The sequence below is a fragment of the Hippichthys cyanospilos genome, chromosome 14, assembly GCF_059441005.1.
Source record: "Hippichthys cyanospilos isolate Australia breed blue-spotted pipefish chromosome 14, RoL_Hcya_1.0, whole genome shotgun sequence".
Classification (NCBI taxonomy): domain Eukaryota; kingdom Metazoa; phylum Chordata; class Actinopteri; order Syngnathiformes; family Syngnathidae; genus Hippichthys; species Hippichthys cyanospilos.
This window is the reverse complement of record NC_142382.1, coordinates 15,190,001-15,326,789: the sequence shown is the minus strand read 5'-3', so window position 1 is coordinate 15,326,789 and position 136,789 is coordinate 15,190,001. Positions and strand designations below refer to the sequence as shown.

The following is a 136,789-nucleotide window of genomic DNA, read 5'->3' as shown; positions in this document are numbered from 1 at the left end:
GTTGGTTGGGTTAGAGACTCCAAAATCACGGCACACAACAGTGGCTTACCTCCCCTTAGGCTACATTCTCTGGATTTCAAATAATACCCTCTGCCTAATTTTAAGGATTTTTTTTATGACTATTGATCAATATTTACACTTATATTGATCAATAGCTCTGAGTTTGGTTGGGTTAGGGATTCCAAAATCACCACACACATCGATGACATCCCTCTCCTTATGCTACATCCTCTGGTTTTCAAATATATCCCTCTGCCTAATTTTAAGGATTTTTTTATGATTATTGATCAATAATTACCCATATATTGATCAATAGCTCTGCTGTTGGTTGGGTTAGGGACTAAAAAATCACCACACACATCAGTGGCATCCCTCCCATTAGGCTACATTTCCTGGTTTTGAAATAAGTCCCTCTGCCTAATTTTAAGGAATATTTGATCATTATTGATCAATATTTACCCATATATTGATCAATAGCTCTGCTGTTGGTTGGGTTAGGGACTCCAAAGTCACCCCACACATCAGTGACATCCATCCCCTTATGCTACATCCTCTGGTTTACAAATAAATCCCTCTGCCTAATTTTAAGGATTTTTTTATGATTATTGATCAATAATTACCCATATATTGATCAATAGCTCTGCTGTTGATTGGGTTAGGGATTCCAAAATCACCAAACACATTAGTGGCATCCTTACCCTTAGGCTACAATTTCTGGTTTTCAAAAAAAATCCCTCTGCCTAATTTTAAGGAATTTTTTATGGTTATTGATCAATATTTACCCATATATTGATCAATAGCTCTGCTGTTGGTTGGGTTAGGGACTCCAAAGTCACCCCACACATCAGCGACATCCCTCCCCTTATGCTACATCCTCTGGTTTACAAAAAAATCCCTCTGCCTAATTTTAAGGATTTTTTTATGATTCTTGATCAATAATTACCCATATATTGATCAATAGCTCTGCTGTTGATTGGGTTAGGGATTCCAAAATCACCAAACACATTAGTGGCATCCTTACCCTTAGGCTACAATTTCTGGTTTTCCAAAAAAATCCCTCTGCCTAATTTTAAGGAATTTTTTATGGTTATTGATCAATATTTACCCATATATTGATCAATAGCTCTGCTGTTGGTTGGGTTAGGGACTCCAAAGTCACCCCACACATCAGCGACATCCCTCCCCTTATGCTACATCCTCTGGTTTACAAAAAAATCCCTCTGCCTAATTTTAAGGATTTTTTTATGATTCTTGATCAATAATTACCCATATATTGATCAATAGCTCTGCTGTTGGTTGGGTTAGAGATTCCAAAAACACCACACAACTCGGTGACAACCTTCCCCTTATGCTACATTCTCTGGTTTTCAAATAAATCTCTTTTCCAAGTTTTAAGGATTTTTTTTATGGTTATTGATCAATATTTATCCATATATTGATCAATAGCTCTGTTGTTGATTGGGTTAGGGACTCCAAACTCACCTAACACATTAGTGACATCACTCCTCTTATGCTACATCCTCTGGTTTTCAAATAAATCCCTTTGCCTAATTTTAAGGAATATTTTATCATTATTGATCAATATTTACCCATATATTGATCAATAGCTCTGCTGTTGGTTGGGTTGAGGACTCTAAAATCACAAAACACATTAGTGACATCCCTACCCTTATGCTACAACCTCTGGTTTTCAAATAAATCCCTCTGCCTAATTTTAAGGATTTTAAGGATGGGTAAATATTGATCAATAATCATAAATAAAACTCTTAAAATTAGGCAGAGGGATTTATTTGAAAACCAAAGAATGTAGCATAAGGGGAGGGGTGTCACTGATGTGTGTGATGATTTTGGGGTCCCTTACCCCACCAAACTCAGAGCTATTGATCAATATATTAGTAAATATTGATCAATAATAGTAAATAATTCCTTAAAATTAGACAAAGAGATTAATCTGAAAACCGGGGAATGTAGCATAAAGGGGTGGGATACCACCGATGTGTTTGGTGATTTTGGAGTCCCTAACCCAACCAACAGCAAAGCTATTGATCAGTATATGTGTAAATATTGCTCAATATTAATAAAAAAAAAAATCCTTAAAAATAGGCAGAGGGATTTATTTGAAAACCAAAGAATGTAGCATGAAGGGAGGAATGTCATTGATGTTTTTGGGGAATTTGGAGTCTCTAACTCAACTAACAGCAAAGTTATTGATCAATATATTGATACATATTGATCAATAATCATAAAAAAATCTTTAAAATTAGGCAGAGGGATTTATTTGAAAACCAGAGGTTGTAGCATAAGGGTAGGGATGTCCCTAATGTGTTTGGTGAGTTTGGAGTCCCTAACCCACTCAACAGCAGAGCTATTGATCAATATATGGGTAAATATTGATCCATAATCATAAAAAAATCCTTAAAATTAGGCAGAGGGACTTATTTCAAAACCAGGAAATGTAGCCTAATGGGAGGGATGCCACTGATGTGTGTGGTGATTTTGTAGTCCCTAACCCAACCAACAGCCGAGCTATTGATCAATATATGTGTAAATATTGATTAATAATAATAAAATATTCTTTAAAAATAGGCAGAGGGAATTATTTGAAAACCAGAGAATGTAGCATAAGGGTAGGGATGCCACTGATGTGTGTGTTGATTTTGGAGTCTCTAACCTGACCAACAGCAGAGCTATTGATCAATATATGGGTAAATATTAATCAATAATATAAAAAAAATCCTTAAAATCTGGCAAAGAGATTTATTTGAAAACCAGAGAATGTAGCCTAATGGGAGAGATGCCACTGATGTGTGTGGTGATTTTGGAGTCCCTAACCAAACCAAACTCAGAGCTATTGATCAATATATTGGTAAATATTGATCAGTAATCATAAAAAAATCCTTAAAATTTGGCAGAGGTTTTTTTTTTTAAACCAGCGAATGTAGCATAGGGGGAGGGATGTCACTAATGTGTTTGGTGAGTTTGGAGTCCCTAACCCAATCAACAGCTGAGCTATTGATCAATATATGGGTAAATATTGATCATTAATCATAAAAAATATCTTAAAATTAGGCAGAGGGATATATATGAAAACCAGAGGATGTAGCATAAGGAGAGGGATGTCATCGATGTGTGTGGTGATTTTGGGGTCCTTAACTCAACCAAACTCAGAGCTACTGATCAATATATTTGTAAATATTGATCAATAATAGTAAAAAAAAATCTTAAAATTAGGCAAAGAGATTAATCTGAAAACCAGGGAATGTAGCATAAGGGATGGGATACCACCGATGTGTTTGGTGATTTTGGAGTCCCTAACCCAACCAACAGCAGAGCTATTGATCAATATATGGGTAATTATTGATCAATAATCATAAAAAAAATCCTTAAAATTAGGCAGAGGGATATATTTGAAAACCAGAGAATGTAGCATAAGGAGAGGGATGTCATTGATGTGTGGGGTGACTTTGGAGTCCCTAACCCAACCAACAGCAGAGCTATTGATCAATATATGGGTAAATATTGACCAATAATGATAAAATATTCCTTAAAATTAGGCAGAGGGTCTATTTTCAAAACCAGGAAATGTAGCCTAATGGGAGGGATGCCACTGATGTGTGTGGTGATTTTGTAGTCCCTAGCCCAACCAACAGCAGAGCTATTGATCAATATATGGTTAATTATTGATCAATAATCATAAAAAAATCCTTAAAATTAGGCAGAGGGATTTATTTGAAAACAAGAGGATGTAGCATAAGGGGAGGGATGTCACTGATGTGTGGGGTGATTTTGGAGTCTTTAACGCAACCAAACTCAGAGCTATTGATCAATATATTGGTAAATATTGATCAGTAATCATAAAAAAATCCTTAAAATTTGGCAGAGGGATTTATTAGAAAACCAGCGAATGTAGCATAGGGGGAGGGGTGTCACTGATGTGTGTGGTGATTTTGGAGTCCCTAACCCAATTAACAGCCGAGCTATTGATCAATATATGGGTAAATATTGATCAATAATGACAAAATATTCCTTAAAATTAGGCAAAGGGAATTATTTGAAAACCAGAGAATGTAGCCTAAGGGTAAGGATGCCACTGATGTGTGTGGTGATTTTGGAGTCCCTAACCCAACCAACAGCAGAGCTATTGATCAATATATGGTTAAATATTGATCAATAATCATAAATAAAATCCTTAAAATTTGGCAGAGGGATTTATTAGAAAACCAGCGAATGTAGCATAGGGGGAGGGGTGTCACTGATGTGTGTGGTCATTTTGGAGTCCCTAACACAACCAACAGCAGAGCTATTGATCAATATATTGATACATATTGATCAATAAATTAAAAAAAATTCTTAAAAATAGGAAGAGGGCTTTATTTCAAAATCAGTAAATGTAGCCTAAGGGGAGGGAAGCCACTGATGTGTGTGGTGATTTTGGAGTCCCTAACACAACCAACAGCAGAGCTATTGATCAATATATGGTTAAATATTGATCAATAATCATAAATAAAATCCTTAAAATTAGGCAGAGGGATTTATTTGAAAACTAGAGGATGTAGCATAAGGGGAGGGATGTCACTGATGTTTGGGGTGACTTTGGAGTCTTTAACCCTACCAAACTCAGAGCTATTGATCAATATATGTGTATATATTGATCAGTAATCATAAAAAAATCCTTAAAATTAGGCAGAGGGACTTATTTGAAAACCAGGCAATGTAGCGTAAGAAGAAAGATGTCACTGATGTGTGTGGTGATTTTGGAATCCCTAACCCAACCAACAGCAGAGCTATTGATCAATATATGGTTAAATATTGATCAATAATGATAAAATATTCCTTAAAATCAAGCAAAGGGATTTATTTGAAATCCAGAGGATGTAGCATAAGGGAAGGGATGTCACTGATGTGTTTGGTGATTTTGGAGTCCCTAAATCTATCAACAGCCGAGTTATTGATCAATTTATGGGTAAATATTGATCAATAATGATAAAATATTCCTTAAAATCTGGCAAAGAGATTTATTTAAAAACCAGAGAATGTAGCCTAAGGGTAGGGATGCCACTGATGTGTGTGGTCATTTTGGAGTCCCTAACCCAACCAACAGCAGAGCTATTGATCAATATATTGATACATATTGATCAATAAATTAAAAAAAATTCTTAAAAATAGGAAGAGGGCTTTATTTCAAAATCAGTAAATGTAGCCTAAGGGGAGGGATGCCACTGATGTGTGTGGTGATTTTGGAGTCCCTAACACAACCAACAGCAGAACTATTGATCAATATATGGTTAAATATTGATCAATAATCATAAATAAAATCCTTAAAATTAGGCAGAGGGATTTATTTGAAAACCAGAGAATGTAGCATAAGGGGAGGGATGTCACTGATGTTTGGGGTGACTTTGGAGTCTTTAACCCTACCAAACTCAGAGCTATTGATCAATATATGTGTATATATTGATCAGTAATCATAAAAAAATCCTTAAAATTAGGCAGAGGGACTTATTTGAAAACCAGGCAATGTAGCGTAAGAAGAAAGATGTCACTGATGTGTGTGGTGATTTTGGAATCCCTAACCCAACCAACAGCAGAGCTATTGATCAATATATGGTTAAATATTGATCAATAATGATAAAATATTCCTTAAAATCAAGCAAAGGGATTTATTTGAAATCCAGAGGATGTAGCATAAGGGAAGGGATGTCACTGATGTGTTTGGTGATTTTGGAGTCCCTAAATCAATCAACAGCCGAGTTATTGATCAATTTATGGGTAAATATTGATCAATAATGATAAAATATTCCTTAAAATTAGGCAAAGAGATTTATTTAAAAACCAGAGAATGTAGCCTAAGGGTAGGGATGCCACTGATGTGTGTGGTCATTTTGGAGTCCCTAACCCAACCAACAGCAGAGCTATTGATCAATATATTGATACATATTGATCAATAAATTAAAAAAAATTCTTAAAAATAGGAAGAGGGCTTTATTTCAAAATCAGTAAATGTAGCCTAAGGGGAGGGATGCCACTGATGTGTGTGGTGATTTTGGAGTCCCTAACACAACCAACAGCAGAGCTATTGATCAATATATGGTTAAATATTGAACAATAATCATAAATAAAATCCTTAAAATTAGGCAGAGGGATTTATTTGAAAACCAGAGGATGTAGCATAAGGGGAGGGATGTCACTGATTTGTGTGGTAATTTTGGAGTCTCTAACTCAACCAACAGCAGAGCTATTGATCAATATATTGGCAAATTATGGTCAATATGCATTTAAAAAAATTCTTAAAATTAGGCAAAGGAATTTATTAGAAAACCAGCAGTTGTTGGATAATTGGGAGTACTTCATTGATGGTGTAGTGATTTAGGAGTGTTTACCCCAACTCAAAAAGGGGAGCCACTGATTCATTTGAGGGTATAAATGATTAACAAGCATTTAAAATAAATCCCCCAAATTTATCAAAATAATTTATTTAAAAAACGAGTGTTGTAGTGTGATCATGAAAATGTCATGAATGTGCCCAGTGATTTTGGACTCCTTATATTAAACAATATTGGAGCTATAGATGGATATTCAGTTTATTAATGATTTTTAAGTACAAACATTGTCCAAAATTAAACAAACGCTTTTTTTTTTATCCAAAAGCACTGTCTCAATATGATTATGTTAATGTCTTTGATGTGTTCGTTGAATTCATAATCACAAATTGTGGCGTTATTGTTTTTTCCCCCTCCTCATCTAGTATTTTGCAGACGGTCCCTTGCGCGCTCACCCAGCCTCTGCTGCTCAGAGATCAATTGCGTCTTTTCACCGAAAGAAACGGTTTAAATATTTTACAAATGTCTTTTTTTGACATTGTAGCTGGTAGTCCGTGTTATGAAGGAGGTATAAAGGCGACTTTGGTGTTTCGACGACGTTTTGTCTGAGAGGTATTGATCGCGAAAGTCCGAATCTGCCAATATCTTGCCAACTTTACTTAAGTAGGTGTGTGCTGGTGGCTCCTCCCATCCACTGGGCTAGTGACTGCGAAGGATAACAAAAATAAAATAAAAATCTACAAAAAAGATGGCTCAGAACAATACGAGCAATTATATAACCCTTTCAAATCACAACTCTTTAAAACTATTTCAAATAATAATCACAAAAAAATAACAATACCAGAACAAAACATGCGACAATGTATTCCTACACACGCCTTGTTCTTTGATCTCTTATAGATGAGAGACTTTCGCCAGTGAGTCAGATAATCAAGATAACAGCATGCATGACGTCACATTTTAAATATAATGTTAACCTTTTCACTACCGATTTTATTCCTGAAAATAAATCTATTAATCCATCCATCCATCTTCTCCTGCTGTGTTCCGTAGTCGGGTCCCGGGAGCAGCAGTTTGAGCAAGGAAGCCCAGACTTCCTTAGTACATAGTAGACTACATAGTAATCAGTGTAATCTTTACTAACACACATATTAGCCATATGTTTACGCAGTATTAGATTGTTAATTCACAAGGAATTGTACAATGCAACACCCTTGTTGACAGTCGGCCCAGCACTTGCTTGTGGTGTATGCAAAAGTTGCTAAATGTCACTTAATCTGTGAATAGGTGTGTAATGAACCGCTGGGATGCCATTTCATTTTACTGCTACCGTTCCTATACCCACTGCCAAGCTGAAAAGTTGTGGGACAACAGGAAGGAAAACTTACAAAAGCATTAAAATAAAAAAAATCATTAACAACAAGACAAAACATGCGATTCTCTTTCATACGCCTTGTCAATTGATCTCTTATAGATGAATTCCCTAGGTCCAATTAGAATTGCTTCTCGCTGACTTGAATTTCAAGCACACATCCGGACTACGTGCTGACATATGACTGTTCATCATTGGCTCCACCAATCATCCATCCATATCAACGCAGACTATCCAAAAGCGCATCTGTGCTGAACAAAGCGGGGCTGTGAAAAATGCTGGCCATTACAGGCGCAAAAAGACTCAAATGTCCCATGGCTACCAAGCAACCAGAGCTAAACAGTGCCTATTCCCTCTATCAAAATCAGTGCTGGTCCACACATGGTGGCAACAAGGCAAAACCCATCGGAAAACAGTCCACAGTTGGTCCACATAGACAAAAAATAACACATGACAAAACAAATGATGAAAAAAAAAAACAACAAAACAGCAGAGCATCACAAATGGCTGCCAACTTGGGGCACCATCTTGAGCAAATACAGTGGTACATCTACTTACAAAGTTAATTCATTCCAGAAGTAATTTCGTAATGGGAATCTTTCATAAGTAGAGCCGCTTATTACATGTAAATAGTTTAGTCCGTTCAAAGCCCCGCAAAATGCTCCTAAACCCTTCAAACAAATATGATAAAATTATAAAATGCATAAAAAATCCTAAATTAAATCCTTTAAATTAATCATCTTAATATTATCAGTTGATAATATGAATGCAGTTCACGTTTCCAGCGCAAAACACCTTTGTAGGACGTTTAATTTGTATGTTTTTATTTTACATTTCCAGTGATCCGGGAATCATTTACAATTCCACCAGAGCAATAATATATATATTTTTTGGAATGCTTTGAGCGTATAAGATAAGTTTAGTTTGGGGTCATGCAAAGTGCTCCCTGTGTGTGATGTAATTGCTAAAGTGCTAACGACGTGCAAACAGCACGAACGTCAGATGCGACAGCCCAAAGTGGTATGTTAGGTATGTTTTTTTTACATGAATATATACAATGTTAGCCATAGCTAATGTCAATTTTATAAATTGTAAATTGTGGAAGAAACGAGTAAAGATGAAAAGTGGAAGACCACAGTAAACATCAATGAAGAAAAATTATTGTCCCGTTTGTGGGCAAGCCACCATCAATACATTTTGAAAAATGCATCACAAACATACGGTAACATACGGTAAACATCATTGGTTGTAATAATGTATTACATGACGGTCATGTTGGCGTGAGCGCTGGTGTCTCATGTCTCATATGCCAATGTTGCTTCCGTATCTTACTAGACAGTATTTTTCAGCCAAGGCATTCTGTAAGCTGATTTTTTTTTTGTAACGAGGGTTAAGTAGAGCAGGCGTAAGTAGAGGTACCACTGTATAAATAAATAAAGTATCCTTTTTACCATTTTGTACAATTTTCTGCAATTAGATTCCCACATTTATGATTGGGAAGCACTTTTTGGTCATTGACATTCAGTCAGTTCGCTTCAGGAACATTGACGACATGCCAGTATGTATTATGACAGTTACCTTCTCACATTCCAATTCCTATAAGGATTGCTGATGTATATTGATCATAGTCCCCCATTAATGCCTTTGTTTGGTATTTTGGCTCAACCATTTTGAAGAGAATTGCAATTTCAAGAAAATTTCCATCATGTTACATGTTGCACATTTATACATACAAAAAAAAAGTAAGCCAGAAGAAGTTTACAAAGTATCGTGTCGCGTTTCTCAACAAGCCTTTAATCCGTTGAAATATGGGGAGAAAACAAGTGATTGGCAGTGTTTTGATCTCCCCATAGCCCATAATCCTTCATTAATTGCACATTCTGGGGAACCACTTTGACCTGTAGATCAAGCAGGCATCAAATATAATTTGAAGTGTCTGAGAAAGAACCATGTCCAGCTGTGCTATTTTGGTGCATGAGCTCATTTATCAGCATGAAGCAGTTGAAAGAAATTAGTAAAGTTGATGGTGCCCCAAATATTTTGAGTTTTTTCAATGAAATAAAAGATCAGTTACATTATTGGGACAACTTGGGTGGCTTTTTTATTCTTCCCAGTATTATGTTGTGACTATTGTTCCTGAGGTTTTGCGTGCCTCTAGTGAGTCTATTGCATTAAATCTGTTTTTGTTACTTGACAACTGTGACTTGATGACTGTTGTGACTTGCTCTGGTTTAACAAGAAGCAACAGTTAGAAATAATAATCTAAGGGTATCGAGATAATCCATACCCACTTCCTCCCAAATTAGTTTACTCAAGATACATTATGGCCAATATATAATTGAAATATCACCAAGTTTGATGAGATGGCCTGAAGAAAAATGATACAGATATAAAGGAATGAGAAACAAAATTGGAAATGCTTTTGGAGAAGGTATACTATTTTTATTGAATTATGCGGACTGAGTTACAGTGGTAACCCTACTTACGAAATTAATTCCAGAAGTCATTTTACAATGTGAATTTTTCGTAAGTATACTCTTTTTACATGAAAATAGCCCAATCTGTTCCAAGCCCAAAATAATGCTCCTAAACTGTCGAAATAAATAATATAAATAAATGAGACAAAAATTGATTAAAAAAAAAGCTGTAACAAATACATATTGGAACTACATATGTGTATAATAACTGTATAATTCGAAATACAAAAAAAATAAAAATAATAAAAAAAACTCCTAAATCCTTTAATTACATTATTTTTATAACAATAAGATTGCATTGTATTCGCATGTGATGAGTGCAGAGAGAGAGAGAGAGAGAGAGAGAGAGAGAGAGAGAGAGAGAGAGAGAGAGAGAGAGAGAGAGAGACCTTTGTAGGTCGTTTTAGTTGTACGTTTCATTTTACATTTCCAGTGATGTGGGCATCATTTACAAGTCTACGAGAGCAATAATATTTATTTGGGAATTATTTTTATCATGTAAGTTTAGTTTGCGGTCAAGCGAAGTGCTTCCTGTGTGATTCATTCATCAACAAGCTTAAGTGCTAACATGTACTACTGATGCTAACGTGCAATGTGACAGCCCAAAGTGGAATAGCACAGTATGTGTCCTGATTAAACAATACATTCCGGAGATTCAATACATTTTCGTCTCCTTCCCCAGCCCTGTATACCTTTGTGGTATGAGCTTGGAAATTCATTTATTTTGTATGAAGAAAATCTTATACTAAATAAGATTATTGATATTTTATATTGTTGATATTTTAGTTTTTTGTTTTATTTTTGAGAAAGAAAATACTGGGTATTGAAGGAATGAGTTTGTGACAGATTCTGAAGAAGACTCAAATGGGCAGATTAAATATTACGTGCATAAATAATATTACGCATATAAACACTCCAGTAACGTGGCACATGCCTTCTCAAAAATTAACTGAATTTACTTTTGGAGTGCCACCTGACACCTGGCCATGATGCACATGTGATCATCAAGACCCAGCAGGCACTCACGTAAAACCTGCTTGAAAGAAATTGATGGCTTAACAATATTGCCAGGGAGAGTCCTACACTATATTTAAATCTGGGTAGTTGTAATGCCTGGTATTGCTGTGTAATGCAGAAAACATATGTTTATACAAGTACTAGTGTGATTCTGTCTTGAATCACAAACATTCTGTCTGTTTGTGGAGGAAAGAATCCGGTGTTGAAAGATAGCAAACCAGTGGCTTGGCCCGTCTAAACTAAGATGACATTTCCGAGTGAAGGCCAATCATTTCACCCTAAGCGAAAAAAAAAAAAAAAAAAAAGATGTATTAATCCCTTCAATTTAGGAAAACCAGGTGGTGGTCAAAACTATAAATGACATTCAATACAATTCAATGAAACCTCTGTCAACGTGAGCAGTGACCTCAGAGTGACACCACCATGAATTAAGTGGTTTTCCACAGAAGCCAGTATTCAGGAAAATCTGTCCGGGCCATAGCATCACTCCAGGTTCACGTTGACCTCAAAGGAACTAGTGAGGGATGGAACCAGGCAAAACCACCACGGAAGTACACTTTTGAACACAAAACTGCTTTACTTCTTTTGACTCCTCCCTCCGAGGGTGCTGTTGTGTCATGACCCCACAGTCAAGGAGACTGAAAATGATTAAAATCACGCTTGATTGAGTCACATTTTCACTCAGTTGTCACACAGAGCCAAGAACAGCAATTAGTTCACAGTCTCTATTGGACAAGGTCAGGTGTTTGAAGACAGGCCTTGAATAGACAGGGCTAAACATGCACACAATTCTATTCAACAACCTGTGATCCCATCAGGGAGAACAGCAGGATTTCTAACTGATTTCACGGACATGTCCATGTGTACATTAGTTATGCAGGCCCATCTCACATGTCGACATGTTTGCAGTCAGTAAGCTACAACGAAGAAGAAAGGATCTTGGCACAAAATGCGGAAATAAATTTCCGGTAACCTGCAGGGAGGTTGCACTGGACCAAACAAAAACAATGAATCAAAGTGAACATGAGCAGTATTTTAAAAGATAAAAAAAAATGAGTTACCCTCGTTACTCTTACTGCTATAGCAGTACAATTAATTGTAATAATTTCTATGCAGTGGTGGTGGGTTTGAGATGCGATCTTTAAATCTTAGTTTTATTTTTTTTTTTTTATTTTACTTTTCCCAAATCCATTTGACATGTTTTTGATCAAATGTATGATAACATGCAGTCCCACTAGTCTAGACTTGGTATTTTGATGCGTCTGTGGAATAAAAACATCCAACGGTTTTAACCCAACTCAAGAAGTGTCCATTTTGACACTAGCTTTTGACTTAAAATGACACCGCAGTTGCTCAGAGTACAAGGGAACAATCAAAATCAGCTCATCTTGCGAATGTCACATGACCAAACTGAGAATACAGGTATTTGCGTAGACTAATATTAACTAGAACAACCTTCATTCTGTCTATAGTTTAGAATCAGCTGTTGTTTTCCTCTATCAGACAGTGAAAGACTAAGAAAGAGGAAAACAACTTTTGAATGAAGACTAATATTTTGAGAACAATACAAGATTATTTATTCACTTAATCCCCCAAAATTTATTTATACCTAATTTTAGAGACAAGGCATTAATTCCAGTTATATACTTTTTTTCTTTACGATAGAGTAAACGTTGGTCTGTAAATGGCTCGTACTGCATAAATTTTTAAACAAGACTCATGCCTTGTCCTTGCAGTAAAAGTGATGATACCAATTATGTTGTTATCACGTGCATTCATCAAACATCTGATCAACATCTGTGTAATTCTGAAAAAAGAACCCCTATGACATTATTTGTACACCTTTTCATCTACCTATTCAAGCATAATGGAATTACCGTACTTAATATCAAAACTCCTTTGTTGACATTTGATCCAAAATGCTTTTTGAAGGTCTTCTACATAACTTAATCAGACTGTTGAACATCATTACTGCCTAAGATTGTAATTATATATCAGATGAAATAATACCTGCATAAATTCTGAAAATATTGAGTACATTTTAAAGTATTAAGTGTATATAGTATTTCAGATAGTAACACCACAAAAAGGTATGACATGTTATCCGTTTTTAGAAATGCTCTTATTTTAATAGTGTAGTTTGCAATGTGCATGTCAGTCCCGTAAAAGGTTTTTGAATAGAAACTACAAATATTTTGATATAAAGCAGATTATTGTATACATGCAGTAAAGCACAGATTTAATGTGCTACGATGCCACGTTGCAGTGGTTTAGCCAAAATATATAAAAGCTATTTAAATCTTCCATTTGCTGCAGTGGGATTTTCTCCCATGAGTCATCCCGGAATTATTATCAGATGATGCTTCTACTAAAACCAGAGGCAGCTTGTTGTATTTTGAAAAACAAAAGTCGGAATTTATTGACATCAAAATTTTGATTAGCCCTTTTTTCAGTGATTTTCGTACATGTGCTGTACTGTACTTATTGTTCCACCAATATCGGCCCAAAATAATGATCACTACCCTAAAAGAAAGTCTGTAATTGTCTGAACTTTTGCAACTTAATTTGTTAATTGCTGATTTATAGTTTTGGCAAATAACATATCCTAGCTTGAACATCTAAATTGCGGGAAGGCATTTGTGGGCAATTAAGCATTTTGGGATGTCTCAGTTACACATTTCCAAAAAAGAAATTAAATTAATCTCTGCTGTAACTCTCACAACTAAAATGAGCTCTAAACCACATATCCCCATAGACCACTTAATTAGGTACACTTACACAGTCAACGAGAACCAGTAAAAATAATAAATATAATAAAAATCCTTATTTAAAGGAGAATCTTTGTCAATTTCCACCTTTTATTTACCTGCATAACATGCAAGAATACAATAATAAAAGTCTTTAATTTACAAGCGAATGTTTGTCAATGTCCACCTTTTATTTACCTGCACCTTGGTTCATGTGACACTAATACTGTAGTTTTTATGATAGGTTTTGAATTTTCCAATCTACATATTGTCTATCACTTCAATTGTCTGCTCAAAGATGTACACAACTGGCATGAAATTTTAATTGTTTGATTCGGATTGGTGCAATAAATTGCAAAGCTAACCTACCAGTAGCTTACCTGGATCTGTAAGTTTCAGTGGAAAATGAGATTGACATTTCATTTTGTTGGCCACTTGAACCAGACAGTGCGTGTATTGAAGCAGCACTATGGTATTGGCTATCTTAAAGGTTTTATTAACTTTGAATGTTTAAAACAAATCTATACAGAGAAAATTCAGGACAGGTTCTGTTTCCTTGACTCTTTGCCTCCTTATGAATGACACTTATCCTTAAATTGAATTGAAGCCCAAGTGATTTTTCTTTTTTTTTTTCCAAATTTGTTTCCAGTGTTAGGAGTCATCCCATGCCACAGAATCCCAAATTCATGCCCAGACGTTACTCAGTTGTGTTTGTCTTGTTGAGCGCCAGTTGAATTGTTTCCTGTTATTTAAAGCATCTTGTTTCTCCTCACCCGACATTCTCTGAACAGCTGACCCGGCTGTGCTCTTTGACACAACACAGAGGCCCTCTTTTGTCTATGGAACTGCATGCTCTGCTAGTTTTGTCCTGAGTAATCGGCTCTCTTGATTTATTCTGCTCTTTGTAGCCTCTCTTTGATGTCTGATGAAATGAAGGTAGAGAAAGTGAAGATCAACCTGTCCAAAGCAAAACATCCACATTAACTTTCACCCTTAAACAATAGCAGGTTAATTGGATTTGATCTCCTTCTGCCACTTCCTTCTCATTTTCATAGAATGTGATAATGCTATGAGGTCCGCATGTTTATCCCTGGGAATTCATGTAATATTGACCAAAGGTTAGCATTACCATTCAAAACTACAGAAGGAAATCACTGCACCATTATAGCATGCTGCCTTGAGCCAACAACTGCACTTGCATTATATGATGATATCTCTGATAGGACTGTGTAATAATCATTTTCTATAGCAGGAGTTGTCATAGGTTTTGGAGGCAGGGACCCCTTTTGGAAAGCAAATTTTCCAAGGACCCCCCATTGCAAAAATTTGCATTAAAATTTTTTTTAAATTGTTTTGTGTTTGTAAAATAAAAAAAACAAAGTGCCAACAACAAGTATATTTGTTACTTTTCAAAAAAAAAATACAAATTCCACACCTCCTTATTACAAACCGAATCGATTTCCAATTATTTAGTAAAAAAAACAGCAAAGAAATATAAAAAAATATAAAAAAAGTTGCTTTATTTTTGCTGCCTTCTTCGCCTCGTTAGCAAGCAATTGTAGACACAACATATTTAGACAAATTTCTAAATTATTACATTTTGAAAAATGTTTTAAACTGGTTGAATTAATTACTTTATTGAAGAGTCATAAATACTTTCACAATTTAATATAAAATAACATGTAGTTAACACATATGTCTTTTTTTTTTTAATTAATAACCCAAATTATTTCATGGACCCCTTGCAGTCAGGCCACGGACTCCTAGCCCACTTTGATAATGGTGAAGTTTGTGCATTTCGGCCTCAACTGGAGAACAACTGTGCAGTAGCCCTCAGGGCGGCTGGAAAAACAGAATATAGCATCCTTGCACCCACACAGCCATCACTTCATTGTGGCCTAATTCATTGTGACACTTTGAAACTGATCAATATGTGGGTGCTCAAATATCCAAATGAACTGCTCCAGTTTCTGTTAGTACCACAGTTGATACAGTTGGCTCAAGCTGTTGCCATTTGTCATATTGTGGGTGGGTGGGAGCATAGTGGAACATTAACTGCATTGGGAAAGCTTTCAAGGCCACTTGGTGGTTTTTCCTCATGTTTCAACTGATTCTTTTGTATAAGTCATCTTTTTGCTGATCGTAGTTTGACAGCAGGTTTGCCAAGGGTAACACTGACATACTGTGCTTAATTTGTATGAAATCACAAGCAACATCTCTTTTTTTCAATACAGCTGCAAATAAAATGTTTTAGAATTACAATATATACTGTTGTAATGAGGAATTTGGATGCAACTATTCTGTAAAACTGCAGGGATTTGGCCGGCCTACAATGGCCTACCTCAAATTCCTTCCAGGCATTTCCTCACTTCTTATGTAAGAATGTTTGTGTGCTGAACCATCACCTGGACAAGGCTCACGTCAGGAAGCGCAAAAGTTGCCGGAATTTGGTGGTTTTGTGACGGAAAGTGTGGAGAAAGGATTTATTATCGGCACGTCCAGGAAAGGTTCGTGTGTGTCATTACAGCTGCAAATATTTATCTTGTCCTCTTTCAACCCTGTCTCATTTCCCATCCATTTGTTTCGCTCGATTACTTTGCATAGTCTTGTGCTGCTCACGTGGAAATTGTCATCAGTATTGCTCTGATGCAATATACATAAAACAATTAAAATCCATGTGTATCTTTTGTAAAATTAAAATCTGTTATAGAAACACAGATGGAGTCAATACCTCTTTCATTTGCACACATGCAGCAGTTGCAGGTGTGAGAGGAGCTGGAGAAAAGAAATGCTCAAACTGATGAATTTGTTGTCTATCAACGAGGTTCAGTTGTCTATCAACAACATACCGTAGAATGGACGAACTGCAGTGACACCTCTAGGAGCTCGAGCTCACCTCAGAAATAATGTTGCAACATCACCACCAGGAGGATTAAACTAACCCAGTTAGGGGCTGTCTAATCCCATCTCATTGTTCCTGTTAATGGGTAAATAATCCGACCCCTGGTTTCACATGAATAAAAAGCCTACAATTTGTAAAAGATTAAAAGCTCTAAAGGTGACGTCGCAATGAAAACATGCCTGCCACAATAAGAGTTATCATTTTACCATAGGTGAGATTGTTTTTTTTTTTTTTTTTTATATATCAACTTTTATGGGATATGTGTTACAGAAGTCACGACATAAGTGTAACTCCATTTTCTCTCACAATTATGTGTGTAACACATTTTTCGTCAAGCGCCGCCTCATTGCCTCTTTGTTGTCAACAACGAGGCTATGTGAATAATTTTTCTGGCGGATTTTGACCCATAATGAAAAGGAAAAGACTCATCACTTGGGTAAAGAAGGCTTCAGCAAAGCAATTTTGGAGACCTCCATTTCAAACAAATTAGATGGGTCCGCAGATGACGATTCGTGGAAGACTAACTAATGTTTGTGCAGATGACGAGCAGGAAGGAGAGGATGTCTGGGATTTAAATGGGAGTAGCTATTTGGCATGTCAGATGATGGTGAGGACTTTTAGGGCTTTTGACAAATTCATATCCAGCTGTCATAAAGCATTGGAATTTCAAACTGTTATTGATGCAACATCAGTGTCATCATTTGCATCTACGTGTGCACGTATACTGCCTCGCACTTGACCCCCCCCAAATAACTGCAGCACTATTTTATTCAATATACAATGAAGAAATGCTTCTAAATGTACCGTAATTTAGTCTTTTTAGTAACACCGTGTGTCTTAATTGAACAGCCATGATATGTGTAACCATTAAAGTTAGAGGTAGACTTATACTCGTTTTTGTCAAATTCACCCAAATTGAAGTAAAATACACACAAGGTCGATATGTACACGGAGTAATATGGCACATGTTCACCCTTCCTACTGATGCGGTAGGATGACAAAAAAATGAGACCATTGTCACTGCTACTTTCTGAGCTCTCAAAACCAAACGTGAGGCAATGGGCAATCTCCAAAGCACTAGCTGTGGCGTGTAAGTACATCCACATTAATAAAGTTGGTTGCATTTGGATCAAAGAGGTTGGACACTTATTTAGCTTAAAGAAGACATAGGAGCCAGTCAAGACATTAAATCCCAATTTATGGTGAATCACACGTACAAGTAAGTGCAATCAATCTTCAACAATACAAACGACCGGAAGTTGGAAAAAATGAAGTTCAACGCTCAATCTTTGTTTCATGAGTGATCTCAAGAATAAGAAACAGAGAAGAGCGTTTGTTTCACCATGAGCGAGCTCAATAAAATGGAACAGAGAAGAGCCCAAAATCCCATTATTTAACATTTTCATGTCTTGAGTTTTTCTAATAGAAACATCAAAGGCACTTACATATGTTAGCAACCTTACTACTGCTGAAGTCCCTGGAATTATTTGGAAGTGATATGATCAGTCCAAAATCGAACACACACACAAACAGTGGAAGCAGTGCAGCACAGAAGTCCCATAAAATTGAAATAATAGACTACTGGAAATATATATTAAATCAATTTTATTGAACAAAGATTAGGACCCAAGTTATAAATGCAGGCCAGTGCTTCAGATAGTATTCAGGCCAGCAGAGGTTTCCCAACCATGATGGCTCATCACATGTAAATCTTCACTGTCAAAAATAAGGTTTGTGTTAAGTTTGATTCTGGAAATTATTAAGAGAATTTTAAGTTAGGGGAAGGGTATAATCTTAAAATGCAATGAAAGAAGTTAATTTCTGTTTCACCTGAGCAATTATTTAAAACACCTTAGTTGGTTTTAAACATGCTGCAGTGTTTTGAAATAAGGCTTGCTGAGCAAGTCTCGACATAATACCCATTATGCAATGATGACCTAGAAAATCCTGTCCCACTAAAAATATCCAGCAAAGGAGATGCTGCAAAAAGACGAGGTACTGTATGTGTCAAATTTCTCAGGCAAATGAATTTGTTGTTCCCGCCAGGAATAGTTGAGCAAGTTCTTTGATGAATATTTCTCAAGTACTCTTCAAAGAGTCTTCAAAGAAAGCCATGCAATAACAAGTCACTGACAAGACGAACTAACAAAGATGCTGAATAACTTTCAAAGTTTATGGGATCACATGAGGAGACAACTGAGACAAACTCTGGAATTTGACTACTGCAAGCACCATAACTGCCATCAGATTCAGCCTGTAGAAACACAGAGCCGAGCAAAACAAATGACTGAAAACCACATTTTTTTTCTTTAATTTTTCCCTGACTCTTCTTCTTCTGGTAAAGCAAACACTTTACACCAGAATAACAAACCTAAACGAAACGCAGCCCATGTCTCTTAGCTGCTTTATCCTCACACTCACCTCTAAGATTGTACTTTGTGCCTTAAGTGAGCCATATACAGTATTTGAGGAATGCAGAGTGAAGTTTGATATACCCTGGCCTAGCAGGCAAAACAGAGGACAGAAGCCTCAGAAAATAACACATAACCAAAGGCCTAAAGAATTCCCTTGGACACAACTACTGACCAGAAAACTGTGCAGTGGAAGAGTAAGCAGCCTTAAATAGCCCCCTCGGACTTTGCTGCGCTTGTCTTCTTTGGGTTGACAGCCCTTTAGTTTTAACTGTCTTTTTCACCATAGCTGCATTTAGATTACAATACGCATGTGAATATGCATCCATAACGACAGTAAAGATTCTCTTTTGCGGTTATTGTCAAAGTGAATCTTTTTCACTTTCGCCAGTTAAAAGAAAGCTTTCGATAAATGGAATTTCCGTTAAAAAAAAATAAAATAATAAAATGTACCTACATTTCTGCTTTAGGGGCTCATTTAAAAGTCCAATCGGCGATGATCACAATGCTTGCAAGTTGTTAATGTAGCCTCACTTTTTCAAGGTTCTACTTCTGTTGTTGATTAAAAGTTTCATTGTCATGGAATAACATTTTGAAGTTTTGAAAAGTATGTTTTGTGAAAGATACTCAGAGAAGTTAGATTTATAGCAAAATATTCACTCATATTTGGCTGTATCAAGACAACATTGATTCCTGTTTTGCTATTCTTTCATTTTAATAAATCGACATTAAAACCTAAAATGATAGAATATTGTAGCAATTTCCATAAAAATATTGCCATAAGGTTTTGCATAATAAAGGTTGTTGTGTAGAGTACATGATCCCAAACACAGGCTTCTGATTGGTCCTTTGACTGCTGTAAAGGCTAATCACAGATTTAAGCCATCTTACTTTTGCAGCCCTGTTAATCAAATGCCTACATGGCGGCCATGTAGACAGGAAACTTTCCCATCAAAGGAAATGTATGGGAAAATGTTTGCAGTACAATGTACCTGTTATTATCTGTCTATTCTCTAGGTAGCCCTCATCCATTCCTCACACGATGTGCACTGCTTCACAAGTCCACACTTGTTGACAACACCTGTGTCATTTTGTTTTGCAAATTAGTATACAATTATTGTTTACAAGTATGTCATTGTTCGCTCTTTTTTGTCTGTCTGTCCCATCTTAACCTTTTTTTTTTTCCAGCAGCAATTCCAGTAAGTATTATAGAATTCATCCCAATACCAATAACCAGAGAGGGTAAAGTCAGCGCTTCTGTTGCACAGCTAAACTATTAAGGCTTAAAAACAGTATAAAGATCCACCATACTCCATAACTAAGCAGCTGAACAGGACAGGTTATTGAAAAAAAGTATTTCGTCGATGATGAAAACTCAAATCACGCTCCGCAGCCTTAAGTTACGTAGCGGGACACCATGTCTGTTTGGATGTTCTGCATCAGTTGATAATCATTTGCAACATGGACATTAACATGATTTTACAAGCACCAAATCTTACGTTCCATGTCCAAGTATGCAATCACGAGTGGCCTGCAACAGCATGGTGCCATGGCAGCAGGATCTTGTTTCTGATCATGCTTTTTGGTCAAAGAGCACTCCCGCACTAACTCTCTGTGGCCACCCACAGCCAAAGACGGAACAACACACAGATATACACACACATAACCTCAAATATCAAGTCACCGAGTGGTAGCATCCTTCTCTGTAATATTGGCCTATCCAAATTCTAACCGCCCCTGTTTGGAGGGAACACTAAGATGCTTGCATGAGGAGCTGATAGCCAGAAAGGGGTGCAATGTTTGTTGCTTGGCATGGTGGGTGTGTGACACACACCCACAATCACATTCTAAGTTGCAGTATACGCCTTTAAATATAGTGCTAGCAATCACACACAGCTCCAAAGACACACAACATCCTACATGCACACATTCAGTCAGCAAACCACAGTTTGTGCAAAATAAACAAGCTGTGGCAAGTACTTACTCTTCATGATTGTTCCTCTCTATTGGTCTATTTCTCTCAACTTGAAGAGTTGATATTGTGTTTTTGCATGTGATTTCTATTGATGTGAGTCTTGCGTGCCTAAATTGGTAATTGATATTTATTTTCTGTAGTGCGTAATCTATTATTACCTTTGCACATGAGGTTTTGACATTGACTCCTACTCTACCCTATAAACATATGGAACTGACGATTGGGGTTTGTTTGTATTATGTTAAAATTCATGTCATCAAAGTCATTACTGAAATAGGCATCATGCATGCAGAGTTGAAGGTTGTTGCCACACCTTAAAAACTTGCTGCCTGCAAGTTTTTCCCTCCTTTGGGGTGAAACCTCAGCTATTTCAGATGATATTTAAAATAAGAGTTCACGGTTCCCCCAACAAGCCCAGCCCATCCATGGCTTGTGTTTACTGCTTTTTTTTTGTGTGTGTGAATGTCTGACTATGGTGTATAATTGCTTTTAAAGAAAGTGGATGTGGTCACTCCTTTCCTCAGGCCACTGTCACTTTTTGAGAAGCAGAATTTTGTAAATTCAAACAAGATATAGCGTGACAACATATATAAATATCACAAAGGCTGCTTTGAAAGCAAGGAAGGCTTTTTGGCGTAAAGGATGCTCTAAATACTGTATTGAAGTGACTCCTCACATTATTGTTATATTGCTGTAACTCACATTATTGTTATATTGCTGTAAAACAACAAAAAAACATCCCGCCTGCCATGCCTGTTGAAATAAAAGCTTAAACCATCATGCTTTTGTACATAACCTTTTTCATTGTACATAACCTTTTTCAAAAAGAGTTCCACACGTGTCACTTTACAGAGGCGCTTACAGTTTTGCCTTAAGTCTTAATTGCTGGAAAAACAACATTTGAGGCCAACCTCTGGCATGAACTCAAATTTTGAGTGTCTCTTTGTCTTTTGAGTTTTCATGTTTGTGATGTTGCAGCAGTTCTGAAAATGAAAGGTCAAACATTGGGAACATTGCATTGGCTTGGTGGTAGAGTGGTCGTCTCCCAGCCGAAAGGCCGTGCGTTCGATCCCCCCGACCATCAAGACCATGTCTGAGTGTCCTTGAGCAAGACACTGAACCCCCCAGTTGCTCCTGACGTTGCATCATCAGTAGGTAAATGACTAGTTAGTGTAAAGCGCTTTGAGTACCTAAGGTAGAAAAGCGCTATATAAGTGAAAGTCCATTTACCATTTCCTTCCAGGGCTACATACAGAGCAATCAAAAGGGTGCATCCTTGGGTGCTAAAACCAATCAGTCAAGGAAATTTGTATGAATAAGTTTTTTCTTTGTTTTGAGTTATTTTTAACACCTGTTAAAGGTGAGAAAGCCTGAGAAGATGTCCACATTCTGAATCATAGCAAGATCGATCAGTAATCAGATAGGAATTTACACGAGAAGTGTTCGCAAATCAAACTTTGACGCAGACAGGAAAACAATTTTGCTTCTAATACTGAAATATCTTACTTGATGAGGCATTCATAGAGTCAAATCTATTCATTGTCAGATGCATTGCCCACATGGGGACTGTGGCGCTAATTTTTCAACACCCTCATCCAACCAATTTTTTTTTTCTATGCTGGGTGCTTCTAGAAAATGGGAGGCAGGCTGCAAAAGCCCCCCTGGCGTAAAGTTAAAAAGCAACTAACAGGAATTTGGTCATTGTTGTCTTTGGCAACTGTGTGAATGGGGCTCATGCTGTTAATAGAAAATCATGGTGCCAAATTAAAAAAAAAAAAAAAAAAATCTAACAGGTGTTAAGCATCCAGCAGCAAAACATCATTCTAAAATGATAAACAAGCCCACATTAATATTATAAATATTTTAGTTTGTACTGTAAAAACCAAGCAAAAAAAACCTCTTTCAAGCCCCTTGGCTAGCTCTGGATTCCGGGACCACCACGTTGTCCGGCCATCAGCTCATCTGCATGTCAGCACCAACATGTCAGCGATAGTCAACTGAAAGGCTGCAATGTTCACTCATAGAGCCATTGTCTCTCGCATAATACAAAATATCCCCCAAAACAAAGTCCAGCACGAAGGAATGCAGGGATGGGTGTATCTGTGTGTATCACCTTTGTGACACATTCTGTCCAACAGCACTGCACTCTCAGCAATATTTATCCCTTTGTTGATGTGGACTTTATTTAGTTAGCTTTAATACGTTTTGTAGATGATTCCGTTGTACTTCTTTTCATAATTTATTATTGTGCTCGTTATAAAGGTATTATAAGTAAAAAAATATATATGCTTGAACAGGTAGATATTGTAGACATACATAAATCAAAGAGTGGTTAGCGTGACAAAGAGGATCAAAATCACTCTGCAATGCATCTAAATGTGTTGACACCCAGGAGTAATCAAATCATGGATATAATGTGACAAAAAGCACATAATATTCTCGAGTGTTTCAAAGACTGCAGTGGCGCCAGATGGAAACCACACACGTTCCCTGATTCGCTGCCTGGTGAGATGATGGGAAGGCCTCCTGCTCGGCTATATTTGGCAAACATCCAGGGCTCAGGTGAAATAGCAGATAGCAGCAAATGCAAAAATGGCAGTTCTATGGAATGAATGATTCGCTCATGTCTTTTTTTGTAACCGTTGAGGCGCAAACGCGCCCACACGTAAGCAACTTCGAAATTGGTGTGACTGTGACTGAAGGCGGACTGCCTGCGCGCAAGGGTTGTGGTTTTTCCTTCCTCCTTCCCGAGAGACCCATGTTCAAGTCACATACGATCTTTGGCAAACTCGGCGGCTTTTTTTTTTGGTCACCAAGCAACCAACTTGAACACACAACAGCATTTCATTGCCAGTTGGGCTCACAAGCTCAGTGTACAAAAGTGGAAAGTAAACAATTAGCGTTGAGAAAGGCACAATGGTAAAACAGACAATTCAGATATATGCTCGTATAAAGCCCACCAAGAAAAATACCGCGGTAAGTATCTACGTCACGTTCTTTAATGTAGCTCATTCAGCACACGAATTATGTTTTTCACTGAGCGTGCGAAGTACAAACTTAAATGTTTATGTCTTCTGTATGTGCACTGTGCAAAAATAGTTTGTCCCGAAAACTGCACACAAAGAATGCAGTTGCGTCTGCAGTAGAGTTTCAATCATCCGAAATCCCTGCTTTGGCCCTTCGTTTTTTTATGTGGAGCTGTTGCGGACACTAGGACCATGTCTCTCACCCAGTAGGCATGATGCTATGATCCTTTGATGCTTTGAACCTGTTGGCTTTGTCTTTGCTGTTTTGGACTTTGTTGTATGAGTTTTGTGATGGCCTGCGAAGAGTAAAGATCTCCACTAGCACAGCAACGTGTGGTTTCTGCGCCTCGCCACAGAGCGTTTATTTGTTATGCAAAAATCAATAACCAGTGACAACCTAGTGCCACTTCGTTTTGAATGCAGTAATTAATATTACCTTCACGTAATCAATTCAGTATGCTGTGCTTTGTCCAAAGCGCCCAAAATTGTTACTAATTGTTACAAATCAATGAAGGTAACTTTTTTTCTGGGAGGATAAGCCCTATGTCCCAAAAAGGGGGAAAAAGAAACGAAAATGCTAATTCTAAGCAGAGAGCCTCCACATAAGTACAACAAATTTTATTAGATGGGAAGATACAGATATCTACATTCAACCTGGGCTGATGTCTTGTACAGCTAACCCCCCCCCCCCCCCCTTTTGTATGTTTTGCAAGCTAATATTTACTACCTGTAATTACCAGTTCAGCTTCTTTTTAGTTGGCAAAAAGAAAAGACCAAAAACAAAGTACACCAGAGTAAACCCTGGAAAATATACTACCTAAAATCTAGTTTTTTGCCCGAGCACAGCAACCGATAAGAGGCATAATGAAGTTACACAGATGGTTTCTGTGTTGTTTGCAATATTGAGCACAATGAAATGGCCACCGCCGCAATGCTGCGTCTTTTTTTAGAAGAGCCAAAAAAAGAAAGACAAAAAACGAGCGGCAGTGAAAACAATCTAATCATTATTGTTGTATCCTTTTCACTGCCTAAACCCCCATGGGTTTATAATTGCATTAGTGTCAAAGAGACATATGCCAGCACATATGTTGAAGATCAACAACTATGGGTGGGAGTGTTCAACTTGACCCGGCTGACCTCCATTTAAATGCCGTTCACTGCCTTAATTCAGTCTCTTGGTTTAATGTTAGACAGTTTTTCTTCTATCCCCCAAGGCATGGCTTTGGCCTTAGTAAGCACGTTTCTACACTGCACTCACTACATAAGACAACAATGATAGGTTTTTCATTTCTATAGCTTTCTACATGATAATTCCAGCTTGTCTTTTTTGAGGCAGACAGTGACCGCACGACAACAACCTAAATTTGTATTATGCACACTGTTGGTTGTATTTTTGAGTTTAGCATTGTATGGAATCTTCTGCAAATTGACACAGTTGCATTAATATATGTGTCACTTAATTTTCTATAGTGCTTGTCTGCATTTGGGTTGTAGGTGTGTTAGAGCCTATGCTATCTGACTTTGGACAATGGCCACGGTCCATCCTGGTCTGCTCACCTGCCAATTGTAGGCCACATAACCGCAATATAGGCAATTTTGATTATTCAACTACCCCCAGAATGGCTATTTCTTGTAATATGGTAGGACAGAACCATATATTGTTTTGAGATCAAAATTGTGATCTCAGACAATTGTGATTCCGTAATGTTTAAATCTACGGGTATCCTAATAGATTACACATTGACTTTTATGTGGTACTCAAAGGAGGTTGATGAAGTGCAATGTTGTCTCTGGCTCCATCAGGTGTACTCTGTCAACAATGATCAGCAGACAAGTTCAGTACTGGAGTTTGTGGTACCCAAAGACATGGCTGATGGCTTTGTTAACAACAAGAGGGAGTGCTTCAACTTCAGGTAATCCTTTTAGAGATACATTGTGGAAAAACCTCAGGGTGACTATCCCTAATATAGGACGATATAGCGATAAACTTATTCTCTGAAATGCTGATGGAAATGTGAAAATACAGTACCAGTCAAAGGTTTTGAAACAGCTTCAAATTCAAATTATATCAAAACATATTAGGTCAAAATATTCATGCTATCAACTCTTGAAAATGTTCAACTTTGAGCTTTAAGTGGTCATAATGCGTCATCGTGGGGAAAAGGCCAATATGTACTAAGCTGATAAAAGAGGAAAACAAGTGACTACTGAATAATCCAAATTATAAGATATATTCAGTTTTGATTAACGTTTTTTTAACCAAATAATTCCATCAATATATATTCATGTCTATTTAGATTTAGGCTTTGTAAGTATTCATGTACAATTTGGGACATTTCAAAATGATGACAAAACATTGAATTAGAGGGTGCCTTCAAACTTGTGACTAGTACTCCACTTCATTACAGTAAACTCAGAATTGAACATCATCTAACGATTGAGTGGCAGTATTTTTCTTGTACATTTCATATACAGTAGCTAATAGTGTCAAGGTGAATTAGCATTTGCATTTGAACAATGACTGTGATTTTGGTGATTTACATTTATACTCTGCCATCACTATATACTTAAAATGCAGACTTTCAGCTTTAATTAGAGAGGTGTAATAAAATGCCATTTTCTATTCAGCAATTCTGGTCATTTCTGTAGAACTCCTTCATGACCATGGGTTCAAAATTCTTTGAACTTATACAATTTAGAACATCCTTAAAATTATACTTGAAGGCATTCATGTAGCTCCTTTAACGTTCAGTTTTTTAATTTTTTTTCTGAGGTGTGTGTCATTTTTGTACTCAGCAAGTTAAAAACATACTTTGCTAAGTTAAGATGAGGCCACCATGTTGGACATTGTGGAAAATTACATTTCTTTGTCATCGAAAATGTCTCAGTAGGGTCATTAACGGCACTATCATGTTTTTTTTAAATCCTAAAAACATGTCCCAGTACTTCTGATCCTCACTCTTCATACAATAGGCCAATAATTGGATTTCAAGACAATGAAACATCATTACTAGAGCTTAGTGTGCTGAGTCTGGGTGTGAAGCAAGCTTCAGTCTGTACATGAGCTCCACTTTAGCTTCAAGTAAATAGCAGCAAAAGTGCCAAAATAAAGAGTTGAAGAGTTAAAATTGTTGCTCCCCAGGTTGCATATAGGGAATAATCCGTCTACCAGTGCTGTCATTGCTGAACCAGAACATCTGGTGGTGAACGCTGCAGCCTTATATACCCTGTGGGCAGGGCTCACGCCACGCTTCCAAACTCTAAATTCACAGTTAGGGAGTCAGACAGTAGTGGACACGGAGAGTCTTTGCAAACCACAAACTCTTATAATAGCTTGCGGAGGTTCCCTTATGCCCTTGTATAAACACAATTTCCACATTTAACAACCCTCATGGGCAGATTCCACTCAGATCCCTCTCATCTTTTTTGTGGGATGAAGCAAGACTTTTGACTTCTTTAGAAAACTTCATGACTTCTTAATCCGTTTTGGAAATCAATTACAAAACTTATTCTGCATGCACATGATTAGCAATGTTGTGTTTGTGTATGTTCCGAATTTAGATTTTGGTAGTTCTGAGTAGTAAAGAAATTTGATAAAAAAAGTGCCACTGTTTCTTCCTGTGTTCAGGTTCCAAAATATCTTTGATCAAGCAACCAAACAAGAAGAGATATTTGATCACATCGCAAAACCAGTTGCAGAGAGGTAAAGTGATCATGACTTTACCCTATTGTGTTCATCTTACTTTTTTTTTTTTTTTTTTTTTTTTTTTAGGAATATAGATGCTGGTTATTTTATTTGTAATCTAATATTTAATGAACAAATGATAAAATCCAAAATTCTTCCACATTGCCAGCAGAGATCACAAAGAAATTAAGTCCAGTCACATTAACTCCACCCAGCCCAGCAAACAGGAAATCAGCTAAACTCAGTGTTTAAGATGCAAATGAAGGTTGCCTGGTGTACTTGACATATTTAAACCACTAAGTGGACTGAGCTGGCAGGCAAGATGGAAAGTTCTGACATTGTGAGTGTCAGAGCTTTTACAAGCCACAGAGCACAGAGGGACACTTTGAGCCGATGCAGCTTGCTCTCTATGCTTTTAAAATGTACGCCATCATGAGACAAACCTCCTTAAGTTTTTTTCCAAGTTAGATACAATATGTGCTTTGAAAAAAAAGCTCAGTTATTGTGTATTTATAATAATATTATAATGGGGGTGTTCTGCAAGAAACTGTTATCCTTTTCTTCTGTGAAGGCTCTCTAACCCTAACAGTCACTACGCTCGACCAATCTTTTGCCATTTATAGATTATTGTCAAGTAGGAAAATTACTTTAAAGGCTATCCGATTCACAGTGCAACAGAGGTCAGATGCCAGATGTTACTGTACAATAGGTATGATTTGCTTTCCAGAGCGATCTTCAGTTTACGAAGTTATTGCCTTACTATATTGAAGCATGTCCAAACCAAATTGCTCGGAGCCACAGCAGTTAAATGTTTACTTCCTAACAACCTCTCCACCCAGATTACACTTTGGTCCAGCGGTTAGTTAGTTCCTGCTGTAAAGCTTGCAAAATTTGCAACTCGCTTTCCAGTAGGGAAAACAGCCAGGAGAGGGAGTTGACATGGAATTTCCTGTGATTAAAGATGGTTGTGATGTAATGTAAAAAGGTGTTTCCTCCTCCACAAACATTTGGCTCAATTTAGCCTTGACATCCCTTCATCAGTGTGAGTCTTAGTGTGAGTGCTTGTTTGTCCGCTAGTGTACATGCCCTGTGATTGGCTGTCAACCCTGCCTTTTGCCGAAAGCCAGCTGGGATAAATTTGAAAAGTTTACCAAAGGCGCCAGTGAGAATAAGTGACATAGAAAATGTCTATCCTTGTTGAGGGTCACACAAGAGGCTATGACATAACTGCTCTGTATTATGTGTATTTATTTTTGATGCATTGACAAGTATTAACAAAAGGTTGTAATAACCGTGTACCTATTTTGTTTATTTGCACTCCATATCTGGTGATAGTAATCACTAAAATATTCAAATGCAGACTCGTTACATGTTTTTTGTGCTATCAAACACATTCTTTTCAACGCCATATGTCATTTTGTACATTGCTTATCCTCATTAGCATCATGGATGAATTGGGGCCTATCCAAGCTTATTTTAAGTGAAAGTAAAGTTTTTTTTGTCCATGACTCAAACCATGAGCCTCCGGTTCCAAGGTCCAGTTCTTACAGATGGGATAATTCACAAAGTCTAGAAGGCAGTGGTATTACTCAAACTGGTCATTTCAAGTCCGAGACTCGTTCCAAAAACTAACCATCATTAATAGGTTATGAGCGGGAGAGTCCGTGTAATTATGTAGGTTTGGTAGCACTAACTGTCAATGATTTGACACAGGGCTAGATTAGGGAATCTTGGAGTTTTTATTTTATTTTATTTTATTTTTTATTTTAAACACAGGGCTGTATGGTGGCAGAGTGGTTAGCACATCTGCGTCATATGCAGAGGTTGTGGGTTCGCTTCCGGCTCTGGCATTCCTGTTTGGAGTTTGCATGTTCTTTCTGAGCCAACTTTGGTTTTCTCCATGCTCCACCTGTAGCTGTGTACTCTGCAATTGATTGACCAGGTCAGTGTGTAACCTGCCTACTGCCTGAAGACAGGGATAGGCTCCAGCATACCTGTGACCCTCGTGAGGATGAGCAGTCAAAATAGGTAGATGGATTTTAGCCATCCATCCATTTTCTAGAGCCACTTATCTTCACAAGGGTCGCAGACTTGCTGGTGCCTATACCAGCTGGTTTCGGGCAGTAGGCGGGGGACAACCTGAACTGGTTGCTAGCCAATCGCAGGGCACACAGAGACCAATGAACATTCACGCACCCATTCACATCTATGAAAAACTTAGTATGTCCAATTCACTTGCCATGTGTGTTTTTGGAATGTGAGAGGAAGCCGGCGTGCCCGGAGAGAACCCATGCAGGCTCGAAGAGGACATGCAAACCCCACAGAGGAACCAGACAGAACCCATGCAGGCTCGAAGAGGACTTGCAAACCCCACACAGGAAGGCCGAAGCCAGGTGGATTTGAACTCGGTCCCTATAACTGTGAGGCACACGTGCTATTCACTGCGCCACCAAGCCGCCCGGATAGACTTTAACCATATTTAAATAAACATGTTGCTCAAAAAAAAAAGGAAGACATTTTTTTTTCCTTTTTGAAGTGTATTCAATTTCTAAGAAAGCTGAGGAATAAACACGGATAAGCAATGGTAGAAACTGAAGGCTCAAAGGCAGGTTAAAAGCTGTATCATTTCCAGTGACATTAAATGAACCACTGTGCCCTTGTATGTTCTACTCGCCACCAATCATGAATGAATCATACAAAATGGAAAGACACCAATGTCAGATGAACAATCTGACATTCCTATAACTGGATGCATTTTATATAAACAAGTCAACCACATCCAAATACCTCCAGAGAATAAGGCAGGTCCCGAAAAGCCAGTTGGATGGTAAGAACAAGGACCAAGCAATCAACATGGACGCACCAACAGTCATCAGATACCCCGCTGGCATCATAAACTGGCCAGAGGTGATAGAAGTCACAGATATCAAGACTAGAAAACTCCTCACCATGCATGGAGGATTCCATCCCAACTCCAGCACCCTGACACACTAAGCGAAAGAGGGAGGCCGAGGACTAGTGAAGGTCAAGGGCATGGTCCAGGATGAAACATCAAAAATACAAGACTGCATCAGCAAGATGGACCTCAAGAATGAACTGCTAAATGAGTCTCTCAGGCAGCAGAACCCTGAGGAGGCATGGCATATGGTACATATCATGTACCACCGTCAGATAGAGGAAGTGGCTGATATCAAGAAAATCCTACCAGTGGCTGGATAATGCAGAACTGACTGCACAGAGGCACTAATCATGGCAGCCTAAGAAGAGGCCATAAGCACAAGAGCCATAGAGGCCAGGATCTACCAGAGTAGACCAGACCCAAGATGCAGAGTGTGTAAAGATGCCCCTAATACAGTCCAGCACTTAGTAGCAGGGTGTACATGGAGAGGCACAACCAAGTGGCTGGGTTAGTATACAGGAATATCTGCAACCAGTATGGAATAGAAGTGGCTGAAGGTGGCTGAGAACAACAGGGCCAAGGTGCTGTGGGACTTTAGCTTCCAGACTGACAAACAGGTCCTCGCTAACCAACCAGACATAGTGGTGGTTGACAAAGAGCAGAAGAGGGTAGCGGTGAGGTGACGTTTTCTTTTGTCTAGTTCAACTATTCACTACTAGACTATCCAAAATATCTACATATACAGGTTTGTCATGGGGATGCCATTCACATGCTACTTTAAATTTTTTGTTTCCCTCTATTCCACCTAAATAGTCTTGATTTCCACTGGCCCCATTTAGAGCCAAACCAAAATGTACCAGTTGAGTAGGTTTTCTCTCAATCACATTTGAAAACATTTTTCCTTTACCGTCAGAAGTCTTTTGCCAAAATGTCTCTTCACTTCTAGTAAATCCATCTTTTTCTTGGATTTATATTGTCACATTTAATTTAGTCTGATTTTGATCTAGTTTGGCCTCCAATATTAAATTAAAAAAAATGCATTACAATAAAATACAGTATTGAGGTCATAGGACTTGCAAGTGGTGCAAAACTGTGGAGATATTTTACAGACAGATAATTTTGAAAATAGCAGCAAAGAATAATTTGTGACCTCTGTCAAGCCAAAATCTCCATCCGTCCAGCCATCCATCCATCCATCCATCCATCCATCCATCCATCCATCCATCCATCCATCCATCCATTATCTACTGTAGGGCTTTATCAGAAATTGGGTCGCGGGAGAAGCAGCATCAAAAGGGTAGCCTTGATGACCCTCTTCCTGGCCATTTCATTCCGCTTCTCCAGGAGGATCGGCAGCCGTTCTGTGGCTAACTGACAGACATATTGTACTTTTTCAAGTACAAGTCGATTTATATTACATATCAGTATATCATGGCTGTCCAATTAAAGCACATCGTGTGTATTATTAAAATGCCCATATTACTTTAAAAGGCATTCCTACATTGTATATTGTGCAACATACTGTACCTGACTGACAGCAAATGCAGGAGCTCCAGGCCACCTCCTTGCTTCTCCGTTACCTCGTTTGCCAGTTTCAACAAAACTGCGAGACTCCCAGAAGCTGTGCACATTCCCAAATGGGCGCTGCCGCCTAGTCTCAGTTAGCCTCGTTGTTTGGTGCCAGCCATTTGTCTATGGTAAAATAAGGGCAATGTATGGTACATTTATTTTGGAATATACTTTATTTTCCTTTTCATACTCACAGTGTCAAAGTCAGCAAAAAAAAAAAAAAGAACCGCGCTGCCTCGTTTTTTACCATAAACAGACAAGATGATGACGTTTGACGAAAGAGCATATTTGCGGTTAGAGGTAAGCAAGTATATGTAATCATTTTACTCCTTGTACATGACATGATGGATTGTGCAATCGAATTAATGTTGTTCAAAGACAGATGTGTGTTGAAAAATGATCTGGTTTTGAGCTATGCAATTATAAGTTGACTGCCCCCTATATGGGAGCTGAAACCTAGGATGAAACAGTTGTACTAAAAAAAGTATGGAAGTCTCTCCAGCATCTCCTGGTTTGTCCCTGGGGCCTCCTCCCTATGAGACATGCCCAGAATACCTCACCAGGGAGGTGTCCAGGAGCCATCCTAACCAGATGCCCAAGCCACCTCCGTTGGCACCTCTCACCTTGGAGGAGCAACAGGTCTACTCCGAGTCTCTCCGAGCTGCTCACTCTATCTCTAAAGGAGAGCCCTGACATCCTGGCCCCTTGTATCCAAGATCTGGTTCTTTTGGTCATACCCACAGCTCATGACCATATCAACTGGTAAATAGAGAGCTTTCACAATCTCAGACCGATATAGGGTCCGCATCACAGCGGACGCTGCAACGATCTGCCATTTGATCTCCCGTTCCATCCCACCCTCACTCTTGAACAAGACCTCAAGGTGCCTGAACCCTCCCCTTGGGGCAGGACCTCATCCCCAACCTAAAGAAGAAGGAGGCAATCCACCCTTTTCTGACTGAGGACCATGGTCTTGGATTTGGACATACTGATATTCAATCCATCTTCATCCCAGCTTCACGCTCGGCTGCGAACTGCTCTAGGGAGAGTTGCAGATTGCAGCCTGAAGAAGCCAATAGCACCACGTCATCCGCAAATAGCAGAGATGCAATGCTGACCCCCAAACCGGATCATATCATATGAAGTTAATGAACAGAATAAGTGACAAAAGGCAGCCTTGGTGGAGTCCATCCCTCACTAAAAACAAATTTGACTTACTCTGGCAATGCGGACAAAAGTCTGGACATATCCAGGGTTTTGGTACCCTGTGCATCCCACACAGTACTCCCCGAGGAACATGCCTGAACGCCTTCTCCAAGTCTACAATGCACATGTAAACTGGTTGGGCAAACTCCCATATAGCTGGACAACTAAAAACCAAACAAATACATTTTCCCATCACTAATTCAAGAAAATGAATGAGTAGGTTTGCTCAAATCTATGGCCTACACTGTATGTCCAAATATGTTTGCAAGAACATTGGCGCGTATTTCCAAGTATGTTTGAATTTTGTTGCCAATAGTACATACCCTGGCTGGCTGGCAAGTATTTTTTGGGATCCACCTACATGTAAAGAATTATTACCAACTCTTCTGCTTATACTACTGTTTTCAGTAACTTGAAAATGTTTTGTCTGCAGTGTATTGGCAGGCTACAATGGCACCATCTTTGCCTATGGTCAAACAGGTAGTGGGAAGACGTTCACCATTACAGGAGGCGCAGAGCGCTATAGTGACAGAGGCATTATTCCCCGCACACTTTCATACCTCTATGAGCGCTTCCTTCAGGTAAGTACATCAACATTTCCATGATCAATTTTTGAACTGCATGGATGCCAAATTTGCTTAATTTTTACAACAATTTAATCAACATTTTTTTTATAATCTACTTTTATTTTAGCCTCTCCCATCAGGGGTTGTACAGCAAGTCATACTCTTCAATCGTTGTTTTCTGTGTCTCGTTTCTTTCACGTCAACTACTACATTGTCATTTAACTCTTCACCACATATATAAATACATGAAACATACTGTACAGTAAATCCACATAAATGTTCCAATCTCAAAAAAGCTAAACACAAGTTGTCTATTATAGGTCAGAGCATAGTGTAGATCAGTTATAACACCCTGCCAATTTTTACATGGTCTTCTTTAGACTTTCAGGGAATAATGTTGTATGTAAAAGGGAAAGCATGATTCATTTCAAATGATGTCAGACCCAAGATGTTGAGTGGTAGCCAAGGTCAAAGGTCAGGTCGGTACCTATTTTTTTCAGTGCTCTTTAAAACTTTACTGCTACATAATAGGTAGCTACCTCGCAGCAGTGAATTGTCTACTATGACAGTTTGTTTAGTTGAGAATGTTTAAATGTCAATGGCACTTTTCAGTTGAATTCATTCAATCAGCTTTTAATACATGGAATCTGCCCCACAGGACAGCAGCACAATGTATAGTACCCACATATCGTACCTGGAGATTTACAATGAAATGGGTTATGACCTCCTGGATTCCAGACATGAAGCATCTCGACTAGAAGACCTACCGTCAGTATGCTTTTTAGAACATGTTTTGATTACAAGTATAAAGTGAGATTTTACAGAGTATAATATAGTGAGGGGATTTTTGATACTAGAGTGATGGGAGTTTTGGTTCTTCACAAGGAACTGTTCATTCACAAACCATTGGCTAGAAAGACTGTCACTTTTGTGTTTTTAGTTTAAAACATCAATGTTTTACTCTTCAAGAAAACACTAGGATTGGCGTTACATAGCAATTCATTTTATTCTTGAAGTGTTTAAATGATGGGACATTTATTATTATCTTCCTCTTAATTATTTTAAGTATTAATTACATTTAGGCATGTTGGGGATTGTGCCAAATCCTGATTCATTTATATATTTGGAAAAGTAAAAAGAAAAATTCAATAATTTCATATTCTCTTTAAAATAAGTAAACACAAATATGCAGAACATTACACACTTTTGTACACTGCGACAGATATGTTTTGACAAAAGCTATCACATCTATCAAATCTATTTTGTAGCCACTCATGTCTACGCAACGTATTCGGCAGCTTCACTTGTGACTATCCCTTCCTTCTCTCTCCACTCAATCCCCATGTGACTTTTTTTTTGTACGCGAAAAAAAAAGCAAAAAAACAACAACAAAAACCCAAAACACAATTGTATGGTACTAATATGCTATGATGATGCTCTGCAGAATTGAGTGTGTGTGTGTGTGTGTTTGGGGTTATAGTAACGTGGTATGGTATTTTTAATCCATCTGAAATTTAGATGTATAAACTTAATATGGCAAGGATAGTCGCTGGCACCAAAAAGACACCAATAGTTCCATCATTGTCTGAAATGTGTGGGTGTAACTGAGCTTTATTCTTCCACTGCCATTTAATTGGCTGGAATCTATTGTGTGGTGAATCTGGAGACTGTAGTATTTGCCAGTCCGTTACAGACTGCCAACAGGAATAACATTATTCAATAGCAATTAACGCGGTCAATTTGATGATAGATTTTGCAATGACGAGGAGAAAAAGGGTTGTGTAAAGAAACATTTTTTTTCACAGCTTGTTATTGGCACGCTTTATAGTCTTTTTTTTTTTTTGTCTTCAGCCATTGCTTCTCTTAGGTTACTTTTCTCTCTACCTGTCTCTCAAGATATTTCAGCGTATGATTCTTTTTCTGTCACAGGCAATACATCACCAAAACAGATATTAGATATGCAGGCACAACAGCATCTTGGTCCATCAACGGTGTTTGTCATGCATTTTCTAGTAGCATTTCTTTTTGAGGCATTCTGCTCAAGGTTTAGATACCCACAAATCATAGACTTCCGGGAATAGACTGTGCCCGACCTTAACCATGCTGTGGCTACACTTGCTGAATCAAGGAGAATCTGTGGCACTGTTGGTCTGCCTTTCTCTTCCACTTCCTATGTCTTTGGACATCAGTGCACTCTCTTATTCTCATCTGCACGATTCCACTATTGGAGGACAGAAAAAAAAAGTCTCCAAATATGCTGCATAATAACTTGACACATTTTTGTAAAATAGAAAGAGACATTTTTAGTGGGAAATTTGGAAAATCAATGGCAGTCAAGACCACAAAGGTTTAACGAATTAACTGCCATTTACGTCTATAGATGTTGAAGATCCAGTGATCTGGCACAGCATGAGTTAATATTCCTGTGTGAAAATTCCCATGTTGTCTCAAGGTGTTTTTGACTCATTTTAGTCCCATTTGCGATACAGTATCAATCCAGTTGTTGTGATAAGAGTTGCATTTGTTGTGTTGTGTTTGTTCCTATGCAGTTGCTATGGTTCTTTCATTTGCTCTGTTATGTCATATAGGATTGGTGTAAGACAGAAATAAATTATCAGTGGCACATTATCAGAACATTAAGTCAGCCTCTCAAGCTGTCATGCCACGTTGTCTTTGGAGTTTGTTCTCGAGTCTGGTTAGTTTTCAGGATCCGGTTTGGTAGTCTGTTCTAGTTTTGGATGCTTGTGGTTTGGTTTCCTGTATACAGTATAAAGACTATACTTCTGCACTTGTGTATCCTGTCTGCTTCTGAGTCCAAATTAGGTTCTTCACATGACATCAGTTGCCATATTATCACCCCACTTAATGAATAGAATGAAACGATGCAACAAAGCCAGTCTATACATCTTGTATGCTATGCATGTGATTTATAATGTATTTGCAACAACAATTATTGTTGTTGCCTACATCACTAGCTCAGGATGATTTTCAGATTGCTTGGATTTAGAGTTTAGTTTGACCAAGGCAAAGAATGTTCCTTACTTCTCAAAATTAGCATCAAGTATGAATAATTATTTGGATTCAAGATTCAAGAGTTTTATTGTCATATGTATAGTATTATTGTAACACACAATGAATTTCTTATTCTGTTCACTTCCTGAGCAGCAGACTACATTCCATAATCGAGCAAATAAATAAGTAGCAATTAAAAAATAGCAATAAAACAAACAATGGTGCTAATAATATGGTGCAAAATATCATGTAGCACAATATATTATTTATGCATGCAGTAAGAGGCAGATTAGTGTGTGAGGGATTTGTTGAGAGTTCGGATGGCTTGTGGGTAGAAGCTATTTGCCAGCCTGGCAGTCCTGGCGGTCAGGCTCCTGTAGCACCTGCCCGATGGCAGCAGTTCAAACACATCTTTTTGTGGATGTGTCTTGTCCTTGATGATGTTGTGTCCAAATGTGTAGCATTTTCTGGTACATGGTTCATCAACCATCCTTGCACAAGAAGAGCTTCTTTATATGGAGTCACAGCCAGCATAGAAAGTAAATGGATAGAAGATCATCCCCAGCCACTTCGTCCAGCTCCTTTGAGGGGGTCCCCTGGTGTTCCCGGGCCAGCCGAGAGACTTAGTCTCTCCAGTGTGTCCTTAGTCAATCCCGTGGCCTCCTCTCAATGGGAAATGTGAACACCTCTCCAGGGAGGCATCCAGCGGGCAATCCTAACCAGTTGTCCAAGCCACCTCAGCTGGCTCCACTCAGTGTGGAGGAGAAACAACTCTATTCCCGGATGTCCCTCCCGGATGACTGAGCCTCTCACCTTTTATCTAAGGAAGAAGCCAGTGATCCCGTGGAGGAAACTTATTTCGGCTGATTGTATCTGGGATCTCATTTTTTTCTGTTATGACCCACAGCTTGTGACCATAGGTGAGGGTAGGAACGTAGATTGATTAGTAAATTGAGAGTTTGCCTTTCAGCTCAGCTCTTTAACCCGCAGACCAATATAAAGTCTGCTGATTGATGAACAATGTATAAATATTTATTAATGTGCATTTACTAGGAACATATGAGACGGTGTAATGCTCACAGTTATTAAAGACTGAAAAATTAACTGCCATTAACTACCAAACTATCATTGACTTTAACTTAATTTAAAAAATGTATTACAGTCAATTTAAGTTAGGAATTACAGTACATGTCAACACATAACTAATTAAAAAAAAACAAAAAACTCAAACAAAAACAAAAAAACATCCGGGTTGTGCGTATGTCTGCCTTTTTTTGTGAGGCGGTCTTCAGTGGGCAACTCATTTGCCTATTAAAGGTGATCCAACACCTATATTTGCTATGCTGGTGTCGGGAAAAGGCATGGGAGTGAGGTGTGCTAAAAATAATTGTTTAATAAGGAGAAGTTGGAATTAACAAACAATATGCAAAGTAACTAAAAACTTACTACAGAAAACTCACACACCGAACTGAAAAACAAGAACAGGTGACAGTGACGGACTATGCGGGAGCTAACAACAAACACCTGGACCAGACACAAGTGTTGCAGGGAGCTGATTGGTTGACATTGGGAACAGGTTGACAAACACAGGTGGACGCAATCAAACTAAACAAGAATTTGGCACATTGGACAAGAACACATGCTCACACTAGACTCTCAAAAAAAAAAAAAAAAAAAAAAGAAACCAGAACATGACAACTGTTTTTTCCTTGTTCTATTTTATTCATTTAGATTTCCTGCATATTTGTTGTATAACACATTATTGATGTTTTTTTCATTCCCAGAAAAGTAATGATCATGGAAGATACTGACCAGAACATCCATCTCAGGAACCTTTCATTGCACCAGTCTGCGAATGAAGAGGAGGCTCTCAATCTGTTATTCTTGGGCGACACAAATCGAATGATTGCAGAAGTAAGAGGTGGTGTGACCAATGAGATAACATACTCAGACTACAGTAAAACTCCTCCACAACTGAACCTGCATGTGCAAAAATACCCCCCAGTGTGAAAAAAAGTCCATGCATTGAAGCCTTTCCCTTTTTCTTACTTCCCCATACAACAAAAAAATCCCCCTGTTGCATAACACAAGAAGTGTTTTTCTCCATTTGCCTTGCACTGAAATTCACTACAGTGAAAACAAGCCTGCAGCAAAAGTCTAGCTTGATATAAGCTTGATACGCCGGCACACATTTTGCACCACTTTATACTCGGTGCACAGTCAGATGATTTTCTCCCAACCATAGGCGGCAGTAAATGGATTCTACAGCATACAAACAACTATACAACTATAACAGAGGTAGAGAATCCTAGTAGATTCAAACTATCAAACTATCTAAATTCTTTCAAGCATTTTTTTAACAGACTCCTCATCTCTCTCCAATGTGGTGCTCGCCAAGAGTTGTTAGGTATTTAGGTCACACTGGTCCTTTTCAGCTGAATCATAAAGGTGTTTGTGCCGGCAAACTTCCATAAGCAATAGTTCATTCGCCATGTTTTCCTTTCGTAAAGAAATTCCGGAAGCTATGCGTTGCGGAATATCTGGCCCGCTTGGCCTCCGCGTGGAGGGGCGTGGTTGCCGAAATAACGTCATTTTGACGCATGGAGCCGCGCAGTTCGGTTTAAGTTTGAATACAGGATAAAAGTAAAGATAAAAGACGGATGAAGCAAAGTGAAAAACATTATGCAAGAAATTGGTGTACTAAGTATGAAAATGATTACTTATTCTAGAATTGGCAATTTCTTTTTCTTTTTTTCAATGTTGGACGGTTTTGTTTTTAACTTCCGTCAAATTGTGTACTACACAACACATTTTTTATGTTTACGTCCGAGACACAGATTTACTATAGTGAAAAGTCCCATTGTGAAAAATTTCTGGCTGAAAACATGATTTCGTTGTAGAAGAGTTCTACTGTATGTATTAATAATAATACACAATATGCCTTTTGATACCCAGATTACAGCATTGAAGTTTTTTTTGTTTTGTTTTTTTTTACCAACAGAACTGCGTCTGTGCTGCCTTTTGTTTTCTTAATTTAAAACTGCTATTGACTTCATATATATTTGTTTTTGAATCATCTAACTATATATTGAGTAATGATGATTTATCATAGTACAGGGGTGTCCAAAGTTGGTTCTCAAGGGCCGCTGTCCTGCATGTTTTCCAGGTTTCTTTTCCTGACACACCTGATTCAAATGATCAGGATCGTTATCAGGTTTCTGCTGAGCTTGCTGATGAGCTGATCATTTGAATCAGGTGTGTCAGGAAAAGAAACCTGGAAAACATGTAGGACGGCGGCCCTCGAGGACCGACTTTGGACACCCCTGTCATAGTAGATGACTGATGATGTCGAAGGCCACCTGTAATATGTTCTATGCATCAAGCCGACGCCTCCCTTCGCCACAAGCGGGTTATGATTTCATGTTTTTTTTTCAGGGAGTGTGTATTTTTAATGTACAAATATTTGCATCTTAGGAGTACCTGCCTACCAGTCTAGTGTAAAATCAAACAAGTAAGTATTTCTCATCTGCCTATTTCTGAAAATGTATCGTTGTGTCAGGCATTGCTCCATCAGCCCAATCCACCTGGGTGCACAGCCAGCACACATTGCGGCCACATGCACATGCCCTTTTGAGTGCATGACTCCCACCCATATTCTTTTTGCTTGCTGTGGTTTCAAAGTTTTTAAACCTCCTGCGTTGCGTGATTTGAAGCATTACACATCGGACTTGATTCACATGGCATCCACCTGCAGAGGCTGCAGGGGGAGTGGGGTGGTCATAAGGCCCACAGGCTGTTTTGTTTTTTACTTTGAATTATTTAGTGAAGCATGTCAATTTGCCAAAAACTGTGCAAAGCTGATTTTCTCTGAGAATTAATTGTGTTCAGGTGAAACCGTTGTAGTATAAATAAAAATGTATTCTTCTTTCCTGTTTTCAAGGACACAGGTGTAGACAAGACTTATCTTTCTTTTGTGCTGCGATAATGTCAATGAAAAGAAATGCTCTGTTTTCACAAGTGTGTTGATGAAGCAGCTTGAGCTTTGTTTTTGGGGAGCCCCCAGCAGCCACCCACACAGAACATTTTGTGAACTCACCCTCACTGAGACCTCATGACAAGAAACTTTCACTTGTGCTTGAAGCGAACAAATAACATCCACATTGTCAATTTATCACTGCCATATTTATCCCTGAAGTCTTTGCTCCAAATCCAGCACAATTCCAACATACTGCATAAAAGACCCTGCCATATGGACAAACTCAGCAGAGTTGGACCTCATTTATCTAAGACAATCCCCACTACTGGTTTATTGGAAATAAAAATCACCTTCTCTATTTCTCACCTTTCCCTGACTTCATCATCAAATATTAGCCCTCGCCTGTTTTATTTTCTGTACACCACTGATTACGTTTTCCTCTTGTTAGGATAAGTTCATGAACTGCATCCCGCAAACTTCCTTGACCTGACTTAATTTTTTCTTGGGAAGTGGGATGCAATGAATTTTCACCTTGTTTGAGCTTTTGTAGCAACAGATTGCTGAGTCCTTCACGCAGTGTGTGGTCAACATGTGTTGCATATCTCCATCAACATGTGGTTCACTCAGAACAAAAGAAAGTTCCACACATTTCTACAAAAGGAATCCATTGTGCTGCTTCTACAAAAAAATGATGTCCATTTTTTGTGTCATTGTTATCAGCACAGTATTTAACATAACACAATCCTGGTAAGATATGTAATTTCAATTAATCACTTGTCAAATTAAGTACAGGGAGTTACAGACTGACTTTGATTTTGAAGGTGGAATGGCATTACAAAAAAAATGGTGGGGGTGGTCACGGTCGCACCTCTTTGGCCACAGTTATAGAAAGTACAGTATATATGGCATGGTGAATTGTGGTCACAGCATGCCTCTATGTTTTTTTCAGATGCACCTTTGGTCAATAGGGGCGCACTGTAGAGCAGCTCCAAATGCCCGTCACGTTAATAATTTTAATGTCATGTCATTTACAAGGCTTAAAATTATTTTATATACCTCTAATTCGATATAGTATGCATCCGTTTTAAAGTGTTTGCACAGAACAATCGCAAAAACGCACTTTTATCAAACGCTGCCTAAATGCCTCTTTGTTCTCAATAACGAGGCTGCGTGGCTAAAATTTTTTCGATGGACTTTGACGAAATAAGAAAAGGAAAAGACGGCTTGACTTGAGTCCAGCCCTTTAACGTGGGCTTGTAGTACGTCGGGACGTACGGGCCCACCATCTCTTGCCCATAACCGCAACGTTACTCGATAAACATGTAGAAATACCTCTAATATATATATGGGTGTGTGTGTGTGTGTGTGTGTGTGTGTGTGTGTGTGTGTGTGTGTGTGTATATATATATATATATATATATATATATATATATATATATATATATATAATGAGACATGCACAAATGGAGATAAAAAAAGTTTTTTGTTCAATATTAATTGGTATAACTGCTGCCTGGTTACATTGGGTTTTTTTTTTTTCCATTGACCACTCAGCATGTTTTTTTTTTTATGTTTTATGAGACTTGTTTGTGAATCTCATTCTATTTTTGTCTCCTCCATGTCACAACCCACTACAACCTTCACTGCACTGACCATCTGAAAATCCACCTCAGCTTTTACAAAGCTGGCACTATCTATTTACTGCTCATTGTTTCCACATGCGGCAGCGTATGTTTTAATCAGCAGAAGCAAGAAAAATGAGGATGAAAAGAAACACGTCTGTTGTTTGAATGAATCACAGATGGAAACTACATGTTTTTTTTGTTTGTTTTTTTTGTTCCCAGGGCCAATACTGTTGTTGATTCAAAACATGATGGTGTTTGTACTTAGTGTCCTTTCTTTTTCACTCTTCAGACCCCCATGAACCAGGCCTCCACGCGGTCCCATTGCATTTTCACTGTGCACTTGTGTAGGCAGGAGCCAGGCTCTGCTACTTTACGACGCTCTAAGCTCCACCTGGTGGACCTGGCCGGGTCGGATCGTGTCAGCAAGACTGGCCTAAATGGACAGTTGCTCACTGAGGCCAAATACATTAACCTCTCCCTCCATTACTTAGAACAGGTACTTTTCTAATTGTGTGTGTGTGTGTGTGTGTTCATTCTTAAATTTGCAACAGCATAAAACATTGTTACAAAATATGCAAAATATATATAAGTAACGGCACCATTTTACCCAACGTTCACCTTAAATACCCATTTTCACCCTATTGGTATGCTATACTGCAGCCTTATCATTCATCACATTGTACATACACGATAAGGATAAACGTATTGAGACACACCACATAGCTTCTTAGTTCATTTGCATTTACTTCTTTTCATTTTGTTTTTCTGCAGGTTATAATTGCTCTGTCCGAGAGGAACCGCTGCCATATTCCATACAGGAACTCTATGCTGACGTCAGTGCTGAGAGATAGCCTTGGCGGCAACTGCAAGACCACTATGATTGCTACTCTGGCAGTTGACAAAGGGAATCTAGATGTAAGTCACATATGGACCAAAGTCATTGATGGCTTTGGTCAAGATTGTAAACAAACTACAAATACCGTGTTTAACGTTCTTGATCGTTACACTAAAGAAAAAATTGATCATCTTGCAAATGCTGTATACACAGGAATCCATCTCTACATGTCGCTTTGCCCAGCGTGTGGCAATTATCAAGAATGAGGCAATATTGAATGAAGAACTTGATCCTGCCTTGGTGAGACAGCTGCATACTCTTCAATACCTCACCAGTCATAAATACTCTTACTCAGACACAATTACACCACATCTGCCATTACAGCCAGGCCTTTCACATGGCTTCCAAGCCTTAATTTGATCAGCAAATGAGTTGCTGTACTGTTTTAGGTTCAAAATGGAACTAAGTGTAACCTACCATGTGTTTAAGTGTCCTCTTTAGCAATCCAAAACCACTTTTTTCCAATGTCAGTGACTTGCTCTAAAATAATCACTTTTTTTTTGGTCTTCCACACATCAACGCCTGCCTGTCTTGCTATATTTCAACTATTCACGGTTTGCATGTGCATTCTCTCCTTGTCTCGTTTAACTGTATTCAATTCTGTTGAGACATATTCTCGCCCAGTTCCTCATATCTTGAGAAATCATCCAGCTGAAGCGTATTGAGTTTATATATTGTCTGGTTTTACATGCAAATAAGCCAATCCGCACAGTTACATCCTTTGTTGCAATTCTTGTCCAGACGTTGTAAATAAAGAGACACCTTGATATTGGGTCACTTAGTTTTAAAGACACAACACATACTCATCATACATACCTTCCCTTACCCCAGTAAACATACAGTACTCATAGTACATCCATCCATTATCTTGACCACGCCTGGAGCCGAACCGAGCTGTCTTTGTGCAAGGTACACCCCGAATTGGTTGCCAGACGACTCGTAAAGTAATAGTACAGTGATACCAATTAAATACACGCTGTGGCCACTATATTATTGCCACTGATATTTGGCTGGCATTTTATGTGAAATCAATTTGCCTGCAGCCAGGCTGGTATTTGTGATCGGCAGCTACCAACTACGTACGGCAGTTTCTCTTGCAAGATCTAAAATTCAGTGTCAATCCAAGTTACTTTTGTGTGAGTCAATGCGACATTATAGTCAATTGCAAACTGCCAATTAATGTCACGGTGAAATTGAAAAGCTTGCATTCTGTGTTTTTTTTCTGACGTGAGAATACATTATTTAGTTGTTAAATGAATAATGTTTTCAGGTTTTCAATCAGCTCTGGAGTCATGGAAAAACTCTGATATTGGACACAAGTATGTTCTAATTTCAATTGTGATGTAATTCAACTCAGCCAATTTGTTAACCACACATCAAAATCAATGGTTGTCTTCCTTAGATGTAGGGAATGAGTCCCAAGCTATGACAAAGGTCCTCAACACCCAATCATATATACTGTAGTTCCATTGCTTTTCTGGGTTGGCTTCATCTTGATGGTAAAATATACAGTAAAAAGTGCTCCAGACAAGGATGGTTTCCTCAAGAGCGCTAAGTGTGTTCTCAGCCCTGAATTAAAAAACTTCAATCCCTTCTTGTTTCTTCCTAAAGCCATGACCTCAGTGTAGAAATTATGGTGTCCAAAGACTCAAAGCCATACTTATTCTATATTGAGTAAAACTGTGTCGTGATAAAACTGCTGAAAGGGTAAAAATTGTTCATTTTAAGACGTAATGACTCACCTAAACCACGCTGCCTTCAGTTTGAACACCATATCATCTACTTGAGAATGCATCTATGATTAGCACATGCAGTACCTATAAATGTTAGATGACATTCAGGAGAAAGTTATAAATGTCTCTGTGGATATCGCTATTGCTTGGTTTTTTTTTTTTTCATACTGCTTTATCATATTGTGGTAATGTACCCCTGATGGGTCTAAAACATCCATATCCTATCATTTTATTTTAGCCAAACAAAAGCCAATGTTTAGATGTTGTGGGAAAACATGCCTGTGTTTCCTTCATAAAGTAGGGCCCCATAATTGCAGCATGTTTGTGTGTGGCAAACTACGTAATAGTTGTGCATTTATGCTGTAACCTGTAGTTATACAGGAGTGCCCTGGGTGTTTTTTTTTTTTGTTTGGTTTTTTTTTAATGTGTGTGTGCAAAAAATGATCCGGGTCTATTTAAGTCATGACTATATAAGTTTGTTGCTAAGTTTATTGGCATTGTAAGTTTGCGGCATTATGTTTTCACAAAAAAAAAAGGGCCTAATTATTTTGTCTAGCCTATTTCCGGACCATAAAATCTGCATGTTGCTACATTGCACAAACCTGGATGGCTATCTTATGCTGACATCATCAGTCAGACATTCTTAGTGCTTTTTCCGAGTATTTGAAATTCCGCCATAGAGTTGTGGTACCAGTGTGGGCTTTGCCTTCTGAAATAGATGACTGCTGATTGTGCTGTCCGACCACTGGTGGTCAACTTTTGAGGATGCAGCTGGGAGTCATGGATCAGACCACAGGGTCCAAAAAAAGGTGCAGGCAGCTCCTTTGGACCGCAATGCCAGCGATGATATTTATGTTTTAAATAAAATACGAGGTGGATTCCAGATGAATATTCATTCAGGCTGATGGCACCTGCCCCAAAACACACACGCCCACACAAAAGCACATATCAGGTCTGTTCCCTATTTGAGGATCCTGTGTTCGCACTTTTTTACATGAGGTGAGGTTTGCCCCTTCTGCATTTCTGATGTATTTGCTAGAAAAGGCAAAGGATTGTTAAAATGGAGAGGTGAGGTTGACCTTTGACTTTGCAACTTGCCCACAGTTGATGTATTTACTCACCAGAATGTTGTTGTTGTGAAAAACCAAAAACAAAAAATCTACTGTAATGCGCAAATGTAAACAAAATTGGTGTACACATAAAAGGAGACGAACTTTCTTTGTCTTTTTTCTTCCCTTTTCTTATTTTCTTACTTCTTTGTATTATTGCCAATATTACACAATCCTTTAACTGGAAAACCTAAGTGACATTTTAGACAAAGATCACTAAAAATTTTGGTCAATAAGATGAACTAACGTCAAAACCACAAAACACACATTTTTGTCAGCCTGGTTTGTTACAAAGTGGTCAGCAGGAGCGTCAACTGTGCCAGGCTGTCAACATCAAAGTGTGCAAGGTGATCCAATAATCCAACTTTAAAATTGAAGGCATATGAAAGCAATTGTGTCCATATACTAAATGGTATGTTAAATGTTATTATTTTGAAGATGGCTAGCCTTTTCACCATGTTTGACAGTGTGTTTTACTGCCATGTTTAATATTAACCAGCAGTGCCGAGCAGTAACAAGCAGCACATTCTCACAATAGCCAAAAGAACATCTTCAAGGACAAGAAATCCCATGGCGTTCTGATCTCGCAAGATTTCATCTTATGAAACCTTGTCCCATCCCTTGTTCTTACCGTAATCCCCGTTTTATCTTTGTTTCCTGATGATAGTGCATTGAATGGTAATGTTTTTATATAGTTATGTGAATTGATAACATGCTTAAAAATGCATACCAGTAGTTATATAAATTAATACGTGTTAACTTTAACTTTACATATTATGGCAACAAGCCTAGCAAAAAAAATTGGGCAATTTATATTCCGGGGTTCAAATGTTGAGCACATCAAACATTTCCTTTCAAGTGAGTACTTTTTCAGCTATTGCAAATCTTCATTATTTGATACCTACTAAATCCTACCTAAACTTCAGCAAACTAATTTAAATTTACAATCTGACAATGACTTTGTTCCATTCATCGTAACCCTAACCCTAACCCTAAAAAAATGTTTGGAATTAAAAGAATATCACACAGACTGAATATGCAGATTTCTAATGTGTGCCAACAGAGAAAAGTAGAAGGTTTACTTACAGTAGTTGAGCCTCCTTCATATTCTTGTTGCTGTATCCAGTTGTCTGGAATCACTTAAATGTTCCTCAAAATGCATTAGTGTGATAAACCACAAGATTGGCTCATCACTTGGCCGCAGTAACATGACCTGGATTTGTCAAAATGTGTATCACGTCTGTCTAGTTTACATTCTTTGCACAAGCATGATCACTTTGTTTTTGTGCAAATTACAGTTGATTGCTCGCCTTAAGCAAGAGGTTCAGTCTCTGAAGGAGGAGCTGACCATGCTGACAGGAGAGGAGAGAGATGACCAGCTAACTGTGGAGGAGATGAAGAAGTATGTGTTTTTGCTTATTTGTGTTCTTTGGTACCAGTTCCACTGTACCATTTAACATCTGCTATGTCCATAACACAGAACAATCAATCACAGCTAATGAAGTCAGTTTTTGTCCATTTATTCTGCCATCCATCAGTTACCCACAGTCTTCATAACATATCACTTCACACCTAAGAAAAGCAACCCCATGCTTTTGTTTGCAGGGTAAGACTTGGTTTCCTCCTTGGTGCACGGCCTGGCACAGCTAAACGTTCATTGCTCCAAAAACCACTAATGTTGCAGAATTCTATCAAAATGAGACTGCATAGTTTGTTTCCGTGCTCCATTATGTTTGCATGACAAATAAAACAACTACACATTTTTATCTTCTTTGGATCCACTTGGATAGTTGCCTCCTTGTCCTTCCAGTGGCTGATTCCAAAACTTTAGGCACCCAATGTTTGGACTGTCATCCAAAGATAGTTTATCAACTGACTGGCCCAGTTAAGCTGGAACATGAATTTAAGTAAATAGTTATCTTTGAACAGACTCAACTTTAAACACTAGAAACGCTCCTCCAATAAAGAGTTCCACTGGTGAGCCGGTGCTGTGCGTGATTGATTGTAACTTGTAAGTGCAGTGGTTTAAAATTCTGCCTCTGTGATTAGGTTGGAAGAGTCAGTCAAGGCCTTTCTAGATGATCCTGGTCCAGATGTGACACTGACATTGGGAGCAGACATGAGGAAAATCCAGTACTGTTTTTGTCTGCTGAAGGTAATAGATTACAAATATTTACACTACTGTAGTATCAGCCAGTACAGTATATGTCTGTCTCTAATATTTGTTTCTTCTCTCTCTCGCTGTGGAGGACCAATGCCTATTTTTATCCAGTTATGGAATGCAGGTTTTATGCATCTCAAAGGCCGGCCATTTTACTTCTTCCTTTGCCGGCAGTACGTTGAACTTGTCTCCTGTGGACGTTTAACATCCAGAATTGAAGATGACGTTCATTGTTAACTCTGATATGGAATTATGTGGATGAAGTGATCTCACTTTCTAATCTCTCAATTAAAATGTAGTTTTGTAGATAGAACAAGGTTGATACAGTTTATAATTGTATCATTTAACATTCCAAAAATGATCAAAAATGTATATGAAAATTCAGAGTATTCAGTCTCTGCCTGATGCCAAAAAAAATCCACATCATACTTTATTGTATCTTTCTTATCTTTCTTCAATGTGACTTTAATTTGAAATGTACCCATGTTGCGTGTGTGTCTCTGTATGTGTGTTAAGGTCAGATGTTGAGAGGGAGTGAGAAAAAATAACTCATTGCAAGTACAAAAAACAAGAATTATATGTTAAATATTCTGTCTTTTATAAGACGATAACTTAAACCCTGTAGCATTCGAATTAAATATTCTACATATCAGATTTTGCTATGTCTGTGGCAATGTTTGTCCTGCTTTAGTTCACCCCAAAGATTAAGTGTTTCCACACCAGATTTATCCAACCATTCCTTTATAACTGCGTTGCACATCGTTAACACTGAATTGTTAGGATTGTAATATCATGAAGCGATCCCACTGGAACGTTTGGTACTTTCTCACCAGTTTATTACTATATCTAGGAACCCATTTCTCTTTACGCAGTTTTCTTTCAGTTTTCTTCACCTCAGTCACGCTGGAATAACAATTTAGAGTGTATTTGTGCTGCTGACCAACTATTATAATCAACACTGGTGATAATGTTGCTATGCTGCCCTTCAACCCTCTCGTGTTGTCAAATGCTGCAAAATTTCCTTGATGCGCTTTGACTTAAACTTTCTAGAACTTTATTGAGCCATCTGTTCTAACTTTTCTGAGCATCAGGTCATCCTCACGATCTTTCTTTTTTCTTTTTTTTTGTTGGACAGACAAACATTTTGGGCAATAGAAGTGGAAACTGCAGTAATCATGATATACAGAAGTCACCAGCAGCCATACAGGAGGAAAAAAATATTCAAGAGCGCCCCTGTACAGAGGAAGTTAACAAGCTAAAAGAATTGCTGGAGCAGCGTGATAATGAAATCCGTATCCTTTGACGTGGTTTCATAATGGTAAAAAACGTTCTTTGTTCCAATTAAAGCGGGATATTGCTGCATCCCTAACGACAGGGATCCTGTTTGATCCGTTTTTTTGTTATTTTTTTTTCCGTGATAAGGTTTGAAGCTCCCTAAATTTCAACACTATCTTAAAATTGTCAACTCACAATGCATGTGCTTCTCATTGACTAGAAAACACAAGCCTTATTCAAATATTATAATGTTGTTGATCAAAATTGGGGTAATCTGTAGACCTAAAATGTAGGCTTTGCCTCACTGCCCTGGTCTAACTGTGTGTTCTATATTTCCTGTGGTGTCTGCTTTATTGGACAACTCAATAAAGAAGGACAAGAAAGATGGGGCCGGGAGATTGAATAAACATTATAAGATATGTGTGACCACAGTATTTGTACTGAATGGCTTTTGAGGGAGTCCATTGATTCATTAACCCCACCAAAAAATATTTTCACCCTATACTTCAATCTTAGGGTCTAGCATAAATGAAGATATCAGATGCCAAACAACTCCATGATGGAAAAACCTGGGACATGAGTTTTGCATAAGAACTATTAAGACACAAACTCCAGAAATAAAGTATTACCTCTTGTAGTAGCCGCAACGCTAAAGGTTAAACACATTTGTGGTGGGTTTAAAACATTACTCCTTCAAAATTAATGCAAGGTACTGTTATTACGGGCTGTAATCAATACATAGTTGTCTCCTGCTGTTATTCCCACTAACATCCCCCTTTTTATTGTCTGGCAGCAAAATAAATGATGTTCTTATGATCCTTCATTTTTCATTTAAAATAATGCTATTTGCACTGTTATTTAGTACAGAATTTTCTGCTGACCACCACAGTTTTTTATGGTGTTGCTTGTCCACAGCTAGACATCTGCTAATGTCATGACAAGACCATGCAAGAGGGACATAAAAATGCAGTAAAGGGGAATGTGCTTTGATTATATTCAGAGGATGTGGAACATACACCAGAAGCCAAGCCTGACTATCTGCAAACTCAGACATATTTTTCCATCCAAAAATTTCAAGGCAGAACACCCAACAAAATGAGAAAAACTGTATATACAGCATACTGAAATAATGATCATCTCATCTCAAATGTACCTGAATTTTGATGTTGTAGAATGGCAACAGGTGGCGACAGATGTTAGTTGTATCTTCTGCTAGTGCACATGTTGAACTCCAGTCCTTGAGGTCCGGTATCCTGCATATTTTCGAACCCTCTCTCTCAAACACACCTGATTCAAATGATTAGGATCATTGTCAAGCTCCTGTGCTTACTAACAACCTAATCATTTGAATCAGGTGTGTTGGGTTGTGCAACCCCGTTTCATATATTTTAAAAAATGTAATAATTTAAAAAATTGTCCAGATGCATTTTGTGTCCACAGGTGCTTGCAAAGCTAGGCAGCATTTTAATTTAAACTTCAATATGGCTGAAAAGTAACAAATATACTTGGAGTCCATTCGAATATGTTGCTGAATAGAAAGGGCACTTAAAAACCTTTTTTTTTTTTTTTTAGGGGGGGTTGTTTCTGCAAACATTTTCAATGGGGGTCCTCGAAAAATTTGCTTTCTAAAACTCCAAAACATTTGAGAACCCCTGACCTAGGGAATATTGAGTAGGCTATTTTAACCTTAAACAATGTGATAGGTTGGTCATTGGAATGCCCTTTCTATCAACAATACGCGGAAAAAATAATCACACAATTGGGGAAAGCATAAAAAGTGTATCAAAAAGCAGAATGTAATGTAATAGGCAGTCAAATCAGGAGTCAGTATATTGCATCAAAAGAGATTGTATCACAAAGGCAGGGAGGTATATGGGCAAGTGAAACTCACGGCTGATCAAGTGTGAGAAGCATCACAGTGGCAGTTCTCCTGTTTCAGGCTTCTTTGGTAGCCATCCAATGTCTATGTCATACGCACGCAAGTGCACCCGGCCACACAAACATTTCGACACTTGGACCCAAGTAGACAAACACATGCAATCTCATCAGAAGAGAAGATTTTGTGGAATCTTGGCAAGGTCCTTGCAGCCTCTCTGGCTCCCCTTTTCTCCACTGATTCTTCCCAGACCATGACATCTCCCCGAGTCTGTAATGTCTGACAGCGAGCACATGTCAGCAATCTGACATTATTAAAAGCCTACTATTGTGCATGCCGTGAGGAAACTAATGTGCTTCTACCCTTTACTTTGTTGTCATTTTTGGCTCACCTCATGGAAATTCTGTCTATAAGAAATACATATTCATCAATCTAGCTTTCAACCATATCTACTGGCCTCCAGGTACAACATGTTTTGACATCTGAAGCATGATTTCCCTTTGACTAAAAATATTTGGTTTTCACAAACAACACATTTGCTCTTTAACTCACTGCCTATAGGTATCCTTGTTAAGATTTTGAAAAAGGAGAAAAAAAAGGCCAATGTTTCTACAATGCAGCTCGCTAGTTTTTCCAATATCCAGAAGCATGTTGCCAAGAGTGATGCCAGTGTGTCAGCAACGCTGCCGCTAAAGGTGGAAAACAATGAACACACTTCAACTGGTCCTGGAGGACGAGCTGCACAATACATGAAAAGAGGTATTTAAGATATTTTGCTTTGCCAAGTGTATTATAAACCAGATAAACGTTGATGCTGATCGTACTGTGACTCTCATATGTTCTTGCATCGTTCACGGTAGACATTACCAGTAGGAATGGCTCAAAGGCATTTTTCCCATCTGATTGTGTGATTTTACAATTTTAATAATGCTTGAGTTATTTTACTGTCGTTTCATCTTCATGTTAGCAAAATCATTTAAAAATAAAAAAGTTTATTCATTTTGTACATAGATCGGTTAGGCTAAATGATAACTTGTTTAATTTTGGTAACTATTGTTTTAATATTTTCACCAGTGATAGGCCAGGATGGAACATGTCCCTTTTTTTTTTTCTTCCAACATCTGCCCACATTAGAATGATAGCTCAAAAACTGAATGTGTGCTTTCGATCAATCATAGTAAAGGAGCAGCATTGACCAATTGCTCATGAGATGGTAAAGCGGAACCATTCAACATCCATCAACAGATCTGAGTTGGAACCCAGTCAATGCCAAGTAGGAAGTTTTAACATGAAGTAAATAGGCTTAAGCAGTTTTTGTAATCCTTACAAAAGTAATCAAACATCATGAAATAATCTTCACCTCAGTTTCTCAGCACATCATTGTTACGTCTTGCCGCTGTTGAGTAGTGAGAATGAGACAAATGGATAGTGCGAACAAAAGAATTTGTAAATTCAGCGAATGTTTAGCAGATGTTTTCCATAAAGCTGACTTTAGTTTTTCTTGCTAGTGGAGACAGAGAATTTGTGATGGATTAGATGCACAGACAGCAGCCAGGTGATTTTCCTCCTATGGAATGTAGGAGCTCAACATAATCTTTAGCATGTTGTTTGAAATTTTCTTAGGAGCATGAAAAATTACCCTACGAGTATGATAAGGTGTATGCATACATTAAAAAAAAAGACAAACAATGTTTAGCATTAACTGTGACACTTGCAGAAATCTTTTAGAAATTTAGATTTTAACACAAACGATGGCACAACACATTTAAACATATAATACTCATAATATAACACAATCAGGGAAGAGGACCCAAGAGGACACGGGAGACAGGTAAGACCGCTCATTAAGTGGTTTATTCAATGCTGAGAAAACTAGGCAGATGGAAGACTGGCTGGCTTGGACACGTAGACTTGAAAGACGGGAGATAGGCAGATAAAGCCAAGCCGAGACAGATAGTCCGATCGAGGGTAGGCAGGTGTGCGGTCAAGCTGGCAGAGTGGGTCTTTTTACTAATAAGTGGTCCAGAACAGGCAGAGTTGAGGCACAGGCAGGCAAAATAGGACGACATGCGTGTCGGGGACTGGCAGCATTAACGCACAGCCAGGTAAAAGCAGGACGACAGGCAGGTAGTCAGGGGCTGGCAGGGTCAAGGCATGAGCAAACAAACCAGGACAGCAGGCCTGTGGATAGCCAGGGACAGGCAGGGTCAAAACACGGGGTGGGGGTGGGGTTGGAGGGGGCGGGGGGGGGGGGGGGGGGTGAGTTAGGTGTGGACACTAAACAGCTTGGCAAGACAATCTGGTGAATACTGTTAAAAAAAAACTCAGGCTACAAATGCTGTACAGGTAATTGGTACACCTGGTGGTGGTTGGACTGATTGAATAGAATGTGCTCAATCAGTTTGATGAGGGAGAATTAGCTGGATAGACAGGCAGACTGTGATACAATATTCTTTTTCTTCTACAAAAAAATGACTAACTAGTTTATTGAGTCAATCACAGTCATAGTAGAACATGAAGAGTCTTCCTTGCTTTTACGGTGCATGACAGTATACTGTGAACACACCACAATGAGTTGGATTGTAGTCTTAAATCCCAATTATTATTTTCCTTTCTATTTAAGATTATTAATCAGTAATTTTATGAAGTCTAATGTTTTAGAATGCAGTTTCTCCTTGTTAAAAAAAAAACAACACAAACATATTTGGTTTTGGAGGGAAAAGCTGGAACAATATTCATATTTTCATTCATTTCCCTGGGCAAAGATGCTCTCAGTATTTTGATTTACAAATGGTCATTGAATGAATTAAACTGACATTGCAATGCCAAATACCTAGATTTTGACGCAAAACAATACGCTGCCAAATACACACAATTTATACAACAATATGTTGCATCCCGAATGCTCAACATAAACATGGACAGAGATACTTGCAATCTTTCTTTTAATTAAGTAAATGTATACATAAATATTGTGAATATAATTTTGATATGCAGTCTGCTTTTATTTTGTCGTCTCATTATCTGGTAGATTGCTCCCAGATGTGTCTTTGTGTTCTGAAAGTAGAACGTCATCACACTGCCACATCCTCTCGAGGGGTTTAGATAATAATCTAAATGGAAAAAAAAGAAAACATACAGCATGTTAATGCGATGTAGATTGCAGAAGAAGACCCTCACAGTTTCTTGTGGGATATTCATTGTACAGTACTTTTTACCTTACTTTAAATGCAACAGGAAAGCAGAGGTTGCTCCTGAGCTGGGGCAACTGCAATTATTTGACTTGTCCTGCCTGGGATTGTCAAAATGGATGACGATGAACCTGAGCTCTCATAACTAGTTCAGTCATAGCCACTGGGCAGTGAATTTTGAGCCAGCAAGTCATCAAATTGTGGCTGCGCTGCTGTCTGCTTTAACCACAGTTCCCTCATCCACTCATTTTTTATATATCTGTGCCCAGTGTGGTAAAAAGGCCAGTGGAGGGCTAATTGCTAACAGCGTCTCTGAAAGAGGAGCCTATTAGAAAAATAAACACACATTTGAATCCAGTCCAGACAATTGATGGTCGGCAAATCAATCAATCTGGGAAATTTAACATGGAAAATTATGAAGGAAGTTGGTGGAGGCTTTTTGTAGTAGGCTTTTTGAAAGGTAGGTGACTATAATACAGGCCATAAATACCTTACTTGTCTATGTTTTTTATATTCATGGTTCATAATACCCTGCAATGTAACCATTTCCGCTTGGTGACCAAGAAAGTGAAACATCTGCTGCTCTGTAACTACTAAATCACAGACAGGGCTCAGGACTATTTTGGATTGTCGTCTCAATTGGATTTCGTGCATTGTGCCCAAGCCAAATTTTTTCATTGAAAGCACACATTAACACTAAATGATGCAGTTTAAGACCTATTCATCATTCATATGTTTAGCTTAAGATAATGCTTTTTCATGTACTCCATTGAACATGTTCTGAAAGAAATCAGAACATGTCTACATCCAGTCATGGTCCACTTGCATAAATATACCTACTCCACATGAGACGCGCATGACTGACATTAAAGTCCATGTAAATGATCCAACTGCTTCATAATCAAATCAGAGGACTCGGGTCACTGCTGTCAGTCTCCCGCACACTATGCATTGAAAAGAGTCTTTAGCTTTCCTACCATAATAAGTCACCCTGTGAACAAATCTTGCTCACAGTTAGTTTTCGCCAAGATACTCAATGAAAGCCGGAGCAAAGGCTTCAAACAACACTTTTATAACTGTAGATTTTCATATTTTGTGAAAAATTCTGACATGAATCATTTAAATAGCAGGTGGGAAAACTGACCTTGTGACCTTGAAAATGAAGTGAAGGGCCATACTTTTTAAACCCTGCAGCAGCAAAGAAATGCTTTCCAATAGTTTATTCAATTTCATGTTTTAGAGCTCAATAGCTGATGGCCTCCTCTGATAATACAATTGATAGTTGTCACACAGATGTAAAACTACATACACTAAGAAACGACGAAAACTCTTGTCTGTTACGATGAACTAAAAACATGAGCAAAACCCAACCAAAAAGAAAGACAATTCAAAAACCAACCAACCCCGGAACAGAAAACCCCGATACTAACCCAAAACACAACAAATACCACCCCAGAACATACCGAAGGTAGAGGTATAAAACCTACACATTTCTGACCACACTCTTTTAATTGGATTTAATCTGGACGTTGACTCGGTTTTGACACTTCAAAACCCAAATTATGTTCTTCTTGAGCCATTCTGAGGTGGATTTGCTGGTTAGTTTTGGGTCATTGTCGTGCTGCATGTGGATATAAGATCAAATTAAGTTTGTATTTTTCCCTCTCGTTTAATAAAATCATAATTTAGAAGTACACGCATATATATGTCACCTTGGCTTATTGATATAGTCGTTTAACCTGTGACATATAGTATGTTGAACTTGCTTGTTTAGAATCACTTAATATGTTGATTATTGCAGTTAGCTGTGAGGAACTCTCATTCAATCTACAGTCTCATATGGTAACCATAATAACTAAACCCATCCATCTGTTCTCCAAACCACTTATCCTCTCTGGAAAAATATAAGTAAACGCATTTCAAGAGACGATTCCTTGTACTGGTATGTGTGCAAATGTTTGACTTAAAATAAGACCCGTGTAGCTATTATGCTACATTTTCATGATGTGCTATTGACCCACATCTCTCTTTTTGTTCTGCATAGGTCATTGAAATGTTATATTTGAATGAAGGTTGTTCTTGTTCTGCTTCCAAATGCCTCCATTGTAACTCTGTGAGCATAACAGATGTCCCCATTGAAAAACTGTAAATGTAATGATGACCTTTCCATGGAAACCATTCCTGCTATAATTTGCTCCGCTCTTTCCATAGCACATCACTAACTGTGCCAACACATAAAACATGGCTCATAAGGTATTCATTTTCATTTTGATGACCACACTGGAAGTAGCCTGCACTTAGTACAAAATATTGATGTTGTCAGAACTATAGTTCTACTGTGTCCCTTGCAAGTCCCAGAATGAGCTACTTCACATGAGTTCGCTTTCAGGTTGGTTTATTTTTGTCTCTCCCAAGTACAGATGGATGTATTCTTTCAATGTTCTTAAGATTGTTTTTAGAACTAATGAATATACAAGGTGTTCCTATAGTAATTCAGACCAATGGTGACGTGTATTAGGCTTATTAGGGCTGACAGGAGACTTGAGACGTCAAGACTTACATCTTACTGTAAACTCTGCTAGTGTGTAATGAGATGCTGATGGGTCTAGCAGACCTCCTACACTCACCACGCCGTCTATAAGCTAGGCCGGAGCTTTCGTTGCTGACAATAGCAGCATGCCCAAAATGTCTTTCCTTGACCTTTGCATATGGAAATTATTCAAACACTGCATCAAGAGAAAAGTGTTGCTATACTTCACATAATAGTTTTTTAGTTTGTGATTTTTAATGACAAACAAAATGAGTCACCCCAACACGTATCTCGGTGGCAGTCTGTCACAACTTATGGGCACAAAGAAAAATGAGTAAAGTTATTATGTGATCATTTTAGCCCACAAGTTATGTTAGCACAACCTAAAAGATGTCATTTTGAAAATATTCCTAGAATGTTGCCCTTAAAAAGTCGAAAGAAGAGCATTTCCCTTAAGAACCCCAAAGACGCAACTGTTGAGGTTGGCCCAAGCAGCACATGCTTGTGAGATCCCTGCTGGTTTTAATCAGGACTTTCCGAAAATAACGACTGAATTCCCCACTGTCCTTATCCCACATGTGTAACTGTCCTCCTATGTCTGCTTTGTTGCAAAATTGTACACATTACACAAAGGTGCATGGAATTCATCTGGAACTCATGTGCAAAACTTTCATGCCACTGGGAAATTGCCAAAAAATAATGTTGTACAGTATTATCATCCAAAATATTATATGCTGAATTAAGAGGAAATATTTCTGTATCAACAACATTGCGGTTCTGCATATACCTAACCTATAGAAGCAGTGTCAAGTGATGCCTTTTATCATCTTGTGTACATGAAGTATCTTGCCAATTTGATTTCATAATTACAAGTAAAATAATGACCTTTCTGTTTCAAGCATACATCCGTGTAAGCAAATGTTTACAGCTTTAATAAAAGTGGTTGTTAAACCGTATTATGAGCCCATTAAAAAACGACTATAGCTGGGGGGTTTCATCCAAACTTGCATGTGGTTAGTCGCTAAAATTGGGATAAAAGGAGCTTCTTTCATAAATTGCTGATGTGTTCCAAATGAATGTTTACTGTATACTGTATTTATGTGTTTACCGAAATGCGCGATGTCCGTTATTGTAGCAGTGAATTGTTTGGGGGCAAGACAATACCAGTGGGGTGTTAACTCACATCTGGCATCCAGATAGGAGTTATGGATTTGTATACCTGTGGATTTGGATCAACTCACATCTCACTGATGCATCATATCAGCTGACAAATTTATATCATGATGCGTGGAGTACTGCAGTGTGTTTTGTATTTAATAGGCGCGCAGCTCTCAATGGGAAAGCAAGAAGCCTTTGAGACCTTCATCACAGACCATGAGGACCATCACATCATCGAAGACAACAAGAGTCTGCTCAAACAGAGGTACTTTGCAAGGCTCGATATGATAATTTCGCTTGTATTTGTCTTCCTTGTGACACAACAGTTAAGTCTCAATCCCACTATTCAAAGTCAGGCCTCAGAAAAAGACAGATTAAACACAATTCCCTGTGAATGAGGCAATCTGTGCCAGCCCACTGGCCACACTTCCTGCTTTGAGCCAGTACTTGTGTCACATCATTGTGTGAAGGGGCTGTCTCTTCAGACTCAGAAGATGGTTTTGAACAAACAACACCCAGCAACGCAATGTGACGGCGAAGTCTATGTCCCTCTGTTCGCGGTCAACCGGTTGCCTGCCAAGCTATTGTTAGCATGACTTCGCACTACGTGAAAAAAAAAAAACACTCAGATGAAAAAAAATTAAAAAGTGGTCAATCGAGAAAAAAGAACACAATGTTGTTAAACTCAAATGCTGCTCATGCTGGAGGGTAAAAATGACCAAGCAAAAAACCATTGTCGTGACCTTTCTTCCAGGAGGAACTTCAAAATAAAACGTTTTAAGGCTGTTTGTTTCATGCATTATTTGATAGCCCACATTTTATTTTAAAACATTATCTGGATTTTACATTTTTTGATTATGATGATAATGGAAGACTGGTTAGCACATCATCCTCACATGCAGAGGTTGTGGGCTCGATTTCAGCTTCAGTCTTCCTGTGTGTAAATTGTATTTTCTCCCTGAACCCGCATGGGTTTTCTCTGGGTCCTCCAGTTTCCTCACACAATCCAAAAAACATGCATGGTAGGTGAATGGGATAGCCACTAGCAACCCACCAACCCTTGTGAAGACAAGCGGCTAAGAAAATGGGTGGATATCTTTTGTTGTTTTGTTTGTTTGTTTGTTTTTTTATAAAAAAGAAATGTCAGAACTAGGCATGGGTATGATAAACATATGTATAAAATTACTTAATTTTCATTGAACATAACCTATTTTCTTTTTAAACAATGTTCAATATTTGGTGCATTATTAAATGTGTACCATGTTTATTACAAATAAATGATAACAAAGAAATATTTTAACATTCTTGTTGTTTTTTAAATTGTTTTTAGATAGTCAAATTGTTTTTAGAGAGTCACAGTGTCCTGTCAATGGTAAGCTTTTTTTTTTTTTGACCGTATTCTACATGCATGCCAAGAAGGGAAAAAAATAGCAAAACACAGATTGCCATCGAATTATTTTCAAAGAAGTGTCTTGTTAAGTCAACTCTGCAAGCACAAACCCTTCTCAAACTGCACCCCCTTTCCACAAATGTCCATCATGAGGAGCGCTAGACTTTGAGAAAAGACCTCTAAAAAATAATATATTTTCAAAATAATAACAAAGGTTATCACTTGGACCCCATAAAATAGTACAGAAAGCAATTTCGTTTGACGAGCATGAGCATGACTGTTTTTGATCAAACATGACCACTTCCATTGCCTTTTTACGAGCCATCTTGTAAGATCCAAAAAAGGGACAGGATTGTCAACTCAAACTGGTTATACTATGCAACATGTCTTCGTTGAAGAACCTCTGCGTAGAGACACAGTGAAGGAATGTTCAATTTGACAGCAATTTGAAAATGATTAACACATTTATTATTTATAACAGGTCAGCGGAAGCCCGAAAACTTGGGGTACGACTTCATGACACCAAGCAAAAAATCAGTAAGATGTTTTCATGGATGAAATGTTTGAGTCAAATACTTCTGATAAGTTGACCCATTATCTGTTAAAGTTCTTGCCATTCTTCATACGTGTTTGGAATATTCCAATGAATTTAATAACACTTTAATGGTTCAGATTCTTTGGAGTGAGCAGAGTATATTGAACTTATCCAGCTGATGTATTAATGGCTGTGTGCATGCATACCACTTTTACTTCCTTTTTCCACTGCGTGTTACCTACTTGGCTCACCAACGCTGGAATTCCACTACTTCTGCTGGGGTTGTGTGTGTACTGATTTGATACGATACAGACGTACCAAAAGACAGTTACGTGTTCATTGGTGTTGTTTAATAGATTTAGCATTGTCACAATGGAGAAAAACATTTAACAGTGGTGAACAGTTGGTCCACAATAATGATCCCAAGAAACATGACTCATTCAGGAGGTCATAAGAGATCCCAGGAAATATAAAGATCGGCAGACCTCCCTGGCCTCAGGGATGCCTGATTGATTTCAAGCTGACAAACATGTCGAAAAAGGATTTAGTGTGTCTTCACCAGTTTTGAGTAATCTTGACCTGCCGTAGCCCATTTAGTGTACTCAACAGTTTGTCACCTAGCTACCATTACGACCAGTGCTTCAAGTGGTAAAAAATAAGTGCCATGACTAACCTTATTCTTTTGTAATAAAAGACAGCCCTGAATATGAAATGAAATATTTTGTATGTGTTGATTTTGCCATAATGCCAATTATTTTACCGAAGTAAATATCGAGTATGAGCTACAGCTTTGAATAATGTTATTAATCAGAATTAATTTGGGAAAATTTAGCTTTAATTAATTAAAGATTTTTGACATTACTAGTAAAAATAAATACATAAATAACAATAAATAAATTAAGCCTGGGTTTTAAATGTCCAAATGTATTTGAATGCACCTCATGTCTCATGTGCATTGTGAGATGTCAACACGTACAGTATTAGCGACTTGTGCCGCATTCTGCACTTGTGGCGCAATTAACTTCCTTTTTTTTTTTTTTTTTTAAATGCTGCCCGAAGCCAGCTGAGATAGGCACCAGCAAGTCTGCAACCCCTGTGGGGATAAGCGACTCTAGAAAATGGATGGATGGATGGATGGATGGATGGATGGATGGATGGATGGATGGATGGATGGATGGACGGATGGATGGATGGATTGTTTGGAGGGGTCTGGTGATGTGTAACCAAATTTCTGGTGCAAAAGAGCAGAGTACCAAGAGAGGGCGCTGTGGGCTTGTGACATTCTGAAATCCTGGTACGTCGTAAAATGACCCGGTACACTTGGGCTAAAATTGAGGAGTGCTGGTATGGTTTACTTAAAGCACTGTTTACAACAAGGACATTTTTGTCATCCTGTGAAATTTGTTCATCTTGCCTCATAGTGTGACATGTTTTATGAAGCTCGCATCAATGACCAGTGCGCTTGAGCTTCCGTTTCCACCCAAGATAGCGCGGATCCTAACAGGTGTGGGGTCAATATAGTTGTCCTGAAAATATTTCTTATATTGGCAGTGGATATGCACCCATGCAAAAAAGCGAAACTTGTTTTCGTATCAAGACATTGTACGCAATATACACGTTTCGTCTTTTTTTTTTTTCTTTTTTTAAGCAGTACTGTTGGCATAGCTGTCGATGGAAGAGCTGTTTTTTGAACCCGCCACAAGGGCACCACACTCCGATGCATGAGCGGGTCTGGTTCTATTAAACTTCTCTCTTTTTCCTCCCACTGTAACAATGCAATTCAAATAGGAACAATTAAGTATAAAAATAAATATGTATTAAAACATGTTTGAGCACAAAATGTTTCTCCTGGAGCAGTAACATGCACATACTCATGTTTTTTCAGCGCGGTCCCTCTCTCAGTCGAAGACACAATTAATTTATTATGTTATCTGAATGACAGTTGTGCGTGACAAAAAAGTCATGTACTTTGACTAGGCTTAAGGTCAGTTTTCAGAATTTAACAAAAAGGAAGAGACTAGGCAAGAATGACAAATGTGTCTAAGGCCAATTAAGAGTGTCCGGTGTGCTTATGTATGTTTTTGGAATGGGGGGGGGGCAAAGTACCCGGTGAAAACCCAAAAAGGAACTGGGTGATCATGCACACACTACATAGGAAGGCCACAGCCAGAAGCAAACCCATGACCTCTGCACTGTGAGGTGGACGAGCTAACCAATCTTCCACTGTGCTGCACAATTAATTGATTACATTTTCTTAATCTTGATTTTTATATATAGTTTTCTGCATACTGACTACTTTTTCATCCAGCCTTTTGCTCTCACAAATATCCTAGCATCTGCTCCCACCCACTCTTACATCCCAAACCCATGCCAGGCATGCTTTTCCTCCACAAACATAAAACATGTGGATGTGTCATATGGAAGTGGTAACAAAATATATTGAAGTAGTTGGGTTGAACTAAAGATGTGGGCACCCCCACTGGTGTTAAATGCACATTTGGTTTTGTTTGCAGCCTTGCGTTTATAAAAACAAAAAATATTTCCAGGATCGACGCTGGAATGGTATTGCGATATTTGACCCAGGTATCACTTGGCATAGGATCTAACTCATAATCACTGGCATCGCCCATCCTTACATTAGTTCAAATAGTGGGGCGGGCCCCCCCTGGGGGGGGAGGGGGGGACGTGAGGTGATGCTCAGGGGCGCACTGATGATCCCAAGAAAGAGGCTTTGTTTTTGTCATGTGAAGTGTAATTGCAATAAAATAATAATTTTCATCTTTTTTAGTTTCAGGCTTTTTGTTGCACTGGCTTATTTTTTTCTGTTTTGACTAAGCTGTATGTAACCTGTATAAATGCTATAAAAATAAATAACAGTTGTTGAAACGCTATAAAAATAAATAACAGTTGTTGAAAGTTGATTTACATTGCTTTTTTCTGTTGTTAATGTTAAAAAGGAAACAGGTGTAGGTATACTTATACAATTTTTATCGATAATAATCTTATTTATAGTCAGCGCGTCAAGTTGGGGGGGGCACGAAACATTTTCTCTTTTCGGGGGGGGCTTTGCAAAATATATTTGAAAAACTTCTTTAGTCCTATTGAACTGCTGTTGCCTAACAAAAAAAATAAAAAATACTGCTCATGTTGGATTAAGCAATTCTGCAAGGAAGAAGGGTTGAAGATGGCTGCACTCTGACGTGAAAGTCTCATTGCAACTTGTAGAATACGCTTGATTTCAGTTGTTGTTGCTGGAGGTGGCCCAACCAGTTCTTTAGTTTAGGAGCAAGTACTTGGGCTAAATAGCTTTTAATATTTACTTGGGTTAACCTTGTCCAATATTTACATTTGTTGGATGATCTTTGAAGTTGTAAAACTGCAACAGAGTAAATATTTGAGAAGCGGGCTAATACTGAACATTTTCACTGTACTGTACGTATGGTTCATACAGTGCCTGCATCCATACATACATAGAATACACACATACATAGATAAAAAAAAACAGCACATTATGATTCATGATTTCTGCCATTAATCACATTCTAAGACATGCGACAGACACACCACCTTAGAATGAAACCCTTAAGTCTGCATGTGAAGGTGTAAAAGCTTATTTGAATTTGGAAAAACACTCAGCAAACATCTTGGTACTGTTAAATATTCTTGCATTACTAGACACATGAAGCTGCATTCCTTTGAGATGAGGAGTGTTTTTAGTGGACGGTGGTTGCCTCTTCTGGCTGGAAAGTGCTGCTGTAACATTAAGCTGGGTGTGCGTGCCTGCCATCTTGGAAGCTCTGCTTGGAAACTAAATGCAATATTTGTCTCTTGGTTTGATGTAGAGCGTAGAAACAGCACAATATAGATAGAAGCTTTTTACTGCTTTGTCTGGGGGACGTTTTCGCCATTGGGCTCAAAATCAAAGTGAGGAACAGCCGCCTCTCCAGACATTTGTCCAAACATTTCCTTGGTTTACAGGATTATTCTTGGCCACATTGCATGTTCGTGGAATCGACACTCACTGAAGGAGCATGTGTTCGGAGCCCTTAAATCCAAAAACTGCACAGGCATATATGTTTATTTTGAAGGGTCATTGGTTCACATATTGAACAGTATGCATGGCAGCAGGATATGGACAGGAACTTTTGATTTCTACAGCAGACGTGGAGGATTTATGCAGTACACTCTCTTACAGAGCATATGGTACTTTGTATTTCATTCTCAGTTTTAATGATAGAAATATCCAAGGGTTTTGAAAGCAGCCGGAGTTCAGCATGTGTTCTTTGTATCTATTTCCCACAAGATTAAATATGACTACTGCTCATTGAGCTATTATCACCTGCTAGTAAAAACACAGACTGTTTATTCAACGCTCACATTTGTATAAATAAGCCTTTAGATTTACAAATTAATTTTTAGGACACAACTCTGGTACGGAGGTTTTACTTACTGTCTAATGACATTTGGTTGCTTAAATAAACTAAACATTGAATCAACACAGAAACTGGATATCATTAAACATCTTTCCATGATAATTATGCAGCATTACATGTTTAACCACGAGCCGACATAATTTATGTGGCTAATATCTGGAAACTGTTGCTTAACATCCACTACAAGATTTCTAAGTAACTGTGAGGTCGGTGGGGATCTATATTTGAGGTGGTTTGGGGACAGAGCTCACAACATGTCTGGGAGAGGTGAAATCAGTTGACGGATATGTAATGAAGCACTGTACATTTGTTATTGTCACAGTAGTAAAATTAATCATGTATTTATTAGAAATTGTTAGAAATTGTGTGAAAATGGCTTTTTTTGGGGGGGTGGTATGTTGTCATAATTATCTTTGCATGCGATAGCTGTAAAGTCAATCTATTTATCATGCTAAGATCCTGATTCATTGGCTGTTGGTTAGAAGCATATGTTTGACAAGACTAAACTGTTGCAAACCATTCATTTACCATATCATATAAGCCCAATATAAGTGCCTTTTATATATATATATATATATATATATATATATATATATATATATATATATATATATATATATATGTATATGTGTGTGTGTGTGTATATGTATATATGTATGTATGTATGTGTACATTAACCAAAGAAAAACGCAATGTAAATCAACTTTCAACATTTGTTAATTATGTTTTTACAGCGTTTATACAGGTTATAGCTTAGTCTAAAACAAAAAAGTAACCAAGTGTATCCAAAAAAAAAAAAAAATAGATGAAAGTTGCTATTTTATTGCAATTACACTTCACATGAAAAAAACAAAGCCTTTTCCCTGGGGTTTTCATGTTCCCCTAGGTCTAGGAGTACCCTCATTTGAGAATCGCTGTACTCTAGTTCCTACTTTAAACACACTGGGTGACTGAGCAGTAGAAGCAAAGTGTGTTCTCATCACTAATGTTCTTGTTTCCAAATGATTCCAAAGCACTTGGTAGAGCTATTAACGATCCCATCATTCTGAAAAATAAATAGTTACACTGATTCTTCAGCGCTTTTTGGCTCTTGGTGAGAGCAAGGGTGCTGTTAAATACCCCTTATCATGTAAAAATGGTTGTAGACCCGAAATGCATGAAGGCAAAATGTACTCAATTAGCAATTTAATCTCTGAAGAAAAGTAAAGAAGGTACATGAAATCAAGAAATATCAAATCAACAATGTCCATTAGCATCCAAAGCAAAAGCATTATAAGTTTAAAACAAAAACAAAAATGCAAGCAAACTAATGAGACAACAAAGAGCACCTGAACATCTGGACAAGTTGAAGGAGCTGATAGGAAGACACAAAGTACAGAGTAGACAAGCACAGGTAGACAAAATTACCTCATGAGAGAGGACAAGGCATGAAATTCTCTGAACTTGTCTAATAAGTTATTTTTAACCTATTTATCCATCATCCATCCATCCATTATGCATCCATCCTCACTGGTGTTGCAGGCATGCTGGAGCCTATCCCAGCTGTCTTCTGGCAGTAGGCGGGGTACAGCCTATTTACAAACAACCACTGACACACCCAAACACACCCAAGGGCAATTTGGAGTGTCCCATATAGCTACAATGTATGTTTATTTTAGACTACGGGAAGAAACCGGAGTACAAGAAAAAAAAAAACACTGAGGCATGGGGAGAACATGCCTACTCCATAGAGGCCGGAGGCGGAATAATTCCCATGGCCTCTGAACTTTAAGGCAGATGTGCTAACCACTAACTACTAACCACTTCAACATTGCCTTCCTATTTATTTATTCATTTATTTTCACAGGCATAGAGGGTACACATTTATTATTTATTTTTGAAAAACCTCATAAAATCCTCGAAACAGAGAATTGAAATGTTCAAATTGGAATTATTCCAGGTATTAGTCCCAATTCCAATTAATTCTCAAGCCTCGACAGCCAACCATACTTGACAAATGGCCTTTCAAGGGAAAACATGACTATGAATTGATCTGCAACAAACCTGAGCTTGACATCCCTTGGTCTGGATCTTGCCCTTGTCCAAGAATTATCAGTACAGTAACCCAATTTTTTGGGGGGCACCTGCAATATACGGTTCAAAGGTAGCCCAACCAAACATAATATCCCACTCATCCCACACTCAAGATTTCAGGGTTGCATTTTAAATCTTCAACTGGCTGCAAGATCACTTAACAGAGTCATAGACGTGTACAGCCTTCATATAGGGCAACTGGGGGATTGTAATGGAAACCGCAAAAACTCCTGCCATCCGATACCATGAAAAGTCCTCACTCCTACGCATAATTGCCTCAGTAATTTACTTGTCTTGCTATCTGATATACTGTCAATTTAATTTCATCTGAAGATGAAATTGCTTCCTCTCTGGTTAATAGTGTTTATACCCCAGTGTTTTTAACTGTGATTGAGTTCAGTTGGTTAACATTTACTCAGCAGTTGTGGCTCTGAGATGTCGCTCACATATGAAATTCAATCATTTCATTTAGGGAATTCAAGCTTTTAATTATTGACGAAGAGAATGATGAAAAGATGAGATACCCATATGCTAACCTGGTATTAATCCCACAAGTGAGGCAATCATCTAAAAAGCCTTTTGGATGATGCTGCCTTCACTCACGCATTCTCCTTTAAATGTTAAATTGTTACAATTATAGGCAGATCTACCACCCCACTCAATGTGGTTCAATTTTAAAATGATATTTTGTGACACGTTCAGAAGCTCTTTGGATCATTTAATTTTTTGGCGAATACATACTGGACTGGTCAAGAAATGTTGGCATTGATCCTATCATCAGTGAACATTTTCATGTTTCATTGTGCTGATGGGGCAGTTCATCCTGAGCAGTGGTGAATCTTGGCTCAGTCAAGAATTTCGTTCTCATTGCTTCCATACACGAATTGGAATTCTAATGTTCCTGTGGCCGCATGTGGTGTAACACTATTGTAAGCATGTCCATACACAAGTTTTTCAATAAGATTCTTGTAGGACATTTGTAAGACTTTAGTTCTTTGTTCTCTTGTTTTGACTTGACACGCCATTACATAGAAACACACACGTCTGCCTTCATGGCAGATTGAATTGATGTATCTGTTTTTGCCACCCAGCCTGTGAACAGACAGTGTCTTGGTGGCCTTGTGTGCTACTATGTGCAAGAAAACTATGCTGGAATCATACGTAAAAATCACAACCCAAGGCTCACCACTTAGAAAATCTATTTCTTTCACAAGCATATCCTACCCAGCCTGGTCATTGTCATCATGTACGATAGGTGTGCAGCTTAAGTCATTGTAGACATCTATAAAGAAGAGCTGCGAATTGTGGTCAGAAGTTCAGAACCGCAGCAGTCTCTGGTAGTGTCTAAAGAGTAATTGTGATGGAAAAAGCAATCTGCGATGGAAAAAGCAATCTGCGACATTTTCCTGCTGTAGTGAAGCATAGCAGTGCAATGCACCCTTCTCAGGTACATTTACAAAATCTGATGTAAATACAATTCCATATTCACACAATTAATTTACTAGAATAGATTAAAGTCATCACCAACTGGGCTTTTAGTGGCACTTTTTAGTGGGTGTCTTAGTTTGACAGAGGTAACGCGGCAGCATGCCTTATTGATAGAGTGGTTGTCTCGCAACCAAGAGGCTGTGAGCAATCCCTGACCATTGTGACCATGCCAACGTGTCTTTGAGCAAGACACTAAATCACCAGTTGCTTCTAATCCTGCATCATTAGCAGGTAAATGAGTCGACAGTATAAAGTGCTTTGCATACCTAAAGTAGAAAAAGCTCAGTGCAAGTTCATGCATCATTTTCAAGTAATTTGACTTGATTTAGGACACTCTTCATTTCCCTGCATGAAGTTAAACGTCACATCTCATTTCCATATTTTGGCCCCATTCACCCAAGAGCTTACACTTTCTCAGCAAAGTGCTTCCAGACCTGAGCTGATTGACAGCCTTTACTTTGATTCCGAAAATCAGTGCTTCTCGATTGTTTTTTACAAAGCCCCCCTGCCACAGACACTATAAATAAGATCACCATCTATAGAAAATGTGTATGTATACCTAAAATTGTATCCTTTTTTACATTGGCAAAAGAAAAAAGCAATACATAAATCAATTTTCAACAAATATTTACTTATTAAAAGGTTCATGCTGGTTACAGATTAGTCTGAAACTGAAAAATGTAACTTAAATTACACCAAGGTTCCCGAAATAATAAAATGCCAATCCTTATTCAAACGAAACATTGGCGTTGTAGGTAAAACAAAACAATTGACTTGAGAATTACAGATAAAAAAATATTTCACTCACTAAGGTCACAGGATTACTGGTGCCTATCCCAGCTGTCTATGGGCAGCAGATGGGGGGAACTCGGAACTGGTTGCCAGCCAATCGCAGGCCACCGAGGAATGAACAAGCATTCATGCACCGGATCACATCAAAGGACAATTCAGAGTGTCTAATACACCTGCCGTGCATGTTTTGGAAGAGAAACTGGAGTGCCTAGAGAAAACCCACATGGGCACAAGAAAAACATGCAAAGTCCACACAGGAAAGCCGTTGCAAGCCGGAATTGAATTCAGGACTCTGAACTGTGAGAAGGACGTGCTAACCACTCTTTCACCAAGCCGCCCTTCTTTGAAGAATATTTCAATAAAATTATATGCATTTTGGCATTGTTTGGAGTTAAAAAGTAAAAAGTCAAATTAGTGTCAATTTCCCAATTTCATGTACATGACTAGCACATTATCAGTTAAACTTGATGGTGGTAGTGTCACCGAGCGGGCATGTGTATCTGCTGAAACTAGTTCACTTGTATTTACTGATGATGTGACCGCTAACACAAGCATCAGGATGGGTTCTGAATTGTTTTAGGAAATATTATTGGTTCATAGTCAGCCAAATGCTTCAAAAATAATCGGGCCTCATTTCACAGTACAAACATACAAAGCGTTAATGTGAAAGTAAATAGAGTTTTTCAAGGTAAAAGAAAAAAAAAGTAGAATGTTAAGCAATGGAAAAGTCAGGCCCCTTGGATGAATCCAAATGAAAACACATTTCACGTGTCTAAGTCAGACAAAACCAAAGGAAAAATGCCCCACAAACAAGCAGGAACAGAAAGCCATTGCACTAGAGGCCTGGCAGAGTGTCAACAGGGATTGTAATCCAGCATCTGGTAATGTCTGTACATTCCAGACTTCAAGCTGTAAATGACTGCAAATGATTTGCAACCAAGCATTAAAAAGTGAAAGTTTGATATATGATTGTTCATTTGTCCCATTTCTCTTGGTCCCTGAAAAAATGTGGGGCATATTCAACCAGTTGTATTTCTAACACAGTTCACTTGATTTGGATGTCCATCACAATAAAACTGAAATTCTGCAGTGCAAGCATGTCTTGTTTGTTTCATATCCATTTTTAGCGACAAAAGATTTTGAATTGTGTGAGTGTCCCAGTGTGTATGGACCTGACTCGCTTGAAATTGACATGTAACATGGACTGAACACAGCTCACGAGGTTCAGCGAGGAAGTGTGTGTCACTGTCAGGGTTGTTGTGCACAAAATAAACCGTTTAGTACAAAATAGCTCAAATAAAATTGGGTTGTTTTGTACAGAGCAACCCCAACATAGGTTGGTCTGTACAAAACCCCAAAATGGGTTGTTCTGTATAAAACAACCCAGTAAGTTGAGTCAAATTTACAAAGTGATGGATGAGTCCATTTTTGACACAAATTGGGTTATTTTTGACCTGTCTGTTTTAACACAGAAGTTTATAGGTTTATTGAACCTTTTATTGATTATTGGTGTTTTGCTTGTAGACAAATTTGTCATTCATAAACATAATTACTCACACAATGTCACTGAAATAACTTACCAAACCCAAACTTGCTGAAGCTTTCAATTTGTTCTGGAGGACTCAAGATTTGTGTCTTTCAAGTGTCCAGATAGTAAAATCTTTGCTATGAACCAATCTTGGATGTTTTTCGTTGTTTTTCTGTTGCAAGACCTTTGACCTGCAACTGAGACCAAGTTGTCTGATACTCGGCAGCACATGATAGTCTTACAATCTAATTGCACCATGCTCAGATTCAAATCACCTAGCAAATCATCCCCAGAAGATATGTGTGCTTTAGGAATCTTAGTCTCATTACGGGACTGGCATTACCTTTAAAGTAATGTTTGAAAAGTCCAAACCTTTCCATTTGTTCATCTTCTCGCTTCCTCAGATGAATTTAAGAAGCAGTTGGAAGTGCGTCGAAGACAGCAGGCAGCTCATGGTATGTATTTGTGCATCCCACAAAAGAATCAAAACCTTAAAAATACATGGATAAAAACACAGTTTACTCCTGGAATCCAAATCAATGCAAATCCTCAAAGTCAAATATTTTTATTGTACTGCTATGTACTGTACATACTTGTAGGTGTGATTGGAAATCACAGTAATATTGGGGAGGAGGTGGATGCAGTGGAGGAAAACCTGCGTGGACAAATTGAGCGTGAAAAAAAGACGTGAGCTTCATTCAATTAATAAAGAGCAACTAATTCCAATACCTGTTGAGACAAATCTGTTATGTGTTGTGCTGCTTCTTTCTTCCATTAGTTACAAGAGCATTGCTTGTCACTTGAAAACGTTGAGGACAGAGATTGAACACCTGCAGCTGTTGTTGGAGAGGGCCAAGGTCAAACTCCATAAGGACTTCCAAAAGTGGTGGAAGGAGGAAGCTTCCAATGTGCAGGTGACTGAACTCATCTTTCTTCTTTACCCATGTGGAAAGACCACATAAACCTACGGCAGGGGACACATAACGGTTAAATCAGTGTCAAATCTGAAATACTCTTGAGGGCTTTAAATGTGTTCTTTTGTTGATGGAGGTTTTTTTGCACATCAACTGTGGCCCCTAAGGACACTTAAGTGGATGTAAGTTGATATGCATATGTCCCTGAATTTGGAAGCCTTTATGGCACCAGTGTGACCCTTACAGCCGCTGCTCAACATCATACAGGAAAGGTCCTCGGTCATATGTCATTTGTCGAAGAAAAGTACACTGTGTTCCAGACAGTCTGCATTTTGTGTAGGACTTGTGTTAAATAAATAATTCGGGTTTTAGTTTTTCTGGAGAAGATTCTTTAATATTTGGTTGTATGATAGTTGTGGACTGAATAATGATTCACATTATCACACTGAAGACTCAGTCATATCCACAGAAGACTTACTGTACGTACAATAGAAGTGTGCAAAAATGTTTTTTTTTTAATAAGAAACAATATTCTCAATTACTATGATTCAGACTTCTACATAAAATGTCCCCAAATCAATTTTATAATCTAAAAAAATGAAACCCGCTCCCTCTCAGCTATGGCACACACCAAGAGTGTGGTGCGAAGGCCAACTTCAAAATAAATGCACCAAAAAATAAAATGCTGTTAGTGCAATTGGCCATAGCACAATTGGCCTCGCAGCATACCATTGGTATGTGACTTGTTAGGGTCAGCTAGCTTTACTCCTCCTCGTGAGTCCATTTTTTATTGGCGTCAAATCACCTCTCTCTACAACCATCAAAACTTCCATTAAAAAACAATAATCAAATAACAAGGCTTCCGTCTTTCGTCGTCTTTGTTGGTATGTCAATTACTCAAAATGAGGAATCGAATAGCTGTTGTTCACGCAATGTTTTTGTGAAAAAAGGCACTTTCATCACAATAATTTTAATCAAAAATCTACTGTACAAGCATCTGACAAGCAGATTTGGCTAGATTAGGATGGTTGAGATTTTACCATCAAGAACTATTGGAAAAAGCATGAACTCATGCTGATGGTACCTACCTGGTCTCGTTAAGAGCCTACTTGTTTTTGAAAGTATATGTGTGTCATTGGTTTAAACTATGTAACTGTCACCAAAGGCAGGCAGTGCTTGGTCTGCTCATTAATTTCTCTCTGTGACATGTGACATGATGTATAGGAGACAAAAGATGAAGCCAAATGTCACGCAAAATCTCTGTGTGGAACCTCACCGCCATCCTCGCACGGCTCTCCAGACTTGGAGTGAGTTTCTTTCATTCATTCCTTACTTAAGTTGATGTTTATGATCTTCTATAGGAGCCCTTCCTGAACCATCCTACCATGAAGGTAGTAGTTTTTATTAGGGCTGTAATTGTCAAAATGAAAAAATATCTTTCTTTTTTCTTTTTTTTTTACAGTTTACCACGCAAGCAATGTTTTATTGTCAGATAGTATTTTATTCAGATTTACTGCTCTACGGTATCAAAAGTTAGTCTAAATTGCATTTTCTGCATTGTACACCTTTCTTAAATTAACCATGCCTTTTAAATTTTTGGTACCCCTCTGGAAAAAAAAAAAAAGTGGTCAGATGCAAATAAAGCATTGTTTTTAAATGGTGGTTAAATAGAATCGTTTTCGAGCAAAACAACTCATGAAATTGTCTTGGTAAAAATGATAGTACCCGAGAAAGGGTGAAAATGATACTAGGCAAAATAGGATTCTTCATTCATGTAAGAAGTCACTAGGCCCATTTAAAGGGTGAAAAGTAGTCTCTGTGCTATTTGTTGACATTAAACATGGACCAGAGGAAGGAGAGGGGAGAGGGTATTATTTTTTTTTTTTGTGGGGGTTGCAGGAGATTACCCAGAATATTAGTTAGACAAGAACAATGAATGCCAATTAATTAAAATTTTATTTTATTGGCAATAAGACAGTCTTCAAGCAACTTACTATATGGTAAACATTAATGTGATTTAGAAAAAAAAAACATGTTGACAGCAATTTAAAACGTTTTAAAAAAAGAGTTCCACTGCACCATCTAGTGCCATGGATGCACATTTACAAATCACAGGGAAAATGCAAACAAGTGGGTCTGATTGCAGGCAGATCCCTCTTAAAAGGGACAGTGTGTTACATTTAGACTGTTTTTCACTAAAAAGGAATAAATTAAATGATTGTAAATTTCAAAAACTTGCAAATAAATGTCTTTTTAATGACCAACAGTATGTTTTAAATATAATCATGGGTCTAGTTATCAATTATATTACATCGGGGGTGACACTTCTCCGAAGACTGACATGTTTGTTATAGCTACAGACAATGCTAAATGCAGCACCTGCAGCACCTCCTGCTGTCCGTAACGAAAACCGTTCTAAATCTTACACAGTGTACCTTTAATGTAAGGTCTGTTCCTCGGGATCTTAGGCTTCCCCGAGTAGGGGTACCATGTTTTTGTTTTGTCTTTTCCCCAGGTCAAGAGTTCATGAGTCTTTTTTTTTATATGTCTGTTGATGTCTGATTTTCATTATTTAACTTTCATTAATCAAATATTTTTAATATTGCATGGCTGTAGTCACATTAAATGTATTTATGTCACCCCTGTGGTCGAGGGTTTCGTTTGCGGAGGGATGCCAACAGTTTTGTCCATGTGTGTGTATTTTCAGTCATGCAAACCATCCTTTCAAAGCTTTGCAACATGTTGTATTGATAGCTTTTGGTGGAAAAAAAAAGTAAAAGAGAAAACAATGTTCTGAAAACAATGCTTTGTAGTTATAATTAGCATGCTGCCAGTCTATAATGACAGCCATGTTTCTGGTTGTCATGTTTTTGGTTTTGCTTTTAAATGTTACAGTTAGTATTCAGTATATCATGCTTGGACATCCATCCGTCCTTGCATCCATTTTCTCTACCGCTTATGTTTGTCAAGTGTCATGGGTGAACAAGGGCCTCTCCCAGATGCCTGTGGATGAAGGCACACATAAACAATCATTCACGCTCACACCTTAAGAGTTAGGAATGTGGGAGGATTCCAAAGCACTTTCAGAAAACCTACGGAAAGCACACGACATTTCATATCAAATCTACAGTGCAGCTTCAGTTCTATTCATCCGGCATTTACTAGCTTTTAGAAAAATGTCAAACCATTGACAATGCAACACTTTCAGTGGCCGTATCTTCATTATATCTCCCTCTTGTGGTTCAAATAGATACATGCAGGCAAGTTCTGGTCTGAGCTGCATTATCATTCAGCAGACAGGGACTACTCAAGTCAGGACAATAGCTCAGCCGTTACCTCTGAATACTTATACACTGTATCATCACTGCATAAAAGGGCTGCATAAGGCTCAAAGATTATTTGTCTGTTAATGTGAATCTCAAATTTCTTACAGATTTAGAACCCTCATTTCCAAGCCAGCATGGCCCAATCCAGTACATGAGGAACAATTGGCTGACTTCACTTCATCGGAGTGGAGGTAAAACAGTTTGGCAACGAGAATATTTTTGATAATTTGTGCCCAATACTACACACATGCACACACACGCACACACAGTGGACCCCTGGGTTACAGCGTCCCTAGCTTGTGCGATGTGGAATACTGGGTTTTTACGTCCCCTCTTTAAGCCATTTATCCTGCATTACCATTAACGTCAACAACTGTCATGACCTGTGGGGTTGGTTGTGTTTTGTTGTTTGTTGCCTCCCTCTTGAGGCGTTTTTAGGTAATTGCTCTTATTTTCTGTTGGCGTTAAACTGCGTCTGCTGCAACGTGTCACTACAGTGCTGGTCTGCTATTGGTCAGCATCTTAACTCCCTAAGATTACGGTCTACTATTGGTCAGCGAGATGAGGTCATGAAGATGCTGGTTTTCTATTGGTCGGAGCACAGGGTCACAAAGATGGCTGCAAAGACTTGATCTCGTGTGAGAGTGCTTTCAGTATTGTATTTATTATGCATGTGAGTGCTTAATTCAAACGTGAATTGGTTATCCATGAGTCCCAAGATTGCTAGTGATGTTAAAGAGAGAAGAAGATGATTTGTTTGGAAACAAAGCTGTAGATAATCAAGAAATATGTAGAAAGCTAAGCTATCTTACTTAGGCTACCCTTACGAGGGAATATGGCCATAACAAGCGTCACTCAAAGGTAAATAATTCCCATATATTACTATTTAATACTCACTATTTAATCTATTACTATATAATACTATTTGTATTCATGATTTAATTTTATGCATGTATATTATGTATAAGTAGCACTTACTATACTATTTTGATATCATTTTTTAATATATATGTAGAATGTTCTATGATTTACAAACACACAGTGTATGTTATATGTTAAGCATCCATCTGCTTTATGGCTAACTCTGGTTTACTGTTCAATTATGGGGAAATGGAGTTTATCCCACCTGACTGTTGGTCATAGACAGAATACTCTCAAGATTGGTCACCAGTAAACCACAGAGCACATGGAGACAAGCATTCACACTCCCATTTACACAGCAGCAGTCATTCCCACTCTGAAGATTCAACCAAGGAAAGGTCAACATCATTTGATTTCATTTTGATTGTGCATTTTAAGTGTCATAGCAGTGATAAGTGTGCTTGTCCAGACCACAGGGGTACTTGCATCACAGACATATGCAAAGTACTTATCAGAAGAAAAAAACATGAGTGTCTTATCTCAATTGCTTCGAATCACTACAGAGCCACTTTTCATCAGTTACCCCCATGGAGAAAACAACGCATGTCATAATGTCTCACATCTGTTTGAGGCTGACATTTTTTCAGCTTTTAAAGCGATATTAAATTTCCTATTGGATTTTGTTTTCTGTAGAAATTCCATTATGTATAAAATTTCTAAAAAACCCGCAACCATAATGAGGACAAGCGGTAAAGAAAATGGATGGATCAATGGATGGAACGAGAACTAAATGGAGCAAAGGGCTTTAAAAAATGTAGCCTCTAAAATTACTCACACACATTTGGAAAGTTATGTATTACCGAATGTTAGCCACAATGTTTGTATTAAATTAGAGATATTTATGGCAGCACAGTGCAGCATATAGTTAGCATGCCTTGGCATATAGTTAGTTTGACTCTTGGCAATCCTTTCTATGTGAAGTTTTCATGTTCCATCTGTCCTTACTCCCACGTTTAAAAAATGTGCATTAGATTTATTGAAGGTTTTAAATTGTTCATACACGTGAATGTCACTAGTTACCAGCCGAGGGTGTACACTGCCTGTCAAGCTCATATATGATCTTAAAAAGCAGTACACTAATGAATGAAGAAAACAGAACAATCAGCACATTGTCAAGCAATATTCAACTTTGTGTTTGTATTATAGAGCCCTTTCCAAGTCTTCTCTATCCCCATCCTCTATTCCCCTGACCGGAGACCAACAGACCGATGCAGACATCCTAGCCTTCATCAGAGCACGACAAAACCTTCTCAACAGGACAGGTAATACACAAATACACGTACATACACTGTAATTTAGAGCTTTGGTTCTCAAATGGGGTACAAATACTCCTTTTGGTACGTGAAGGCACTCCAGGAGGTATGTGAGATTTAAAAACAAGGTTTCTGCAGATATCTATGTAGCCTGGAGGTAACCTGGAGACCATCAAGTGTGCCAACAGAAATGATCTGATTTCACTTAATTGGTCAAAAACTATAATTTACCTGTTCTGCTTTGCCAGTGATGTGCAGTGATAGGCAGACCAAATGAAAGTTATTCTACTATACTAGCCAGTACAATTAATCTGTGTGTCCACAAAGTTGATACAAAAGTAAATTAAAACGTGTTATTTCATTATTATTTGTGTTTCGTGCATTTCAACCCTGGGCCTTATATTCATCGCTACCTAATATGCCTTATGATAACATCAATATGGCACCAGATCTTGAGAATCCACACATATACATTTCTTCACCCGTAATATAAGGCTAAGAAAGTGTTATACATTTCTTCACCTGTAATATAGGCTAATAAAGCAACACTTTCTTTCCAGAACATTTAAAATCCATCCATCCATTTTCTAGACCTACTTATCCTCACAAGGGTCTCATGCTTGCTGGTTCCTATCCCAGCTGGCTTCAGGCAGTAGACAGGGGACAACCTGAACTGGTTGCCAGCCAATTGCAGGGCACAAAGAGACGAACAACCATTCACGCACCCAATCACACATAAGGACAATTTAGCTGGAATAGGCACCAGCAAGCCTGTGACCCTGTGAGGATAAGCGGTTATAGAAAATGGATGTACATATATATATATATATATATATATATATATATATATATATATATATATATATATATAATTTTTTTTTTTTTTTACAAACTTTTCATCTTACGAACGTGTACCGTGGCGTTTTTTGTCCCCCTCTTACGCACAAACCTTTTGTCTTACAAACAACCCAACATGCCAGTCAGTGTGTCCGTACTATTTTTTTCGCTTTGCTGCATCAATAAAATTAAATATTAATAAAATAAAATAAAATCGAACTATTCTATGACATGGTAACGCCGATATGCTATTGGTCTTATAATGTCACAGTCACTGTCTCAGTCACGGTCTCAGTCACTGAGATGCCGATATGCTATTGGTCGATTAAAGTCACAGTCCCGGTATCAGTCACCGAGATGCGGATATGCTATTGGCCGGCGTCACGTCAATCACAGAAATGCCGATATGCTATTGGCCGAACGCCTTCATCTAGCTTGATGGCACAGCTGGTCGGTGTGTTGTGAAGACTTTGCAAACTTTATCTGTTAGACATGGCTTCTAAAATTGCAAGTGGCAGTAAAGGAAGAAGTAAGAGGATGATGACAATAGAAACGAAGCAGGAGATAATTAAAAAAATACGAAGGAAGCACATGCATAGTTAACCGTGCTAGTGAGTATGGCCGTAACTGCTCGGCAATCTTCTAAGGGCAAGACTTTCCTTGCCGGGGGACGGACCTCGGTCAACAAGAAAATGGAGAGGCTTCTTCTATTTTGGATTAAAGAGAAGGAAATCGCCGGTGATATGTTCTAGTTTGAGAAAAGTTCTCCTGTAAGAAAATAAATAAATAAATTCTGCCGGTTCGTCTCTGCTCCCCTCCGCCTCCACCCAGCTCAAGTCACGTCGCCCCAAAGGTAAATGTCATTTTTCCTTTGTATATTTATGCTATTTAATTTCACTGTACAGTAGATTATGTTACTCATTTTTAATATGTGTAGAAAGTCGTGATGTTATTACCTAAGATTTTTGTACGCGTTGCACGTATTCACTAATTAACATAGGTTTGGATTGCCCGTCATACAAGCAATTCGAGTTACGAGCATAGCCGCTGAATGGATTAAGTTCATAATCCATCATTCATGTATGTATATATATATATATATATATATATATATATATATATATATATATATATATATATATATACAGTCGAACCTCTACATAGTGAACTTCAAGGGTCCGAGGAGAGAAGTTCACTATGAAGAGAGATTCACTTTATAGAGGTTTTCCTAAAATGTTCAGAATTCATTGATGAAATATGTGAATAATTTTTTAATAAATATGTAAATAATTTTATATACGTTTTTTTAAAAATAAATATGTAAATAAATGTACATTAAACAACTTAAGTTGTTTAAACACTAAAATCTAATGCGGTAAAACTAATGTAAAAACATTTTACATTGAACAAATATCTTTATTATTATTCCACAAGTCGCATTATCTCTTCTCTCTTCTTCAGAATGCCACATATCGCAGCAGGCGAAGCATCGTACTCCTTTGCAATGGCATTCTGCTTCACTCCACTCGCACACTTCCGAATTATGTCGCACTTCTCCTCCAACGACAAAGGCTTTCGCTTCCGACTTATAGATCTAGCATCCATACTTTTCACGGCAGATTCCGACATCTTAGAATTTTCGGAGGGATGACCAGCGGAGAAACGCATGCGCAGTGGACGGCGGACGAAGTGAAAATGCAAGAGAAAGTCGCGGCGCGCGAGAGCGGCTAGGCAGGGAGGAAATCCCGACAGTGCGCCCAATTTTACAACTTCACAATTTTCGATAAGTTCAGATATTCACAATATAGAGGTAGATGCTGTCAAGGGACTGACTAATAGCATCACTATGAAGAGATTATTCACTATGTGGAGTTTCACTATGAGGAGGTTTTACATACACGTCAAATATAGCTGTTTTGCAAGGGACCGTAAAGATTCGTTCACTATGAAGAGAGATTCACTTTGTAGAGGTTCACTATATAGAGGTTCGACTGTATATATATATATATATATATATATATATATATATATATATATATATATATATATATATATATATATATATATATATATATATATATATATATTTGTTTATTTATTTATTTATTTATTTATTAGATTTATGAATAAATATGTTTTATGAGTATGTTTAGGCGACCCAAAAAAAAAAAAGGTCTTGCTGGCCCCCAGGGCTCACCACTGTTCATATATGTATTATATATGTATTATATATGTATATTGTACTTCCTTGATTACACCACTGTTTTTTTACAATCAACACTGCCCTCTAGAGGAAGAATGAACAAGTCTTTTCCGGGGTCGAAAATGTTGCTGCTAATGTTTCAGTTCAAAGTATTTTTTTAAATCATTAAAGCTATGCGCATTGTCCTTTTGTTTTTTATGTGATTCTTTTATCAGTCCTCTAAATTGACCTTTTGTGTAGCTGCTTGCTTTGGCAATCACCAAATTGGATTAGGGTGTCTTGTGGTTTGCCACAAGACATCCAGAAAGGCTGAGCTCATACATGTGCACACACACATTCTCATGGAATGGCTTTGTGAGCCCATCAGGCACAAAAACAAATTGAGGACGAAATTTTCCTTCAGAAGATTATGCTTTTTCTTCAAATATGTACCGGCACTTCTTTGCTGACAAAAAGCTCATTTGATGATGATGATCGTGCTTTCTTGTATGTTCATTTCTAGGTATATTTTTTGCTTTGGTAATGTTGCTTCTTACAAAATTCTTTTAAATCAGAGATGAATTTCAGCCTTAATTCTGTAACAAAAATGTAAATATTATACACTGCACAAATAAAATTGTCTAAATATTAGTACGAAGGATCAATTTTTAAATAAGTTTCTCTATGCTTTTTCAAAAAGAGGTGTGGCATATGCCTTGTGTATTCCAGGTGCGGTTCGGAAATAACATCAAGTCGTTTAGAAACCAAGGATGCCTGAAGTTGTCCTGCAATGTCACTGACGCTTAATGATGGAGACATGGGGAGCAAAGTTCACGACTGGAGCCTCAACATGAAATCAAGAAAGCGGTTCAATGTCGACATATCTTGCTAGAGACACTGCCAGTGTACTTAATGAGCAGCAGCATAATATTAAATGAAAGCCCCTGTCATCCATTTGATGGAAACAAAGTTTGTTTTAAGATATGAGAGGGGAGACAGCAAGGGGAAACCATCTGGTTTCGGTATGTCATGAGTTGTAACTATTTGAGCATTCTGTGCACAAACATGTTTACATGTAGCAAACTGCTTCTTTTTACAGCTATTTATATTTACGGCCATCTGACAAAGTGTAATCATGCTCAGCTTTGTAAAGCGGTAATATCACTTTTTTTGTGGTCAACTGAGGCGCCACTCAAAAATGTGCTACAAAAAAAAGAATCAATCTTTATTCTTGTCATCATTTTATTTTTTAATCCTTCCATATTTGAGATTATTGACTTTTGTATTGTATTGATCTGGATGGTGATTATGATCCAGAATTTGGAATAAATTATCATCACATACAGAGTTCATTAATCCCTTGGTAGCTCAATGAAGTTGTGGCTGTTATCTCACCATGCATTGGACAAGTCTGTATAGGCTTACGGTCGTTAAATTCTAATTCAGTTCCCTGCATAATGTATGACAGTGGGTGTATAATGAACTGCCTGTTTCATATGAGGGCACGTAAAAGTGCTTCTTAGAGCCCGGCTTGTGCACCTCTGATCGAACTGACAGGTATGAACAAGGCCCGGTTGTGCTATTTGTGCTTTTACCTTACTACATTAATGCAAATTCCATCCCACCAATGCAGATTTGTCTCATCCGGCTGCCTCAAAGCTCTAGACTGATTCAGTGCCTCTGTCAGCAGCTGCGGGTCATCAAAATCAAGGCACGCAGCCTCCTCGAAGGCTTTGCCGCACACCCACCCCCGAAGCGAAAGCGACCACGTGGGAACAATCTGTTTGTATGGCTTTGCATTGATTTGTTTGACAGATGAAGCAGCTGCACAATTTGCATCAGGGCATCAGAGTTACCGTGGAGAAACACTTGAGTCTTCTTGAAGTAAGTCGTGGCAGATGTTTTTTTTATCTTGAGGTTTTATGTATAGGTGCACTTTGATTGGCTGGTGACCAAAAGTGGATGCGTCTCTTGACCCGTGTGGACATTAAGATTTTTTTTTTTTTTTAATGGATAACCCTTACTTTATACACACTCACTCCAATTTCAAGTCAGAACATTGACGAGATAAAACAAAGACAAGCTATTTAATTTCCAAAGTGGTTAACCAAATTGTTTTGTTTTTTGTTTTGTTTTCTAATGTTCTGTCATTGAATTTCATTTCAATATCCAAAAAAGATGGAACATGGGTAACAAAAGACTGAGAAAGTTTAGAAATGCTCAAAAACACCCGTTTGGAACATTCCACGGGTTAAAAGGTTAATTGGAAACAGATGAATATCATGTTTTGGTATCCCAGAAAGGCTCACTTGTTTAAAAACAAGTATGGAACAAGTTTCACCACTTAGTGACCAAACTGCGTCAGTAAATAGTTGTTTGAGACTAAGTTTAACAACAATGTTTCTCAAAGTACAATTGCAAGGAATTAACAGATTTCATCATCTATATTCCACTATATCATCAAAGAATCTGGAAACATCTCTCGATGTACTCAAGCAGCAAGACCAAAACCAAACGATGAATGGTCATCACCTGCATTGAAAAGTGCCATTACAGTGCTGCGTGGATTCAGAAACACTTCAGACAAACATTTTCAATTGACAAACTTCATTGCCGCATCTACAACTGCATGTTTAAAACTCTACCATGCAAAATGGAAGTTATAGATAATGTTTTGAAGGCAGGCACCCCTATTAGGAAAGCTAATTTTCCGAGGTTGCCCATTGGAAATGTTTGCAGAAACAAAAGGAAAACAAAAAAAAAAGTCCTTGAACTTGGTTTGTGGTGAGGTACCTCTCTAGCTTTGCTAGTTTCATGGCCTTAGCAAGCACTTCTAGATGCAAAAAGCATGGTAGAATTTGGTGCAATAGCGCACTTTTCCTCACAAGATGGACGCATCCATAGCTAAGTAGATAGCAAAGGAATTGCGGGCATGTGGGTCTTTGATGATGACGTGGATTAAGTGGATCTGGGACAAATTTCAAAACAATTAAAAAAAAATATATTAAACTGGTTGAATTCATTGCTTTATTGGAGAGTCATGAATACATTTACAGTTTAATATAAAATAAAATTAACACATATATATCTGTTGTTAATAACCAAAATTAATTCACAGACCCCATGGTCACTCCACAGACCCATGGGGGTCCACGGACCCCACTTCGAGAACCACTGCTATAGACAACACCCACAAACAGTGCCGACTTCTCTCATAAGGACTGAAACTAAGTAAAAAAGTTTTTTGTGGTATGACCAGTCACCGTTTCAGATTGTTTTAGGAAATCATCTACATCATGTCTCTGGGCCAAAGAGGAAAAGGGCTACCCGGATTTTTAGCTAGTTTAAAAACCTGCATCAGTGTGTTAGTGCCCTTGGAGGCAATGATTGATGATGATTTCAGTGAGACAATTCTAAGCTTTATTCACCATGTGTTACAACGGCTTCACTTCGTAACAAAATACTTGTATTAGAATACAAGACTGGTCGGCGAGCAGTCCAGACCTGTTTGTGTTATGAAGTGTAATATATGGCAACAAAGACCCATGATTGTTGAACACCTGAAATTATACTTGATAATTGATTGTTACCACATTTTCTAGGAGCACAGTAGTCTACTTAAAAATCCGACAATTACCATAACGCTTGGCATGCAGAATGATTATTTTCATGCTTTTTAAAGACCAAAGCCGCAGAAATCCATTAGTTTCCCTCTTGAGGCATCTGTCAACTCGTAGCTTTATGGCTTATAGTCAAGGACCACTCAGTTCACTTCTCCAAAATGTCAACTCCTGTCTTCCCACTCAGCCATAAACATTTAACGCCTTCTAAATCTGGTAAAAATCGTACAATTGTTCCAGCAGGCCTTGTCGGGTTAGAAAAATATGAAGCTTTCAAACTTAATATTTCAAATTGTCCACGTATAATGACATTAAATTACTCCCCTTTGACACATGTCAAGACGTGGCACCAATCTGTATTATTTTGACAATTTACGCAGCGGTGTTAAATCATTTGTGGTGGATTTACATTATTCCGGAGTTTCCACTTGGCGTGTCAGCGCCCCTGCAGTGCACAGCTCCACTGAATGGCAGAACGGCCCGACTGCAGTCAGGTGAAACATTAACTTTTGTTCTACAGACATGATGCTTCCTTATTAGTAGAAACGGTTGAAACAGTTGTCTGTGTGTGTCCAGATGTCGCCCTAATGGAGAAGAGGTGTTTAGTCATCACCCGAACAACCCATAAATCATGTCCTAGCAGGCACTGGGCTGCTTTGACCAATCAGAGGAAGAGCAGTAAGTGGGAATGCTCTACCTTTTGAGGGCAATCCACTGGTTGCAAGACGCAGCTTTGCTTTAAAAAAAAAAAAAATCTGCACTCAAATTATAGACATTCAGGCATTGGGAGAATCTCTTTTTTTTCCCCCAACAATAATGGCATCAGTCACCGTGACATATCTCCAAAGATGCAGATCTTCGATAACTACTCAAGGCTTCCAGTTACAAACCTGTTTGTAAGTCTCACTCCGATCACCAGCCTGTCTGTTCATTGCATCTTAGAGGAAAGATTTTAATGGCGAGAATCCAGCTGGTCCGTGTCAAAGTGAGCTGGACGGTACTTTTGGCTCTGGCTCACCTCACCTACCTGCTATTTGGAGCCATCATTTTCCAGATTCTGGAGCGAGAGGCTGAAAGCAACAACCGAAATCACTTCCAACTGGAAAAGTTGAATTTCTTGACAAATTACACCTGTTTGGATGGACCGGCTTTGGAGAAGTTTGTTCAGGTTTGCCTTGTTATTCTTCTTTTCTTGTTAATCTGCTGCTCAGTTAAACCTTGTCATTGATATGATGATAAACAGACATCGTAGTAAAGCTGTAATTCTATCAATATCTTGTAGACACAAGTCTGTTTAATCATTGAGTAAATTTGAGGACAGAATAAAAGGAAAAAGATCAATATCATTAACAGATGGAGTACATGCTCATAAAATGCTTAGCGGTTAATTACATGCTCTAATAAATCACAATCGATCATTCTTGTGAGATTTTTATCGTACTTGTTAGTAGAATCAGACTCAAAACTTCAAAACAATAAAATAGAGTTAGGTTTAAATTATCTCCGGCCAAAAAAACAAACACTCTTCAATCTTTAAAATCTTTGATTCAATGGTATGATAATGTTGGCATGGCATTGCCCTAAGACACTGCTTCTCAAATGGGTGTACGGATACCCCTTGGGCTACTTGAAGGAACTTCAGATCAGATTTTGAATAAAACAAACAAACATGCAAACACCCTTTAAAAAGCATTATTGAATTAAATGTTTCATCAAAGTATAAGTTTGAATATGATATGTTCAGTATGTGATTCAATTTCATTATTTTAAGACAGATTCTCCCCATACTAGAATGGTTTGACCCAACTTATCACGTGCCACCTCTAGTTACCGGTTAATGATTTATTTATGTGAACAGATCTCTACTGTGATCCCAAAACAGGACATTTTAAATTGAATATTTTGCTTTGGACAAATATTCATTCATAATTATTTATTTTGAGTACAGGTCTGGCACTTTATGTTGATTATTTGTTTGGGTTAAATATTTATTAATACTTAAGTTAATGACTTATTCTTGTGAACAGATATCTACTGGAATCCCAAAAGAGGATACTTTGTTTAATATTTTTCTGTGGACAAATATTTATTTATAATTATTTATTTTTGGGAGCAGGGCCAACACCTTATTAGGTTATTTATTTTTGATACAGATCGCTTCTTTATGATTATTTTGTGGATCTATACAAATGAAGTTTGAAAGATTCTATAGTTTAATAAATCATACACTGATGACATGTTTTAAGTCTTTCTTTTTATTTTTTTCTAACCCAAAAATGCTTTGCACTGATTAAGGGGTACTTGGCTGAACACATATTTCATGGGGCATACATGATTGAAAAAAAGGTTGAGAACCACTCCCCTTAGATATTACCCTGATCTTTTATCAGGCAACGCTATTCTGATGACATCATCAAGCGATACTCAAATGTTGTCTTCTACTGTGTATTGTTCACAGTTTGTATGGCAGTTTGCCATCCGTTTTTGAGCCAAGGAACCTTTGGGAAAAACCTCACAGCACTCCACCAAACAATAATGTCAGAAAATATAATGCTAGGTTCTGGTGAATTTTCAAAAATCATCAATTTTCAAGGGACTCAAAAAACGTTCTTAATCTATTAGCATTGTTGTGAAAAAGATCAAGCCTTTCTCAAAACTGATTGGCCAATCTTTTGTAGAAATAATAACACACACACAGCTGTGAATTGACCATAGGTTGAGATTTTTTAAAGAATATATTAAATTCAACCAAATGTGACTCATGAGGTTTTGACCCAACACTGGGTAGATCAATAAAACAATAAGGATAGTGTCATAATGTTTTGTTTTGTTTTTTTCAGAGGTAGGCACATCATCAGCACTGACAGACTGTCTGTGTCAGTCTGTTGCCGATGCCAACGGACTGATGAATGGTCACTTAACAGTATTACCACGCAGTGGAGAAATAGGTTCAGTTGATTGGATAAACTGACTTGGTTCAATTCACTACTTATCATTCACAGTTATAATACAACTGACTTTACCAGGGATATAATTGTATTTGGTCCCTTTCTCAGTCCTGGTTTCAGGTTTCTTGCTGAAAAGAGCATTCTGGGATGTGTTTCCACTGCAAGGCGTTCACTATTTCACTTAACCAATCAATGCAGAACAAATTTGCAGTCTTTCTCTGATTGACTCTTGGCCAGGAAATGCAAGATAGAAGTTTTTTAATACCCAATTCAAAACGTTGTTTTTAGTAAAGTCAACCTCAGCAAAACTTTGTTTTACTTGTATGTGACGGACAAATGTTAATGAAACCTTACTCTAGAGTTGTAGACACCATTTGAGTGTCATGTAAAGCGTGATAATGCCATCCATAATAAACACAATGGTGTATTATAGGCTAGGGTTAAACCCCTTAGCTGGCTTTTTTTTGTTACACTTACAATACTATGTTGAGTTTCAATTGCATTGTAACTGTAGATCCACAGACATTGTGTTAACTTTAAGTGTAAGTACTAACAGAGAAAAAAATAATTAGTATGAGTGCAGACAGAAGTAGACCAGTGCCTGATGAATGACGGACCAGAAACAAAAAAAGTCATTTGTCGCCCTCTAGTGGTGGCAAAAGGTTGGACAAAAATACACTGACAGACTGATGGACCAACGATTATAATTTTTTTCTGGCATGACAAAATGACGGCCGGACGATGACGGAAAGGGGGTGGGACAGTGACAAAAAAATGTAAGTTGCCCACCTCTGTTTTTTCTTAAATGTTGCTTTCAGTGGGAAATCTGTTCTTGTGAAATAACGGTTGTATGCCATGTGGCTTCTGAAACACATCAAGGAAACCTTGTCAATTGTCTTCTAAATTGAGTAGAGCATGGCTCAGTGTAGAGTGTTTGCTTCTCCACCCGAAGGTTGAGCGCTACAGTACATACCTGACCCTGGGGACCTTGAAGTGTCCTTGAGCAATTAACAATATATTTGTAATTAATACATAACAGACTGTTTTTACATGGAAATTAAAATTGCAGTTTCTATTTTAAAAAAATGTAAATTAAGGTGCATGGATGTGTTCACAGGTGATTTTAGATGCCTGGGAAAGAGGCGTGAATCCCTCAGGCAACTCAACAAACCCCAGTAATTGGGATTTCAGCAGCGCCTTCTTTTTTGCTGGTACTGTGGTCACTACTATAGGTGAGAGCAATGTAGGCCTACTAGACAGATCGTTTGAATGTCTGACCTGCGCTGAATGATAAATCTTCCCTGGATTCACAGGCTATGGCAACCTGTCTCCCAGCACCGTGTCCGGTCAGGTGTTCTGCGTCTTTTATGCGTTGTGTGGCATCCCACTTAACCTGGCCTTCCTCAAACAGCTGGGCAAATGTCTGACTATTCACCTGGGTCGTTTGGAGAAAGGCATGGTCTCTGTGGTTCCACACAAGGTATTCTACAGCAACGATATACATGTAATCTTACGTGAAATGTCTGTTTTGTTTGGCTCAGTACGGACCATTCAATTATGTGTTTGCTGTGCTCCTCTGTAGCAAACTGTTGAGGCGTTGGCAGTGAGCTCTTTCTTCATCACCGGCAGTCTGCTCTTCCTGGTCATCCCCCCAATTCTGTTCAGTTATGTGGAAGGCTGGACATTTGGCGAGGGCTTCTACTTTGCTTTCATTACCCTCAGCACCATTGGCTTTGGAGATTATGTTGTGGGTGAGTATCCACATTCACGCATTTCCCCACAAAGTATGGTACCCAGACATCCCACTTCAAATTCGTGAGTGGGGAAACAGTTTGTGGTTTGAACTAGTGATGTGACATTCACAAACAAAGCAAGTCTCTTGAACGGCGCTTGACTGTGAGCGATGGGACTCAAGATGACAATACAAATTGTACTATATTGGTACAACACTGGGAAATAGCAAAAAGTTTGACAATGGGGAGTGCATTGACTGATATAGCCCTGTGCGACTGTCATACAAGGTAGTATTTAGCTTAGCCGAAGTAATTGCGTAAAATGCCTAAAATCCTTTTTCATATTATTTTCTGTTCGAATCTTACTAGAGTTCTTTGGACACAGGCAAGTAAAATCTTGATCTTATCTGCAGTTCCTATGTGTTAATTGAGTTCAAGCGTAAACCAAATCAGGGCTTGTTATTAGGACGATTGTAAGTTGTTACCACATCATACCTCAAATGTACCATATACTAGAAATTTTTGATTGTAAGGTGCACCAGATTCTAAGGCACTGTCTCAATGGACAGTTTGATTTTTTGGAAGATTTTCATATATAGGGTGCATTACCGTACATCAAGAGAAACAAAGTGGTGCATCAATTGAATGAAACTCTATTCAACATGAATTGAACATCCAAACATAAGGCAAGTTTGATTATAAGGCACACCGTCCATTTTGAAACAAAATTTAAGGATTTTAAGTGCACCTTATAATTTAAAAATTAAAGTTAAAAAAAACTATTAACGTCATCCCCAGGGTTTTATGTTTGCATTGACACTTTTCTATGCAGTATATTTGCCGCACGAATTTTATTGTGTTATTTGCCAATTGAGTCACAAATTAGGGGTTATAAGGCAAAGAACTGGAGTCTTTTGCAAAAGAGGAAGAGAGCACCAAGGTTTTTTGTGTGTGTTTTCAGTCTCTTCATTTTATTACAAAGATTACGAAGAAGGCAGTTTCAAGTTTCACAGTAATATCATATAAGGAATTGTTTGTGTTTGTGTGTGTGTGTGTGTGTGTGTGTGTGTGTGTGTGTGTGTGCACGCGTGCGGACGTGCATGACTGCAAGTGTGCAAGCAATGTGTTTTTATATCATAATATATACTGTACATATATACAATTGTTCCCTCACACACTAAGGAAATTATTATTCATACTATCTTACTACCACGCTAAATATTGTAGTTATACAAATTAAATTAAACATTCAACAACTATTCGGTACAAAATCTTTAAATACAGTGAACAGAAAGAAATACATCTGGGGGACTCAGTTTGCGTATATTGGTGGCATCTTATATCTTGCTGGTAGTTGCTGTCAATGACCCACTGGGTGAGACGCTAGTGTCTTTATTAAAATCCAGTGTTCCATCAAGGTAAGCAAGCATAAAACGGTCAAATGAACAAATATTGATGATTTAAGATTGATCATTTGACTTTAGGGTAAGTTGAGGACCAGGAACTCTTCAATGAAAATATGCTAAGAAGATTTTTATTCTCACAGGGACCGACCCCGGCAAGGAATACATCTCTCTGTACCGTAGCCTGGCAGGTATATGGATCATCTTTGCCTTGGCCTGGCTTGCGCTTATCCTCAGCATGGGATCAAGAATAATGGCACATGTGATCGGCATGACTCATCCAGGCCTTAAGAAACAAGAGGAGGAAGAGGATGTCTCATCCAATAAACTGGAAGACACCTCAAAGATTTGACACCATGGGCTTCGGTGCTTGCTGCTCTGGCCAAGGTTTGGCACAGTGTGCGGTCAAAACGTGTTCCTGGGTGGAGTTTTTCTCTCTTTTGGTAATTTGTTAGAATTTGTGCTTGATAGAATGGGGCGCAACAAGGCGCTTGTGCCACTCTCCGCCATGGCGGGACGGAACCAGTCAAGTCCCAAACAATCCTGTCCTAATCCCTCATTTACATTAGGATTATGGGTGTGGGAAGCGCACGGCGAGTTAGAAGTTGCGCAAGTTAGAAGTACTGTAGACTCGCTGTCCTGCGCATGAATAATACGCGCCTGCACAGTTCTATCCCTATGTGGGATGATAATTGTGCATATGACGTGCGGTGTCGTGCCGGTCATGACATGCCATTCAAATATTTCTGTGTTTAATTAACTGATTTATCCAGATTGGTCTTGTTTAATTTGATCAATACATTTACAAATTTATTGTATGATAAAATACTTAAGGAGGATTGTCAGGTTGTTGGGCATCTCGGTGGATGAGTGGTTAGAACATCCGCCTTTTGTTCTATTTATATGTGCGTTTATTGTAGGAGAAAGTCGAAAATCAAAATTTTCTTAGTGCAGTGTATGCTTTTTGGGTAGGACAGTGTCCCAAAATTTATATACCTTTTAAACTGTTTATTATTGAAATTTTAAATTTGCAGTGGTGTAAAACTCTATTGTATACTAATGAAAATGTTGTGTGTTTGCATCTTTCCAGTCTCCTATTTTTCAACCCAAGATTGAAAAGATCTTTGTTGTTCAACACCCCTAAAAACTAACCACAACATCCATCTATCTTCTGCTATTCATTTGTGGTAGACTCACCAGCCAGCAGCTTAAGCAGAGAAGAAAAACGTTCATTCAGTCACGTTCCCCAGCTCTGAAAGGTCAACCAAAACTGAGTGAAAACAAATAAATAAATAAGCAATAAACTTGCCCAAACTCAGAAAACTGGTGAACTGTAAGACCAACAGTGGTGGCATTTTCATTTGACAACAAGTGGCAAAATGGCTGCCCACTGAGATAGAAAAATGTGGAATTTGCTGCTTGGATCACTTTCCACAAAACAGTAAAACAATGATCAGAATGCAAGGTTTAGGCTGGCTGGGTGAAATATAGATGTTTTTGTTGTTGTTGTTTTTAATAATGTGTGTCTTGTTGCCCACCCCTATAAAATATGAGTTTTAATGTGAGCGATTGTTTCTTATCCAACCCAAATGACTAGTTATAGGAGTGTCTGTCTTCATTTGTTTATTTTAGCTTACTTGCTTGATAAAAAAACATTCTTTTAGATCTCACATTAACGAAGGAAAGCCCTTTCAAAATGATTTATCTTGTTCTTGTTTTTTTTTTTTAATAAAAAAAAAGCTGTCATTTTAACATGGGTGCAAAGACTTTGTATATCTACTGTGTATACGCATTAACATGTGAGTCAACATCTGTGTTTGTGTGCCAACGGAAAACTCCGGTGAATAGAGCGTGTTTGGGCTATCTAAAGCAAACACATTAATCAGGATGCGAGGTAGCATGAGAGCACATTACACGCAAAAGTGAACCCAGGAAAAAAAAGGCACATTTTAGTATATCTGCTTCTAAAATGGACACCTGTGTCACTTTGTCACCCCTTTCTTTTTCACCCAGAAAATTCATTTGTCATTCAGAATGAAATGTATATACAGCATCATTTCAAATGTGGTTTGTAAGACAAAAGGTATGATCACAAGACATTGGTCATCTATTCTATGCATGTTTGGCTGAAAATAGTCACATCTACGATCATTCTGTGGCCCAGCTATTGACAGTATCTCATTCCTCTGCACTAAATTTGCATGGCAGGGCTCTGATGTGATTTAAACCGTAGCGCGGGTGGGGTTTGATTTGCCTTTGCATCTGTGCAGTCAACTTCCAGCCTTGTTGGCAGACAGGGAATCGAGATGGCAGCAAAAAAAATGTTCAATTTGGCCCGAGTGCCCTCCATCCTTATGCTGGGGGTGATGTACATGGCCTACGTGCTCATTGGCGGGGCGGTATTTTGGAAGTTGGAGGGGGATCTTGTGCAGAAGGACATCATTGTCTTATTGATGAAGAAACAGAAGCTGTTGTCGACGTACGCATGTCTGAACCAAGACGGCCTCGAGGAGGTGGCTCAGGTGAGGACTATCACAAATTGTAGCCACTGCGCTGTCCATTAATCCCAGTCTAGAGGTTGACATTGATGCACCCTTCCAAATTCCATACTGCGTATGTCAGCATCACAGTTCAGAGGATCAGTGTTAGGAGATCTCGATTTCTGCCTTCCCGTAAAGAAATCGGACGCAAAAAGCACGTCGAATGAGCTAAAATAGATCTAGAGAGTGGCGTGATAGCTGCTGGATTCATTCCACACTTCGGGACAAGGCAAGTATTGCCGGCAAATGCTTGAAGGATCCCATTCTTAAGTTACTCAAGTTATTACCTTCGCTGACGATAGCTCCTCATCCCGTGGTTTGATATGGGGGACCACCTGATTTCCATCTGACCGCTTTGCTTTTTTACTGTTTATACAATTTGCTTTCAGACTGCATGACGCCGATGAAAACACTTCAACAGATGCTCTTTTAAGCTGTAGCTATGCATAACATCTTTTTTTTCAATGATTCTACAGCTGTTATATTTAGTTCATCCCAGCGAGCCTGTGGAAGAGCTTAGTTTTAATGTAGCATCATTTTCATTTGCATTCGGCATGTAATTATCAAAATTCCTCTACCTGGCTACTCAGTTAATATTTACAACATGTCACACACTGAAAAGTGATAGGCTCAAAAAGCTTGACCATGTCCTGTTCACAGTTGGCCCTTGGGCCACATTTGAACCATCATTCACTTCCAAATGCGCACCACATCCTTGAGTTTTATTTACCGCACATCCTCGCCAAAGGAAATTTTGCATTGGTGACGATGACAGCGAGGATAACTGCAGGACACGGTTTTAGTCTCAATTTTCAGTTTTCGCTCACACTAATAGCCAACCGAACAGCTCTTGCCAAGCTAAAACACATCTTTCATAGTGACACGTTAATATGCACTTCCCATCATTTGTGGAATCCACATCTTATTTGGTTAAAGAATCTCATGTGGCAATACCTATGAGGTTAAACTGACAAAAAAAGAATCACTGATGGTGGCGTTATTCAATCACCTGAATAAGTCCCTCATATCCGAAGGAAAGGGGTGTAAATGACGAACCGGTAACATAAATATGAAATGCCCTCCTATGGTTATTTATAGTAACTGCATCATAACTTTTAAACATAGACGATACATTTTAATTACTCTAATACCCATTTTAATAACTTGGCACAACAACAACAAAAGGTTCTCTAAAAACAGAATAATTTCAGTCTATAATGTGCTAGAATTAAGAACTGAGAGGGAACACATGCACCGAACAATCTATGAAAACATGTTGTTCCTACTGCTTTAGTGACATTATAAATTAGCTAATGATCAGATTTTAGATTAGATATAAGCATATCACACTTTGGTTTTAAGGCTGGCACATGAGACATCACATTCACCATAAATTATTCTTGAAGCCGACCACTTCAAACAATTCTAAAAAGGGCCATTAATGGGGAATATCTTTTTTTTTCTCCAGATCTGTTGTGTAATCGACATTCCTTTTTTTTCCCTGCTTGTGGTTTACCTCTCACTTTTTACATCTTCTTTGATCCTGTGAATTCTTCCGAAGAGGTTAAGGAAGTCATGTTTTTATTTTGACAATCTAAAAAGTACAAAGGCTATGGTACATTTATCAATGGTCAAATTGAGGGAGTAAGGATAAAGTTGTTAGAAAGCGAAATAGGACTACATAAGTAAAATCTGCTCTATTGTCAGTAACCAAGTGTTGAAATTTCATATTTTCCAGACATTAGATGTTGTATTGCATCATTACTGATATGTAAGCTGCCGATCCTGGTTGCATTTCACTCAAATATGACGACTGTTGCGTAAGTCACTGACTACCCAGTTCTGAGAAGTGTCTTGACCCTTGCTCAAACCCTGAGAAAATAAATGTCAACGCTGTGTCTGGAGGCATTTTCTTTTTTGCGTTGTGGTTGTTTTCTTTTTCCAGGTTATTGAAGATGCATCCAAAGTGGGCCTGAGTTTGAAAAGCAACGGCACTACAGATGGATTCTGGAAATTCCCCAGCTCGGCAGTGTTTGCCGCAACTGTGGTCACAACGATAGGTTAGTTAGATTGTACGGTTACTAAAGATTTTATGCAAGTGTCTGTATACACTACTGTATGAGTAACAGACGACGTAGTGGTTCACACACCCGATTTCTGCGCAGGCACTTTGGGCTCTAGAGGAACGCATGTCCACCTATTTGTCCCGTACAAACTACACAAACAATACATTCCAAATGACTGGCCAACTTCCAAGCTCTTCAGATTTATCATTCACAACAGTTACAAAAATCTTAGAAGATTGTGTAATATGACTAAATAAGAGAACTACACTTGAACAATCGAACACTATTCTAAAATGCAGTGTGAAAAAGATGAGTGCATCTGCTTCTGCTACTTTCATAACCGTATTTGTCAGCATGGGAGGATGCCGTGTTGCTCATAAGCAGGAATCCCATTTTTTAATGTGTTTCATAGCAATGGTACATTTCAACATTTCAGAAGCCATACAAGCAATAAACTGGAAATGTTTTTTTGATTTTTCATTCATAACGGATAATTGTAATTGTTCCTTTTCTGAAAAAGATACTTTCAGATGTTGAAAAAAAATGGCAATGGCTAATACTAAATTAATTTGTAAACAAATTATGGATGACAGTTTGATCCATGTGTCAGCAAGATACTCAAACATTTTTGAATACCCACTGCTCTTGCCTTTTTTTTTTTTTTAACTTAAAAAAAATATTCCATTGCATTGCATAAAGGGTTTCGCGCATTCTTGTCCTGGTAAAGACATTTTGATGCCTCTTAAAGGTTTGCTGGTGACCGTAGCTATGAATGTGCAACCTGAGGTGAATGTCCCAGGTTACCATTGGCCCCAAATCGCTTGGGCTACCATCCCTCTCATGCACTCCACGGGTTTCAAAGTTCTGAGTCACACAGGTCTAATCTGGGCCTCCTCTGGTTGCATATTTTCCTCGATATAAACCTAACGTTTATAATAATAATAATAATAATACGTTGTTAAATTTTCTTTAAGCAAGGTTTACAGCAAAGCCTTACTGGAAGCGACGGATGAAAAACGAAGCAAGCACTTGACATCTTTCTGTGAGAACAACGTAAATGAGAGAATGAGAGCAGGCACATGGAAATGCATTAATTTGTGTATTAATAAGTTGAAAATGTGAGAGTGCGTGATAGCAAGATCTTTCACCTAATGTGAGCGAGTCTGAGAGTACACAAGAGTACAAATGGGGGTTTCCTGTCACCATAAAACTATTCCACACCCATGGACATTATGGATTTAATGAAAGGTAAACTTGCCATTGGCCCAGCAGTTGAGCTGTGCAATACTTGAGATTTTTAGTACCAAGCAAATACTGGTGACAGTATCGCCAATACCAAGTACAGTGCTTGAAATTTCTTAAAAATTCTGTATTTGTAAATCACTTGTCCAATTAAATGACATGACTTGCTTTTTTTAAATTAATCTTTTTTGTTGAGATCTTAACCTTACCCTCTGTTTATTAAAGTTCTACATTTAGTATGAAATAAAAAATAAAAAATAACAAATAAAGGCTGCAACTGGCTGACAACCAGTTCAGGGTGTCCCCTGCCTACTGCCCATAAACAGCTGGGATAGGAACCAGCAACCCTAACGAGGATAAGTGGCTACAGAAAATGGATGACGCATAACAAAGCACTATGGGGAGGCAGACATGGTGATTGAAATCGAAGCAGAACTACTTGGTGAACCTGAAAATGTAATAATGAACATACAAAATGCTAGATGCAAAACTGTCTTACAAAACAGTATAAACAACACTGAAAATAAAATGATTGTAGCTAGAGCATGACAGGCCTGCAAGTGTATCCCATGTGCACACGCTGAAAAAGGATTATGCATCATGTATCGATTCAATACGTATAGTGACTTCTGTATTGATCACTGGAAATCAAACTTGAATGATTCTGCACAGCCAACCCATAAAACAACAAATAAACAAAATCAGCGTGCAAAATGACTGAGGAGTAGGGAACCATTTTAAATTGTGAGCGGGTGGGAGGAATGGAAACTTTTGCGACCTTCACATTTGTCATTTGCAGGTTATGGAAACATGAGTCCTAGCTCCACCACTGGTCAGATCTTCTGCGTGGTCTTTGCCCTTTTTGGCATCCCACTTAATATGGTGGTGCTCAACAGGGTGGGCAAGTACATGCTCATCATTCAGCGGAACATCTCCCTCTTCCTCGAGGGGAAGACCAGTAGACGGGTGAGTAAGTCTTGGATGATGCTTTTGTTGAAGTTTCACCTTCTTCTTTTCTACTTTTAGCGGGGTGCACACATCTTCGTCCACTTGGTGTCCTACCTGTCCGGAGCCCTCCTCTTCTTCATTGTTCCCATGCTCGTGTTCCAGCTTCATGAAGGCTGGACCTACTCACAAGCCATCTACTACTGCTTCATCACCCTCAGCACCATCGGCTTTGGAGACTTTGTGGCAGGTAGCTTTCAGGGCATGTCCCTCATCATCGGCATCATATTTGTCCGTTTCATTTGCAGATAATAACCCAGACAAAGTGTACCCAGAGTGGTACAGCTTTATCATGGCCTCCTGGATATTCTTTGGCCTGGCTTGGTTGGCGCTGGTCATCAACCACTCCATTGACATCCTGGAGGCGCTCAACGTGCATGTCAAACAGTGGTGGGAGGGTCACAAGCAGGAGGAAGGGGAAAGCAGCAACAGCGACACACAACTGGAGAGAGAAGATGAGGTCAAGCAGCCGCCTTTTAACTCAGTAAAGGAGAATACACGTTGACGGACTTTTTCATATGGACACAATGTGTGCGGATGCACATGAAGAATGTGTTCATAAAATGGTATGGCTGGTTACTTTACAGTTGTGTTCACTTTTACTTACCATTTTGTCCCTCATATTTTTTGGCAGTTGAGGTTTTCATGTACAAAACCCAAATGTGGGGTTGTTTTATGCTAAACAACCATTGTTTGGGTCAATTTGACCCAAATAATGGGTTGGTCCTTTTTAACCCATCATCGGATTATTTTTAACCCAATCATGTGTTAAACGCTTAGAACTTTGAGCTTCGAATCAGGGTTAGGGTCAGGGTTGGTAAATTGTATTATTTATAAAACTTGCTTGACATTTGAAAACAGCTGACAAAACAAAGTTTTAAAATAAGAGTTTACTATTATTTTTTTTTAATTATTATTATTATTATTATTATTACAAGAAAAGTGCTTGAGAACATAACTGGATTTTATTTTAGAAATTTGGATAGAATGAAGTGCAACCATAATGTCGTCTTTATTTGCACATAACATTATTTAACTAATTTTACATTATAATTTTGATTTATGGTGAAGACATTTCGACACCACTGAGACCCTCTTTTTCTTTTTTTTTCCTTTTTTTTGCTTTCAAAACCCAATAAATAGTTGTATAGTTTCTCTATGCTGTAATGAGCCTTTTTTCCGCTAGGTTGCAGTATTACACAAACAGCACCTAGGGGAACGAATTAGGAGAGTCAGCTGGACGGAAATTGTTTTTCCACAGCTGTGGTCAGTTGTATTGCAATTTGCACGGAAAAAAAGAAACGCTCTATACGGGTTTCTCCCCATCTGAGTTTTAATGCATTCAAATCCATATTTACCACATCATTTATTTTTCTATTGAAACAGCATATTTGCTTTATTGCCCACATGGAAATATAGGCACGCACAGTACTGTACTTATCGGATGCCGGTAAAGGTCACAGCGGGCCTCCCAAGGAACAAACTCTCATCGTTTGTTTATCTAACTGAAAGTAAGTAAGGAGAAAGACAGATGGTGGGCAGAAAGACCGGCTGAATGGAAAATGACAATTTGCCAAATGCCACAAATATAGAGTCATGCAAGGGGAGAGAATAATGGGAGAGACATACTGTATTAGAAAAAGTGCAAAATTCCAAACAGTGGAGGAGGACAGAAAAGGCATGGTTCTGTGGGTCTCCCCTCCTCTGCTTGGTTATGGGAAAGCTATGGGGAGTGAAAGTGACCGGACTGCATTGCACAAGAAAAACCAAAACCTGATGCATATTTGGCCACAGTTCAGCTCAGGTTCAAGGCTTGTTGTTGTTGTTTTGTTTTGTTTTTTTAAATATGCCACACCATGCATTAAACCTGTAATAAGAATAGGGTCTAAGATTTTCATCATGAAGTCATCTGCCCCTGACGAGTTTTTGGGACAAGGCAACTCACTAATGTTGGTTTAACAAAATATCCCACTTGATGCGCGGGCGGGAACTTTGACAGAAATCCAATTTTTGGTTAATGAGCAAATTAGAAGTATGTTTTCCTAACATGTCTTTTCAAACATTGTTTATAACCTTAGAGTTATACAAAGCATGGATGCAGCAGGAAAAAATTCATCTCGTCACATTTTATGCATCATTTAAATGCAAATTCACATTCTTGTGTATTAAATCGCTTTAAGTAATGTGACATAGAGGCTGATTTCTTTCATTTTGTTGTTGATCGAAAACATCAATGTTTCCAGATGCTCCGACTGAATACAAATATTTTTTTTTCTAGACACCCCCTTTTAAGATGAGGAATTTGTCTGACAGGAGTGTGTTTTGTTGCCCATGCGTATTGTATTACCTTGATTATTTCAACAATATCATGACGAGCACCGCAGAATTTTCTAAATCAGTTTCAGACTCGGGTTTTATCTGTGAAGACTACCGTTCTACTGGTTAGAAGTGCAAACGACATAAAAACAAAAGAGGTGTCCGGGTGGGAAGAACAAACAGATGGAAACTAAATCCTAGCCACTGCACACACTTTGTCCGAAGCCAGTGCGACCTTAAGGGATGTTGGGGAGAAGAAAAAAAGCACTGGTGCGCTAGATAATGAATAAACAGCAGAAGTCAGCGACACAAACCTTGTGATTGCTGTAAAGAATTCCCTGACAACCCAAAGATAAAACTGCTGCCATCTTATGCTAGCATAAAATTTCATGGCCAAAATGCAGTGGCTTCGCTCATTTATGCAAACCACACATCATCAAAAAGAAAAAGAAGGCCAAGTTTAGATTTGCTGAAATGTAGAAATGAGCCTCAAAAGATTTTGGCAGAAAGTGTTTTCAAAATGCTTATTGAAGACAAATCTTTGAGCATCACTCACAAATATATCTTATAAGAGAACATTTTATACCACATGCTGTGTGGAGTTTGCATGTTCTCCCCACGCCTGCTTGGGTTCTCTCCGGGCACTCCGGCCTCTTCCACTCTCCCCATCTGCTCCTCTATTTAATTGTGTATTTATTTAATTATCCACCTTTCATACTAAATCCAAATATGTCATTCTTGGATTAGATCTAAAGACTAGTTGAGGGGTTTAGATTAGGGGATGTCACTAATCTTTTTCAACAATGTCACTCTGATGCTCTTTGAGAGTTATTTTTAGAATTCAGAGGTATAAAAAGAGATTTTAACTGGCCTTGACTGTATTATCATGTCCGGAATATGGCGGAAGATATTGAACAGTATCCATTCCGTACGATGACGGCGTCTGTGGCATCTTCTCCTCAGCATTCACGTGTTAGTCTTGAGTGCATTGCTCTTTGAAGTCTCAATGGCTTCTTTTGAAAGCTCATTTGCTTCTTGTATATTGACCAACATTCTTTGGTTACTTGAAGTTTGTGGCATCCTGTCCTCAGCATTCACGTGTCAGTCCTGAGTGTAAGGCCATGTAAAGTCTTAAAGACTTCCTTTGAAATCTGGTTTTTTTTTTTTTGTCATGTGTGAAATGTAGCAGTTCGCTTCACTGGAAAGTCCAACTTTTCCTTCCCTGGAGGGAAGACAGCAATCTTTGATTCTTGTGAAATGAGTAATAATAATAGTGTAATTGTGATTAAAGCCGTGAATGTAAATGTAGGGTCCATTGCGCCCCAATTTTCATGGTAAATCTTTGGAATGATCATCAAATTTTGATGTCATGCTTTGCTCATAGAATTTAACAAGTTAGCTTCGCCAGGTAATATTCTGTAAAAATGTAAATTTTTCTAAAGGTCGGGAGTTCAAGATCCCCTTTTTTAATTTTTCTGTTTAATCTGTAATGTTTTTTTTTTTATCGGGTTTGCAAGATATAATGGGTCAGAAATGAGCAGAATGTCCTTTTCAAATGTTGTTTTGTTGGTCGGAAATAACTAATTTTAAACATGTCCCCATTTTCTTTTTTTTAAATGTGTATGGTAAGTTATATTAGTTTTTGGAGAATGTGTGCTGTTAATCTGTCCCCAATACATTTCAGCAGTTGGCAACAATGGCGTGACATGGTGTCATGTCATAATCTTGTGGCGAGAGAGCGGACCCAAAATGAAAGGAGGCTGACAGGCAAAGTTTGCTAAAGGTAATAATGTAATATAGGGAAGACGGGCAAAGCAAGTCAAACACCTAACCAAACTAACAACTAAAAAAAACAGGAGTCAAAACTTGGAAACAGGACTCGGAAAAACTGGCGTGGAAAAAACAAAAAATAGGTGACAGCAACCAAAACAACAGACTATGGTCTTGTCTACATGTAACCGGCTAATTTAAATCCTCATAGACTCCCCCTCGTCCTCGTTGTTTATTGAAAGGAACATTGAAAGGAACCAGTAAATACACTCAAAACTGATGGTATAACAATGAACACCTGGTCAAGACACAATTGGAGCAGGGAGCTGATTGGCAAACAAAAGAGAATCCGGTTAACGAGGACAGGTGGACGCAGTCACACTAACAAAGCCCTGACATAAGGGGACCACAAACATGAACAACTAAGAACAACACAAATCCAAGACAAGAAAGGAACACTAAAACCAACACAAACCCAAGACATGAAAAAAAAAAAGAGAAAACAAAACAAAACAAAAAAAAAACATCCTGAAAACGTAATGCTGGCCTTTAAACTCTACTTTACAGTGTACTGGGGTCTTAACAAGATCCCATGCACTACACAAAACATTTCCTCAGCGATCTTGCACGTGCATAATTGCAGGTCTTACCAGACAAAACCTTTCTAGTCACGTGCTTCAAGTGAATTCTTTAATCGATTTGAGCCAGGCAAGTTCCTTGTCAAATCATGTGACTCGTATCACCTAATTTCTAGTTTGTGTCAGGCCCTTCCTAAAAGCTAATTACTGTATTTATAAAGCTAATGAATGTTAAGGCGCTGAAATAGAGATGAAGAAGGCACTAAACACCATCAAGCTCCTACATTAGAGGGTCGTATGGCTTAAATCTGTATTTTAAAGCATTCCAAAGTGCTGAATATGAGGTTGTGGTTTGGAGTCGAATCTCACGTTCATCTGCAATATTTTAGTCACTGGAGTCCTCCTCCTAGTCAGACAAAGAAAAGGAATGGCTGTGGATAGTATTTTACTGTTCAGTTAACAACAAGTTACCAGGCTGGTTATTTCTTAACTGCAGTGTGTTTGAGCTACAGTAAATACCCGCAGGCCGACACGCATTAATGAAAACATTCCTGAAAGCTCTTCCAGAGGCAAATAGCCTTTTGTGACACTTGACAAATTTGTGACAAATTTAACAAACATCTTGAACCTAATTCTTTTTCCCTTTTCAAATTAGTGTACTGATCTATTTGCCTTATGCGTGTCCCTTTCCAGACACTTTCATTGGCCCCCAACCATGCTTTGTGAGCCAATAGGAAGACAAAACACACATCCTGCCTCCAACATCTGTGTACATTGTTTTCTACCTATCTCTGATCCCCTACAATAACACAGTGCGCTAAATGCTGCATGACCCCTTTTAACCTCCCCTGACAATGACTCACTCTTTTTCAAACTGTTTTTTTTTTACTTCCATCAGGTGATGACTGCAATCATGCCACTGCTGAAAGTGGCAGAATGGCACGTGATATTACCACAAAATCATGCATTCAGAGAGGAACGTGAGGGCTCTGAGCTAAACTGAAGAGAAGAGCTTTTATGAGCTACAGTAGGGTGAAAATCAAATCAATTCCGAGATCAAACACAATAATTCTTTGCATCCAAGAAAAACATAATGAGTAATATACTAAAAGCTCCCAAGCGATTAATTTATGAGATGGATCCTTCATGTTTCCTGAATCTTAGGTGAGTGTAGGTAATTTTGTGCTTCTAACTTGGTTTGTCCTCATGCAAATGTCGTCACGTTATAGTCCATCTGTAAATAATTACGTTTTCTTGAATTGTGTGCTAACGCTTTCAGTGTCATGGAGGAGAATTTTCGTCATGTAAAATACTTAGGTTGTGTGCCAGGGACAAGAAGTCTCATCGCCAATGTTTTCTTTTTTTTTTTTTTTGATGAAGGGATAGATGACTTTCGTGGCCAGCCCTCCCCTAAATGGTGTGCCAATCTAGCACTGTTGTAATGTTGTTATATACAGACACAAACTGGAATTTTGCCATCAAAAACTAATTTTCATCGTATGTTTAATTGAAGGGAAAGACTGTTGAGATGTTTCAGATGCTATTAAAAAAACAAAAATAAAAAAAATAAAACAATAATAATAAAATATATATTCGTGTCAACCACTGTTGTGCAGGAAACACATCTTTTCACAAATAGCTTGGAGTCACTCAAATGACCCATTTCAAACGGAACGAAATAAGAGAGAATCTTACTTTCTTTTTCTAGGGTAAAGAATGGAATCCAATCTTTCATATGGTACCACATGTGTTTACATAGACATAGAACACAATATTTTGCCTTCTCGGAAACATCCGTCAAAATCGGCTGGCACTCTAGGGGTTGCCTTTTCAGATAACGCTCGGCACTCAAAGAGTTAAGCAAGGTTACATCAGAGGTTGAATGTGTCCAAATACTTTTGTCCATATGGTGTACTTTTGCTCCTCTTTGCCGTCACGTGTCACATGTATGTTTAGATGTTAAAATGAGACTGTTTAAACACTGACAAAACAACAACACGTATGCTGAGTCATGTGTTGACCTGCATGTTTATCACTGGGCTGCTCCTCTGCCCATCTGGGAGCATCCTAACATCAGCATGCCCCTGTTATGTACAAAACATACGGGGATGGACATGAGTGGAACAAAATGACAGTAGCAGTAAGGCCATACTGATACATTTCTCACAGAGCATCTCTGAAGACACGCAAGACTGTCTGACCTCTGCAAAAAAGCTCACCTTCTCCTCTCGAAGTGCTCTGACATAGCACACACGTGTCAAAACATGTTTGTACGCACACAGCAAGAGGTCAAAGCTACGTCATTAGGAACTAGTTGCTGTGCTTCTTACTACTGTACAGAAAGATGGGTACAAATATGTGTCATACTTCCGTAAGTTGATTTTACAGAAATATGTGAAATGACAACGACCTATTAACACAAGTTTACAGTATGCGCCTGTGACGCAACGTGTTAAAATTACATGGCGGTGCCTCAGAAGAAATGCTTGCAGAATATCACGGTGGTCTACTATGACGTTGACATGACATGCAGTTAGTGATCATTTTCATTATTTGAAAGACTTCTGCTTAAAATATGCTATCACAAAAGACCTAAAACAAAAGACATGATGTGAATGCTATTTTGTTTTTGTTTTTTTGCAGTTGGGCATTTTGGGGGTTGTTTGCCTCATTCCTGTGTTTGTAGTGTTCTGTCGGTTGAAACACATTTGCCCCCCGACGCCCACCATAGTTTCTGCAGGTACCAGCAAATCTAATGTACAGTGTTGGGAGTAATGCATTACAAAAGTAATGTAATTACTGTAATGCATTATTTTTTCTGTAATGTAGTATATAACACATGACTTGCTATTCACTGCGCCACCGAATTGACGAATTTAAAATGGTCCAAATAATACACAAAATATACAACAATCAACTTTGCCACTGTGTCCAGACGCTGTTCGTAATCTGGGAGAGTTGTTTTGGTCTAAGGGGCCAAGGTGTCTTTAGAAAATCAAAAACAAGAACAAACAAAGCAAATGTGTTTCTGGAAAAGGCGTTAACTTATGGAATAAGCACAAGATAGAACTGAAAAGTGTGAATCATTTGCTCTGTTTAAAAAGTGATTAAACATGTTTATTGTGGGGTGTAGTCCGATGGAGAGCAGTTGTCTGGGCGTCTGTGAGGGATGTCTGTATTGAACGCAGAGCTGTAGACAACAAAGAGTATCCTGATGTAGGAGTCTTTATTTTACAGGTGCATAAGGGAGATGTGCAGAGAAGCAATGGTAGCATTCGTGGTGGACCGGTTTGTTCCGTAGGCATACTGCATGAGCTGTGGTGTGTCCGGTATGCGGCTCTGAATATGGGTCAGGATCACTCTCTCGAGGTACTTGATCATGACTGGGGTGAGCGTTACATTCAGCCAAGTGGGGAGGCTCTTCTTGGAGATGGGCACAATGGTAGTGTTCTTGAAGCAGGAAGGGCAGTTCTCTGGCTGAGGGAATGTTTGAATATGGAGGTGAGAATTTCTTTCATCTCATTAGCACAAGCCCAGAGGACTCTTCCAGGGACATTATGTGGTTCGATGGCTTTGTAGGGATGAATTGTCTGGAGAGCTTTGTTGATTTAGGCTGATGAGATCACTGATGTGGGGGACAGGGGTGTGGTGGCCAGAGCGCCTGTCGGTCTCTCTGAGTAGGGGCTGGAGGTCTCGAATCGTGTGTAAAAAGTGTTGAGGTCATCAGGGTGGGATGGTATTGCTCCTGTAGTCAGTGATACACTGTAAGGCCTGCCACATGAGACCTGGGTCCGCAGTGAAATAGAAGCTTGTCATAAACCTGTGAAATTGCACAAAATTTTTCCTTCTATGCTCTTTAGGTACATGTTTTGATGGCAAATATTTCTATACATACTATATGAATAACTCACTTGCATATCTACTGGACAACAAAATATTTATAAATGATATGAAGAGAACAATGAGGATGATTAAAGTATACTTTTTCCTACTTCTCTTTAACATTGTACTGAACTATTGATATTTTCTTCTGATTTTGTATGTCTTTAAGAAATTTGTCTTTCTATGTAAATCAAATCAAACAATTAATCAATCTATCACTGAAAATATATTCTGAAATATTCTTCAATATAAATTAAAAAGTAAAATCCATTTCTATATGCAAAGCCCAATGTAAGAACTGAGCACAACAGCAAAAATGTCTCAGCATACAAAATAATTTTCCACTTTTATGAATTTACAGGTTTTTGTACTGAGTAGAATAAAGTCAGGCAAAATCTTTTTTTTTTCAAACCAAGATATGGGTTTTATAAATCCCGAGAACATGATGTGCAGACATCTAACAAGATCACTGATTAATATCTTGCTTCTCAGAATCTTTTACCATCTTTATGAATGTTGACTTCTCATATTCCTCCATATTACGCCTGCTCTGGTTTTTCTGCCACATAAATCCCTCAATCAACGAATAAAGATTTCAACTATGGTTTCTTCTCCCTCTCTTTATTGATGACTTTTTTTTGAAAAAGAAACCATCCAATTACAATACTTAGCTCCCACTTCCCAGACAAGATTTGAGCTTTTATGCTTTCGCCCATAAACACACACATACACACAGACAAAATAAGTGCATTTTAATGATTGTGGAGCTAGGTCAACAATGTCTTGTCTTCATAGCACACTGAAGGCTCTTTTTTGTTGTTGTTGTTTTAATCCACTGTGGTGCAGCTGCTGCTCTTGGCTGTCATGCAGTTTGTCATACAGTGGTTGGTTTATCCCCCAACATTTCCAAACATTTTGGACACTTCATTTTGGGAGGGGAAATTGCTGCATTCACTACTCCCATGAGCAAATTGCAACAGTTAGGTTGCAGAACTTTAAAAAAAAAAAAAAAAAAAACAGACCTTGATTTGACCAATTGTGCAACAACCATAAATTCCGATGTCTCTTTGATGATGAAGACTTTGTTTACCCTTTTGCAGATTATCTGGATGGCGACTAGTGTCATTTCAGGGGTTTTAGCACTTAGACCCCAGTGTGTCTGTCTCATTCTGTTTTTCATTAAGTGAACCTGTCATTATGTTTACAAGTCAGTTACCTGAAAGTGTAATGGATGACTGATTTGTAAGAACTAAAACTATAAAATGCAGTTTTCAATCCAGCTCTGTCTGCCTACCAGTCCATAAATATAAATGGCAGTAAAAACATATGCGTTTCAATTGGTATCAACTACACAGAGATTTTCAGGATAGATAGATAGATAGATAGATAGATAGATAGATAGATAGATAGATAGATAGATAGATAGATAGATAGATAGATAGATAGATAGATAGATAGATAGATAGATAGATAGATAGATAGATAGATAGATAGATAGATAGATAGATGGATAGATAGATGTTGTTGGCTGATGTTTGCACATCAGGCGAAAATAATAAATAAACAAAAAGACAGGGTGTTCCAAAATGGCTGACACCGTTCTAAATGCCCTTGTCTCAGAAACTACTTGATGGAGCTTAATGAAACTAAATACACTTTATGTTGAAAGTCATACATTTATTGGTTAAATTTACAAAGGAAAGTACAAATATGTGTTGGTTCAGTGACAGATTTTCATAAATGTTCAATATGAACGCCGCCTGTGACTCTGCACACATTGATGGCTGTCCTGGCAATTTAGGTATGTATAAGCATCCCTTTTCTTGAAATTTATGGTGCCAAATCCTAATTTGTTTTGTAGATAGTGCCTTCTTTGCAAAATTTGTGAAGAAAGCACGCTGTCCTGTCTTCGGCGACTGAGTCCGAGCATAATCTAACACGCAAAATGCCTTTTCTGTTGATGTGAACGGTTGATGTGAACGGCATTTCTTAACCTGAAAAGATAGAACTGCCAAACATTACACACAAAAACATGAAACTTTTCTACACAAACTGTGAACATTTGACATGAACAACATGACATGAGGTCACTCCAACAAAAGGTAGGAAAATGTAGGACTGGTCTGCCTCACAGTAGAGAGTCCCAAGTTCAATTCCAGCTCATTCATGACTTCCTGTATGGAGCTTGCATGTGCTCCCCGTGACCGTGTCCGTTCTCTCCGGGCACACCGACTTCTTCCCATACGTCAAAAACATGCACAGTAGGTGTAATGGACACTCTAAATTGTCCTTGGAGTGATTGTTCAATGAATGATTGTTCATCCCTTTCTGCCCCGCAATTGGCTGGCAACTAGTCCAGGTTGTCCCTCGCCTACTGCCCATAGATGGCTGGGTTAGGCACCTGCAAGTCAATGACCCCAGTAGTGAGGAAAAGCGTGATTAGCATGTCTGCATCAAAGTTTCCTCCAGCCCCAGTGCACCTGTGTGCACCAGAGTTTGCATGTTCTCCCAGTGCCCACTTGGGTTTTTCCTGGGTACCAGATAGCATTTACAGTTCTTTTTCTAATTTTGTGGTTGCAAAGGTAGTATTTGTCTCTCTTAAATGTTACATTTGAGCTACTGTATTTAGGACTTGGACTGGGATTTGTGACTCGAACTTGACTTGGACGCAGGAAAAGGTGGACTTGTTTTAGTCTTTTTTCCCCTGTTTCACAAAGGCTTTTGAGTCATGCCGAAGCCATGATAGCATTAAGTTACATGAATAAGGAGTGAAATGCAAATATGCAAATCTTTAGCTCTACAATAAAAAAAAATTATTTACTCTATGTGTAAATAGAATAGAATAGAATAGAATAGAATAGAATAGAATAGAATAGAATAGAATGAAAGTAACTGCAAAAAGATCTCCGCATGCAGATGATATAAAGCTGGCCACTATGGATAGGCACATGGAGACCCTTCCACCCACAATTGTACACCCATATGACAGTCTTTTTAACTGTAAAGGCAGAAAAGTACTCAAATTTAGCCCATTTGTCAGTATATTTGTGTACATCTCCAACCTGCGTATTGTGTAAAGAGAATTTGCACAAGTATTAAGAAAGGGGATACAAAAATTCTTTTGGCGTGACCACACCCTGGCCACCACATTTTCTAGCTCCTTTCCTGTTAGGCTTAATGCCCAAACCATCAGACTTTGTAACATCTTACAATAATTTCCATCGCTATGGTCTTCTAAAATGTGACTTTGAAAATGTGCAATTTTGCATATCGCTATCGAGTAATTAATACTGTATTTGTCATTCTATCACTGATAGTAATCATCAGTTACACAATTCTGTTTTTAATCTTATGTTTGTGCTATTGCACCCGCTATCTTTATTGACTCTTGGTAGGATTGTGTGTGATGTGATTTGTTCTAAGTGTCTTTTAAGATTTAGGACTCGTGACGTCAACATTCTGATATGATTTTTGTTTTGTTTTGGTTAACATCCTTATCAAACAAATGAAACTGATCCTTATTTTTTAAGTAGAAGCAAAGGAGAGCATGCGCATATGCCTCTGAGTGACATAATAGAGTGTGCCACGAGATCCATCCCACGACTAGGCATTGCAATAAAAGATAAACTAGCCTTTTGCCCAGCAGTTATGTGGGAGGGATGAAGGCTGGAATGCATGAGATATTTTTCAAGAAATTTCTGTTCATCATGATACAATTCTTGATGATTTGGGTATTTTGATGAAAATATGTCACACACCAGCAATTGACACACCTGGGAAGTTTTAACTTATTAGACAAAAATGAAATAATTGCAAAATACGTCATATTCTGATTCCAAGACATTATACTACTGAAATAAAACCGAGGTCTTTATTTTACTACGTCCACATGGGTGTTGAGAAAAAGAATCTACAAGTTGTAATAAAAAAAAAAAAAAAGAAAAACTAAACATGGTTCCTAAAAAGGAAATAAGTGTGATTTTGAAAGTAAAACATGTCCTTTGGAGCGGTTTGTGTGGCATGCACAAACATCATGCACTGCAAGTCGTAAAATGACCTCACACTAGCCTGCAGGTTCTTATGTAAAATTCACAAAAAGATCATGCACATAGGCAGATTTGGTCCCCTTGCCAGTAACCTGAATCCCAAAACTATTACATCCATAACTCTAAACACCAGAAAGTTGGAATTGTAAATTGTTAAGCAGATTTTTGTGGGTTACTCTATTATGTAAGTAATGCTGGAAATACTGAAATTTTTAGACATGCCTTACGTCATGCAGTTTTTCCATACCCTACATTACATCTCACATAAAAACATTTCCACATCCCCACTGCATCAAATCTCAAATATGCAAGTTAAGATTAAAAATGTTAAAGATGTAAACTGATGATTTCATAAGATTTGGAGGGTGTGACCCCAGGGCAAAGGGCAAAGTTATGTAGTAAAACCTGTGACTACTTTCAGATGAAGGTTACTGCTGCAAGTTCTGAATCACACTTGATGGTTTTATATGGTAACATATTGAGTAAAGTCTGAGTAATACTGAAATAAAATCTGTCAGAGTATGATACTGTATTCAAATTACTCTATTTCTTAGGTAACATTTTGACTTGTGATATGGTGTTTGCCTCTGAAAAAATATTGTTGGATAAAACCCAATTTCAATGGAGCTCACATGTTTTGTAATATGTAAATAAAAACAATACAATGATTAGTGATTCCATTTTAAGTTATAATGGATTAAATACACCAATAACAGAATATTTTTTCAAACATAACTTTTTGTATTTTCATGGTTTCAATTACATAATTTCAAGAAGGAAAACAAGGTGGGTGACAGCGTACAAAGTAGCAAATGAAATCTCCGTAATAAACTTACTAAAAAAGAAACTTGAACTTCAGACGTGGAAGAACACTAAAATAAAACTAAGGAGACTTACAACACTTTGGCACCGAAATGTTGGCACACTAACAGTAAATACACTCACATCTAATGAGACACCCGTGGAACGTGGAACACCCGGACAGGAAGCAATTGGAACAGAGAGCTGATTGGCCAACACAAAAAAGCTGGTTAAAGCAGACAGGTGGACACAAACAAACTGACAAGGACAGACATGAGGGGAACAAAACAGAAATTAATGCCCCCCCCAAAAAAACAGAACAGAATTGAACAGAAAATCCCAATACTAAACCACAAAAAACAAAAAAAAACATCAACAAATCATGACAGAATTTGATGTCTGGGACATGTTTCAAAAATTTTCAACAGTTTCGTCATGTTTATCCCTGTATTGCATACACAATAAACGTTTGGAAACTAACGGTTGAACGTCTGCAAATGAAATCATTTCTTAATCTTTTACAAGTTCAGTTCCTCAAAAGTTTGTATTTTCGGCGTGGCAGATTGGTAAACACATCCGCCTCACAGTGTAGAGGTCCTGGGTTATCCTTCGGCTCTAGCCTTCTTGTGTGGAGTTTGCATGTTCACCCCTTGCCTGTTCGGGTTTTGTCCAGATACTCCGGTTTCCTCTGCCCCAAAAATGCATGGTAGGTACATTGGACACTTCAAATAAACCCCTAGGTGTGTTTGTGAGTGGTTGTTTGTTTCTGTGTGCCCTGTGATTGGCTAGCAAGCAGGTCAGGATGTACCCCACTTGCGTCCCGACGACTCTTGACTAAACGTGACTGAAAGGTCACTGCGAAGAGTGGTCCATTCTTTTCGTGCTAAAACCAATCAGCAGCCAGCATCAAGCAAAGGCAGGACTTAATAGAATTAACTGATATGCTATTTGTATCCAGAAACGAATCTGTGAATGAATTTATGCCCATTTTTGAGAGCGAGAATGACATTACCTTGTCATCAAGACGAAACACTGTGTATAAGAGATTTGTGATTCGCGAGATTTGTGATTGGGATACAAAGAAGGCTAGCCTAGGCTAGGCTACCCTCACTAGGGAATATGGCCATATCAAGCTCGTCACGTCACGCAAAGGTAAATAATACATTTTTTTTTATATTAATATATTTTTCATTTATAATGGAAGTTAATTGTATACATGTATTTTATACTGTATATAAGTAGCACTTACTATACTATTTTCTTACCAATTTTTAATATGTATATACAAATGTGATGTTTTTACCTGGGGTTTTACACACATTAGCTCATTATAATAGGTTTGAATTTCCCGCCATACAGCAAATTTGCATTACAATCCCAACCGTGTCACGGATTAATCTTGTAAACCGGGGGCCCACAGCACATGTTTTTTGTTTTGTTTTGTTTTTTTTTGGAGGAAAAAAGAATACCTTGAAAAAAAACATTCAGTCACAGGAAGACTGTTACAATATCAATCACAAAGATGGCTGCCTTTATGGTAGTTCTGTCTGAGCGATCAAAGGTCATGGGCAATTGCTTACGTGCAGCAATTCCTTCAGGTTCGTGGGAACTTTGGTGAGTTTATGAGCTGTAGTAGGGGAAATCTCTTAGTTTATTGCTGTTGTATGTTGAGAAACTATATTCTTAAACTAATGACTTTTGTTTCACTATTCTGTCCTCAGAGTGCGCGTGTCAGAACACACTTTGACAGATATCGAACAGTTCTTAAAAAGGACCGAAGACAACGCCTTAAACTATGTTTTGAGCGTATTCAGCATCATTGTCTTACCAGGGTTATAAAATGAAAACCTGAAAGACATTCATTGTTTAATTTTAGCCAGACATGCCCTCAGATTGAACCAAGTCATGACTTGATTTTGTAGTGTTGTAGTGCTGGACTTTCCTCAGAGTTAATGTTTACATAATCACAACCTTTACTCTTGAATTGAACTCAGTTTTAGAATACTTTTTGACCTCATAAAACCACACACACACACACACACACACACACACACACACACACACACACCAACAAGCATACACATACATAATTCTGTAAAATAAAATAAAATAAAGCTTCACAGCAATAATGAAGTGGAAACTTTAATTGTTGAGGTGAAACTGCGGTTCACAGGTCTTTACTTTAGAGTTGATGGCCATGACCATTAAGTTCTAATGTGGACAAAATTGTAAACATCAGCCTCTGCTACTCTTCTTGCTGGCTACTGTTGAGGGGCGCTTGAGCAAGGTATTGCTGTCATTTCCCCAGCTCAAGTGGACACCACTTTCCTCTCTTTTTGTGCCTAGCTCAATCTATTGGAAGAGTCAATCTTCCATCATCCACTTTAAAATCAGCACGGTCAAGGCAAACAGTCCTTGACATCGCTGAAGCTGAAATGACTCGATGATCACACACAACTCACTGTCAAGAGGCACATAATAGAAAACATCCTTATAGTTTAATGGAACTCCCAGTAAGGTGCAGCACAGTCTACCAAATTCACAAGCATACTAGACATGTGCCTGCATGAAAATGAAGATATGCCGATTTTTGTGCCAAGCAAACAGGGCAAATAAGGACCTACAGTAAATCTCCATGAACGCAACCTTGTGTTCCATCACACCAAGTGGCATTACTAAATAGCATCAGCTAATTACATGCTGTTATTGTTTGTTTTGTTGTATTAAAAAACAGTATTGCGTGTATTATATTTACCCTTTGTCCATTGTTCTGTGACACCTTTGTTGATTCCATTGTCTGATTAGCTCAATGCATGTTTGATGAGGATTGTAACTTGTTTCTTCCCCAAGCAAAGCTGAAGCACTGCTCATTCGCTGTGTGACTCAACATTAGTACAATATGTCTGGCAATTTTAAAGAATGAAGAGGTGTGATTGAAGGTAAGGACCAGGGCTGCATTAGGACAAAAAGTCGGCCTGTGCATTTTTGGCTTAGACCTCCCATTGAACACAGTGCTAGTGATAAGTGAATTAAGTATGTCTTACAACTCTTGGGTCCAACCTGGACACAACTCGTTCAAATGAATCCTTCATTTTGTACCTGGTCTTTTGTCTCCTCAGGAAGTTGGTGTCAACTAACCCCCTCTAACCGAGATGCCAATGAAGGTTTTTGCAATTTAAATTATGAAACCAAAAAATGTGTTTCTGATGCAGTACATATGCAAAATCTGCTTGAAAATGATCTGACAAATGCAAATAATGAATTCAAGTTCCTGTGTTTGCATGGTGAACAGATCTTCAGAACACCCAGCACATTATATATATATATATATATATATATATATATATATATATATATATATATATATATATATATATATATATATATATATATATATATATATATATATATATATTCTCATATAAATAATAAAATAAAATAATATATATAATATAATAATAAAGTAATAAAATAATATTCTAAAATGGTTGCCCATTCAAACGTTTTTGTCAATATCATGGTTCTGATTTAAAAAACAAAATGGAAACTGCCAATAAATTGCCATATTGTACACAAAAATAAAGGGATGACTCATGCAAAAATAAATTATCATTTTTTTCTGCTTTTTAATGATACTTAAGCACGAAAAACTAGTGTGCCGCTGCTTTTGAAGGTTAATGGGAAAGAGAAGATTCCAGTATACCAGTTATTTAGCGAACTTTGCTGACTCACAAAGCCCTTCAAAAGGAGGTGAGTAAGATCCCTCCCTATATGTCGACTGAAAATGTTACATGTGCTCAAGGCTCAGGAAACTCACCTGTTTTCTGAGTTTGGTCATGTGATGTAGGAAGTTAAAAATAAAAATTTAAATGATCAAATAACACTAATATAAATATACTAATACTAATATAAATAAACAAAACAGGAAGAATACACTCTTAACATACATTTGAACAGTCAGTGACAAAGAAATAAATTTGCAACTTATATTCTTTTGATAAACGGAAATTAACCTGTTTTATAGAACAGTGGTTTTCCAATGGGGGTACATACCCTGCAGGTACTTGAAGGAACTCCAATATGCAAATGTCTTTTAAAAATAATTGTTGAGTTGATTAAATGTTTGAGGAAAATATAAGTTCATAAAACAAATTTTATGTTCACTAGGTTATTTTTTTAAACTCAGATTCTCCCTCTTACTAGAATGGTTCGACCCAACTTTTCTCGTGCCACCTCTCGTTACCTGTCAAGTTAATGATTTATTTTTGTGAACACAGCTCTACTACGATGCCAAAAGAGGGCAGTTAAAGTACAATATTTTTCTGTGGACAAATAGTTATTAATATTTTTTTTTTTTTTTTTAGAACAGGTCCGACACATTATGTTGATTACCATTTTGTGGACGGATATTTATTAAAAACTAAGTTATTTTTGTGAACAGAACTCTACTGTAATTGCAAAAGATGATGATTTATGTTGAATATATTTTCTGTGGGCAAATATTTATTTATAATTATTTATTTTCCAGAACAGATCTGACACCTTATGTTGATTATTTCTTTTGGACAGATATTTATTAATAACCCTAACCCCAATTCAATTATTTGATTGTTTGATAACAGATCTCTTCTATGATCCAAAAGAAAACACTATGTAGATTTTTGTTTTTTTTTATTGCATGTTTCAAGTCTTTTTTTTTTTTTTCCCCCCAAAATGCTTTGCACTGGTTAAGGGGTAATTGACTGATAACATATTTCACAGTGGGTACATAACTCAAAAAAGGATTAGAATCAAAGTCCTAGAAAGATGATAGTACAACAACGATTACACTATTATTATTATAAGTAGGTAAATAGGTTAGGGTGTTCCAAGCTGTCAATATAAAAGCCACCCAATTGCAGGCTAGACGTGCTCACTCTTCTCACGGAAGCATCCCAGGCAATACGGAAGTGGGAGGTGTTGCACAGAACTTTTGATCATTGGAGTATTGTGCTGAAAATAGTGACGTGCGTGCTTTTTAATAATAATAGGAAGTATATAGCCAGAATTTTTTGGGTGCTGTGGCCAGGGTAACACAACACCTCAGTGAGAGGTTATGTGTCCATCCATCATAGCATAACAGACTATGGTTAAATTTGCATTCAGATCAATTGTTCATTTATTCTTCGAATATGTAGTTAATAAAAATAAAAATAAAACATGTGGCAGTGAACCAAGGGTCAAAAAATATTGCATCTGTGTAAAAATGGCACAAAATCCAGGATTTAAAAAAATCCCCCCTTTTTCTTTGTGACCCCAGGTCACTGTAGCTCCACGCTTGGTGAAAAAAATAGATTTTTGTTTTGACAAAATAGTTGCAAATTTCAAAATACATGCAGTTAATATATTTGTTAATACGGTTTTCAGTAAAAATCTGATATATATCCATTACTTTTCTAAATTTTATCCTGATTTGGATTGTGAGAGAACTGCAGCCTGCCCCAGCTAAGTCTTGGCCAGAGGTATACCCTAGACTGGTCTCCAACCAATAACAAGGCACTAAAATAGTTACATTACATCACAAAAAAATATATTTTAATAAAAGTACCTGAGTCTTTCATATCCATAAAACGTAATGGTTAAAGTCCTCATGTAAGTTTATGCGGTCAAGTTCTAAATTCAGTACTCTGCCTGTTGGTGTTTGTCTGAAGATCACCATAAGAACTGTAAAGTAGTCAAAGCTGGTTCTACCGCATTTGCTGTGGTGTTCTCGGTGTTTGCTAATACTTGCAGCTTTGACAATGGGACAAATATTTGGAAAGTGGTTGCCAAGAACATATTTACATAATCATGCAAATTGTGTTATCTAAAAACAAAAGAAAAAAATCACTTACATCCATTACAAAAAGCGGAAGAAAATGTTCAGGATTTCTTTCTCACCCTTTACTGTAAAAAAAAAAAAAAAAAAAGTAACGTAAAGTAACGTAACATGAATGATTTTAACCACCTTTGCATTGCTCAAATACCAAAGATGTTCAGAAAAAAGCCAGCTTCATAAAGCTGTTCAAACCTTGCCACATGACCAAAGTTGGCTGTGAATGACTTTTGCGTGTTTTACGAATGAGACTGCCCGACCGGCACGTCCAGGTGTGAATAACAAGCGGGAGTAGATTGCAACTCCTGCCCTCATTGGTCGATAGTTGCGCCGGGAGCCAATCGCGTAACTTACCGAAATGCCAATCTCCCTCCTGAAATCATGTTTGAGTGTCTTGCAGGTCACTATAGGGTCTTCTATATATGGACGTGCCGGTCCTGCATTCTCTTTCGTAAAACACGCGGGCTGTTCTTGCTCCTCCAAAACAGAGAGGGCAAAGACGTTCACCGGACTGTTGGGAATTAATTACCTAGATTTCTTTTATAATAAAATAGTATTTCACATGTAAAATCTTATTGTTATCACGTTCGATCATATAGAGATTTGATTTGAATTTGACTTCCGGGTGCCGTCAATATGACCGCGGCTGCCGCCTGACTTAAAAAAAATGGAGATGGGTAACTCTTCAGTTACTGTATAAGGTTTAAAAATTTAAGATTTAAGTTCTAAGATCATTGCACCATATGGCACAAAATGTTTTCTGTCATTTGTATTGTGTGTCTGTATTTGGTACACGCAGCATCCACTTCAACCTGTTGAGCCAGGAAGGGGGCTCCTCCCACCTGTGGTTCCTTCTGAAGGTTTCTGATTTTCCCCAAATTGGGTTTTTGAGTTTTTCCATCCCCTTCTGAGAGCTTTGAGCAAGGGATGCTGTTGTGTATCTATAACGAAAAGATGTCTCTGTATGACTTTTTTTCAAAAGAAGTCTCGACATGACCTCTTTTCACCCTTGAAGCCCTTTGAGACTTCGGTGATTCAGGGCTATACAAATAAAATTTGATTGATTGATTGATCGATTGATTTAAGTAAATTAATGTACTGCAGTAATATTGAGAACTGTTTATTTAGTCTTGTATTTATTTGTTAACATAATACTACTACATATTTAACTATAGAACATAAAGGACATTCAAAGGCATGTTTTATTTTTAAGAGCAAGTCTTAGCAGTACATTGTAATATGTCACGTTTTTCTTTAATTAATGAATCATCCTTCTGCCTACCCACTGAAAACAAATACCATCTAGCTTGGTGAAAACTATTGTTGTTTTGCTTGTGGTATACGTAGACAATTTGAGACTTAAAACGTGTGACCACGATGATCATTTTCAGCATTAATAAGACAATACTTACTATGTCACTGCCATTTTCAAGAAATACACTTGGTGTTAAAATGTTCATCTATGCATGCCACAAGTGCCGCAGCCTTGTAAACAAATGGCACTGCCTTGTAAACAATAGCAAAACAACCTTTTTTTTTCTTTTCTTTTTTCAATCAGTAGCTGGTTATCTAAATTATAACACTATTTTGTTGGCGGGAAAGATGATGAAAATATGGCAAATAGGTCAAAAATGTGTATCATGCATAAATGTTTGGCAGCTACTGTACTTAGCGAAGCTCATTGCCACCACTTGCAGCACTTAGTGGAGTATCCTCTGGCAGGAGATCCATCCATCCATTTTCATTATTTCATGTGCCTTATTTTTGGAGATTGGTGCATAAGCATTCAGTGTGCAAGTCGTACACACATTCATTTTTTACGGTAGTGCAAGCTGAATGTGTTTGTGGCATCTGTCAGGACATTCCGCTGCACAGGGTTGCCACACCCGGGACAAACCTGATCATTTAATCTCATAAAGTAGAACGCTCTTGGCGACAAATGTGCCCATCTTAATTTTCGTGATAGTACAAGTCTAATTTAGCATGTCAATTCATTGAACAAATTATAATCATCATCTTTAAAAATATGGAACTATTTGGGAGGGGGCTCACACATGTGATGTATGAGTGTGTTTGCAAGGTTTTCTCTAAATATGACAACATGATGGGATAATTAATTATAATCATTATGAATTAAAAAGTTTTAATAGCATCATCGTGACCACCCGGCACAAATTTTGGGAGAGGACGCATAGGAGGGTGCAAAGCGGTTTCCAATTGCCCGCACTTTGGAGATACTTTGCAAATACCATTTGATTTTTAGACTTTTTCCCACCAGGCGAGATAATGCATCTTTTGTATCATCTAAATGCTGCTGAAATTCTGGAAGTCCCTTCGTCTGAGCTTTCAAAAGAATTTAACTTGAGTGCTGTGATGTTTGTTCAAATTTACTGCTCATGCTGACAGCCCAAGGGCCCCAACTCAAGCATTATTTTTTAAAAATTAGCTCATCAAAAAAAAAAAAAAAAAATATATATATATATATATATATATATATATATATATATATATATATATATATATATATATATATATATATATATATATATATATATATATATATAAATAAAATATTTTTAATTCAAAAAAACAAACAAAATTTACATTCTCAGTTATTGCTATCCGCTATATTTTAGATACAGTTTGGAAAATAGCTTGAAAGAAATTCCTGTCTTGATTTAATTTCACAGCTATGTTATTTGTGTTCGTTGTGTTAGTCGAAATTGCTCATTTTAGTTACTTTTTTATTTTGCTTCCCAATTCCAATTCTTTATAGTTTGGAGGGGCATGAAAAGGGAACAAATTAGAGTATTGGGGGGGACACTGAACACTCATTGATGGTCTAATATGTAATAAATACTTGTAGAAATTACAAATTGCCCTATACTGTACAGCAGTATTGCTGTAGTGTCCTACTGCTTATGCAGTGATCTCTTTGTCCTTGACAACCCCTTTTAACTTTTCAGCAGTCTTTTTTTTAAGTACTTTTTCTACCTTTGTTTGGAGTCTTAGACCAAAGCCGAAAATCATAATACAGCGGGGCCTCGGTTTACGAGATTAAGCCGTTCCGCTGTTGGGATCATAATGCCAATTCGCCGTATGGCAGGAAATCCAAACCTATGTTAATTAGCTAATGCATATAAAACCCCAGGTAAAAACATCAAAATTGTTCATATTATTCATATTAAAAAATTGCATCAACATAGTGTAGTGAGTGCTACTTCTATGTAATTTACATGTATAACATTAAATAACATAATAAATAAAAAACTAGGATTTCTTTACCTTTGAGCGACGTGACAAGCTTTCTATGGCCATATTCCCTTGTTAGGGTAGCCTAGCCTAGGCTAGCCTTCTTCGTATTTCTTGATTATCTCCAGCTTTGTTTCCATATAAAACATCTTCTTGCATCTCTCTTGAACATCACTAGCAATCTTGGGACCCATGGCTAACCAATTCAAGTTTGAACTAGAGCTGCAAGCAGCTATAACGGGCCCTCGCAGTGCAGAAATGTATTGATAATATGTATTATGTATGTTTGTTGCTATAAATTACACTGATTACTTGTATTGTAGTGTAGGCATTTGGTGATCATTTTCACTTACCTGGAACGCTTATATTATTATTATTATTATTATTATTATTATTATTATTATTATTATTATTAATTATATAGTAATAATTGTTATTAATAATAATAATCACAATAATAATAAAAATAATAATAGATACCAATGGGCCAAAACAAATCCCAAGGTATGTAACCTATTCTATGGAAGTGGGAATTTAAAAATAAATTATGCAAGCCATATTTTTTTCTTTTACGGAAAAAAAATCGGTAGCAAAGGATTTAAAGGGGTCTATCTGTATATTCTTGTATACAGTCATTATACTATATTAATATTAATCTTGATGGAGGGAGCAAAATGCGCTTCCATGTCAAGAGTTTGTCAGTGTTCATTCAAGGATACAATGTTCACAGGACGTTTGCCAGACAGTTGCTGTAGTTTTTCATGTTTTTCAACGGAAACATTGAACTTGAACAAAAATCCCTTGCAGCAAGAAATGCTCAATAGAATAGAAGAGTTTTGCTATCTGATGGAACTATTGTCTTAATATGGGCTATACAGTGACAAGATTTTCAAAGGTCTTTGAAAAATTATCCTTTGGGGCTATCCTGTTGTGTGAGGTATGTTAAGAGTAATGCCAGGGTAAGCAGAGAACCTACAAATTGTACCCAAGTAATATGTTTGTAGGTTGGCCTTTTTTCCTGAGAAACTACAATTGTGAAGAAAGCTTGCAGGAAACGATGTTGCTATACTTCCAAATGAACTCGACATAGTTCATTTGATGTAATTATGCAGACTAACCCTGTTCTGAGATGACTGGAAAATAAAACAATCCGGTTTGAACTTAGATAACATAAAAAGGGAGCCAAGTTTCCTGTTTACATTTTTAATTAAAGAGTCACACATGTTGGTTCATGTGTTTGGTGCATACCTGTTTAAGAAAGTTCACCACCACTTGTTCTAAGTGAAGTAATCCAGTCAAGTGTAAACACAATTAATGCAGAGTGTTATTTTTGGGCTCCAACTAGACAGCATTTCAAAAATCCACGGGCAACCCCTAATTCAGGTCTGTTGTATCAAGAAAGAACTTTATGCAGGGTAATAAAATAAAAAGAATACCAGAGTGCAATTTTCTCAAAGAATATTAGCAGTTTCAAAATTAGTTGTCCTTTGAATGTGGCATCAAAAACACACATGTGCAATAGTTTGACATAAGAGAGAAAAAAAAGAAGGGGGAAAAAAAGTGCCTCAGGAAAATCAAATAGCAGGGATCATGATGCAATGTCTGCTTGTCTTGCATGCCGTGAATTCCCGGAGATGCTCACTTGCACAGTTACACCACAAGCATATATTGAAGTCTTGTGACAGCGGTGATCACAGGGTTCTAACTTTTAACTCAAGAGTCACAAAGAATGTCTGCCTGTGCATATTTGCAGATATTCAGGATGCCCCAGTTTTATGTGCTCATCTTTATTTACATGCTACATATTCAGGAAACCCTCCAGGGAGCCTTAAGGGCACATTTTTTTTAAATAAAACTTGGGAGTGTAAAATGTTATTACTCTCACCACCATAACTGGAAATATGGAATTGCCACTCTAAATGTAGCTCATTATGCTCATTACACATCCAGTGAAAGGTTGGCTTAAGCCTAAAAACAGTAGTAATCATTTCATCTGTATGGTATTGTAAACCTTTAATTATACGATACAAAAACTTTTTTTTAATTTTTATTTTAATGCCTTTATAACTTAGCTTCACAGCATAGTGATGTATTTTTATGCCGTAGGCAAAAACAGTCAGTGCATTTCACAATTTCAATGTTAATATTCAAATTCAGCTGGCGATGTTAGGGACAGATATTTCAAAAATAGATAGTTTCAATGGGGCTAACGTTAGCAGCTAGCCTACATCATTGCTATTGTGTATCATCTTGATACACAATGCCCAGAAGTATTTATAGACTATTATTAATAGCAATTGTACAGTAAAAATTTGCATTAGCTTCTCTTGTCAATATTGCTATTTGCAACAGGGATCTTGCTGACAAGGTTTCAAAATGCTGGTGAATCCACTGAGGAAGCAGCATTATATTTCCTATCGAATCTCCTGACCTCTTGAGGTGGAAGCGGTGTCCCTCAGCGAGAGACGCAATGCTCTGCGTGTTTTGTTTTCGCTAACTTCGAGTTACCGTGTCCCCACTTTAATTCGTTTGTCAAATTAGTGGTCCTATTTTGCGAATTGGACAGCTTTTTAGGTGTCACACACAAAGTGCACCGAATTATACTTATATTATACTACACCTATTATTCTTATCTTTATCTCTGCTGAACTGAAAGTAATGGGCGTATGTCCATCTTCTGTACCTATTGTCTATATTCAACCTGCCGTTTCATCTCAGCTGTAGTAGATCAGCAAGTAAACATTTTGCCTCAGACTTTTCTCCTCCGATCTTGCTGAGTTTTTGGCGAATATGAGGGGGAAACACTTTCAGGCTAAAAAAATGGCATTGTAATGCATTATTGTACTCTCATTTGTAACGAGTACAATTTTACTATTTTTGTGTGTATAATATATTGCATTGCCGCTTTACAGTAAAAAGTCATGCACATAGTAATTACATTACTTTTGTGATGGATTACTCCCAACACTGCTTAGCATCTTGTATTGAAAGAACATAATGCATGTTCAAAATTGTGAAAAATCACCTTCAATGAACTGGAACGACATGTAAGTGTGGTATAATCAATGTGATCAATCCTTTTGTGAGCTATCTATGATAACCACCACTCATAATATAACAGTCTACAGTATCATTGCTCATGTTCAAGGTTATCAACAAGCATTCAAAAGGTGTGTTCCCTTCTGCCATGCTGAAGGGGTTACATTGAAGCTGCACATGCTTAACTTTGACAAATATGAAACAACAGATCCTTTAATTGTATGTCAATAATGTCACACATCAGAATCAGCGTCAGGCCATGACAACACTGAGGTAAACAATAACCAGTTAAGTTAGAAGACAAGTACTTTAAACTTGTTTGTGTTGTTCTGTGTTTGGCTGGCAACCAGTCAAGATGCATCTCACTTCTTGCCCAAAATCAGCTGTTGTAAATTATTTAAAAATAAATAAATACAATTGAATAAAATAATACAATAAATAAATAAATAAGGAGGTAATAATAGAATGCAGGGGCCAACATGGGTGAGTAGACATCACCAATGAGAAGATGCATTGACGGAGTATATTGTCCACACCTTGCATTAGCACATATCCAATACATGTCAAACGTTTATCCAGATTTAGAGCATGCCTTTTTTTCCTGATTTGAAGGTATTCAAATTAACACTACTTTTTCTATGTACGCTGTCATGCTGCACATCTCAATTGTGCCACTTGGAATCAAGAAAGAAAGAATTTATGTCACTTGAACCATGAAGTGTAAAATCAACCAATGGGTACTTTATTTTATACTTTTTTTCATGAAATTAAGTAATTCTACCAATTCAATCAATATATAGTATGTACACAGGAAGTGGCATGAAAGTTTTGAGGTTCAAAAATGTGAAAACCTTTAAAGGGACACTGTGTAAGATTTTAGACCGTTTTTCATTACAGACAGCAGGAGGTGCTGCAGGTGCTGCATTTGCCATTGTCCTTAGCTATCACAAACATGGCAGCCTCCAAAAAAATGCCACCCTGTATAATTGAGTTTGATGATAACCGGACCTACGATTATTTTTAAAACATACTGTTGGTCTTTAGGACCACATTTATTTGCAAGTTTTTAAAATGTATCGTCTTTTTTGTTTGTTTGTTTATGAAAAACGGTCTAAATATTACACAGTGTCCTTTTAAATATTTAGGTGATTTAAGACAAAGCAGGAATTCGTGTGATTTTTGGAAAAGCTGAGACGGTTATTTTATGCTAAAATGTGAGAAATTTTAAAAGGAATATATAGTGATTAATTAAATGTATATATAATATAATGTATATACTATCGTACACCCCCATACCCACCCCCCGCTTATTTGTCATGTGTATTCCACTGACTCTATTCTTCAATTAACGGCGGGTTGCAAACGACGGTTCGGTGCATATTTTGGTGCAAGCATGTCCGATTCACTCTAAAATAACTTTTGCGTCTTCAATTTTGCGCGTCTAGTCACTGCGAAGCGCACACCTGTAACGTAGTCAAACAGCTACAAAGAGAGCATTGCAAAATTAACGTCGACACCCCCACTCCTCGTGGTCGCCTTTCCCCTCCTCTCTTGCTGGGCGGATCTTGCAAAGTACTCCACTCCCCGACTCCACGACTTCACCCTATTTCTGCGGCTGCACGTGGAAACAATAGCAGAGTGGCTGCACTTGATTTGGTGGAGACAATTTGGTTTGCTGCCCGCGTTATCCTCCTTGGCGATGTCGCGAGGACAAATGCTCCAAACGCTGTCAACTGTGGCGCGCGTCGACTCTCCATAAACTTTGCGCGGAACAAGAAAACTCCAACATTCTCCGACAATGACTGCTTGAGCTGCACTTTTACTACCGCTGCTGTCAGCCTCCCCCTCCCTGCTTTCCTCCTCTTCACCCCTGCTTTGAGTCACTGCACACCACTATGGTGGATAAAGGCCCCTTGTTGACTTCTGCTATCATTTTCTACCTGTCCATCGGGGCAGCGATTTTTCAAGTCCTGGAGGAGCCCAATTGGAAGCAGGCCGCAAAACACTATAGACTACAAAAGGAAAAAATACTTAAGGACTACCCCTGTTTGACGAAAAATGACTTGGACAAAATATTACAGGTATGAATAACAAGTCACTCATTCAGCCGACACTTTGGTTAATGGCATGTAAGAGATGAATGAACTCCCCTAGTGAAAGGAAGCTGCTAGTGCTGTCATGTCATTTCATCTTGAGGATCATCACTTCAATGCTTCTGTCTATACATATATATATATATATATATATATATATATATATATATATATATATATATATATATATATATATATATATATATTTTCCCCCATTTTCTGACATTACATATCAAACCAACTGCTGAGTCAGGATTAATGTGTTTGTGCCCAATCAATTTAAAAATCATGTCTTGTTTTTCAGTAGTAAGAATTGTGAATTTATCCATTTTTATTCAATTCAGCGATTAATCAACAGATAATTGATCAAAATATTTGTTTTTTTTGGAGCCCTAGTACATATACAGTATATATGATTTTGACTGTAACCAATTTTTAAAGTAATTTTAATCTACCAATTAAAAAAAAGTAATATTTCCTTTAATCAGTTTTGCAAAAATGAGGCAATTCTTTATATGTATGAATCTGTAAAGATATTGTTTAAATACATCATCCCTTCTCCCCCTTTAACAGACAATCCAAGCATTTTTGCCCCCCCCCTCCAAAAAAAAATCATTCTCAATGTAAAATGAACTCTATTTGTGTATCAAAATAGAGGAGCGAGAGAAAGACGCAGGGCAGGGAAAATTGTTCATTACTATGATGACAACTTTTTGCATTCATATTATTTGCACAAACAGTTAGTGTGAATAAGTGCACAAAATTAAAATTGAAGTTGGTGCTGAAAAAGTTTGGTAACCTTTCTGTGAAGCCATACATTTTAAATAATCCCTAACTGATTATTAATCCCTCACGATTTGTTATCCTTCATCTGGTGTCTGTGTCCATGCCAACCTAATAATTATTTTATGCCCATCTTGCTGTCTTGTAAAAACTGATTGCATGTGTATAATGTGAGCACAAATGCATGGCTCAGCATTTTTTTCATGGGTGCATGGAGGAAGTTACCCAGTGTAATCTCAGTTTTAAAAATGTGCTGTACGTGGTGTTCTATTGCAGTGTCCAAAGCCAGAACCGCTTGGTTAGTAAAGCGAGAACCAATGCCCAGGAGTTCAAACGTTCCCTCCAATGAATGCAATGGAAAGCAGCATTCTTATTCCACAGGTGTTTTTCTCATAATGTGGTTCCACTTCCTTGATTTTTTCCATGTCTCCAAAGTGCTGGTCCTCTTTCCTCTACAACCATGGAATGTGTTTTTTTTTCTGTTAAACATTGCTTACTTTTTTTTTTTTTATTTATTTCACTTTTTTACTTGTTTTTCTTGCCGTTTTGAAGCATGCCCGAACGTGTCCCCTAGACCCGGCCCACATCCCTATTTGAGGAGATTTATTACCTTACCCATCCCCCTCACCCCTTTATTTTTTTTCTTTTCCTTAACTTTTTGTGTTTGGGGTGCTGAAAAGGATACACCCATGAACCTCCCCCTCGCTCAATACACTTCAGTAACAGCCTAATCCTCACAAAGGCACCCATTGAATGGGCATATTAAACACATGAAGATTTTGCAAATGTAATTTGAGGTCTCTGTGAAAAAATAAGATCTTTTTAGTTGGGGTATTTCCCAACAATTTCCAGTATAATTCCTGACATTTAAAAATTCAGATGTCTCGATTCTTCCTGTCCCAGACACCTGCCGCGGACGCATGTGGAATTCATCTTAATGTGCATAACTCGAGAAGCACTTAAGAAAGTTAGCCATTTTCTTTATTAACTTCCAAGTTTACTATTAACATCAGATACCTTAAAGTGGTTACTGTTTATGGTCCCATCAACATAGGCACTTAAGAAGCTGCCATAAAGTGTCAGTGAAGGGGTGGTGTTATCTTCTTTTGCAAATAAATGATCATTATAAAAGCATCCTGCTAAATGTGAGCAACCACATTGCAAATTTTAATACTTTGAACGAAAAAATATTTGCATGATGAGAAAAATGATGCCCCCCCCCCCCCCCCCCCCCATTGTATAGTGACCAAAGTTTTTCTCTTTTCCTATAAAAGAATATGCTGACTTAAATGCAGTGTCTTCTGAACAATGACATTAACTCAACAATAGGGCCAGTGTCCGCTTAGTTGATGCATGAAATCTACCATATAATGCCCCCATAGAGCACATACATGGGCACGTCTTTGTCAGAGAAAAAGATTTAGAGCTATACTGAAATGAAGACTATTTTCCAGGAAAAGGGAACATGGAGGCTCTCCGAGCGAGCTTAAGTGAATCATCTGCAATGATGCAATGTCTGATTTTTAAACATTTGTACGCAACAAAGACTGCTTCACGCTTTTCAACCTGCTCTTTTCTGTTGCTTGTGCAGTCCAGCCGCACATGACTGGCTGATCACGTTTGCAAGGCCAAGTGAAGTCTGTAAACACTTGATGTGTTTATCAATGCTACCGTCTCATTTTGGTCTAACATGGCCCGTGGTCAGGGTGAAACCTCTACACTGAATAAAGTAGTACACTGTTTTCAGTACGCGCTAACTTAGTCATGTGCCTGCGGTGCATTTTAAGCTACGTGGCTTGAAATAACAAAGGGTTACTCTCAATCACATTCTTTCTGTCCCTTTTCATGCATTAGTTGTTTCTAACTGAATCTTTGATCTGACCTTAATTTTCTCTCATGCGTGTCTATTTCTGAGGAAGCACATTTAATTCAGAAGAATTTGGAAAATTATGTTTGCTCTGGGCAACCCAGTGGACTGGTTAGCAGGCCTGCCTCATAGTTCAAAGGTCCCGGGTTCAATTCCAGCTTGCCTAAGCCTCCCTCTGTCAAGTTTGCATGTTCTCCCCGTGCTCAGGTGGGTCTTCTGAATCAGAATTTGACACACGCTGATGAGGATGAATGGATGGATGGATGAATGCTTGCTCTTTCTCATAACTATTGCTTTGTTTAAAACCAAACCTGCCACTGTTGTTTTACTGATGTGTCCTGTTAGATCAAATAGTTATAGTATCCTCCCAGTGAGACCACTTCAGCATTCTATACTCTCGTGCCATTTGGGTCTCTTCAGTAAGTGTTGCATGTTCCAAAAGACACAGTTAAAATGACAGCAAAGAGCACAGGAAATATTTGGATTACAATGGTCCAGAAAAACTAGTGGCACTCGACCCCATCACTGGCAGCAGGCAGTGTATGTCATTGACTGTGTAATTAATACGTTTTTTTGGTTGTTGTTGTTGTTTTTGTCCCTAAGAGTGGTTGAAACTAATTTAGGAGCATCGGTTTATATTGATAAGTTTTTGTTTTTTTTTCACATAAGTTGGAATGGTTCATAGTAGGGCTGCACGATTATGGCCAAAATAATAATCACAATTATTTTTTGTCAATATTGAAGTTACAATGATTAAATACGATTATTTGGTTTATTATTGTTTGGTCAAACATGTCTATTTATTGCCTTTTTAAAACAAGCAGTATGTAAACAAGGCATTACGCTTGATACTTAAAAAACAATAACAATCGACTAAAATGAAACTAAAATAAAATGAGCTTTTCCAAAGATTTAAAAAATATATATATATTTTTTAATTTGTTTAAATTTGGCACACACAACACAGCTAACTTAATCGCTGAGTGCAAACCAATGAAAAAAATGTATCCTACTTAGAACCAAATACATTATTTACTTTTAAGCAAATTTTAAACAATTAGCAGTCAAATGTAATTTTCGGTCATTTCATTTTTTTGCCAGTCGACTTTTTCGAAATGGGTCTCAATTGAAAGCTAACACTTATATATAATAGGTATCAGGTGGGAAACTCAACGCCATTTCACACTAGTAAATAGGGTGAGAAAGCAGAAGCTTTTGTCATGCAAACATGTGCAAAACAAGGCGCCCTGGATGACTAAGTGCTTGATTTGACATACTTTACATACGATAGCAGGCTTTTTAAATGTTAATATTGCTGAGGATCATCTTAATTCATCATAGCAGCCAATATCGTGATCGCGATTAAAATTTGATTAATTGTGCAGCCCTAGCTCATACTATATCACTTAACCTAAACTGAATACTAATGAAATTGAAAACAGCACGTTGTATGTCAGTAAGGAAGGACCCCCGCCCCCCTCATAAGTTTTTATTAGCGGTCCATAACCCACCTATTAAGATACCGCAATCCACTTGTGGGTTACAACCCACTAGCTGAGAATCATCACATATTAATCAAGTTAACAAAGGATTAAAAAGAACAGCCACTGTGCGTGTGGTGTTAATTGGGCAAGTCTTGTAACCGCATGAAAGTTTTACAAGAGCTTTTAAAGCAACCACGTGCAAACTACACTACCATTTGCCATCAGTGTTTATGGCGCATGGTAATGTAGTTTGCCTTTTTTGTTTTTATTTTCCTCCCTAATTGTTGCTTCATGTAATCTGAAAGCAAAACAGCAAGCATGACATTATTGTCTATTTCCTTCGCAGAGTTTCTTCACATTTCGCACTTAATGGGGACTTAAACTCCAGCGATAAGTGAATTCTGTGAAGTAGGAACGTTGTACATAAATATAGTTTTCAAAAAGTGTTAAATAAAACCTTGCCTGGATGCTTCCGTTTCTTCCCCATTCCCAGTGATCTTCTATCTGTAGGACAGAGGCCAAACCGCAATGGTGTTTGAAAGCCACCATATGTAACTCAGCAATTCGTGAACCCGAATCAATATCAAGTTATATGAGAGCACATGTGGGACTTCATTGTTGGTGACTTTGTTGAACTTTCCTGCAGGCAGCTGTTGCTCCTTGGCTGTGTCACGCTCACACGCTTAAAGTGGAAAAATACCTCGGAACGAAGTGGCGTGCTTGGCTGCCAGCTGCCAGATAACAGTTGGAGTTTGTCATTGTGGTTTTTACAGTTCTATGGTTATCAAAATGGCAGCAGCAGCCTACTAAGCCTGCAATTTGGTGATGCTTGGACTTCTATAATAGTATCAAGGATTCCTTTATTTGCTATTTCAGCCCGGGCACAGTTAACCTCATTTTCAGGCCAAACTACTCATTGTTATCGCCATACCTCAAGCCAGACTTTCTTTTTCTTGTTTATCAGTGTAGAGCTTTGCAACCTACATCAGAGTTCTGATTTATGTTACAAATGCCTATTAATTAATTTGTGGCTAAAGAGCTAGTCATCAAGCCTTGAGACATTGAGGGCTAACAGCAGCAAAACAACTTGTGAACTGATTGTTTGACATATCCTTCAGTAATGATCATAATTTCAATAGTTTTGTATATACATAATTCAATAACATAGAGTGGATTTACAGATCCTATAGTTAATAATACTATTTACAGTAAAGCAGTGTATTGCTTTCAGGCATTAATATAGCCCTTCAACCAACAAATGACTTTTGGTTGATTGTAAATCATATGTAGCTGTTTTGTTTCCAACTCGTATAAGTATGTATAGATATGCATGTATCAAAATTTGGATAAGACCCAAAGGATCAGAATTTGCAATGTGTGCACTTAAAAAGAGCCCATTATGTGAGTGATAATGCCTTTAGGCGTTTTTGCATCATGTGTTTATTGACATTGTCTTCTGTATGGACAGCATTTCACAAACAAAAACAAATTGTCCTGTTTTACATCGTAATTAGTGCTTGGTATTATGGCACAAAAGTGCGCTGTGATGTATTCTGATACAGTAAAGGCGTGCTGTGGGACGTATCACACTATATTGGGCAAAAATTGTAAAACAGTTGTCAATGGCATTTAACAACTGAAATACAGGAAAAAAAATATAATAGAATTGAGAAACTACTTTCTTTCTTTTTTTTTTTTAAGACAAAACATTTGCAAATGAGTGATTTATTGCACGCAACTTTGTACCCGCCTTTGACTTGGTCAGCCCTTTTTGCTCCTGAACCATTAGCAGAACACGCCAGATCAGTGACGTCACTTGCGTTAATTAAAAAAAAAAAAAAAGGCAAAAAAATTGATAGAAATAATTTATTTATTGAATCCTTTTTTTTATATTGAAAAATTACAAAAATAAGGTGTCAATTGAAACTGAATATATTGGAAACTGAACAATGTATTATCCCACGCATATCGCTTGACTTCGTATTGCAATATATCAATATCATTGCCCACCTCAACCATTAACACTCCAGGTGTTTTTTTGGCGTGGTTACTTTCTTCTATGCCCACACTAACAACGCTCTGAACTAGGCTAACCAGATTGGCAATATACCACGGCTCTGGAAGTTGCGGTTATTTGACAGCGTCCAAATCAGTCAAAGGACAGTGTGTGTGTGTGTGTGTGTGTATAACAGGCAATTGCACTGTGCAGCTCTCACTGTGTGTCATATGTGAGCCCTCCTCTGCTGCAGCAGCCAATCACATGGTTCATTTCCTGCTTTGTGGGTTTTCATATCAATATAGTTTTGCTCCCGTGGCTAATTACCTCTGGTAACGTGGCTAACATTTTATCTTATGATACTTTCATTGAGCATTTTAAATGCTATCGCTCGAGATAGGCAGCTTGAATGTGGCTCAGCAAAGCGAAAAATTGACCCCCGGACAAACGAAAAGGCTGTGAAGTTATGGTGGTGAAGTTGTGAGTGAGTGAGTGAGTGAGTGAGTGAGTGAGTGAGTGAGTGAGTGAGTGAGTGAGTGAGTGAGTGAGTGAGTGAGTGAGTGAGTGAGAGAATATCCATATTATTAATTTATACACAAATCAACAGATATTGTTGTGCAGTAGATTTATTATTATTTCATAATAACTGCCCATATTTATGTTTAAATTGTATGTGTTCAAGCAGAAAGAATTCATGTACATATGTTTATTGGTGAGCAAAACCCATTTTGCTCATTGAAGGTTGTTTTAAAATTTTGTTTACGTCTTCATTTTTGATTTAGCATGGTTAATTTTTATTATTATAACAAATGCTGTATTATATAATTTGTTTGAAAATAAAGAAATGACTAATGACTTGAGCAACAATATTTTAAAAGAGTTTTTTTTTTACTTCTGTAATTTCAATACCATGCTTTTTTTGCTCAAGGTAGTCATACCGTCAGAATCTGATATCGTCCAAGGCCTACTCTGAGTTTATCCTCACTTCACCTTATGCTTAAATGATACATCTCTTGATAAATCAGTACTATATTACTAACATTGTTTATACTATATTTCTTACTTTACATTGCTAACTTTGCTGAATTGAGGATAAGTTTCATCCATTTGTGCAAACTGACGGTTGTAGTTTATAAACGTTGTGATGAATAATCACATTAATTCTACAACAGATCAAGGTGTGTTCGCTCAACATGTTGAACGTTTACAATCCAATATCCTGTCTTGTTAGGGTCATGTAGCATAGAGGGCAGGTGGCTAGTGTCTTTTGGGGAGGGCGATTCATTTCTTTTCATTTGTTTACAAGTGCACGCGTGCCATCTAAATACCGGTAAAATGACAGAAGCATTACAAGAAGTAAAAATGACCATAAACCACGGCGAAGCTTAAAGAAACTTCAGAAATAGATGACATGAAGTAAAAAATAACCAAAATTGTATACAAGGAACTGGAAGCACAATGTCGATAGCATCCTCACTGCTGTATTAGGTAGTCAATCTGGGTCATTGCTAGGTTGATTTTCATCACATGGGGATTTATGGTTTGACGGCTCAGAGGCCGATACGATTGGATAGATTAAGTGTGCTGTGTTCGTACACTACTCACCGTAAGTGCACACATGCTGTTTTATTTAATATGGTTTGGGGGGGGATCCTTCACAATACCTTTATTCATTAAAAATGTCTAAATATGCACCGCTTAACATTTCCGCTTGTACCAATTGAATGTCCGCGTGTCATTGACTATTTTGATGCCGTTGTAGAAGTTGACCGTCATTTTTAATGATCAGTGTGAAAGGCATCCATCTATATGGTAAGGTTTGATTGGAGATATGGTTCTCTTAAGAGTCAGCTCTGTGAAAAGGTCTTGGACGAGCCAGTTTGGCAACTCCCGTCAAAAGTGCTCTGCTAGGCTCAAGTTGCGACTGAAGCACATTTTCACACAGCCTTCCTGATCTCGCTCAATAATATTTTAAAGCCCTTTTGCGTTGCAATTTCATTGCAAACCAGCCGTACAATGACAATAGAGGCATTTTATCATATTCTATATTATTCTATTCTATTCTGTTCTAAGCCTGATTACTTGGATTGGAATGTGTTTGTGCTTGAAAATAGCGTTCATTGCTTAAGAATGAAATAATCAGATCATTCAAATTTAGAGATGAGTGATATACAGTATTATAACTTGCGTATATTATAACTTGCATTTTGACCTCTGTCTTCTTCATATTCGAAACGTTGTACTCTGCCCTTATTGTATTCCTCCGAATCAGCGTCTTCTCTTTCATAAAACTCAGCACTTTTTTATCAGGCAGATAAAATGAATACATGCCCTTCTCACTGAAAGAAGGTGAGGGATGTCTTCTAACTGTGCTTACTTGGCATATATTCAATTTGCCATGTGTCAGAAAAATGAAAAGTTTGGTGACGCAACAGATTTTTTTTCAAAAGAGAATTTTGAATAAAGTATTCCTCTTTGAAGTATTCCCCTGGAGTCTAATGCCCTTTCCCAGTCAATTTGTCACTCTTTCTGAAGATTTTATTTTCTGGGATTTTCTGTAGTTTGGTCATTTTGGCCATATTGATACCATCCATGTCCTCAAATGAGTTCTGTCACAGAGCCAGGTCGGGTGTGTAGGTAGGTTGCTCCAGCACGACAACGTTCTCAGCCAAAAACGATCACATGCCTCAGGGTATCAAGGTGTTCTACATAGCAAACAACCCTGTTTGTCGGTGCGCTGCTTGTTAATCGGACCCTGTGGCAAACACTTGAAATGAGTAATGTACCTTGTGAAAAATGCTATTGTGAGTTTGACATTAGACTTTGTATTTTTTTTTTTCCCCTTCAGCCGTAGTTATTTCTGTGTAGAGCCCTGTATTATCGTTTCATGGTTCTCCCAGCAGGAGAATAGTCTTTTTGTTTATTGTGCTTTTCAATACAAAGTGGAATACACATACCACAGACCTTTTAATTGCTAAAAACCTATTCATCCTCATCATTTGAGTTGAGTGGATTTTTTTTTAATTTCTACAGATCATATTTATTGCAGTAAATAAAATCAACAGCACGCATAAACTCTACACACTCAAAAATAGCAAAAGTTGGTTCATGTGCATACAAGACCTTACAAAATATTCTTAAGTACAGAGATGACTACCAAATACCAAACCTGTGTGTGCAATTTATGTGTTTTCATTATAGCCGATAACGTTTCGCTTCAATGTAAAATATAGATTGTGTGGTCACAAATATTGCAATTTCTCCAATAATACCCTCCTAAAGACAACCTAAATGATGCATCGGCAGTTGAAATGTTAGCCTAACAAGAGCTTCAAAGTCTTGGGATTGAGGCCAAATGACCATTTTTACCCTATTTCATCTGTTGGAAAGTTAAACTTCCAGGCTTAAAAGGCTTAACATTTCCAATGATGTCCTTACCTTTTTTTGGAATTTACTTTCTAGTAGTATGTCAACATCTTTTTCCAAAGGTACTCGTTGATAAGTTACATTGAAACATGTTTGTGCTTACTTTACTTAAAATGTGTTTTTAAATGAGGACCCTTTTGCCGCAGACGGTCACATATATATCAATGTATGTCTACTGGTAAATATTTAGTCTTTAGCATTTGCTTTTTTCAGGGAATTTGACTAAGCATTCTAAGCTTCAGGTTCAAAGATGGACTTTTCAAAATGTAGAGATTTTTTTAAGCATAATTATTGCATTGGTGTGAATGTTCTTTTGTGAAACCTTGTGCATGTGCCAATTTGATCTTAAAGATGATAAGCGACGTAGCACTCTTCTTCCTTTTTGAAGGCAGTGATTAGACTGATAAGCTAAAAAGGTCGTAGTATCATTTCATCTCATCTGTAGTGACTTGAATGCGTCAACTTTTCCACAGGAACTTTGCAGTGGAGAAAATATAAACTTGTACATAAATACAGAAGGTTTTCGGCGTAACTAATTGACTATTTTTGTCCATTTAAGACCATATCAGACCATATAAATGACTATATCTTACATGTTTTGTCTGTTTGTCTCTAGATAGTTTCTGATGCTGCTGACCAAGGAGTTACTATAACTGGCAACAAGACTTTCAACAACTGGAACTGGCCAAATGCTGTCATCTTTGCTGCCACTGTCATAACTACTATAGGTAATTACTTTTACAGGTTATGTCAAATTCAAAGTTATTCCGATGAGAAAATTATTTGTGGTTGAAGGTCAAGTTCATCTCAATGGTCTCACGTATTTAAAAAAAATATTTTCACTCTTTATTTTGAAGGATATGGAAACATTGCTCCCAAAACACCAACGGGACGTGTGTTTTGCATCTTCTATGGGCTCTTCGGGGTGCCTTTGTGTCTTACCTGGATCAGCGAGCTTGGGAAATTTTTTGGTGGACGAGCCAAACACTTTGGTCATTATCTTACCAAGAAAGGATTTTCAATGGTAGCTTAATATTTTCTTTGTGTTATGTCAATGCAAAAGACTGTAGATCACCTTTCCACAATCTCACCTGAATGTCTTTCTGTTCCAGAGAAAGGCTCAACTTACCTGTACAGCTATTTTTCTTCTCTGGGGGTTGCTGATTCATTTAGTCCTTCCACCTTTTGTGTTCATGTCCCAGGAGGGTTGGACATACATTGAAGGCTTATATTTCTCATTTGTCACCTTAACTACAATTGGATTTGGTGACATGGTAGCAGGTATGTATATGTTATTAATTTCTTATGAACTAGGAAATTAGAATAAATCAATATATTGCAGATGCCTGATGATCGTGTCGAAGACCACTTTAGCCATTCCTTGACAGAATTTACCCAAACATTCCCCCCTCAAACCACAAGCATTTGCAGTTAAAACAACACTGTTGGGACAAGAACTGCCCCTTCGCTTTTGTAACTCACATTTTAACAACCATTAATAATAATTTCATATTTTGAGTACATCATCAATGATGAAAGTATTTTTATATCAAAGTCTAGATCATTAATTGCACTTATTTCAGCGTACTGTAAAATCTCAGCAAATAGCACATGAGACTGGTCTAATGTAACAATGGTCCGACACCGATTCAACATGTTAAGCGACCAAAAATGCCCACAACCAATGCACTGCTAAATGCTCCGACATTACAACAATGTTCTCTAAACTAATCAAACTGCACAAACTGACGCTCGGACTCTTAATTCCTTACATCAGGTTGTTGTTACAAGGCCTAATACACCCCAGAAAATCAACCTTACAAAAAGCCTTTTCTCTGTAATTGGGCCATTACAGACTAAGGGAGCTAATTGGCTTGTAATTATCCATTCATAGTATGAATCAATTCACACCTTGTCACACAAATGAAGAATCCTTGACAATTCTGTTTCAATATTTCAAAGCTTCTTTTTTGTGCTAAACCTGTCTATTAGTTGTTATCTTCATGGAGATGCTCTTAAAGTAGTTTATATTACTGCTTACAAAAGTGATAGAAAGAGGGCACCTTAATAAGTACAAATGGTTTAGAAAACAACAGGGTATCCCAATGTAGGTCACCATAGTTTCGGAATGAAAGAGCAACAAATTAGTTCATTATTCAGGCATTTCATTCGTCAAGGCATTTGTTTAATTGTAGTAGCTTATTGTTGATTAAACTTTTCTGTATGCTTTCAGGTGTGGAACCTACAAAAGATTACCCCACGTTATATCGTTACTTTGTGGAGGTTTGGATTTATCTTGGGCTGGCTTGGCTTTCTTTGTTTTTCAACTGGAAAGTGCGAATGGTGATCGAGGCTCACAAAGCGCTAAAGAAACGGCGCAAACTACGTAAACTATCCCTCGATGAGCTCCGGCACTATAAAGAGTCTCACAAAGCTGCGCTTAGTATGCCGCCCACTCCCAATGATGTCAACATCTTCAGCTTCCTGTCCAAGAAGCAGCAAGGCTACAACGACCTGATCAAGCAAATTGGCACTAAAAGCGAGGAGAGACTCAACGCCAGCACAGGGAACGCTATCAGCAAAGCCAAAGCAAAAGACATGGCTCGCTCCAAAAGCTGCACTGATACGCCCATGTTTAATGGCCACACCATACTCAGTTT

At 37.9% G+C, this 136,789-nt stretch overlaps 4 protein-coding genes and 1 long non-coding RNA gene across 7 annotated transcripts in view; 4 read left to right on the top strand and 1 right to left on the bottom strand.

Annotated features, from left to right (window-relative positions):
* Positions 1 to 22,193: 22,193 nt before the first annotated feature.
* kif6 (kinesin family member 6) lies at positions 22,194 to 81,733 on the top strand. Of its 3 annotated transcripts, XM_088434038.1 has the most exons (22): positions 22,194 to 24,197; positions 26,051 to 26,160; positions 27,876 to 27,950; positions 34,040 to 34,187; positions 34,831 to 34,940; positions 38,969 to 39,098; positions 43,075 to 43,281; positions 43,557 to 43,700; positions 43,834 to 43,920; positions 47,821 to 47,924; positions 48,572 to 48,677; positions 49,819 to 49,975; positions 52,396 to 52,593; positions 58,876 to 58,978; positions 60,585 to 60,640; positions 71,357 to 71,407; positions 71,552 to 71,639; positions 71,731 to 71,866; positions 73,091 to 73,173; positions 75,300 to 75,383; positions 77,260 to 77,375; positions 81,115 to 81,733. In XM_088434038.1, exons 1-22 carry the CDS (start codon positions 24,138 to 24,140, stop codon positions 81,129 to 81,131), a joined length of 2,370 nt encoding a protein of 789 aa, XP_088290164.1. In that variant the 5' UTR covers positions 22,194 to 24,137; the 3' UTR covers positions 81,132 to 81,733. The 3 variants fall into 3 exon arrangements, with proteins under 3 accessions (XP_088290164.1, XP_088290165.1, XP_088290166.1); XM_088434039.1 differs by lacking the exon at positions 75,300 to 75,383; XM_088434040.1 differs by lacking the exons at positions 22,194 to 24,197; positions 26,051 to 26,160; positions 27,876 to 27,950; positions 34,040 to 34,187 and adding an exon at positions 34,582 to 34,651.
* LOC148413135 (uncharacterized) lies at positions 54,769 to 73,012 on the bottom strand. Its single transcript, XR_015867842.1, has 5 exons — positions 72,955 to 73,012; positions 71,682 to 71,916; positions 71,546 to 71,607; positions 71,325 to 71,442; positions 54,769 to 54,947 (listed from the first exon to the last, which is right to left on the bottom strand). It is a non-coding gene; the product is annotated as an uncharacterized LOC148413135 (long non-coding RNA).
* A 3,103-nt stretch (positions 81,734 to 84,836) lies between the features above and the next one.
* On the top strand, positions 84,837 to 91,771 carry LOC148413133 (potassium channel, subfamily K, member 16-like). The gene is made up of 5 exons (XM_088433464.1): positions 84,837 to 85,173; positions 88,071 to 88,185; positions 88,267 to 88,433; positions 88,536 to 88,704; positions 90,233 to 91,771. The coding sequence occupies exons 1-5, from the start codon at positions 84,961 to 84,963 to the stop codon at positions 90,439 to 90,441; spliced, it is 873 nt and encodes a 290-aa protein (XP_088289590.1). The 5' UTR covers positions 84,837 to 84,960; the 3' UTR covers positions 90,442 to 91,771.
* Positions 91,772 to 92,395: 624 nt separating this feature from the next.
* On the top strand, positions 92,396 to 97,447 carry LOC148413132 (potassium channel subfamily K member 17-like). The gene is made up of 6 exons (XM_088433650.1): positions 92,396 to 92,611; positions 94,575 to 94,689; positions 95,444 to 95,572; positions 96,737 to 96,903; positions 96,964 to 97,132; positions 97,191 to 97,447. The coding sequence occupies exons 1-6, from the start codon at positions 92,396 to 92,398 to the stop codon at positions 97,445 to 97,447; spliced, it is 1,053 nt and encodes a 350-aa protein (XP_088289776.1).
* Positions 97,448 to 124,079: 26,632 nt separating this feature from the next.
* The window catches only part of kcnk5a (potassium channel, subfamily K, member 5a), a 14,961-nt gene continuing 2,251 nt past the window's right edge, over positions 124,080 to 136,789 (top strand). The window contains exons 1-5 of the mRNA XM_088434064.1: positions 124,080 to 124,561; positions 134,746 to 134,857; positions 134,987 to 135,153; positions 135,242 to 135,410; positions 136,363 to 136,789. The exon at positions 136,363 to 136,789 is cut by the window's right edge and continues 2,251 nt beyond it. Coding sequence (XP_088290190.1) covers positions 124,376 to 124,561; positions 134,746 to 134,857; positions 134,987 to 135,153; positions 135,242 to 135,410; positions 136,363 to 136,789 — 1,061 coding nt within the window. The 5' untranslated portion in view covers positions 124,080 to 124,375. The remainder of the gene's footprint in view (positions 124,562 to 134,745; positions 134,858 to 134,986; positions 135,154 to 135,241; positions 135,411 to 136,362) is intronic.

Excerpts from the sequence above, each read along its gene's own strand:
- LOC148413132 (XM_088433650.1), top strand. The coding sequence starts at position 92,396 with ATGGCAGCAAAAAAAATGTTCAATTTGGCCCGAGTGCCCTCCATCCTT. Across the intron at positions 92,612-94,574 it reads GCCTCGAGGAGGTGGCTCAG|GTTATTGAAGATGCATCCAA; the intron begins GTGAGGACTATC and ends TTCTTTTTCCAG. Across the intron at positions 96,904-96,963 it reads AGGGGAAGACCAGTAGACGG|CGGGGTGCACACATCTTCGT; the intron begins GTGAGTAAGTCT and ends TTCTACTTTTAG.
- kif6 (XM_088434038.1), top strand. The coding sequence starts at position 24,138 with ATGGTAAAACAGACAATTCAGATATATGCTCGTATAAAGCCCACCAAG. Across the intron at positions 47,925-48,571 it reads ACTGTGGAGGAGATGAAGAA|GTTGGAAGAGTCAGTCAAGG; the intron begins GTATGTGTTTTT and ends CTCTGTGATTAG. Across the intron at positions 60,641-71,356 it reads TGACACCAAGCAAAAAATCA|ATGAATTTAAGAAGCAGTTG; the intron begins GTAAGATGTTTT and ends TCGCTTCCTCAG.
- LOC148413133 (XM_088433464.1), top strand. The coding sequence starts at position 84,961 with ATGGCGAGAATCCAGCTGGTCCGTGTCAAAGTGAGCTGGACGGTACTT. Across the intron at positions 88,186-88,266 it reads TACTGTGGTCACTACTATAG|GCTATGGCAACCTGTCTCCC; the intron begins GTGAGAGCAATG and ends CTGGATTCACAG. Across the intron at positions 88,434-88,535 it reads TCTCTGTGGTTCCACACAAG|CAAACTGTTGAGGCGTTGGC; the intron begins GTATTCTACAGC and ends GCTCCTCTGTAG.